The following is a 144,179-nucleotide window of genomic DNA, read 5'->3' as shown; positions in this document are numbered from 1 at the left end:
TGGCTCTTACTTTAGGAAGTTATTATGTGCAAGGGGACTGAGTTAGCCCTCATTCCCTTCCCACTTATCCTTACGCTTTTCCTATACCCATGATTACAATTTAATTTTGATACAGAGTGGGGATATTCTAATTACCAGGAGAAGTGGCAGGGACAAAAAGGAGGTGGGAATGAAGAGTAACAGGTTAATGGAGGATAGAGGAGATTGATGTGTTTGAAGCTGAAGTTCATATTGAAGAGTCATCGGAGATATGAATACAATAAGTAGAGAAAGTGAGACCATATTTTGAAGCCTAAAATATTAAAGAGCTCAGATTTAACCCAGGAAACAAAATGAAAGCATTATGGACTCTTAACCTAAAAAGTGATTTTATGAAAGTAGATCTTATAAAGACTAATCTAATTGCTCTGGCAACAGATGGACTAGAGTAGGGAATGAGTAGAGCCAAAGGAATTTTCTAGGAGACTGTGGCTGAAATTCAGGTAAGACTGATAAGGTATGAAGCCATAGTGGGAGGTATGGGAATGGAAACGATAGATCCAAAAGTCATTGCCAAGGACAATTTTATTGGATTTGCTACCTCACGCAGGTAGAGAAGTTAATAGACCACATAGAACCTATAGAACCTTATGTTCATGGATGACAGACCTAAAACACGTTAAATAAGACATTGGGTTGTGGCAAGAAATGTGTCTAGTAGGGCAGCGCATGACTTAGTTATTGAGAACAGAGATCCACTCAAGACAACTCAAAGAAAAGGTGAGAGAGGCTCCTATAAATCCATACAGTGGTCTCGTTGGAAGACAAGGATCCCTGAAAAACAACCAAACTTCTTGGTCACGGAGCTGCGAAGAAATAGAAACATTTTCTCTATCTTCCTTCTGCTTTTCCAGTGACCAAATCTTATACAAGGTCCACAAGCGACTGTTCCAGCCCTGGAGGCCACATGACTTTGCTGGATCCAGACTGCCACCAACAGCAACTTCCCTTTTGCCTTTCAGTTCAAATTCCTGAATTTGATTGGTTTAGCTCTACCTTTCAAGTCAGGGTATAAATCACACATCGCTGAGCAGCCAATTGTGCAGAGGGTGGTAGGTGGCCACACAGCGATGGCCATTCAGCAGGAACTATTAATCCGGCAGAAAAATTGACTTGCCCAGCCCAGAATGAAGCATTTATTTTAATGAATCTGAGTTGGAAGGAAGTTGGACCTTTTGGGGGTGCAACCTCAACTTTTTGAAGTTGTTTTAGGTGTCCAAATTTCAAGCTACCTCACAAAGCGACTATCAGAGAAGAGAGTGCGAACAGACTAAGGTATTGGCTTAGTGTGGCTATTCCTTTTATTTAAGCAGTTTTCATCTCAAACCAACAACTCTCGCTGAATCCAGCATCAGGTCTTCTGCCTGCTGAGTCATTTGGCCTCTTTGACAGCACCGGGCAGTCCTCATCCAGGCCACCATATATAATGTTTACAAATAAAGGGCATAATTTGATGATCAGTGTTCTAATATACCCTTACCATACAACCTCACAGCGACTGGTCCGCTGTGGAGCGCCAAGCCACTTATATCCCAAAGGAACTTATAATTTTCCTACATGTATGCAGTTGTTCATGCACAAGGGTCAGCAAAGTACGGCTCACAGGCAAGTTGCCTCTTTTTTTATATAAAGTTTTATTGGCACACAGCCATGCCCATTCATTAGCATATTGTCTACTTTTGTACAATGACAGAGTTGCAAAGCCTAGAATATTTGCTACCTGGTCCTTTAAGAAAATGTTTGCCGACCCCTGTTCTAGATACCTCTAGAAATGACCAGCACGTTTAGAAAAGTCTTGAATTGAGGAAAAGCACTAATGACTGTCCGGTCGTGGTACAGTGGTTTCCCAGGCTGTTCTCATTGTTCCCTAATTCCTTAATCATTTTATGGATTAAATTTAGGGCCAGAAGTCAGTCACTCAGACGTCTCCAAAGATTATCTTATTGGCATAAGCTGAAGTGCATCTTATTCTACAAGCACGAATTAAAATATTAAATAATTTGATCTAGATGGTTGTTTACAGTTTGATGCAAATAAGAAAAATAGTATGTAATCATTTCCTGCGTGATCTGGCATGTTAGGACCTTTCTCCAAATGCAGCCGTCTGATTTGTTTCCATGATATGAAGTTGGCCTTTAGGTGATGTGGTTGACGTCCCCAAACAGGATGTTAACTTTCACTTTCCACAGCTGGAGAAACAGAATCCTACCCCCTGAGTTAGAGGGCCAAAGAGCCTCCTACCTTCTCATACTACTTTTACAGAGTAAATGTTAACTTGGTTTCCCTGTGAATCATTTGCAGCAAAGCTGTGTGTTTACAGAGCTCACCCCATACTCAGGGTCCTCCCAGGAAAGGCAGCTAGTTTGGAACAAATGAACCGTAACCAAGACTTTAGTAATAAAATACATCCCTTGCAAAATCTCTAATTTGACATTCTGTTATCTCCTACATGGCTGTGCCAGCAAACCCTTCTTTGCCTGAAATATGGAATCTTTAAAGGCAAGCTGCCACTGTCCCTCCCAGAGGTGAGGGGGCAGAGAGTGCATGGCTTATTGCATTGGAAAGGGCCCTCTACCCTCAGGCTGCTGAGTCAGACAGCACCAGTTGGAAAACAGGGAAGTGGAACCTTCTTGCCTAGACATATAGCAACTAGCTCTTCCAAATGAAAAAAATTTGAAATGTATAGCCATCACTGCTACTGGAAATTTGGGGTTGGTTTAGAGTCAGACCAGCTGTTGCCTAAGCCCTGTCTACCAAAGACACTGTCTGGCCTGAGGCCTGTCCTGTCAGAGCTTGCCACCCTCCAAAACCCTGGGGCCCCCTCTCTTGTTTCCCTTGTTCCTTCTTCTACCCAGGGAGCCTTCTCTGACACCTCCAGGCTCAGTTCAGCATCCCACTGCAACTCGCGTTTTCCCCACCGTAACATTGAGATTGCACATTTGCTTATTTTTCATGGGCTCTCCCATCCCACAACTACACTGTAAGATCTTTGTCATGGATTAAATTGGTCTCCCAAAAATATGTGTCAACTTGGTTAGGCCATGATTCCCACTATTGTGTAATTGTCCTTGATTTTGTGATCTGATGTAATTGTCCTCCATATTGTGGTTTTGTGCAATTATGTGTTGTAAATCTTAAACCTCTAACATTAATGAGGCAAGATTAATGTGGAGTATTACAGCCTTACTGATGTCACACCCTTACTCAAGTCACAGCTCTTCGTGAGTCACACCCTTTATCTTACAAGAGATGAAAGGAAAGATAAGCGAGCAGATAGGAGAAGGACCTCACTACTACCAAGAAAGAAGAGCCAGGAGTGGAGTGCATTCTTTGAACCCAAGGTCCCTGTGCTGAAAACCTCCTAGACCCAGAAGAAGATTGATGCCAAGACGCATGGAGATCTCCAAGGAATGCTGGACCTATGGATGTTGAAAGGAGACAAGGACCTTCCTCTGGTGCTGGTGCCCTGAATTTGGACTTCTAGCCTCCCAATCTGTGAGAAAATAAACTTCTGCCGTTAAAGCTATCCACTTGTGGTATTTCTGTTGTAACAGCATTAGATAACTAAGACAATCCTAAAAGGCAGGGATCATGTCTTTTTTGTTTAACAAGACTCTTAGATAAGTTCATCTAGACCCAAACTGTTCCCAAGTACATAGCCTGGCCTAGGAATTCAGTATTTTTTTTAATGAGTGAGTTAATGAAGGGATTTTATTAATTTTAGGAGAAGGGAGAGAAAAAAGGGGCATAGACAAAAATGTTTGAGAGAAAAGATAATGAGTCAAAAATTTCCCTATTCTTGAGAGAGGAACTCTGATGGTGCAGTGGTTAAAGTGCTAGACTGCTAACCTGAAGGTCGGTGGTTCAAACCCACTAGTGTTCCATGGGAGAAAGCTGTGGTAGTCTCTTTCTGTAAACAAAAGTTTTACAGCCTTAGAAACCCTGTGGGGTAGTTCTCCTCTGTCCTATTGGGTCATTGTGAGTCAGAATCAACTCCCTGGCAGTGGGTTTGGTTTTTTATTCTTGAGAGGAGAAGGCAAATTCATAAGGAAATTCTGAAGGCAGAGGTGTTGTGGGTCCTGGCCCTCCTCCTCAGGCTCACACTGGAAAGTAGCAAAATCCCAGATGTTTCTGTGGGATCTGGGAGCTGAGAAGACCTGAGCCTTGCATTCTCAGTAGGGCCCCAGGAAGGCAACAGGACCTCAGAGAAGAAATGGGATTTCTCCTTTGCCTGCCTTTCCATGGACTCTCCCCTCCTGCAACAACACTGTAAAATCCTGAAAGCCGAGGATTACATCTGAAGGGGTTTTAGACAGGCTTACAACATCTTCTGTGTCCCAGGGAGGCCTGAGAACATGTCTCCTTTTGCCCAAGAGGATGCCAGAGAATTGGAGAGTACTCCTGGATCTGAAGGAGTCGTGCAAACCAGGTGAAGGATGTCTCAGTAAATGCCAGTGTGGACAGATGCCCTTGAAGACCAGATCCCCTACCCCCTCCCCTCCCCATCACCTACTGCAGAGCCTTGGCATTCCACACACCCCTCCCAGGAAGTAGACACAACCCAAGGGAAAAAGGAGGTTGAAAACCACAAGTTCATTGAGATTAAGTTTTGACAATGCAAAGCAATGGAGGCTTGAAATAAAATTTATATTTCTCACATCAGTGTATGGACTAAGAATTGTATCCACTGCTCAGTGTTTACGTATATTCACAGAGGCTGCTTCTCATGGAGGGACGGTGCTCAGTTCATCACTTAAATGTCTTCCAAACAGGTTTTGGAAGTTTCTGGGTGTGACAAACGGTTAAGCACTCGACTACCAGCTGAAAGGTTGGCAGTTGGAACCCACCCAGAGGCACCTCAGAAGAAAGGCCTGACAATTTGCTTCTGAAGGATCACAGCCTCGGAAGCCCTATGGAGCAGTTCTGCTCTGCACACGTGGAGTCGCCATGAGTTGAAATTGACTCGACTGCAGCTAACAATGAGTTTTGAGGTTCTAGCAACCAAACGGCAAACGGCATGAAAATGGAGCCAAAATTCAGGAGAAAGCTTCACCCCCTAATGGTAAGGTGTCCATATTCTCCTCCCCAAGAATCAAGACAAACGATCTGATGAGTGTAAAGATCCCGCCTCAACATAAAAAAATTTGTTTCCTTAAACTTCAGCATAATATTAACTCTACTTTTAGTATCAGTTGATCGAGAACATACATACCAAAAAGCTAAGATGTATTCAGTATCGTAATTTAATTTATTTTTTTATTCATCACAGCATTTAGGCATATTTGAAAAGTAGCCCATATGGGAGGGCACAGTTTTCATCCAGTCTACAGACAGAACACGCATAAAGGGCTTGCAGATCCTTGCAAATATGCACAGCTCCCGAGTCTGAGGTTCACAAGTTGGAACCTACTGGGCCAAAAAATTAAAATCGGTCTTTTTTGAAAATCCAATATGGATGATGGCAATGTCTTACAAAAATCTCTTTTATATTGTTCCAGTCTGTGGGCTCTGGCAGAAATAATAGATTGCTGCAAAACAGATCACTCTTTTTTTGTTTGCAAAGTCTTCATACCAGCTGAATCACAGCTTGCTTTTCACTTCTCGTAACACCTTGCAACATCGCAAAATATTTGCTGGAGTTAGTGAAGGGCGGCTGCCGAATTAGTAAACTGCAGGGAGGCCTGCCTTCACTCCCACCCCTGTCAGCACCTTCTGTTCTAGCAGACAGAAAGGCAGCTTGGGAACTGATTGCTTCTCCAGATTATGACAATTCTTGGCACCATTACCTAGGGCAAGAACGGAAGCAAAGGAAACATTATGGAGTTTTGCAGGTGCCAGGACATAATATTGTCATTTTACAGAATTGAATTTATAAATGTCTCCATGAAGGTGAATTGCTATGGTAACAAACCTCCTCAAATTTTTCATCCGTAAGTTAAGAATACTGTAGTGTGGGCCATTGCTATTTAGGGGTATATAATCTAGGCTTAATGAATAACTACCTACGCTCTAACTCCTAGTTAACTAGGCTCGTGTAATGCTAGACCAGGAAAGGACGTTAGCAATTATCTAGTTCCAGCTTCCTGGTTTATAGATGGGAACTGGGGCTCAGAGAAGTGGTGCTGCACAGCCAGCATGTGCCGTGTCAGACTTAAGCCCATGGTTCCTCATTTAGTTTTCTAGTACTCTTTTCTTATGCTGCCTTTCTGAATGGACTTCTGCAAGCTCCTTGAGTGGATAAGAGAAATGTGACCACAATTAGACATAGGGCCACCATCACTTTTTATTGAGATGTGAAATCAAAGCCCTAGTAATATGCTGGTGTCTAAGTGTTGAGCTTTCTCCATCAGAGTCATCGTGGAGCCCATATTGTAGCAACGGTTGCTTATCCAGGATGGTGGAGAGGAGGACAGCGCAGGGAGGCAGGGGGTTACCTGGAGATCCAGCATTATGGTTCTATCACATACCGTGCAGAGATGAGCAATTTGCCAAGAATTAGAATATACCAAAATTATACTGAGTATAAGGTAAACATTAAAAAATAGATAACTAAATACCCTTTAGGATCTTTCAAGGTCTAGTTTCTTGAACAATTCTTGTTGCATAAATATGTGCAAAGGTGCTTTGTATGAGACCTTTCTTTCTAGTTAACCAGTCATCAAGCCACAGACAGTGTAGCTATATAGGCTTTCTATAGGGATCCCTAATGGTGCAGTGGTTAAGAGTTCAGTTGCTAACCAAAAGGTGGTCAGTTCAGATCTACCAGCTGCTCCTTGGAAACCCTATGGGGCAGTTCTACTCTGTCCTATAGGGACACTATGAGTCAGAATTTACCCAACAGCAATAGATTTAGTTTTTTTGGTTTATAGTGTCTTATAGAGAAGAATGGTAGAAGATTAGAGTAGCTAGTACCAATCTTTTAAAAGTAAATCACAGTCCAAAGTTAAAAATAAACACGAAAGTAAAGAATGTTTTAGTTAGAGTGGTATTTGGTTGTAAAGGGATACATGAATACAAATGCTTGGTTCCCAGAAGATTTTAACGTGTGTAAATCAGCTGGGGATCTTGTTAAAATGCAGATTCTGGTTCAGTAGGTCTGGAATGTGGCCTGAGAGCCGGCATTTCTAACAAGCTCTCAGAAGGTACTGATGCCGCTGGTCCTTGGTACACATCTTGAGTAGAAAGGAACTAGTTTACTTGTTTCTCCCTAAATGAGTATCCTGTGAAGGTAAGTCCTGTCTCTCAGATGATCTGTGACCACCCCAGTTGCTGAATTCCTAGTGTTCTTATGATACATGTCACCCATGCGGCAAGTAGGTACTTACCAGAATGTGTATTTTAAAGTTCCCATATGTCCACGTCTTCTGTCTTCAAACAGATTGTAAGCCCATCTGTGTTTGCTCACCTGTGTGTGCAACATAGATGCTGAATAAAGAACTACTGATGATTGATAAGATCATTTCCTCCTTCCTCAGAAGGCTAAGCTCAGCTCATCAATGAGCTCAAGACTTCAAAGAAATCAAACATCTGGTCTAAAAAACAGCGGGCCTCTTCTGCCTCTCATTTCCACTCCCCTGTAGTTGACTTTTTAGAAATCGGTGGCTGAGTGGAGAGCTCTGATTTGGTTACACGACGAAATAACAACTAGCTGTGAGGGGGAGAATGAAAAGTACCTGTCACTGTAGTTGTCACGATTATTGGCTGCATTAGAATGCTGAAGTGGAGGCACTGGTGTTGTCTGGGAAGAACACAGGCTTGGAGACAAGCAGGCCTGGGTTCAGAGCTTCGTAGTACCTTTGTTGTCATTGCTGGGCATGGACAAGTCAATTCTGATGCATAGTGACCCCATGTGACAGAGTAGAACCGCCCCGTAGGGCTTCTAGGCTATAATTTTTTAAAGAAGCAGAATACCAGGTCTTTCTCCCACAGAGAGTCTGGGTGGATTTGAATCATCAGCGTTCTGGTCGGCAACTGAGCTCATAACCGTTGTGCCAGCAGGGTGCTCCACTACTTTACCTCTACAAACTGGGTATCTTTAGGCAAAACCCATTGCCATTGAGTCAATTCCAGCTCATAGCGACCTTATAGGCCAGAGTAGAACTGCCCCGTATGGTTTCCAAGGAGCAGCTGGTGGATTCCAACTGTTGACCTTTTGGTTAGCAGCCTGACATTTAACCACTGCACCACCATGGCTCCATCTTTGGCAAGTCATTTAAAATTACTGGGAATTTATTTCCTCGGCTATAAAATGGGGGTAATTTCTCTTATGGTTGTTATAAGAACTATGTTGTTGCTGTCAGTGCCGTCGAGTCGGTTCCAACTCATAGCAACCCTATGCACAACAGAATGAAACATTGCCCGGTCCTGAGCCATCCTTACATTCGTTGTTATGCTTGAGCCCATTGTTGTAGCCACTGTATCAGTCCACCTCGTTGAGGGTCTTCCTCTTTTCCGCTGACCCTGTACTCTGCCAAGCATGATGTCCTTCTCCAGGGACTGATCCCTCCTGACAACATGTCCAAAGTATGTAAGACACAGTCTCGCCATCCTTGCTTCTAAGGAGCATTCTGGCTGCACTTCTTCCAAGACAGATTTGTTCGTTCTCTTGGCAGTCTGTGGTATATTCAATATTCTTTGCCAACACCACAATTCAAAGGCATCAACTCTTCTTCCGTCTTCCTTATTCATTGTCCAGCTGTCACATGCATATGATGTGATTGAAAATACCATGGCTTGGGTCAGGTGTACCTTAGTCTTCAAGGTGACATTTTTGCTCTTCAACACTTTGAAGAGGTCCTTTGCAGCAGGTTTACCCAATGCAATGCGTCTTTTGATTTCTTGACTGCCGCTTCCATGGCTGTTGATTGTGGATCCAAGTAAAATGAAATCCTTCACAACTTCAATCTTTTCTCCGTTTATCATGATGTTGCTCATTGGTCCAGTTTTGAGGATTTTTGTTTTCTTTATGTTGAGGTGCAATCCATACTGAAGGCTGTGGTCTTTGATCTTCATTAGTAAGTGCTTCAAGTCCTCTTCACTTTCAGCAATCAAGGTTGTGTCATCTGCATAACGCAGGTTGTTAATGAGTCTTCCTCCAATCCTGATGCCCCGTTCTTCTTCATATAGTCCAGCTTCTCAGATTATTTGCTCAGCATACGGATTAAATAGGCATGGGAAAGGATACAACCCTGAAGCACACCTTTCCTGACTTTAAACCAATCAATATCCCCTTGTTCTGTCCAAACAACTGCCTCTTGATCTATGTACAGGTTCCTCATGAGCACAATTAAGTGTTCTGGAATTCCCATTCTTCACAGTGTTATCCATAGTTTGTTATGATCCACACAGTTGAATGCCTTCGCATAGTCAGTAAGAACTATATATAAGATACATTTTTTTTAAGAACTATAGATAAAAATGCATTGTAAATTGCCTAGTACGTTGCTCCGTAAAAAGTGGCTATAATATGATCTCAGCAGAATCACTTCCAGGTTAAATTGGAAAGTGAGTCTTTGACACCCACCACTTTGGTTTGAGAAAACCCGCTGGATAATTTACGCGCAGGGCATTTGCGCCACCTGGTGGTGTACTGCTGCCCAAGCAAGCTTTACGTAACTGATCTTTGTCTAATACCCTTGAACGGTTATTTGATTCATGCACTCATTTCATTCGGAAAGCTTTTACTGAATGCCTGCTCCTTGCCAGGCAATGATTTGGGTGCTGAAACCACGACAAGGAACAAGATAGACATGGTCTCTGCCCTTAAGGGAGTTTATAATCGGGTGAGGAAGATAGAAATTCATTAATAGCCCCCAATAAATAAATATCGTACTCAAATTGTGATAAGTACTGTGGAGAAGGAATACAGGAACTTGTATGTTTGTAACAAGGCTTCCATGGAGAAGTGACATCGAAGAAAAGAAGAGTAGAAATTGGCCAAGAGACCACATCAGGCATGTATCAGTCTGCCTGTCCCCTGCACCCCCACCCCCAGCAGCATATTTCTGGACACCCAATTCCTTTAGGATGAGGGTCCTACCAAGGGATGGATTACCCAGTAAGCAAGGTAAGCATCTGCTTAGGGCATCAACAAAATAGGGCCACTAGCTGCCCAAAGCAAAGACCCACAGATGCCAAGCAGACAGGCTATAAGGAAAAGCGAGCACCAGTGGAAGGGAACTGGCGGAGCACTAAATGAAATTCATATCAGCTCCAGTGTGACAGAATGTGCTGGCTGGAAACAAAGTTCACACATGGTCATGAAGGCACCCACGTTCAAGGGTGTTTAAGTTATAAGGCCCCTACCACTTCAATACCTTCATTGACATCTGTCTCCTACAGGCCCCTGTAATTGAAACTCCTTACCTTGGCGGGTCTCTTGGGAATATACTAATTCTTTCTAATAAACAAGAAGTGGGGGTGGGCTGTCGAGTCTAACTCTTGCTACAGTCACCCAATATGCAACTGAATCAAAGGTGAGTGGTTACTGGCTAAGAACAGATTATATTAGTAGATAACAGGTCTGTGATCCATTTGAGAGAACTGTGTTGTACATACACGTCTGCTGATCCAGTAACTCCAACCGGAGGACCAGTAATTCTCTTTGCCATGATACAAACACAAGGGTATCCTCTTGCACACATCCTGGTAAACAACCAATGGGAGCTCCATACCCAGATAAAACACAAAAGTGGGGGAACTTGAATGAGTCAACCACTGCAAGGAATTCAATCAAGTTACTTTCTAACTGTATAGCATTTACATACAGAGTTATCTCCTAAGTTTTGTAAACAATAATATTTATAACTTTAACTTTAAAATGTTTGGCATACACACAGATGCAATGAACTGTGAAGATGCAACATCAAAGGACAGAAAGTGAGCACGCAAGTTTTTAAGCATTATTTCAAGAGAAAAAACACTCGTGGAGACCTGCAGAGGACCCACCGACAAAATCGTACAACAAACAAATGAAATTATTTCCAACTGCCTTGAAAGTACTTTTTCTTTTGACTATCTCAGATCTGAAGAACAAAATCATATGTTCCAAAGTGATTTTTTTCTTACTAATTTTGAAGTGTGAATTTTTGTGTTAACATCCAAATTTGAATGTAAATTTTATTTTATAAATTTTACTTGTTTTATAAATGTTATTTATTTGCAATTACTCAAATTTATTTGCTACAGTAGAACCAGATTTAAAAACTGACATAATTTTATATCCATGTAAAATGAAATGGCAACAACTAAGTGGAGCACAAAAAATCAAAGTTTGCAGAAGATAAAAGGAAAAAGATTTATGAATCATTAAAGACAATTCCAAAATTAACTTCCTTTTTAAAACGTAATGAATCAGAAGAGACTTCTTCTGTTGAATGCTTGAGTTTAATGGGTGCAAATCATTGTACTAGTACTGCTATGCTGAAATAATACTAATAATATAAATATAACAGAATTTGTTCTAAATTCTGCATCTGTTCCTTGCTGTAGTAAAAAAATTAATAATGGTGTAGAAAGTGAAACTATTTTAGAATCTGATATTGTTGCATTTGCAGACCCCATACATAACAGAAATACAGATCCTGTTTTGCAGAATAATATTTCTTCTAAAGAGGTAAAATTACTGGATCAACATCATGGTGGACCATTCGAAAGTTCATGTCAAAAATTTCTGGATGGTAAACAAACAAGGTTCTGTAGCCAGAATATATTTCTAGGGTGCAAAGCTAATGGTGAAAATTATAAGATGGAGTGGCTACTGTATTCTCCATCAGTCAGCTCTGTATATTGTTTTGTTTCCAAATTATTCAGTCCTAAATCATTTAATTCTCCATTTGCTATGATATATTTAGCAATTGGTGAAACTCAAATATGATTGATTAAATGTGAAAACAGTTCAATTCACAGAGATTGTATGTTGTCATATTTAAATCAAAGACATGGTTTTGGCTTAACTCATGAACTGGACATGCAAATTAATGAAGAATGTCAGTATTGGAAAGCCATTTTGCAATGTGTTGTTGCTGTCATTAAATCGTTAAATGTGGACTATAAATTTTTGAGGAAGAAATGAAGAACTTGGGTCCCCACAAAATGGAAATTTTGGGGGCTCACTGAAACTTGTTGCTCAGTTTAATCCATTTTTATCAGGTCACATCTCAAAAAATGGTAACACAGGAAAGGGCAACCCATCGTATATGTCTAGAAGGAAAAAAAAAAAAAAACCCGTTGCCGTCAAGTTGATTCCAACTCATAGCAACCCTATAGGACAGAGTAGAACTACCTTATACAATTTCCAGGTGGTGACTGGTGGATTCAAACTACCAGCCTTTTCATTTGCAGCCATAGCTCTCAACCACTGCACTACCAGGATTTCCCTGTCTAAAACAATGTATGAAGAATTAATAAACTTAATAAGTGATAAAGTTCAATGAACTATTTTCAGTGGAATAAGTATAGCTTGATATTTCAGTTTCTCTGTAGATTCCACTCCTGATTTTTCTCATACAGATTAGCTAAGTATTGTTTTAAGGTACATACTTCAACAGCAGAAAACTTGATTTATCATATTCATTAGCTTAAAAAGTTATACCAGTGAAGACTGCAAATCGAGTACTTCGCTATTTATGTGAAGTTTGCAAAACTGATTTTTCTAAGTGCAGAGGCCAGTCCTATGACAATGCTGCCAATATGTCAGGGTGTTATAAAGGTATGCAACAGAAAATTTTAGAATGTAATGAATTTGCCATTTTCATACCATGTGCTGTTCATTCACTTCATGTTGTAGGACTTAGCACAGTAGATTGTTGTCTGGAAGCAGTTGATTTTTTTTCTACTGTTCAATTACTCTACACATTTTTTGTCACCTCTACTCACCAGTGAGTATTTAGGCAATGATTTCTTAAAGCATATTTAGGCAATGATGGAGTAAGATGCCTTTCTAATACATGTTGGGAAGCACATGCTGTAGCAATGAGGGCAATCCTCTAGATGCCTTAGGAAATATTGCTGAAGACTGACACAAAAAGGAGATACCAAAAGGGAAGCTGAAAACATCGCCAACGAAACGCAAACACTAGAGTACGTATTTGTTTTTGGTTATGCGGAATAATATATTGCAGCATGTTCATTGGATGAGTCAAGCTCTTTAAGATTCAGAAGTTAATTTAAAGACATGCACAGCTCTCTCCCAGTCATTAACAGAGCATTTACATAATTTAAAAGAAGATTTTGAAAATTTGGAAAACACAACAACAACAAAAATACTGCCAAATACTGATTATCAAGTGTTTCACCACTGCAGAAGCATTAGAAAGAAACAAATAAATGACAGAAGTGCCCTGGAAGTATCTTTGGGTGCCAGAGGTCAATTTCACTTAACCTCACACTACGCCATCATTGACATACTTGAATCTTGCATAAAAAGGACCAAAGTGTATGAAGTTCTTTCAGATATATTTTTCTTCTTAAATAATGTGAATATACCCAATGAAGAATGTATGAAGGCATCCAGAGTGGCTTAAATACAAAACAATTTCATTCTTACATAGAGCAAAGTTTACAGACCCAGGAAAGACAAATTTTACTCCTGTAGGCATGTATGATTCCATAATAGAAGATAAAATACAATGTGTATGTCACAATGTTGAAATTGCTTGACACATATTCCTAACTTTAGTGACCACAAACTGTGCAACAGAATGCTCGTTTTCATCCCTAAAGGGTCTCAGAAACCCTCAGTGTGCAACAGTGATTCAAGAAAGACTCGATTCATTATCCTTATTATGTAGAGATAATATTGTTCAGTGGCTTAATTGTGATGAAATCACTGAAGAATTTGTAAGAAAAAAGAATAGAAAGAAAAGTTTTTAATTATAACATGTTAGAGATGAAATATCTATCTAAAAATAAAATATGGTAGTTTGTTGTAATATTTGTTTTCTTTAATGACATCTTTTCATTTGTTTATAATTATAGCATTTTTTATGAAATGAGCATCAAAAATTGAAGTATGAGCTGTTTAAAGCAGAATGGTGAAAGTTTCTCATTGTGGGAGATCAATAGAATTTTACAATGATTGTTAAGGCAACTAAGATAACTGACTCATTTTCTTTGTTATAGAATATGTGGAATATTCTTTTTGTAGAAAGTGTGGTATACAGCAAAAATCTTAGTATTCTACATCTACCAAAAATTTTATAACCCGGTTCATCTCATTCCACTAAAATAGCATATGCCACTTTTGAGTTCAATTGCTAATATCATAGTTGCATTTAAAAAGAAGTTGCATCATGAATAGCTAAGACACACACATACATATCTACACGTATCTATATAACTCACATATCCCATTCGAATGTGTGAGTAAGCAGAGAAGAGGGCACCACAGATTATCAATGTTTAGGACCCTCACCTGCCTTAATCTGGCCCTGGTCCTGCTCGTCCATCTGGAACTCCACCTTTGAGTTTGTGGCTTCTGCCATCAATCACTTAGCATTTTCCACATCCCATTATATAAAACCCATTCTATGTAATTATCACTGACCTCATATCACTGTGTTACAGATGAGGTTTGGATAGGTTAAGTAATTTCCACAGAGACATAAAATGATGTATCAGAGACAGGGTTCAAATCCCATTCTTTCTGCCCCCAAAGTCCATGCTCTTTATTCACATCGTCTCCCTAATGCCAAGCCTGGATCTCTTTATTCTGCATTATGCCGCTTGCCTTTGGCTCAAAGGAAAAACCATTAGGAGAAGTATTTGGGGAGAATGAAAATGCACAGGGAAGAAGGGAAAGTGAAATTAATAACCTCGTAGGTGAAGTGTGAATTGTAGAGGAAACTGTTGATTTGGCTAATTATGCTTCTTTGGCTTAATTTTAGAAAAGTAAACCCAAGAGATCTTTTCCACTAGGAAAGAAAGTCTCACTATAATTTTCCTTGTGCTTTTGTGATTTAAAACGTGTTGCAGCTATTGTTAAATTAAAATGATTTGGAGGATCATGTGGAGAAGAGAAGTTACTCTCTGGAAGTCTATAAGAAAAATCCAAGGAATATCAAGCACCAAGGAGTAAAACAACAACTGGGCCAGAAAATGGCTATAGGCTTGTGTGATGGGTGGCAGGTTGACCAACTGTTCCAGTTTGCCTAGTACTGGCAGGTTACCTGTAGCACAGGGCTTGAAGTTTTAAAACTGGGCAAGTCCCAGGCAAAGTGGGATGGTTGGTCACCGAATCAATGGGCCAGACTAGAAAGTTCTGAGACACACCTGGAACTTAGGCTGGGACTGTTACTGAAACCTGGGGTCCACTTGAGTACTTGGTCAGAGACCAAGGCAGAAAAGTATCTGAATTAGCAACCTAGAGCTTCTGCTATAAGCCTGAGGGCGGAACTGGTTGGTCCCAGGCCTGAGGGTGGTCTCAGGTAGAGGATGGATATGACAGCAGAGTCAGGCTGGTTTGTATCTCAGTTTCCTCATCTGTAAAATGCGGTGAATAACCACGCACACTTAAAACTGTGTGAGAGTTATATGAATTAATATGTGTAAAGTGCTGAGACCAGTGCCTGATCCATAAGAAGACAGAAAGTGTCATCATGGAAGCTTCAGGAAGATGACCTCATGTATGGCCTTGACTCGTGCTGCCTGCACAGGTGTGCTATATTATAATTGCCCCCTCCCTGTGTCCCCAGCTGCTACGGACATGATAGCTACTAATGGACGTAAAACAAACTATGTGCTTTCGGGAGAGACGAGTGCCCTCTGAAGAAACCTGGCACTCTGTTTTAGTGGGGTAAAAGAGGAAGGGCTGTTCTCTGGTGCCAGTAAATCTGGAATAGCCTGAACAGAGGCAATAAATGATGTCCATTGCCTGCAGTGGGCTCTTCATTTCTATTATCCCCTTTTACCTTTTATTGCCTCCCTTTATTACCTTTCCCCTACCTAGTCTCTGTACATGCCATTTGTCAGGCAGACATGACTGTGTGATTAGCATTTAATCCCGGGAGACGGAATTTAGGTGTTCTCCTCCAAAGACGTAAACTGGGGTGTGCCTGGATGCCATGAAATCCGTGCCAATGGTGATGTGTGCTGTTCTACTCGTCCTTGTCCTGTTCATTCTGTAACAAATGACTGCCGATCACACCATTAGAAGGGTCTGGTCTGTGCTCTGCTCCAAACGATCCTTCGCTAAGAACTCGTGAATATAGTGACATTGCAGCCCGATTACTTCTATAGCTCAATATTCCCATCTTGAAAATGGAAATCAAAATCCCTGGTTCGGAATGTGTGCTCTGGAGTCGAACTGCCCAGATTAAATCCAGTTCTGCCATTTACTCGATTTTTCATTTATTTAACAAACACTTATGGGCCAGGCCCTGTTCTAAGCGCTTTATACATATTAACTCATTTGCTTCTCATAGCAGTCCAATGAAGTAGGTGCTTTTATTCATCCCATTTTACAAATGAGAAAACTGAGGCATGAAGAAGTTAAAACTTCATTAACTCATGCAAGGAGCCAGAACCTTGGGCAAGTTTCTTGACATCTCTGTTTCCCTAGTTTCCCCTAGTAAAATATGGATAGTAAATTATGATAGGCTTGTTGTGAGGATGTCATTGTTGTTGTTCTTAGGTGCCATTGAGTTGGTTCTGACTCATAGTGACTCTATGTACAGCAGAAAAAAACACTGCCCAGTCCTGTGCCATCCTCACAATCACCGGTGTATTTGAGCCCATTGTTGCTGCCACCCTGTCAATCCATCTCATTGAGACTCTTCCTCTTTTTCGCTGATCTTCTTCTTTACCAAAAATTATGTCTTTCTCCAGGGACTGGTTCCTCCTGATAACATGTCCTAAGTACACAAGATGAAGTCTTGCCATCCTCGCTTCCAAGGAGCATTCCGGCTGTACCTCTTCCAGGACAGATTTGCTCGTTCTTCCGGCAGTCCATAGTGTGTTCAATATTCTTTGCCAACGCCATAATTTAAAGCATCAATTCTTCTTCGGTCTTTCTTATTCATTGTCCAGCTTTTCACGTGCATATGAGTCGATTGACACCACCATGGCTTGGGTCAGGCGCACCTTAGTCCTCAAAGTGACATCTTTGCTTTTTAACACTTTAAAGAGATCTTAAGCAGCAGATTTGCCCAATACAATGCATCTTTTGATTTCTTGACTGCTGCTTCCATGGGTGTTGATTGTGTGTGGATCCAAGTAAAATGAAATCCTTAACGTCAATCTTTTCTCCATGTATCATGACGTCGCTTTTGGTCCCGTTTGTGAGGATTTTTGTTTTCTTTATGTTGAGGTATAACCTGCCTGTAGTCTTTGATCTTCCTCAGCGAGTGCTTCAAGTTCCTTCACTTTCATTACCTTCAGATCATTTGCACCATGTATTCGGCAAATTCCATTCCTCTCCCTTGTCTGGATGCTACACCCTCATCTAGGCCAGTGCCTCCAAGGCCCCTTGTTTGTGTGGAGGATTTAGGCAATGGCACGTCAACCCTGTTTTCTTGGGTCTTGGGGTTGTAACCTGGATGCTGCGTGGTGGCTCCACCACGTGACAGAGTGGAGCTCAACAACAGGAACTTCACCCCCAGTCCACGTACCTACAATGGAAAGAGGGGAGGGTTCTCTGGGCGGAGTCTTGAGCCCTAGAAATGAGTGCATGGGAATGCGGGTGGTCAAAGGCAATTAAATTGTCCTCTGCAAGCTGAATCACCCCTCAAGGCTGATGTATTCTGGGGAGGCACAGCTACAGTCATTCATCTTGTGTCTCGAGGGATCTGCTAGGAAAGCTTCCAAGAACAGCCCAGACTTCAGTTGGGTCCTCCTAGATCAATTTGCCCACCCACATTCTGCAATCAGGTCTGCATCTCTGCGTCATGTGGCCCCACCATCCACTTTTGCATGCAACATAATAGTAACGCACTCTTTCCCACTAATGTTCTGTTCTGTTCCATAGATCCTATAGGAGATAGTCATGTTAATGAAAGCCCTCTGCTTCCCATTACTGCTTCAAAAAGATCCGATTAAATTTTTATGACACTTGTGTTTTTTATTGATGCTGTCTGTGAAAATCAAGTAGTCTGCTTTCCATTGCCAAACATCTTTGGCACAGGAACAGTAATAAAATCCATAATGCATGTAAAATGGGTTTTAGAATCACTCATTTGGTAGCTGCTAACCGCAGCTGAAAAGGAGCCCTGGTGGCACAATGGTTAAGCACTCTGCTGCTAACCAAAAGGTGGGTGGTCCGAACCCATCAGCTGCTCTACAGGAGAAAGACCTAGACATCTGCTCCCATAAAGATTAAGAAACCAAAGCAAACCTCTTGTCCAGGCGATTATGAGTCATGGAGACCCTATAGGTCAGAGTAGTATTGCCTCATAGGGTCTTCAAGGCTGTAATCTTTATGAAAGCAGACTGCCACATCTTTTTCCCGTGGAGGAGGGTATTTTGGAATGGCCCACCTTTCTTTCAGTTAGCAGCCTAGCGCTTAACTACCAAGAAACCCTATGGGGCAGTTCTACTCTGTCTTACAGGGTCCTTATGAGTCCAAATCCACTGAAGGCACCCAACAACAATTCACAGCTGGCAAGCCCCTCCCTCCCCATGTGGCCAAAGGCAATTGCTGTCAGGAATGGCTTTCCTTCAACTGAAGGCTGCAGAAGACAGGAGTGTTCTGATGGACTTGTCCCCGGTACTGCCCACACGCCCTTCCCATGCTCACACCCCTGCCCAGGGGGACTGAAGTGAGGGCCCTGCTTGTTGCCCTCCTGGGACATTCGGGCTGCTCAGTGGTCACTGGCCTCCTTGTTCCACAGACATCCATGGGTGGCATTCAGAGTGCTCACTGGGGAATGAGCAGCATTTCCCTTCTCTGGTTGCCGCCATCACCTCCCCTTTTGTCTCTGAGGCCTCTCCTTTTTTTTTTTTTCCAACTGGGAAGAGTCTCCTGAACCTTCCATTTGGAGGCCTTTTGTCTTCAGTCAATCCACACCCACCCGACTTCAACTCTTTCTCCTGGTCTCCTTCCAACCATGCCTTTCCCAATGCCGCTGACTTACCTGGGCTGGCCAGGACGTCTCTTTCATTGCAATATGGATTTGAGGTGAGCCTGTTTATGAAATAAGGTGTGAGAGTCATTTATTTTTGTTTATTGTGTTTTTGAAGGGCAGGGAGGAGAAATGGATATTGAAGGAAGGAGGAAGAAACTAACATTTATTGAGCCCTTAGAGCTGCTGAGACACATGCCTTGTGCACATAAATTCACTCTCACAATGATCTTGGGAGGTGTTATTTACCCCATTTTATAGAGGAAACTGGGGTTAAATAACCTGCACAAAGACCAAGAGCTAGTAAACAGGGAAGCCAGTTGCTAATTTGCTTTTATTTAGTGCTCAAATCAATGAAAAATTTTAGAATATTTCAGTTCTTAAAAAAAAAAAAATCCCTGAAACATCCCATCAGATGAGCTGTATGACTAGAGGCAAGTCAACAAACCTCTCTGGGCCATAGTAGGAACATCTAGGAAATCACGAGGCTGTTCTAGAAGGCTCTAATTCCTAAGAGTCTCTGACTCAGACTTTAATTGCCTGTGTTCTCAAAGAAAAGCTTCCTCCTATCCAACTCCAATCCATCAAGAATCTAAATCATACTAATAAAAAATAAATGAGTACCAATCAGAGGTCGCTGGGTAGCACGAAGGGTTTGCCCTCAACTACTAATCTAAATGTTGGCTGTTTGAACCTATCCAATGTGGCCATTGAAGAAAGGCCTGATAATCTGCTTCCAAAAGATGACAGCCAAGAAAACACTATGGATCAGCTCTACCCTGTAACCGAATCACCTAGATGGCAACGAGTTTGGTTCTTTTTTTTTAATTGTAAGTACAACATCAAGAATTCCCATCCTTTCTCCTGCTGGGCAACAGTTTTAAAGGCGATCCAGCTCTCCTAAATCAGGACCCCTGGGTAGGCAGAAGGATAAGAAAACCTGGTGCTATTAGGTCCTGGGTTTATGCATCACCACCCCTCCCTCCCCTGCCCTGGCCACTGCAGCCGAGTGACTCGAGGCTACCCATGGGCTCCCCACAACCAGCTGCCCAGCACCATGGAAAGGGCAGGTGCCCACCTTGCTTTATCCCTGGGCAGTCCTAGCTAAGACAAATAGGCCAGACATGCATGACCTCCCCTGTACCTTGGAGCAGTGCTGTCCACTTGAGGAAAGTAAGATATATTCATGGGAAACAAGAAAATCTACAGCAGCATGTGCACACAGTGCAGTTCTGGGAATCATACACTAGAAAGGAATTTCCTTACTCCCCGAACAATTTCTATTTGCCTGGCCTGGGGGAAAAAAAAAAAAATTTTTTTTTCGGGGGGGAACCCCTGGTAGCGTAGTGATTAAGAGCTACAGCTGCTCACCAAAAGGTCAGCGATTCGAATCCACCAGGAGCTCCTTGGAAACTCTGTGGGGCAGTTCTACTCTCATAGGGTCGCTGAGCTGGAATCGACTCCATGGCAACAGGTTTGGTTTTGGTTTTGGCCTAGGGGCAAGAAGGATCTTACATACATGCGCGCACACAAACGTGCATGTACGTACATGCCCACGCAGATATATATATGTATATATACACACACAGATGTAAGTACATCCAGGTAATCCCCGACTTACAACGGGGTTCTGTTCTGATAACTCCGTTGTAAGCGGGTTCTGATGTAGGTCAAATACTTCATTGTTTTTTAGTTTACATTGTTATAGCCTTTTATTATCCGTATCTTTATAAATCATAACATCGAACATCTCCGAGGGAACATCTGAGAATGAAAACATCAGCCAATTATACACCGCAACACTCTATGTAGTACACACTACTGATGATGGGATGTACCAAAAAAAAAAAAAAAGATGGTCATAAGTGAGGTTAGTGGTAACTCAAATACGTTGTAAATGGGAACCACCTGTATAAGCAGCCCTGATGGCACAGTGGTTAAAGTGCTCATCTGCTAACCAAAAGGTCCACAGTTCAAACCCACCAGCCACTCCCCCAGAAGAAAGATGTGGCAGTCTGCTTCCCTAAAGATTTACAGCCTTGGAAATCCTATGGGGGCAGTTCTACTCTGTCCTATAGTGTCGCTATGAGTCAGAATCGACATGACAGTGGTTTTCCCTATGTATTAAAGGTCTCCTTGGAATTTGGTAAGCCTATCACATGAAGACAGGCTTAACAAACCCTGGTGGGGTAGTGGTTAAGTGCTACGGCTGCTAACCAAAGGGTCGGCAGTTTGAATCCACCAGGCTCTCCTTGGAAACTCTATGGGGCAGTTCTACTCTGTCCTACAGGGTCGCTATGAGTCGGAATCGACTCGATGGCAGTGGGTTATCACATGAAGAATCAACAGCCCTAGGAAAGCATACTTATGAACTCCCATGGAGCCGGCCAGCATTCCCGTCAAGACTTTTATGTAGCTGTGGACTAAGTTCTGGCCTCAGAGCACTGACTGGACAAAGCCAGGCACAGAGGTGCCGGGGGAGCTGGGTTTAGGAGGGATGCCAAAGCCTGGCCCTCTCACCATCCATGTTCTCTTCCACTTCCCAGCCTGCCAGAACCTTCCCTTCTTCTCTCCCCCCAAAATGATTAAGTCCCAGATTGAACAGTTGGATATGAGAGAGACAGGACACTGGTCGAAGCTGTGTGTGTGTGTGTGTGTATGTGTATGTGAGTGTGTGTGTGTGTGTGTGTATGGGTATTTGTATATACGTGTACATGTGTGTATGTGTGTTCAAGTGTGTATGAAATTGCACCTGATTCTTCACCCGGGGTGACCACAATATTACTGCAAATTGTGGACCCGAGCGGTCCGCCACAAAGCCAATACCTAGACAGGAGGAGGTAAGCAGCAAGAAGGTATCCAAGAGATACCGGTATCCAAGAGATAACCGAGAGAGAAGGGATTAAGTCTCTCCTAAATTCTGTCTACTTCTAAAGAGCTAGCGGGAGGGTTTTATAGGGGGAAGGTCGGGGTTACCTAATGTTTTTAAGTACGTAGCCCACAGATGGTCTTATACACCACAAAACAGCCATAAGAAACTCTTTATTAAACTAAAAATATGCATGTCAGACATCTGGACTCTAATCTGTATGTTTGTAAGAGGCTGGAAAAAAAACTTACGTAAAAATCTCTCGGTTAGTGGAACTGCTCTACCAAGTCCACTCTGACTGAGATAAGGAGCAAGAAAGAAAGTTGCAGATTAAAAATCTCAGACAGCCTTTCAACTGCCGTCTTGCAGGCTGAAGGCCATTTCTCAAGAGAACAAAGAAGAGGAGAGAGACCAAGGCCACAGGGGCTGAGAGAGCTCCCCACCCCTTTGGAAAGGACCGGTGCAATAAAAAAATGTTTTTATAGATTACCTAGAGCATCATTATGGCGTTAGTTATGTCAAGCTCTCAATCACCCATTTTGAATGAGAGGAAACATGTTGTAAGGTATTAGGGTGTTTGTTTTGTTAAGAGTGGAACAGGCTGCTCAGCCGTGTCTTCAAGAGAACCTGCACCATTTTCCAAAGACTAGAGATTAATCACAGCTTATACAGCTATATTAAAGCAAGCCAGAAAATATATTCCCTCTACTTTAATATTAAAACACTAGGGGAAATGTATTTTCTGTACTTCAACAAGAGGCAGGGTCATGATTGAGTCAAGCGTTCTCCGGCGCCCTCGTGCGTCTCACAGCTTACCCTCTTTGTTCCCATCCCAGCCCTCTTTAGGCACCAATCCCAGCAGCCCTGTGCAGTTCAACTATATTTATAGGGCAGCACGCAGCTCGGCACCGTGCGGAGGACACAAAGTCGTTCTGGTAGCAGGTCTCAGGTGGCTGCGTTCCTGCTCCGCGTCTCAGAGAAACTGGGGCGATGCCAGAAAGATGGGGTGGAGCTCTGCTCGAAGAAAAAGTCTAGGCCTTTCACCGAATAAGTGAGTGTACGTTTGGATGTTTTAAGTTAAAATAAGATGTTCAGCCTGGTGTGTTTCCTTTTCTTAGAAATTATCTGCCTTAGCTATTTTTTCAATTAACTGATCAACAATAGTGCAGTTGCATCCAATGAGAGCTTCTGGGATAGTACGGTGATTCCTAGTTTTATTAATGCCTACACTTTGTAAGGGACATTGGAGACACAGTGGGCTGAAGCGGGCACACAGTGGCTCTTGGAGGGGTGGAATTTGGGGTGGGTAGACTGACGTGTGGCAGGACCAGGCTGGGGAAGGAGACAGGACGTGGACCCAGGTCTGGATGCGGGATGGAGTGGGGTAGGGCTGGGGGTCAGGGGTCAAGAAGGAGATCAGGTTGGTCAGAACACAGGAATTTGCAAAAGAGTAAACAACAGTACGTTAAATTAGATAAGGAGAATATTGTTATTGCCAGGTGCCATGGAGTCCCTTCTGACTCACACTGACCCCGTGTGACAGAGTACAACTGCCCCATAGGGTTTTCTTGGCTGTAAACTTTAAGGGAGCAGATTGTCAGATCTTTCTCCTAAAGAGCCACTGGGTTCGAATCACCAACCTTTTGGCTAGCAGCTGAGCGTTTAACTGTTGCGCTACCAGGGCTCCATAAAAAAAAAAAAAAAAAAACCGTTGCCCATGAGTCAATTCTGACTCATAGTGACCCTATAGGACAGAGTAGAACTGCCCCATAGGGTTTCCAAAGAGCGCCTGGTGGATTCAAACTGCCGACCTTTTGAGTAGCAGCCGAGTTCTTAACCAGTACCACCCAGGCTCCACTACCAGGCTCATTAGAAGTAGAATAACCCCAAAAAACCTGTTGTTGCCAATTTGATTCCAGCTCACAGGAACACTATAGGACAGAGTAGGACTGCCCCATAGGGTTTCCAAGGCTGTAAATCTTTACTGAAGCAGACTGCCACGTCTTTCTTCCATGGAGCAGCTGGTAGATTCTAACCGCTGACCTTCTGGTTCACAGCCCGGCGCTTAACCACTGTGCCACCAGGGCTCCTTGGAGGTAGAATAGGGACACGTATTTACTAGGAGCTGTTACTGAATCCCATTATTTCCCATACTGTATATAATTTTACTTAATCCTAACAACGGTATTATCTGCATTTTGCAGATGAAGACAAGGTCTAAGAGGGCCGCTTACGCAGGAACATTCAACCTGAGAGGGGCTGGGAGCATTAGTTCCGCAGCCTCTGACAGAGTTCATCAAAGTGAACTTATTTGTGTAACCTCAAACAACTAACAAATCTCAAACAACTAGTTAGTGGTAAATCCTGGATTCCAGTCAGTTGTTAAGTCTGCAGAGCCTGTGGATGCTTTTTTCATTTTACCTCAACTACCTAGTTACCACCATGTTAATATTCAAAAATATTATATGCAATGGATTATAACTGCAGATGAATATAAATAATATATACATATTGTTAAAGAACCCACCCAGGTGTGCTGTGAAAGAAAGGCCTGGTGATTTGCTTCCATAAAGATGACAGCCAAGAAAACCCTATGGAGAAGTTCAACTCTTGTAACAGAATTGACTAGACGGCAACAGGTTTTTTTTTTTTTTTTTTTAATTGTTGATGAAGATGAATGAGACCGTTCGTGAAGCCAATGATCAACTGAAGTACTAGAATATTACCAGCACTGTAGAAGCCCCCGAGTGCCCCTCCCTGATTACAGTCCCCTCCTTTCTGTCCCCACGGGTAACCACAATCCAGAAATATGTGCTAATGATTCCTTTTCCCATTATAAACATTACCACGTCTATTTCCTGGGCAATCTTCATTCACCCTTCCAGATTCCTTCTCCAGCCTTCTCCATCTTGGTCTGTGCCCATGAAGCTGAGCTGCGTGGACACAGCAGTGAGTTGCCTGGACCCCTGGCTTCCTAATGGTCTTGGCCAGAGAAGCAGTGACAGGAGATCTGAGGATGAGGAGAGGGAGGCCAGGGTGTTTGTTCCCCTGCTCCCTCCCAGTGGGTCACTCGTGGTAAATTGGCTGTGTTTCTCTGGCACAGGCCATGGGTCTTGTCAGGCAGCACTCTCCCTACAGGTTGTTATGGATTGAATTGTGTCCCCCAAGAAGATATGTTTGAGGCAGGCAGCTGCTGGATGGCTGCTGGGGGGAGCTAAGCCACCATTTTCCCTCCCTCGAGGCCCAGGGCAACTGCACCAACCCCGTGACATTGGCGTCATCACAGGAGCTGTCCACCAATCCTGACAGACCACACCCTTGAACACACCCTGAAGAAGAGCCCACTCCTACTCTGTTTCCTCCCCATATATAAACCCCTGTACCTGCCTGCCAATGGGGGAGCCATCTTGGCGACACAGGTCCCAGTGTGCGCCTTTGCTTGGCCAACCAAATAAATTTTTCATCTTTCGCTTTCACCCCACTCGTATCTCAGTGTCCTGCTGAGGGAAACCTGGAGGACCAGTAACATGACCAGTGAACATGGCCTTATTTGGAAATAAGATTTTTCTTTGCAGGCGTTACCAGTTAAATTAACAAAGTCATACCAGAGTAGGGTGGGACCTAACCCTAAGCCCTTCTAAGTGGTGGTTTATAAAAGGGGAGAATAGAGGTAGAGACAGGGCCACACACTGGGGGACAACAGACATCATGTGACAATGCAGGCAGATACCTCTACAACCAGCAATGGAATGCCAGGGATTGCCAGCAGTCACAAGCAACTAGGAAAGAGGCACAGAACAGAACCTTCCTTCCTCAAAGTCCCTAGAAGAAATCAACATGACCGATATCCTGATTTGAACTTCTAGCCTCCTGTGAGAAAATTAATTTCTATTCTTTAAAGCCATCTACTTTGTGATATTTTGTTACAACAGTGCTAGGAAATGAAGAGAGGGGTATATTAGGAGTGGAATAGCTGGATTGTAGGGTGTGCCTAAGGAGCCCAGGCAGCACAGTGGTTAAGTGCTCAGCTGCTAACTAAAAGGTTGACTGTTTGAATCCATCATCCGCTCCAGGGAAAAAGATGTGGCAGTCTGCTTCCATAAAGATTACAGCCTTGGAAACTGTATGGGGCAGTTCTATCCTGTCCTACAAGGTTGCTATGAGTCAGGATTGACTTGACGGTAACAGGATTTTTGGTTTAGGGTGTGTCTATTTTTCTCTTTACCAGGAAATGCCAAATTATTTTCTTGAACCCACCCTTAGCAGCTCCATGGGAGACAGACCTGGAGATCCACTCCCGTAGAGATTACAGCCCAGAAAACCGTGTGGGGCAGTTCTGCTCTGTCACGTGGGGTCACTGTGAGTTGAAAATCGACTCAATGGCTGCTAACAACAACAACAAGCCAATTTATTTTTTTTGGTAGGGTATGAGACTTTCAGTTGCTCCACATTCTTCTCAACGTTTGTTATTCTCGAGCTTTTTAATCCTTGCCAAGCTGGCAGGTGTGAAACAGGTATCTCAGTGTACATTTGATTTGCATTTTGCTGGTTACTGATAAGTTGAGCATCTCTTCATTTGTTCATTGGCTATTTATATTTCCTTTTCTTTGAATGCCTGTTTATATCTCTCGTCCATTTTCCTACTGGATGATTTCTTTTTTTCTTACCGATTCATCCATGTCCTTTGTACATTTTGGATACTAATCCTTTGCCAGTTACATAAGTTACAAATATTTTTTCCCAGACTGTGGCTTGTCTTTTCACTCCCTTTACAATGAATTTGTACCTTTCGTGACTTGGTTGAGACATTCTTTCCTATTCTGAGCTCAAAAAATTATTCTGTAGCCTACTTTAAGTGATTTAAAAAATTGTGCCTTTTACATTTAATAAGTTTTTGTTCCGTTTGAGGTTAATTTTGCATATGATAGGGATCCATTTTCATTTTTTTCCACATAAATGGAAACCAATTTTCCTGGATCACTTATTGAATAGACCATTACCCCCCTCCCCACCTTCAGTGCCGTCTCTGTTATATATTTATATATATGTGGTTCTGTTTCGGGGTTTGCTCTTCCAAACCACTGATCTATTAGTATATTCTTGCATCAATAACACAGTTCTAATTTCTATAGCTTAATAATAAGTCTTGGTACCTGATAGGGCAAGTCTCATCTCTTTTTTGGGAGTATTTTATCTATTCCCCACTCTTGATTCTTCCTTGTAAATTTTTAAGTGGTTTGTCAAGTTCCAGAAACAATCCTAGCAGGCAGTGTCCTGGGTAAATAGCAAGGGCAGGGACAAGAATCCACATGTAGGGCAACGAGAGCTGCTCCAGGCAAAGTAGGATCAGAACCACGAAAGGTGGTGTCAGAGACCAGAGCATGTCTGAAGTCCAGGAGCCAAGGCCCTCTGGGAACCAGAATAAGACCACCAGGCATGGGGAAGCTCAGCCAATGTCAAATATGATTTGTGGCTGTTTCTGCTTGTTTTCATGGTGACCCCATGTGTTAAATAGTAGAACTGCTCCGTAAGGTTTTCTTGGCTGTAATCTTTATGGAAGCAGATTGCCAGGTTTTTCAGGATGGACTCTATGGCAAAAGGTTTAGGTTTTTGGTTTTTGAGGGCATTTTTATGCTTGTTTTCCAAGGACAGTCACTGGGTGGCACAAGTGGTTTGCAATTGGCTGCTAACCTAAAGGATGGCAGTTTGAACTCACCCAATAGTACCATGGAAGAAAGGCCTGGCGATCTGTTTCCTTTAAGATTACAGCCAAGAAAACCCTATGTAGCGGTTCTACTCTGCAACACCTGAGGTCACCATGATTTGGAATCTACTTGATGGTGGTGGGTTTGGGTTTTTGTTTGTTTGTTTGTTTTGGTCCAAGGACACCATAAAATACTAAACTTTTATCATAAACCTCCTTTGGAGAGGTTTATCAAGGAACTGGAGCTATTTACTCTGGGGGAAAAAAAAAGACTAAGAATGACTTAATAGTTGAACACTATCCTAGGCCAAGGAGATAAGTGAAAATGAAAAAGGAAGCCCGAGTTGCAGGTTTAGACTCACAAGGATCAATAAGTATCACAAGGAGACAAATTAGCTGAGCCCACAGCACCGGTCCATTTTCTCCCAAAGAGAGTGTACACGGAGTACAAATTCATGTCCATTACTGTTGTTTCTTTCCCCACCTAAGGTAGCACTTATAGATCAGGCTGTTTTTTTAAGGTAGCACTTATTGATCAGGCTATCTTCTAAGCCCTTAAGTCATTTAAACCCCCCAAATCAACTCAGAGTATGTATCCAACCAATGATCGATCAGTCGACATGTTCCCGTAGGATATGATCCCATCGAAGAAAGTGGAAGAATGCCCTTTGTTTACAGACCTTTGACAACCACTCCTCAGACTGGGGTTGTGAGCGTTTCCCTAGTGGGTCTTGCTTATTTAACCTCACAGGAAGAATGTAAAGCCAGGAGCCGGGTTATGCAGCTTAATAACAAAGAGCAACAGGGATCACGACGTCCACATTTTCTCTGTGAAGGCAGGAAGGAGGGAGGGAAGAGCAGGAAGAATGGATATGTTGGAACAGATTCCCCGGAGTGACCACTGTAGCCTCTACAGAGATTGTGTACGCAAGTAAAGCTTGACCCCTTTCTCCAGGCCAGGAAGTCCACGGTATCAGATGCCAAGTATTGGCATAAAAGATTTTCCAACAAGAAGGCGGCCTCCTCAAATCCTTTGTGGAGCGAGACGGGTTATAAATAGAGCTATAATTTTTTTTTTTTTTTTTTAACTAGAAGGCACAGCAGTCTTTCTGTTTTGGTTCTCTTCCCCGCCTTGCTTTGCCTATGAAATCCTTGCTACCAGGCAGACCCATCTGCCTGTTAGCCAATCGGCTGCGGCAGCCTCCGGAGAGCCAGGATGGAAACTGGCTTCTATTTCAGATTCAGGTTGTGACCTTGGTCATGGCAAAGAGTAAATCTTCCTATCTTACCTCTGGCTAATTGGGCAGGAGGGAGAAGAGGCAAGAATTTATTATACAATTTGCCACCTGCTGACCAGAACACACTAATGTATCCCTTTCAAAGGCAGGCTCTGGTTTTCACGACAGACTGAGGAGAAAAAGGATGTGGGTTGCATCCCTGGGAGATGCAGCGAAGACCTGCTCACGGGGCTTTCAGCTACGAGATCAGACGACTGGTGGTGTACTGGCCAAGTTATATGAGGCTGGTACTCTGTGTGTGTGTGTGTGTGTGTGTGTGTGTGTGTCAGTCAGAGAGAGACAGAGACAGAGGAATTTCTCCTAACAGATACAAAGGTATTCGAGCATAAAAGCACTTAGAAATCATTTATTCTGATGCTTCTCAAACTTTGTTACGCATCAGGAGGGCTTGTCAAAGTCCAGACTGCTGGTCCCCACTCTCCGAATTTCTGGTTCAGTAGATCTGGGGTAGAGCTGAGAATTTGCGTTTCCCAGAAGCTCCCAGGTGATGCTGCTGCTGCCAGTCTGTGCCACACTTGCAGAAATGCCATTTTAACCCACCCTCTTGATGTCACAGATGAGGAAACTGAGGCCCCACCAAGTTAATGAAAATAGGTGCCCAGGGACCCACAACCTGCTGTTGGCTAAGCCCAGGCTAGAACGGCAACTCCTGACTCCTGGCCTGGTGTTTTTCCCACCACTTCAGGCTGGTGCATTGCCAGGGCGCTACGGAGGTGTTGTTCTAATAATAAAAACGTTATTCTTTGTGGTTGAAGACTGTCGTCTCCATGCTGTTTCCTCTTCCTCTGCCTTCCCCATTCCCACATAACTGGCTCTGCCGGCTTAGTTCATAAATAGCTGCAGCCCATCCCACTCACGCCACGATCCAGTGGGACTGAGGATTAGGTCATGTTTCTACATCCAGGGGCTCATTCATAATGGCCCAGTGTCCGTTTTACTCCCCTAGTGTCCTTGGAAGCTCTAGGGGGCAGTTCTACTTTGTCCTATAGGGTCGCTATGAGTCGGAATCGACTCGACGGCAACGGGTTTTTTTTTTTTTAGTGTCTGTGCTGGTAAATGAACCAGATATCTGGGGCTCTGGAGTGGCCGCTGGGCATGTGTATTGGGCCTTAGTTATGGCTTTTCCTGTATCCTCCATGTTCTCCAGAGGCTTTGACCTTGGAGTCTGACATTTAACTTCTTTATCCTGCCAAACACCTAAACCTCCTCTTCAGGCTGCTGCTATGCTCTGAATGACCATCCAGTGGTAAGGGGCTGTCATGGATTGAATTGAATTGTGTCCCCCAAAATATGTGTCAACAACATTGTGTGATTGTCCACCATTTTGTCATCTGATGTGATTTTCTATGTGTTGTAAATCCTACCTCTATGATGTTAATGAGGTAGGATTAGTGGCAGTTTTGTTAGTGAGGCAGGACTCAATCTATAAGATTAAGTTGTGTCTTAAGTCAATCTCTTTTGAGATACAAAAGAGAGATGCAAGCAGAGAGACATGGGGATCTCATACTACCAAGAAACAAGAGCCAGGAGAATAGTGCATCATTTGGACTCAGGGTCCCCGTGCTGAGAAGCCCCTCAATTGGGGAAGATTGATGACAAAGATCTTCCTCTAGAGCCGACACAGAGAGAAAGAGCTGATACCCTGGATTCAGACTTCTTGCCTCTTAGGCTGTGAGAGAATAAATTTCTCTTTGTTGGTGCCGATCACTTGTGTTATTTCTGTTATAGCAGCACTAGATGACTAAAACAGGGCCACACTTCTATCAGTCCTCATTCCTGGGCTGCAGTGTAGGCCTACACCCGGCGCTGGTGGCTGACCCCTGCGGCACATCAGCAAAACTTCCTCCTGGTGTCTGCCCACCTGGAGGTCTTCTGGGGACTGACTGCCCCTTGAATTCCCTGGGGCTGGGCTCTGCCTGCCAGATTGAACACCCCAGGTTTGACATGGTATGAAACCAAAGCTGAGATTTTCATGGCCTTGAGATGCATGTCTGCCTGCCAATGGCACTTCTAGTGCCAGCTTCTGCATCGGATCAGCTCCCTACCCCCATCCCACCCTAGCCACATTCCTTCATTTGCCCAGTGAGATCCAGCACAAAGATGCCCTAAAAGGGGGCAAGTGCTTCAAGTGTTTTCCCCAGCACAGGGATGGGATACACTGATCCCTTCACAATAGTACCTTGAAGGTCTCTTTAGGTATGGAAGTTCGTGCTCCAAAAGCCTGGTCTGGAAGGAGACGATGAGTTGGCTGAACTATTCTGCATAAAGAATTGGTAGATATTGGAGGTAAGGGAGAAAATATCAGAGAGGACCCTAGAGAAGGTTGGAGTTGGTTAAGAAACATGGCAGGAGGCTGGAACCAAGGGGAAAGTAGACAGTAAAGGATTCCCTATGTGGGGTGGCCAGAAAATTTTTGGTATTTAATTTGAACTCGTCTGCTGTGGGGTAGTATGACCTTCTCTTTGCCCCAAATCCTGATACACCTGTATAGCTTTTGTGTTGATGACATGGAGAGTGAGAGAGCAAGATAGTGTATGGAAGTGTGGCTGCCCCACCAACCTCTCTGCTAGGACCCATGCTCACCTAACGGCATTGTGTCTGGGTCCTAGGTTATAGTCTTCTAGTTCCAGGCACTAGTTCCAATGCTCATCAGAGAGGTGGGCAATGGCTAAAAGTGGGACTGAGAGTACAAGGCAGAGGCACTCAACAGAGGAACAACTACCTGGTGGACAACTCAGACAAGAACATGATACATACACTTTATTTTCCAAACATACTGGAGGCTTCGAAGGCAACTCTTAGGTGATGGTGCTTGGATTATACTTGAATTCATTATCATTACAGCCTAACCATTGGAGCGAACTAGCCTGATATGAGGCATAGCTCTTGTTAGTTGCTGTAAATTCTGACTCATGGTGACCCCAAGTGTGCAGAGTAGAACTGCTCCCTAGGGTTTTCAAGGCTGTGATTTTTCTGAACCAGGTCACCAGGTCTGTCTTCCGAGGTGCCTCTGGATGAGTGCAAACCACCAACTTTTTGGCTAGTAGTCCTGGGCTTAACTATTTGTGTCACCCAGGGACACAGCAGATCTCTTTAATTTGGATTCCATTAGTTAGGAGTTTGGGCTCCCTTGGTCAGATGCTTGGGTGAAATTATCTTTTTCTCATCTGTGAAGAACCAAACCAGAAGCAGAGAGACAAGAAGGTAGGAAGAATGTTTAGCCCTCGTAAGGGATCCATTTAGTACTTTCTGCGTACTGTCGTAGTCATCTGGTGCTGCTATAACAGAAATACCACAAGCGGATGGCTTTGACAAAGAGAAGTTAATTTTCTCACAGTAAAGCAGGCTAAAAGTCCAAATTCAGCGTGTCAGCTCCAGGGGAAGGCTTTCTCTCTCTGTTGGCCTTCTCGTCAGTCTTCCCCGGGACTAGGAGCTTCTCAGCACAGAGACCCCAGGTCTAAAGAACGGGCTTTGCTCGCTCTGCTCTCGGCACTGCTTTCTTGGTGGTATGAGGTCCCCAGCTCTCTACTCGCTTCTCTTGAGGGATAAAAGGTAGTGCAGGCCACACTCCAGGGAAACTCCCTTTGCACTGGATCAGGGTGGTGACGTGGTAAGGGTGTTACAAGCCCACCCTAATCCCCTCTAATGGAAAATTATAATTACAAAATGGAAGACAACCAGAGAATCCTGGGAATCATGGCCTAACCAAGTCGATACGCACATTTGGCGGAGGGGTGGAGGGGTGGAGGGGGAGACCTAATTCAATCCATGACACTAACAAAGTATGCAAAACTAATTTGCAAGAAACACACTGATTGTTGGCAGGGATTTATGGTTTTAGAGAAAACTTTTTAAAACCTTCTATCCTTTTTTTTTTTTTTTTTGCAATTGGTTTTGAGGATAGTTCCAAACCTCTTCCTGACCCCTCCCTCACTCAGAGATTTTTATCCCTTTATTTCTCCCAAGCCGACCTTGAATGGTAGGGAGATGATACGGAGAGCCAGCTTGCCATTATTTTAAAGGCTCCCCACAGCATCCTGGAATGGGATGAATTTTCTTTCCCCTCTCCAAATAAGTGTCGAACATCAGGGCTGGAGTGAATGGTCAGGCTAATGCAGCGGGAATAGAAAGAGGTGAAGAGAAGGTTCTAGCTGAAACTATTCCCCATCCTTTATTTGTTCCTAGTCCAACAGCTGCTGCAAAGTGTCTCTCTGAGCACACTTTGGTCCTCTTCCTGAGTGAGCCAAACTTGGAAGCGATCAGCAGGTCTAATTGTGCCTCTGTGGAATCCAAATTCTGGAAGGAGACTGAGTGAGGTCTGGAGGCCTCCAACTGCAGAGAGCCTGGTGGATTAAATCCAAGCCTCGCACAGCCCCCAAAGCTGTCAGGGTGCCTGGGCAGCGCGGAGCCGATCTGCACGATGTATTCCAGATGGTTTGCCTTCCTTCCTTGGGTTTGGGGCCAGTTGGAGCTCCCGGGCGGTCTCCCAAGGTAGCCCCCAAGAGAGCCCGGGGCAGCTGTCCAGATGGGCAGGGCCAGGCTAAGACCACTGTGGCAGGCTGCTAGTCAGAGGGAAGAGCCCCCTCTTTTTGTGTTGAACATCTGGGTACGGTTTTTCAGGCTATTAAAAACACTAACTCTACTCTGCTAAATGCAGCCAATTTGTTTAAATAGTATTTTTTAAAAAGAAGAAGAAGAAGAAAAACTAGCTAGACAATTCCAGCCCAAGTAGTTGCCCCCAAAACAGATCCAAATAACTTGAGCTGTATGATACATTGAAGCTCAGAGAAGGGGCTCCAGAGTTCTCAAACAGGCATCCAGCGAGAATCTCCCCCCACCCCCCCCCCGCCACCTCCCAACCTCACCAGCTCACCAGCAATGACACTGCCTGGCTGCACAGACTCAAGGGCGATGCCAGGGCTTCGCAATACATTTCACTTATTTTGTTTCAGCCCGTGCAAAATGGACAAGACAGTGGGGAAGGTTCTCTTCCACGTCCAAGGCTTTCAGACTAGGTCACAGAAAATAAGCGCAAGATAAAAAGAAGGGTCCAGACAGGGTGGAGCAGACCAGTGAGCCACCTGAAAGTTTCTGGTGGACTCCGCGGTCTGTGAGTTCGCTCTGAGTAGGAGAGGATAGTCATGGGAAGAGGAGGCCTGTTTGTCTGCAGCCCTGTTGCAACCATGTGTTTGAGTGGAAGCCCGAGGTCAGTTAGCTCAGCTAGTCCCCTCTTCTCGGGCCCAGGGGGAGACAGGAGGTGAAGAGCATGCCTCTGTCCCAGGAGTATCCATGACTGGATGCCGTTGTGGATAGCTGCCATGGAGTTGGTGCCAGCTCCTGGTGTCCCCATGCATAATGGAATAAAATGCTGCCCTGTCCTGCTCCATCCCCATGACTAGTTGCAGATCAGACCATGTGGTCCATTGGGTTTTCACTGGCTGATTTTCAGGTGTAGATCACCAGACCTTTCTTCCTAGTCCCATCTTAGTCTGGAAGCTCCATTGAAATCTGTTCAGCGTGGTAGCAACACACAAGCCTCCACTGACGGATGAGTAGTGGCCGAGCTTATGGCTCTTTGGCTGGGAATTGAAGCTGGGTCTCCTCCATGGAAGGCCAGAATTCTACCACTGAACCACCAATCTCCCCAAATAGTCTCTGCCCTGAGGAAATTCTAGCTAAGGCAGCTGTAGGTCCCAGGGCTGAGGGAGCTACTGGCTTACCAGAAACCCGTGCGTACCTTCCTTATTGGTTAACCGGCCCCTGCCCCCACGCTGCACAGTCACGCACTCCTGTTTACATCCTCAGGAGTCAGGAGAGAGCAGTTATCCCTGTTACTCAGGGACCCAATTTGGCTCTGGTCCTCCTGGGAGCCTCAGTAAGCAAACCTCCATCCTGGAGGCTCAGACCCTCGCCTGTCTTGACAAGGGCTTTTCTGGAATGCCAGATAGCTCCCTGCTGAATGCCAGGGTGTTATTAATTAATGTTGGTCTCGTTTATGGCGGCACGGCTGTGAAATGCCAGTCCTGTTAATAGCCCCACGTTGGGTTCTGGGCTTGCCTTCTTGGAGTCTGACCTCAAGCCTAAATTTTACCTCCTTTTATTACGAAAGAACATTGCCAGACTCTCAAATGCCATAAATAACAACTTTCTGAAACTCATCCACCTTGTGGTAGCTGAAATACGTCACGAGCACCAGCCAACCGTTCTGAAATAATATTGTTGTAAGTGACAGGCACACAAGGAAATGATAGGTATTTTTTTCCTTCCAGGTTTAAGTGGCGGTGTTTTGGTATTGCATTCCAGACCAGGAGACTTACACAGTAGAGAACTTTCTGGGGCTGTTTCTCGCTCACTTGAAGCTTAAGAGAAACTTTCTCGGAAGGACCAGACGAATGTTATTTTTCTGTAATTCTTTCCATGGAACAATTGCAAAGGAATGTTAATTTTCCTCGTCTTGTCCATACCTGGTAACTGGCAGCACCACTTTTCTGCGTGGTGTTAGGTACCTTCCCGATATGGTTGGACTTCTCTCGTTGTGACTCCTGCCTCTCCACAGCGTGGTCCGGGTGGGACACATGAGCCCAGGATCCTCCCAATCACAGACACCTGACACGGGCCTCAGATTGGTTTGCTGAGGGAGCAGGAGCAATAGCTTTAGATGCCCACTGAGTGGAGAGATGTCCTGGGTGTCTGCCCAGCCCTGAATTCCATGACCACTCCTTTCCTGGAACTGCTCGTGAGCTCCACTAGAGATGGAGGCTCCAGTGTTTGTTTGGAAAGTAGATGCCTAGGGAGCTACTCCATGACTAAAACTGGAATCCTTGAGGCTCTGTCCCATAGGGGCTTGATCTAGATTTTCTAGGACACCTGACTGCACTGGAGGAAATGAGCTCATCTGGTCCCCGACCTGACAGATGGCGGTAATTCAGATCAGGAGTGCCAAGGAAACTTCCCAGAAGACTGCTCCTCCTGCCTGTGGCTTTGGTAGCAGTGCCACATGGATGGTCTATTCACCCAGTAGCCTTCTCATACCCATAGAGTCTACAACAGAAGCCATGGTCCCCGGGATCTGCATAGTGGATGTCTCGGTGGGCCCCTGACCTGATTTGAGCCAGCAGAGGAGAATCCCACGTCTCCTTTGGGAATGTGGGGCTGTTCTTAGATGCTGAGCTGGTAGAGTTTATCCTAGAACCTAACAGATGAGGAAAAGTTGGCTGAAAAGATCAAAACTTATCCAAGAAACTCTGATGGAGGCGCGCACCCATCCTGCCTTGGTGGCTGGCTGCCAAAGTAGATTGGCTACAGGTAAGTCATCACCCAAGAAAAGAGTGTTTCCTCCTGCTCTCCAACAGCAACCTGTGCCTGGGTCAGGAGCTGATTGAGCAAGGGCACTGGGTAGGACTGGAAGGAGACCAGGGCCTTCTGTTATCTGATAGTACTCCTGTGGCTTACCGAATTCTATCTGATCTCCTACTTCCAGGAGGCTTCCTTCTCTAGCTTATCTCCAGGTGCAGCATGGGCTTTTCATTTGAGACTGAGTAGCTATATCTACATTGTTTCAGTTCATGCTTTCATCTAAGAGATTTTGTTGTATTCTGGGTTGACCGAGGTCATCACAACTGGCCCTTTCCTTCAGCTTCTCTCCCTTGCAACTCAGGAGTTAGGCTAACCACTTGCCGCTGAGTCGATCCTGACTCATGGCAACCCCACATGTTTCAAAGTAGAACTGTGCTCCACAGGGTTTTCAATGGCTGATTTTTGGAAGTAGATTGCCAGGCCTTTCTTCCAAGGTGTCTAGAACCATTAACCTTTTGGTTAGTAGCTGAGCACCTGACAGATTGCGCCACCCAGGGACTCCTAGAAGTTTGATCGCTATGGAATAACTACTCTAGGAAGAAGGCACACACATTTATCGTTATCAAGAGCATTTAAATGAAATTTAATCCATAGCAGTTAGTGTTGGGGAAAAAGCATAGCAGTGTTCCCTTTCCAAGTGCTTTCCTTCTGAGTGTTGATTTTATCCTTGTAACTCGGCATCATATATGGACCGGTCAAATTACCGCCACTTGGCCACCGAGGACAAAGCAGCCCTGTAGTGACTTGTCTGAGGGAATGCAGAGAATTGATGGCAAAGCTGATGTCTGGTCTTCTGGTTTCCATTCTGGGGCTCTTTCCACTACTCCATGCATCTTCCTGATTTCATTTATTCAGAGTAGCAACTGAAATGAAAAATGCCTACTACCTGCCAAGGAGGAAACAGGTTCCTAGTCTTAACGCTCACACCCCGCCCACACGGACCATCTGTTCCAACCAAACCAAAATAGCACTGTGCTTTCCAGCCTCTGCACCTTTGCTCTTGCCATGCCACTTGCTTGAACTGCCCTCCCCCAATTTCCTGCCCTCCCCCAACTTTCTGCTTACTGAAACTCCTTCTTGGTGGCAGTGCTGTCTAGTCAGCCCCCAACTCATAGCAACTCCAGACTGTTGTGATTCATAGAGTTTTCATTGGATGATTTTTGGAAGTAGATCACCCAGTCTTTATTCCTAGTCTGTCTTAGTCTGGAATCGCTGCTGAAACCTGTTCAACACCATAGCAACATGCAAGCCTCCACTGACAGATGGGTGGTGGCTGCCCTTGAGATGCACTGGCTGGGAATTGAGCCTGGGTCTCAGGAACGGAAGGCGAAAATTCTACCACTGAACCTCTGCAGCTCCCTTACTGAAACTTAGAGTCTTTCCAACCTAGCTGTCCTCTCCTGTATACTGCCTTTCTGATTATTATTCTCTAAAACCAAACCAAACTCGTTGCCATCAGATCAATTCTGACTCATAACAACCCTGTAGAACAGAGTAGAACTGCCCCATAGGGTTTCCGAGGAGTGGCTGGTAGATTCAAGCTGCCGACATTTGGGTTAGCAGCCAAATACTTAACCACTGCACCACGAGGGCCCCAATTAATATTCTAGGAAGAAGTAATTTCTCTTGCTTGGAATGTGGGATTTTGCTAGTTTGTTTGTTTAAAGGCAACTTTGATACTATCATACACTGCCTTGGATCATAATTTTTTATGGGTGAATTTTATCTCCCCAAGTAAACTGTGAGCCTGAAGAAGGTAGACTGGGTTTCACACATCTTAGTGTTGCCCAGAGTCTCACATGCAATATAAGCTCAATATTTACTGATGAGCCAATGAGACATAGAGAGGGTAAGTGGCCCCTCCAAAGTTCCACAGTGTTGAGACTTGAATTCAGAACTCCGGCATCTGATCCCCATGCTCTTGCCACAAGTCATGTGAAAGCACTGCGATTTCCTCTATGACTAGCCTCTTTGTAGGTCAAAAATGGTCCAAAGTAGGCTACTTTATGTGGCTCAATTAAGTGCAATGCATATTGAGCTATTCAGAAAGAATGGAAGAGTTTAAATGGTTGGGCTTGAAACACTGAGCTTCCTGTCCAGTTGGCTAGCGTGAAATGAATCACCTTTTCCCAAAGATGCCACCATGAGTCAGTGTGATAATAAAGTATGTAAGTCACTGAAGCATCATCATGGACCAAACGAAGAGGAGAATGAGGAAGTGACCCAGTGTTATTTTCTTTCTATCAGCCATTCACTTATTCCATAAGCACAAACTGTCTGCCCCATGCTGGGCTAGATGGCGTAAAACACAGAAACAAACAAATCTCTACCCACACGAAGCTCCAATCTAGTAACCGTGTACAGCCGCTACAAGTAATTTATGAAAAATCTCAAAATTGCTAGATAATTTTTCTTGTTCTTCTCTAGCTTTATCTGAAGAGCTGAGTTGAGGGTGGCCCTCCAGGTATCAATCTGGAAAGAGGGTTAAAAACAATCACTGGAGTGCAATAAACCAGAGAAAATTATGCTCTCTAGAAGGCTCTTAGGGAATTGCTTGGGTTGGAAGTGGAAAACTGAGATTCTCAAGATCTGCTGAAGAAATGACAGAAGTTCACTCATGTGCCTTCCAGCAGGGGCAAGAGTATGGTTAACTGCAGGGCTCTTGTTCTGCTAAGCACAGGGTGCAAGTCTGGGGCAGAGCTAAATTAATCCAGCCAGTGGAGAAGAGGCTCTCCTCTCCTCTCCTCTCAGTGCTTGTCAGGCTATTTTTCCATGAACATTAAACACGTATTTAAATGGTATGAGTTTGAAGCAATACCAAAGTAGCCTATTAAGGCAGCTGTATATCTTGGTCCAGTCTTGTTTATCAGGGTCAATTTATTTACCATAGGGAATGGGCCAGTCCTGGGATGATAGCAGAAGCCACAATGGAATCTACGAGTCAAGCCAATCTTGTGTCCTACTCATTAACAAGATAACTAATAATAGCAATTCATCCCATTTGTTTCTTGATGACAATTATCAACATTGTTCAAATGACTTCCTCATCCAAATTAAATATTAAGATGTTAGGTCAACAGCATCAGTTTTCTGAAGGCAATAATACCTCTCTAAAGAACAAAAGGGAGTCAACAAATCAAACGAAGACCGATAGCCTGCTTCCTACCACGTACTGTGCCAGGTATAGGGTATTGTACTGTGTAAGGCCTAGTATAGTTCATTCAGAAGACTGCTCTGACAGAAATGAAAAAATAAAAATATTCTTCGGTGCATCATCTTCCCAAAATTATGGACATTTCGAAAAACAGCTCTAATTCCCCTTAACAACTCATTGTGACTACTTTATCCATGTGGTTATCTGAATTCCTTCAGCCCTTATTTTGCTCACGCCTCTGGTACCTCTTGGTATATTCAATTTATAACTCAAAGAGTAAAGCAGACTTTCCTTTTACATGCTTTAAAATGACTTCTTTCAAAGTTCAAGGGCTCCTTCTCCCTTTTACTTTTGTTTTTGTTGTTGTCAAGTGCTGTCGAATCAGTTCTGGCTCACAGCAACCCTATAGGACAGAGTAGAACTGCCCCATAGGGTTTCCAAGGAGTGGCTGGTGGGTATGAGCTGCCAACCTTTTGGTTAGCAGCCGAGCTCTTAACTGCTACAGTGAACCATTACTGATCACATGGTATATAAACTTCTTATTTTCATAAAACGTCATCATATTCCTGTTAGGTCTTCTTTCTTCCAAAGTACTTTACCCCACACAGTAAATCTCCAGTTTCCAGGTCTTTTCAGAGGCCTTTCTAGAACTTTTCTAGCTCTATCATGTTTTTATTGATGTGTGTGGTTTCCGGAAGAATAGGCAATAAGCACATGAGATATAGATTACCATGGTTCTGTATATATCCAGGTTGGTGTCGGTATCATTCTTTAACAATAAATAGGTCAATATTCCAAACAACTGTTTATCAACATTGCTTGCTGAAAGAGAAGAGGACTTGAAGCACTTACTAATGAAGATCAGAAATCATGGCCTTCAGTATGAATTACACCTCAACATAAAAAAAACAAAAATCCTCACAACTGAACCAGTAAGCAGCATCATGATAAACAGAGAAAAGATTGAAGTTGTCAAGGATTTCATTTTACTTGGATCCACAATCAACAGCCATGGAAGCAGCAGTCATGAAATCAAACGACGCATTGAAGACTAAGGTGCTCCTGACCCAAGCCATGGTATTTTCTATCACATCATATGCATGTGAAAGCTGGACAATGAGTAAAGAAGACCAAAGAATCGATGCCTTTGAATTGTGGTGTTGGCAAAGAATATTGAATATACCACGGACTGCCAAAAGAATGAACAAACCTGTCTTGGAAGAAGTGCAACCAGAATACTCCTTAGAGACAAGGATGGCGAGACTACGTCTTACATACTTTGGACATGTTGTCAGGAGGGGTCAGTCCCTGGAGAAGGACATCATGCTTGGCAGAGTACAGGGTCAGCAGAAAAGACGAAGACCCTCAACGAGGTGGATTGACACAGCGGCTGCAACAGTGAGCTCAAGCATAACAACAATTGTAAGAATAGCGCAGGACTGGGCAGTGTTTTGTTCTTTCGTGCATAGGGTCGCTATGGGTTGAAACCGACTCCACGGCACCTAACAACAACAACAATATTTGTCACCAACCTATGTTTTGTATTCAGACATTTTCAAAAGTCACCTTGGCCTGTCAAGTCTTCCTTGCTGTATAAACCTCCCTACTGCCAAAACCAACAGCCGTAACAGCTCAACTGCAGCAAACGCCTGTCTAACACATTCCACTAGAAACCATTGTCTGCTGCTGCATCCTCGTCTCTGGTGTGGGTTTTCTATATACACTTAAACACTGACCTGTATGTTCAAAACAAGCAAGCAAGCAAACCAAAACAAAAAACAACAGACTTCTTTCCTCCCGCAAAACACCAAACAGCAAACTGTCTGCTTATTGCCTAGCATCCCCCATTGTTTCTTTTAATCCATTTCTACTCCCTTACTAAACTCCAATTTCCCTTGGCCTGTAGGGCTTCCTCCTCGTTGGGCATGTGTTAAAAATACAACAAAAAGAAAAGACTTCCCATTCCCCAGCTAGTACGTAGCTAATGCAGTGGGATGTGAGTAGGTCTCTCAAGACAAATACATTTCAACAATTAATAGTTTCTTCTGTGGACGGAACTCTAAAAATAGCTTTGACATTTCATACTTCACGCGTGCCACTTGCAAAACTTTTGTTTAGGAGATAATTAACCACTTTAAAACTGGACTCTACAACGTTGGTTGTAATTTAGCTTGGTGCCTTGCGTATAGAAACTGTATAGTAAATACTTGATGGGGCTTTACTGTGAGAACTACAAGAGAAACGGTTCACTATCCTGTAGGTTGTACTACTTAGTACAGATGCCTGGTAGAAGTTCAGTTAGCTGTATGAGGGTTTTTGATGGGTGGATGGAAACCATGTGGTGGACTGATGTGGAGTGGGATGGAGTGTATGGGTTTTAAGTTTTTCTGAGGTAATAGTTCTTTTGGGGCCTTGTAGGTGGTCTGTGGGCTAGTGTTCTATAGTATTCTTATAAATATGACAATATAGATTTATTATGACAACAATATATAATAACTTAATGAGCTCTAGAAACTGATGCTTTTTAATGTCTCATTAATGTATCTTCAAAAACGGCAGCATTCACTCAGGCCAAGCTTTTTTTTTTAAGCAGATGAAAATTCATGGTATGGGTACCCTGGAAGACCTTCAATCTTCTATTGCATTGTCCTACTTTGACATTTGCTCTAGTCTAGAGAATCGTGATTGCCCTCAAACTCCATAAAAAATGCCTTTGCTGAAACATCCTGAGTTTGATCAGTGACAGGCTCAATGCCAGCAGGGCTGCACGGAAATGGTGGTGAGCACTTCACCTTCACAAGTCAGGCCACTGAGTAGATGGCAGCCGATGGCAGTGAATTGGGAGCGAACACAGAATTCACAGGGACAACTATTGACCCCAGCACAAGAAAGAAGACTGCTGAGTCCAATATTCTAAAATATATGATTAACCAATGACTAGGAACCCAAGCACACATTGGTCTGGAAGAAGATAAGACCAACACAGAATGTTTTCTTTTTCTACCTTAAATATCAAGGTAGAAAACTACCCTACCACTAGTTGAGTAGCCAATACTAGTGTCAGCTGCTAGTTTTAGGAGCCTTGGGTTCACTTTTATAGTATAGACATAAGCTAAATATGATGTCCGGAAAAGCTTTTTTTTTTTTTTTTTAAGGACATAACTAAAAGTCCCTGTCAGAAGAAGTTGCCTATTGTTAACAAGAAGCCTGTTGAAATAGAGAAATATAATAAAAACCAACTGTTCTTCCAAGCTGACTTGATTTTTGAAGAAAGCTGAAAAAAAAAAAAACACAGACATGTGACCTGTGGTTTGAGAGATGCCCAGACAAACTACCCCAACATGTTTAGATCCCAGCTTGACCCCACAGGAATCTTCAGTTTCTGCTTCAAAGCTGCTATGGCTTAAGGAAGCATTCTTATGCATCTTCCTCCTGACTGGGCCTCTGAAAGTCAGCATGTTCCCCTGTTCTCCAGCTGCATTAAGCATCCCAGATTAGGTAGAGATTATGTAGCAATTCTACAGAATTTAAAATCTCACCAGCCCCTGTTTACAAAGCTCTTTGATACCCACTTGGTCCTCCAGGCAATTGGGTAACATTTATGGAATTTTAAAATGAGGAGAGGATTGTGGGAAGATGGCAGAGGTGGCAGCATAGTTTTGAATCTTCTCAGATCCTGTCACAAAAACAGAGTAACTAAATAGCAAAGCCAAAACCCTTGGTGACAAACTCTGCCCATGAACTCCAAGACACACAAGGTAGGGACAGCGATAAGTCCTGCAAAGTTATCAGTGCTTATGCAGGACAAGCAAAGGGAAGGAACAGCATATTAAATAGACCTGGGAACATGAAAGTCCCCAAATAGCCAACAAGTATTCACTAGAGAGTGTAGTGGGCCAGTATGAGAACAGCAGCTGAATCTGGGAGTGATTTTGCCCTTTTTAACAGAGACTAAGTCCATAGAGTCTACTATAAGGACCGAAGGGGCTGGAACAGTCTAATCCCTCTCTGCACTCTTGAGACTGACCAGCCAGGGCATCCTTCCAGGACTCAGCCCCACACTGAGGAGAAACCAAAACTGAACTGGGCTGGAGACAATAGAGACAAAGAAGAAGCTTCAGATAAATAATGGGGAGAAGAATAGGGCCAGGGAATCACAGAAAGCCAGCCACCTTCTTTTTGAACACATCACAAAAACACCAAGAGACAGAATTCTGTGTCGTCAGCTTTTCTAACTTCAGATTCATGGCTTTTAACTGAACCACACCTCCTTCTGGAAGTTCAGGAAAATAGTTTTACTTAAAAATAAACAACAGAAAAGGATCAAGGTAAAAAATCCCATACAAACATTATTAGAAAAAAGAGAATAAGAAGCTGAATAACATTCTTACGGACAATGATATCACTCCAGAAAGGGATGTCCTCACACAAGATCAAAACTGTCATCTACCATTTTGAAATGAACTGAAAGACATTGGAAAAGCTATATAACATGTGAAAGGGAAACTTAAGTCAGAATTGGAAAAACTCAGAAAAGAGAAGACAGGACTCTGGAAAGAATTAGAAGTAAAAGAAAACATCATTTCAGAAATAAAAACTAAATTACAAGGAACACAAGAGCAAATAAGTACAACAAATAATACCTTAAAATAAATACAAGGTAAAAAATTTTAAACCTGTATGAAATGAAGAAGGAGATTAAAAGGGTTCAAGATAAGATGACAAATTTTGAAGGTAAACAAAGAAGATCCAACATACAATAATGAGTCCTTGAAGAAAACACCCAAAGCAAGGAAACAGGGCAAATACATGTATTTAAAACATTCAAGAAACTTTCCTGGAATAAAAAAAGATTTGAAATCATATATAGAAAGAGCGCACCATATACCTGAAAATATTGATCTAGAATGATGAACGCAATATAGTATATATTCTAGAATATAATTTTATTAGAATATAACCTTATAGTCTAATGAAATTAGTGAGTTTTACAGAAAAAGCCCTTTGGGCACCCAGGCAAAAAATACAATGACTTATAAGGGAAAGAAAATTAGGTTAAGATCAAATGTTTCAACAACAATACTTGGGTCTGAAGAAAATGGAATAACATGTTTAAGACTCTTAAGTTAAGAAAATGTGAGCTGTAGGGTTTTATATCCAGAAAACTGACCTTAAGGTACAAAGGACACGAACTATTATCAAGATGTAAGAACTCAGGGAATGTTTCTATAGGCCCTTCCGGCCATCTGCTAGACAACGAGCTTCAAAATGACCAGAGACATAGCAACAGGAAGTCTAGTGCTGAACATTTAATATGTATTTATTTACAGAATTAAAATTGGATGAGGGATAAACAGGAGTATTTGATGTAATGGGTATATACTTTGACAATGTATATACTGCAAACTTATTTTTTTAAAAATATGGGTGAAAGCAGAGAGCAAATGAAAAAAAGAGTAACTCTTGGTAACTATATTGACAGTAACAACAACAACTAAAATTGGCGGTGGTAGTACTAATATTGTTATTCTGATCGTGTTGTATTTGTAAAGTCTATAGTACTAAATTCGAATCGAAAGTATCAAAACTAGTTCATGAGGCATTTTATTTTTAAAAATATACATTTCCTAGCTCTGTCTACTGCAAAGCCATAGAAACAATGACAAAAACAGTAATAATGAACATACCTAGTACCCAGATTGTGGTTCTGAAATACCACTTCCCACGAAAAGAAACAAGGGTTTCTTGGAGACATGGCAGATTCTAGGGCTGAAGCAGGAAATAACAAGATAAGCCTAGAATAACTTGCCGTATCAGATGGCAAGGGAGTTATCAAAGACTGCTAGGGTCATGTCAAAAGGATTCAAGTGTTAGTGGAGGAGGCTTTCGCTGGTCAAGGATAGGACAGATCGAGCTACAATAAAGACAATGATTGCAATGGCTTGAAACTCATGCATGCATACACCAGTTCATAATAACCAAAATTAAAAAAAGTAATTGATCACCTTTGGAGGATGTTAGGAAACTATCATCTGGTCAATGAAGGGAGATAAGCTGTCTACCTTTCCTGTCTGAATTATGTCAGTGATGAAACCCATAACAGATGAGGACAAGTGTCTCTTTATAGAAATATTCCAACTAGTTAATGAAAAAGAAATAACAAAAATAGGATATTCTGCAATCCACGATAAATTAATGGACCTAGGTGTTGAGCATCAACATTTGTTAAGGCCACAAAGAGAAAGAACCAGACACTATGCGTCTCTGGATGTACCACCCATAGTCTTGCCAAAGGGATTGAACCTGAGTCTCAAGTCTCCTGTCTGCAGGAAAGACAGGGAACAGAGGAAGACGTTGAACTGCACCAGGAGTATGCAATCAGCAATATCCAGACTGCAGGAAACTCTGCAGATCAAAGGCTCCAAGTCCTTCAGCATACAAATTATGTAAGGAAACTCTGGTGGTGTAGTGGCGAAGTACTATGGCTGCTAACCAAAAGATCGGCAGTTCCAATCCACCAGGTGCTCCTTGGAAACTCTATGCGGCAGTTCTACTCTGTCCTACAGGATCTCTATGAGTTGGAATCCACTCAACGGCAACAGGTTTCTTGTTTTGATTGGTAGAGGTCAGTACGGTGGTTACTTTTAGGGAGAGGGACACAGCTGTGATTGTGACAAGGGCTTTTCTTAATTCCTTCAGCTTTTGATTGGAGCGTAAGGAGCTACTTGAGTAAGACCTCATATTGTTTCCATATTTCAACATTTTTTTCTTTTCTTTTTGGCCAGAACTATGGTTTTTTACATGAAATCATTGTTCTGAAAGCTCGTCCATGACTTCATTTTATTCCTCATTTTACTAAGAAAGAAGAAAAAAAAAATCCACTTTAAGTGGTGTACCAGGTGATTGTTTTTAATAGCTTCTATTGGTAGAATATTTGTATTATTATTTTGTAGAATCTTCAGGATACTTGGTTCTTTGAACAACGTAAGTAACCAGATTTAGAAGGCCTTGAATTAGAGAAAGTCTCCCCTCATCCCCACCCTAGATATATGGGAGAGTTAAGAAGGATAAGACAAAAGGGAAGAGAAATCAAGTACCATTTTACTTTATTTTCAAAGCTGAGAAAGCGCATTTGGCATGAAATACAAAGTGACCCAGTGGTTATTTTGACTGAATTGAGAATATAGGCTCTCCGAAGTACAGTAACAAAACAAACAAATGAAAAACACATTCCTTTTCCTCCTAAAAATTTTTAAAGGGAGAAGCAAGCCATAGCAAGCAAATGACCTTAAAAGATCATGGCAGTTTCTATCTTCTACCAAGAAAAATACACACAAGATAATGTCAAGTGCTTTCAGAGATCTAAATAGCTGGCAGCCCCATTTCTGGAAGGTTTCCACGTGCACAAAGTGTTTCACCCCTTTCCAACTGCAGCATAGTCTTAAAACAGCCTAAGTGCTCCTCACCAATCATGTGTCAGAGGCAACAACAATAACAACAACCCCATAATATGTTTTTTTTTGGTATGAGTCACTCATACAAAAATTTATATATACCTTGCTATACTCCCAGTTGCTCTCCCCGTAATGAGACAGGACACTCCTTCTCTCCGCTCTCTATTTTTGTGTCCATTCAGCCAGCTTCTGACCTCCTCTGCCTTCTCATCTCCCCTCCAGACGGGAGTTGCTCACATAGTCTCATGTGTCTATTTGATCCAAGAAGCACGCTCATCACCAGTATCATTTTCTTCCCCATAGTCCAGTCCAATCCCTGTGTGAAGAATTGGCTTTGGGAATGGTTCCTGTCTTGGGCTAACAGAAGGCCTGAGGACCATGACCTCCGGGGTCCTTCTAGTCTCAGTCAGGCCATTAAGTCTAGTCTTTTTATGAGAATGTGAGGTCTGCATCCCACTGCCCTCGTGCTGCCTCAGGGGTTCTTTGTTGTGTTCCCTGTCAGGGCTGTCATTGGTTGTAGCTGGGCACCATCTAGTTCTTCTGGTCTTAGGCTGATGTAGTCTCTGGTTTGTATAGCCCTTTCTGTCTCTTGGGCTCAAAATTACCTTGTATCTTTGGTGTTCTTCATTCTCCTTTGCTCCAGGTGGGTTGAGAGCAATTGATGCATCTTAGATGGACATTTGCTAGCGCTTAAGACCCCAGATGCCACTCTCCAAAGTAGAATGCAGAATGTTTTCTTAATAGATTTTATTATTCCAATTGACCTAGATGTCCTCTGAAACCATGGTCCCCAAACCCGCGCCCCTGCTACACTGGCCTTTGAAGCATTCCGTTTATTCAGGAAAACTTCTTTGCTTTTTGTTTAGTCCAGTTGTGCTGACCTCTCCTGTATTGTGTGTTGTCTTTCCCTTCACCTAAAATAGTTCTTGTCTACTATCTAATTAGTGAATACCCTTCTCCCTTCCTCCTTCCCCACCCTTGTAACCATCAGAGAATATTTTCTTCTCTGTTTAAACTATTTCTCAAGTTCTTATAATAGTGGTCTCATACAATATTTGTCCTTTTGGATCTGACTAATTTCACTCAGCATAATGCCTTCCAGATTCCTTCACGTGCATAGTATGTTTTTAAAAGCTTTGTTTTGTTTGTTTTATTAGCACCTCCCAAAATGCACATGGCCTGAGAGAAACTAACCAAAGACCTGATCCTCTAGCTAGGTGGAGTTACTCTGAGTAGCTCCTCACGTCAACTAACATGTGTGCCCGGGGATGAGAGATACTCCTTTTAAACTCTGAAGAAAACACTTAGGGATTTGTGGGAGGGCACGCGATGTTTTTCAAGGTACCTCTGGACTTTCTCAATAAAACATCCCAAATGGGAAAACATAGAGCCCAGAAATGGCTGGACCAAGAAAAAATACTACAAGCATGGCTGGCAAATCCTTGATGAATTCAATCCTAAGAAAGCAGATTGATTACACTGTGCAAGATTTGTTAAGGCTTAGCTTTAATAAATAATCAGAGCCCTGCTGGTGCAGTGGTTAAGAGCTTGCCTGGTAACCAAAATGTTGACAGTTCAAATCCACCAGCTGCTCCTTGGAAACCCTATGGGGGCAGTTCTATGAGTTGCTATGAGTCGGAATTGACCCTATGGCAATGGGTTTGTTTTGGGGGGGGTTTTAATAAAGATATACAAATTAAACAAACTAGTGGTCATCTTACCACTGATGGCTCTTTAGAGTTAGTAGAACACAGTGACTCAGTTTTAACTTTGAGCCCTCACCCTGCAGGGCTGGCAGGAATTTAACTTGGTCATTCCTGGAACATCTTCCATACACTTGCTTAGCGTTTATGGCGGGGACCAGGCACCTTAAAAATCAGTTGTTGTCAAGTCCACCCTGATTCATGGTGACCCGTGTGTTTCAGAGTAGAACTGTGCTCTGTAGGGTTTTCAATGGCTGAAGTTTTGGAATTTTTTTATTTTTCCTAGATATCTCTGGGTGGACTTGAACCTCCAATCTTCCTGTAAGCAGATGAGTATGTTACTATTTTACACCACTCATGGATTCCCCAGGCATCTTAAGAAACACCAAAACATTCGTGGTTCCCTCCAATTATTAATCCACAAAAGAATGTCCTGATCTGCATGGTCCTTTGGGGCTGTTCCTCTGCTCTTTCCTAAAAAAAGGAACTCTTAGCCAAAGACCCAGCCTCCCTGAGTCATATACATAGCCAAGGGGCTCTGCCAGGAGGCAGGATGACATCTTGCTGTTTTCTGGGACCAAGATCTTTTTAGCCTGGAGAAATATCCGTACCCATCCAGTCAATTCGGACTCATAGGACCAAATGGGACACAACAGAACTACTCCACAGGGTTTACAAGGCTGTCATCTTTACAGAAGACTGCCATATCTTTCTCCTGTGGAGCAGCTGGTGGGTTTGAACCTCTGACCTTTCGGTTAACAGGCAAGCTCTTAATCACTGCGCTACCAAGGCTCCTCTTGGGGAAATACCAAAAAACCAACCAAACCCATTGCCATCGAGTCGATTTCAACTCATAGCGACCCTATAGGACAGGGTAGAACTGCCCCATAGAGTTTCCAAGGAGCACCTGGTGGATTCAAACTGCCAACCTTTTGGTCAGCAGCCATAGCACTTAACCATTCTGCCACCAGGGTTTCCAGCTCTCCTAAAAACTTGTTCTCCTCAATGGGTTTATTCAAAAGTCTGAAAGTCTGGCCTCAAACCTCCCGTGAGGCAAAGATATACAGAACAGGAAAGGGAAAAGGAAACAGGGGAAGTAGAGAACATAAATCAATATCTCAAAAGTTTGTTACACCAAATTCCTCTCATTTCAGAATCAAGGAGACTGACTGAACAAAGACATACAACTAGTTGCTGACAGTTGGCTCTTTCTACCAGATCACAGCACCTCTTCACTTTTCTAGCTTCCAACCTCTCTCCTCTTCTAAATCTTCCCTTGGTAACTGGAGCTTAAGTCCGCACCTAGAGTTTCAGTCATATTTGGAAACATCTTTTAAACATGTTGATCCAATCAGGGTGAATTATTTGTGATAGCAGGAATAACTCCACCCTGGGGCGTAGCCAGCAGGGTGAGGGACTCAGGGTAAATCACATTGTGTTCCATTTTTCCTCACTCTCAATGTTTTCCTACGGGACAAGTCAGGTTCCTTAGAGTACACTGGCCACAAAAGGCCATCCTAAAGGTGTCAGTGGAGGGAGGAAGGCAAAGTCTTATGGCCTAGCCATACTCCACAGGCACCTTTAGGAGGAAATTTACTGGCCTTCACACTCTAGTTGATTTCTGAATTCCTTCCGTGGCAACGATGCACGTTGAGTGCGTGTTGACAGGGGAGTCAGGTGAACTAGCTGGTTGTATGTATTTAACTGTTTGGTCTTTCTCAGCACCAGCTGGCAAGGCCATGTCCTTCTCCCACTACCTCCGAGCCACTGTTCATATGCATCCATGTAGGGAGGGGAAGTAGGAGTGATATTGTGTCCAACTTTGTTTTTTTTTTGATATTGTGTCTAACTTTTCGAGTGATTACTGTATCAGTGTGCAAATGACTTATTCCAATGGGTAATGCAGGAGCATCCTGGAATGTCTAGTTATCTCATATATTATAGGCATGATCTAATACTTCCTTATACTTTCTTTTAATAATGAACTGCAAGAGAACAGGATGTACCATTTTGCTTTATAATTCAGGCAGAGAGGACAGGTATTGGCTAACATGGTTTGACCCAATCAGCTTCCTTTTTTTAGCCAAACTGGCTGAAAATCACAGGACTGTTGTGGGAGTTGCACTGGCCATTCCAATGCTTTCCTGTCAAGTCTATTAATCAGCAGTAGAAGAGCCAAGGGACCAGGTTACTCTGCTTTAGCTCAAAGAGATTTGTGGTTGTAAGTGGACTGACTGGAAACAAAGGTATAGCATTCCAATTCTGACTGATGAATGCTGAAGTTATTGCTAAATAATGATTACTAGTCCCAGCCCCCACAAATCACTCAATGGACGAATAAGGACTTAGTTAAAGAAACTTGGGCTGCGGAACTCAGATTTTTCTTGCAATGGGGCAGAGATATAGAGATGGCGGGGAAGGAGGAGAAAAACTAGATCAGACTGGATAAGCTAAGAGAAAGCAAGCACGGTGTGGGTTCTCATGGTGCCTTGGGACTTCCCTGCCTCATGCATTTGCTTCTCTCCCCAGCCAGAGTACTTCTGAATGCTACCACCAACTTCACCCTCTTCCACCACTCTTGGCTTCTTCTTCACGGATCCCCATGCCTAGCCAGACTCATGCTTTAAGCCTCTCCTCCCTCAAAGCTTTCCAACCCCAATTCTCCAACTCCCCTCAGTTCCTCCCACTTAGTTGCTTCTTAATCTAAAGAAAAAGATCAGTGATAATATATACACAAAGAGAGAGAGAGGGATTTACTTCAAAGAATTGGCTCAGGCAATTGTAAGTCAGGTGGCAGACTGGAGACTCCTGCAGGCTTGTGTCCCAAAATCTGTTGTTCAGGTGACAGGAAGAGTGAAGAGTGGAGGTGTTGTAGAAAATGTCTATTTATAGCCCAGAGCCAGAACACGCATCAAGGAAACTCCTCTTTTGCTCTTAAGACCTTCAGCTAATTGACTGAAGCCCACCCACATTATAGAAGGTAATCTGCTAACTGATTTAATCACACATAAATACTTTATAACAGCAACTAGATTAATGTTTTACCAAACAACTGGGCACAAGAGCCAAGCCAAGTTGACATGTAAAAATTAACCATCACATACATTCCACATCATGACCCCTTGTCTCCTCTCCATGTCTCTTTTTTTTAACTGCCTCCAAGTCCAGGTTTGCTCATGCAAGGAAATAAAACATTCTTCTACTTCAGTTAGGTGACTGCTTCAAAAATGTTTAGTGTGTTTGCACTAATATTGGACAGAGTAGGTAGGGTATTTGTGTTTTGAGAATGTTTTGGACAGGATCAAATTTAAATATTGCTTTTCTGTTTGTGGTCCCTCGAGACCTATCCAAACAACTAATGGAAAAAAAATTAAAGTTCTAAGGAAGCTTTGGTGTCAGCAACCTCTAATGCTGCTTCTTGCCAGCTTCCCACTCAGTAGAAGATGCTTCCTAAAGAATAATGCACTTTCGTGAAGTATCTTCAGGACCAGCTTAGACTGAGCCAAGCCATGATTACAGTCCTCACTGGCTGCTGCTTTTGCTAGTATGTGCCTCTGTTTCCACTTGTTAGAAATATATCTGCCTGTCAGTGCTTCGGAGTGCCAGTACCTTTTTGATATTACAAGCTCTTAATACTCCTCTTCAAGGATGCCAGCTTTCATAATATTTTAAGCCTCAAACATTCAAGAACTGGAAGTAATTGAATTTCTCTCCATTTGAAAGTAGAAAGGGGAAGAGTGCATGGCTAGGAATTTCTCTAAACTATGGATTAGCAATAACATAATTTATGCTTTCAAAAAGGCAGTTCTTCTAAATTCATAGCTGCATACCAGTCACAGCTATGCTTCTAATACATTCTTTAACTTCAAAAGACCTTTTTTCTGTCCCAGAAATTCTGAGAGGTATGATGCAGATATTTACAGGAGTTGAGTGGAAAATGAAATGTTTAAAAACTCAGGTGGACATAAACTACGACTTATTACTGTGAGGAAAACCCTCTTAGTTGCAACCTCACTTACGGTAAAGTTTTTGAATTTTCTAGAGATGACAAAGATTTATGAGGTGTGACTTCATGAGAAGAAAAAATATTTTGGTGAAGCTATTTCCTGTGTCAGTAAAATTGGAGATCACAAGAGTAACTAGAGGAACTTCTGTAGAAAGCATCTGCTAACGTAATTGAGCAAAAATGAATTCCATGAAACTCCAGATAACCTGCTTTTCCATTGAAAGCAAACATGGCACGTTTATTATTTAGTTTCTGGTGCTGAGTTCTTTTTCTTTTCCTACAGAGTTGTTTGTGGGATCTATTTTGAAAACATTCTATTTTAACACTGTTTGTCAATAAGTTGATGCTGGTAATATGGTAGAAAAAGCAGTGGATTAGGAGCCAGATGGCCTGAGTTTCATTCTAACTCTGCAACCTACCGATGCAGTGACTATGGTCATAGCTCTTCAGCACTTTGGGTTTCCCTTTTCTCATTTGTTAAGCAGCAATAATAAATACCTGACCTCCTTACCTCTTAACATTGTTGTGAGGAACAAATAAGAGCCTAGAGGTTAAGCCACTTTGAAACTATGAAGTGCTACACAATACAGAGCATTCTAATCATTGCTACCTCAAAATTCCTCTCAGATTACATTGCCTCAAATGCATTATTTAGGAAAAGTACAAACTTGAACGCCATATGGAGTCCTTGTTGACACTGCAGATGTTGGTTAATTTTAGATTCAAAAAGAACAAAAGAACTGAAGCAATACCCAGCAAATTAGCCTCTCTTTTGCTTTTTCTTCGAAATCTCCTATTATACGAATACCAAACCCAAATTAGCAGGCTAAATATTATAGAAAATTACATCATTTGAAGCATTGAAATTCTGTATATCCAAGTCCTTTTGGAGAACCAGAGTTTATTCCTTCCAAAGCACGTCGCCCATGAATTTAATGCTATAGGATTAATTACGGTTATTTCTCCGAGGACCAAGTAAAAGGATTTAGATCTTAAACTTTAAATGACATAGAGCTAGGGAAACACGGATATCTCAGGTGAGTCACAAAATATATGCAATCCATTTTGGTGGTCACAGGTTCTCTTGAACTGATAGAAAAACTAAGCTCAGCTGATCTTGGCTCTGACCCTGAAGACCTGGCCATATTTACAAATGGGAATATCTAAGCAGAGGAACAGATGTAACAAATACCCACATACTCATGACAACTGCTTTTAGGGCCCCACCAGTTTGGGGAGACCTGTCCTGCTTACATGGGCCATTTATAAGACTTTTCTTTGCATCTTGTTAAATCAGGCTTCCTGCTTACACATGGATAAGCAAGAGGTGTTTTTGTAAAATATGTAGATGACGTCTATCATTTTATCATTTGTTTGCATACCACTCACTCACAAAACCTATCCTGGAGAAAGCCGAGCATTTTGTGTCTTGAAATATGTATATATATGATGGAAGCAATGAAACAAAGGAAACCCTGGTGGCGTAGTGGTTAAGAGCTACTGCTAACCAAAAGATTGGCAGTTCAAATCCACCAGGCATTCCTTGGAAACTCTGTGGGGCAGTTCTACTCTGTCCTATAGGTTCGATATGAGTTGGAATCGGCTCAACAGCAACGGGTTTGTTTGCTTGCTTAACAGAACAAAGCATACTTCATATCTAAGCATATCCAGCAGATTACACAAGCTGTTTAAAAATGGTCCATTTGATATTCTGAGCCCAGATTTTTCCAAACACTTTCCAGCGAATAACCCCATCTCAAGACTTTTCATGAAGCCTTAGTGGCTTTGAGACATGGACAGAATATCGCTCTAATTAAAAAGAATTTTCAAATAGAAGCCATAAATGTTACACCTACAAAACGCTTGTTACTCTAAAAAAAAACTAAAGCAGGCAATAATTTCCAAAGATATTTCAACCTCTATTTTAATAATATAGTGGGTACCATATGATATTTCAAAGTGTACTCCCACATGGAGTAGAAATATTAAAAGTAAATCCCCAAAAGTAGTCTTCATGACAGTGATCATTATGAATACAGTCCAGATTGGTTATTATCCTATTCATATGCTGCCTATTTTAGCACAAAAAGGTTAAGAAGACAGGCACAACTTGATTCCATCTTACATCATCCTTCTCAAACTGGAAGAAAACTTTAACCCCCAAAATATTTTTCCCATGTGAATAACTTTGGGTCAGCCCAGATGATTATAGGCGTGAATCAGAAATGGATTCAAACAACTTCATTCACTGCTGAAATGAAACGAGAACTGACCCCCAAAATAAATTGGCTTCGTTCTCTATGAGAGGTCTATGAATCAGGTTGCCATCTGCTTCCTTTCTTCTTTAAATTCGTCAGTAGGCTGGAGTTAAACAAGAGCTGGAGGAGTCTGGAGGGTAAGGGAAGGAGACCTCTGGCTTGGTGTTCGGTCCTGGGGTATGCTGCAAATGGGAGAGTCACTCAGAGTGTAAGAATAGAGGAATGTGGGAATTAACTGGGGAAATCATGTAAAATTTATCAAATCGTGGGAATAGCAAAAGTGTAATTTGCCCGTTTCATGTGAAGATAGTACATCGACTAAAAATCCCTTAATTGCCACAGATGAAAAAGTAATCTAAGCTAGCTAATCAAAAAGATGAATTTAGAAGAACCCGGAAACCCTGGTGGCATAGTGGTAAGTGCTACGGCTGCTAACCAAAAGGTCAGCAGTTCAAACCTGCCAGGCGCTTCTTGGAAACCCTACGGGGCAGTTCTACTCTGTCCTATAGGGTCACTGTGAGTTGGAAATGACTCGATGGCAGTGGGTTTGGTTTTGGTTAGACGGTATCCGGCTGCCCTGACAAGGAACACAACAGAGAGTCCCAGATGGAGAGGGAGAAAAGTGTGGAGCAGAACTCAAGTTCATGTAAAAAGACCAGACTTAATTGTCTGACAGAAACTGAAGGAACCTCCCGAAGCTATGGCCCCCAGATGCTCTGTTAACCCAGAACTAAAACCACTCTCGAAGCCCACTCTTTAGACAAAGATTAGCCAGGACTATAAAACAAAAAATAAGAAATTGTGAGGAGCATTCTTCTTAGTTCAATCAGATACACGAGGTCAAATGGATGGCTCCTGTCCAGAGGCAGGATGAGAAGGCAGGAAGGGTCAGGAACTGGTTGAATGGACACAAGAAACCTGGAGTAGAAAGGGGGAGTGTGTTGTCACATTATAGGGATTGCAACTAATGTCGCATAGCAATACGTGTATAAATTTTGTATGAGAAATTAACTTGACCTGTAAACTTTCACAATAAACAAAAAATGATGAATTTATTGACTCAAGTAACTGAATAATTTAGAGTATCTGGTTTAGGTAAGGCTTGATCCAGGGCTCAAACAGTGTGACTCAGGACCTAATTTCTCTCTCCCCATTTCTCAATTCAACATCTTCAGTATTGGCTCCATTCTTAGGCAAACTCTCTCTTCATGTGCCCAATACGGATGCAAGCAGCTCCTGGGAATATTCGTATCTAGGTTCAAATCCAGAGCGGACTTTTCTAGTAGATTCAGAACTGATCACTGTAGCCAGGGGGATATGATATACTCATTGGCCTAGACCAATGTCACATGCTTCACCTCTGAGGCAGGGGGTGGGGGATATCACTCCTCACCTTAAGCCCATGGACTCAGAATGAGGGAGGACCATAGTTCCCAGAAGAAAATGAGACTGTGCTCACTGGGCCTGTGTCATCTACAGATACTCAGGGACCAAATGCACAAATAATGTCATTGAGTATTATTTCTCACTTAAAAAGGAATTCTGGATATACCCTGAGCATAGAGTCTAAGTCTTACCAGCTATAGGGAAAAAAATTTTTAAAAAGGTGATGGCCAAAAGGGAGATTGAAATCTTTACGTGAGACATTTTAAAAATGGAAGATCATTTCAATCAAAGCTAGGAGAGTAGAATAGATATTCTTCAGAGATTTTTGACCGTTCTGTAATTTTCAGATTTTATGATCCCTGAGGAAGAGAGTTTGGGAGCATAGAAAGGCATTCTGGGTGGCTATTTGCTGTAACTGTTAACCTCGTGTTTTCCTTTTAGATGCTTTCTTTCATGCTATAACTGAACAAATCAACAACAAATCTTCTGCAAACATGGAACAGAACCAAAGAGAAGTGCTATGTGGAAGGATAATTTTATTTTCTACATTGATAATAATATTACTGGACTAGCTTCTTAAAAAAAAATAAGATGTGCATATTTTAAAAACGGCGCCCCTCATTGCATCATCACCCGTCCATAATTCCACCTCTGTATATGTCCTCCCAAACCTCATGTAAATAAAGTGCCCCAAGATTCTTCCATCCTGGTCTCATATACCTGGAATCTAATAAATGAAAAAAGGTCTTACAGGGAAGGGGGAACTAGTATAAAGATAGAAAACTTATGCTGTCGGCCCAGTTATAAGGCACATTTGCGAAAGTCTACCTATATCACCAAGCCCTAAACCTATTTTTCAAAAGCAACGATGGAAAAATGAAGAATTATTAAGGGAAACAAAAAGGAGGAATGCTAATAAATAATGGTTAAGAGCCCCTGGTGGAGCCCTGGTGGCACAGTGGTTAAACCCCTTGGCTGCCAACCTAGGTTGGCGGTTTGAACCCACAAGCTGCTCCTCAGGAGAAAGATGTGGCAGTCTGCTTCTGTAATGATTTACAGCCTTGGAAACCCATGTGACATTTCTACTCTGTCCTACAGGGCTTCTATGAGTTGGAATCAACTCCACAACATGGGTTTTTGGTGTTGGAAAGAACCCTGGGGCTAGAGCTGTTTGCGGCAAGGTGCACCTTACAAGTTCTCAACTCTAATCTTATTATCCCCATCTGAGGCTTCATTCCAGAGATGCTTCTGTATGTTAAACTAAGTAGAGCTTGCAATTAACTGGGACATACTCAAGCTGAACTGTATTTCCTCTGTTTTTTCTTTTTTCTTCTCTTCTTCTTTTAAGCACCAACCCAACACTGGTAGCAAGAGAAGCAGATTAAATATAGAAGATTTTCCTTATTGGAAAAGAAAAGCAAAAATAGAATTTACAGGCCAAAGAATGAGGAGCTATTCTTAATGAAATGTGGACGTCAATCCTTGAAAAGCTGAGGCTCTCATTCAGAAATCTAGTTATGCCATTTTAGAACATTTGCTTGGAAGCTTTTATTAAAGTGTTTGGGAGACTTCTGGGAATTTATTCTAAGGATATACCTGAATACATATGTACTAGGTTATTCAATACAGCATTTCTTATAATAAACAGCAAGGATTAGAAACAACCTAAATGTTCACCCAAAAGGGAACGGTTAAATAAACTATGGCAGATTCAACAGTGTAGCGCTAGGCAGCTGTTAAAAAGAATGAGGAAGCTCTCTTATTGCTGGTATGAAAGAGTTCTGAGATATGTTATTAAAGGCAAAAGCAAGATGCAGATCAGGGATACAACATGCCAACTCTTGGGTAAGAAGGGGGAAAGATAAATAATGTAAGAATTGCTTGTATTTGCATGAAGAAATACTGAAAGAATACACATAGAAACCAATACAAATCATTATCTTTACCTGGAGGTGGGGTGGAAAATTGGGTGGATGGGGCAGGGTGGGAGAGAGACTTTTCATTAAGTACCTTTTTATTTTGTTTTGATTTTTGAAACATGTAAATGTATCATCTGGTCAAATGTAAACAAATAAACACCAGAAAGAAAGAAAAGATTGAGAGAAGGCCTTCTAGAGCCATATAGAGATTTCGTAAAAGTTTTAGTTGTGACTAAAATGAAAAAACTGAACCCATTCTTAACCACAAGCCTACTATTGGGAGGGCTTGCATAGGGGTTGCAGTAGAAGCCTGGACCACACGGACTTCCATTCTCGTTAGCTGAGCAACTTGCCTCTTTCCAATATCATTAGTGCCCTGGATATTTCCCATATCCTTCTTGCCATTCTCTCTCTCTCTTTTTTTTTATTACTATACTTTTTATTTATTTATTTTTAATAATACTTATTGTGTATTTGGTGAGTGTTTACACAACAGTTTAGGCTCCCATTCAACAATTTCTACACAAGTTGTTCGGTGACCTTGGTTACATTCTTCACAATGTGTGAACATTCTCGTTATTTTCATTTTGGTTGTTCTATTTTTTTTCCTCTTTTCTTAAAAAGAAATAACAAACCAGAGATTCTGGAAGATGCTGCTGGCAACTATTATCCTTTATTCATAAAGAGTTAGGTTAAAGCTTTACTTAGAATGTGGATTACTGCACGTATGTCATGAATAGCAAGAAAGTTCCCTGGTGATCTTCCTGAGAGGTTGGGACTCCTGGTTCAATCAGCTTGATGGAGCTACGGGCTCCTCCTTGACGCTGTCGTGGTAACCTGGGCACGAGGCAGTATTACCCCACTAGACTGAGTGCTTTTATTTTTTTCTTTGAGAGTAAGGACTGTGTCTTACTCACTGAGCTTTGAATTCTCAGAGCCTAGCACTTTTTAGTAGCACAGTGCCTGCCATAAAATTGGCTGTCAATAAACTGAACCTTCATCTACCTAATTGCTTAGGTCAAAATCTTAGGAGCCACGCTTAATGACTTTCCCTCACTCATCCCATTAAATCCATCAGTAAGACCATTTAGTTCTACCTGCAAAACATATTCCTAAACCTACGACTCTGCCGTTTTCAGCCCTATCACCCTAATCCAGATCACCAACATCTCTCATCTGGACGGACTTGGTTGGCCTGCTTCTAGTTTCTCTCCTGCTGTTCCCAGAATGCTTTCTTCATTAGGACAATCTTTTAAAAGAAACAAATCGGATTCCATCACACTCCTGCTTAAAACCTTTCAATAGTTTCCTGTAACAGAATAAAATTTAAACTCTTTCCCTTGACCTTCAAAGCCTTACCCCTCTGCTTCTTTAGCCTCAACTCCTACCACTGTTGCTCACTTCCTCCCCTCCACGAAAACCTGCTTTCAATTCCTTACATCCACTTTAACTGATACTGTCTCAAGGCCTCTGTCTGTGCTCTTCTCTTTGCCTGGAGCTCTTCCCCCTTCTCATTATCTCTTCGCTTCCTTCTCATTGTAGATGCTCAAATGCCGCTTTCCTCAGTTACTTAGCCCTGCCCTCAACACTGCTGACCCTGGTGGCGTAGCGGTTAACTGCTACAGCTGCTATCAAGAGGTTGGCGGTTCGAATCCACCAGGTGCTCCTTGGAAACTCTATGGGGTAGTTCTACTCCGTCCTATACGGTCGCTATGACTTGGAATCGACTTGACAGCAATGGGTTTGGCCCTCAACATTGTTCTATGTCATTTGCAGTGCTTTTGACTATACAGATTAAAATCTTTACTTGTTGGTTTGTGCTTATAATGTAAGTCCTATGTAATGTAAATTCTGTGAGGGTTCTTATTCATCTCAGCATGCCCAGTGCCTAGAACAGGGCTGGGAACACAGTGGGTTGAAAAAATATTTGTTGAGTAAGAGGAAAGAATGAATCGTGGGGGTGAACTCATTTATCTTAGGCATTTAAAATTAATCATGGGATAGAATATTTTTTTCCACTTCTTAGAGACTTGTTATGTAACTAGTTATGAAGGCAATAAACAATTACAAAAAGAAATGAGGATATTGTGACTGGCCTTGAAGAAACATTGCAGAAAGTAAGCTAAGAGAGTTGAGAGAATATAATTCTACAAAAAAAGAAAAAGGTAATTTGTGTCATAAGCCTATCCAGCCAATAGGCAGGCCCAGGCACTGTTAGGTGGGAGGGAGGTAAAGATGACCGGACATTGATTCTGCACTCCAGGAGTTCAAAATCTACCAGGAGATACAGCTACATAATCATAATAATATCTCATATCTGTACAGTGCAAGAGGAGCCCTGGTGGCACAGTGGTTAAGCACTTGGCTGCTAACCGAAAGATCAGCGGTTGGAATCCACCAGCCCGCTCTGCACGAGAAAGATGTGGCAGTCTGCTTCCAGGAAGGTTTACAGCCTTGAAACCCTATAGGGCAGTTCTACCCTGTCCTATAGGGTGGTTGTGAGTCAGAATGGACTCTATGGCAATGGGTTTGTTTTTTTACGTTGACATTTATAGTTACTTTATTCGATCACCACAACAGTCCCATGAGATAGGGTATTACTGTAATTGTTATCGTTAGTGGCACAGTGGTTAAGAGCTCAGCTGCTAACCAAATGGTCGGCAGTTTGAATATACCAGCCAATGCTTGGAAACCCTACGGAGCAGTTCTACTCTGTCCTACAGAATCCCTATGACTGGAAACTGACAGCAATGGGTTTGTTTTTGCTTTTGTTTTTTTGTATAGATTAAATAACTGAGGCTCAGGGAGGCTATGTGATTTGCCTTGGATGGCACAGCAAGTAAGGGATGAGCATTTTAACTTAAATTCAGATCTTCTGTTTCAGCTCTCCTGTTCTCCATTATTGCCATGTCTATTTAGCAAGATAAATATATGTGCAACGTGCTATTGGAGGTTATGTGTCACAGAGAGAAAGTCTTTTTTCGCCTGGAGAACTCCGGAAGATTTTACCTAGGAAATGTCCTATAGACCAGACTGTGAAAGATGCGTAGGGATTTTCAGGTGTGGGGGGAAGACACACTTTCGACAGTGCTAGGACATGGATGAAAGGCGCGGAAACGTGAAAATCCATAGCATGCTCTGCTTGCCGGAAGCAGAGGAGCCTGGAGCCTGGAAGGGTAGGTTAATCCATACTGTGTAAGATTTTTAGAGCCATTTTGTATGCAGGTGGGCAGCTCCTGAAAGCAGGGGGCTGAAATGGTCAGGTCTGAATTCTCAAAAGAAAATTAGTGTGGCAGATGGTTCGAAGCATGGAGAAAGAAAGTAGGAGCTTATTGCAATCATGCCAGCGAGGCAAGTGTCTAAATGAGGATAGTGGAAATGGAAAGACCCAATTAACAATTGTTTGTGAGGTAGAATCACTTGCTGACTTTGGAAGGTAGAAGAGAGGGAAGGAGTAAAGTGTTTTTTTTGTTTTTTTAATACGGTCATATATGACTTGGTAGCTGATGATTACAAACAGAACAGCTCAAACCTGTTGCCGTGGAGTCAATTCTGACTCATAATAACAGAGCAGAACTGCCTCATAGGGTTTCCAAGGAACGGCTGGTGGATTCGAACTGCTGACCTTTCGGTTAGCAACTGTAGCTTTTAACCACTGTGCCAACAGGGCTCCATGGGATGACTACCACAACCAAATTGGAGTATACAGAAAAAGTAGTTTGGGAAAAGAGTGGGAGGTTGGAGATGAGGGTTTTCTCAGAGGTAAAATGAAGCATTTCCCTTTGGTCATGTGTGGTTTGAAGTGTCTGTCTGTGACGTTCAGGTAGACACATCAATCAGGCATGGGTCTCGACTTCAAGAGATAGGTTGAAGCTGGTGATCATCAGAATACAAGTTAATATTAAATTCCCATTGCAAAGGGGCACAAGGGAACTTTTCGGGATGATGGGCGTGATCTATTTCATGATAATAGTAGTGGTTATAAGGAAATACATACCTCAAAACAGATTAAATAGTACACTTCAAATGGATGCATTTTATTGTATCCTTTTAGTTATACCTCAATAAAGTTGACTTAAATTTTTAAAAATACCTTTGAAAACCTACTAAAATTACTAGAAGTGAACTGCCTTGTCCAATATACCAACCAACTAACCCATTGCTGTTGATTCCAACTCACAGCGACCCTATAGGACAGAGTCGAACTGCTCCACAGGATTTCCAAGGCTGTAAATCTTTACAGTAGCAGACTGCCACATCTTTCTCCCATGGAGCAGGCTGGTAGGTTCAAATCACTGACCCATTTGGTTGTCAGGTGAGCACTTTAACCACTGTACTACCAGGGCTCCTTTGTACAACACAGAAAACCCAAAAACCAAACCCATTGTCATCAAGCTGATTCCGACTCATAGCAACCTTATAGGACAGAGTATAACTGCCTTATAGGGTTTCCAAGGAGCAGCTGGTGGATTCGAACTGCCAGCCTTTTGGTTAGCAGCCAAGCTCTTAACCACTGTGCCACCAGGGCTCCACGACATAGAAAGTGGTAAATAAATTGTTTAAAAATTGTTAATGAACTTTTTTTTTTTAGAGAATGGAAATTGTTTGGCACACATCAGTTAAAAACAAGTGATTGGCAGTGGGAAAAGGTGCCGTGGTTTCAGCTTGTTTCAGAAGCCAACGTTAGACGTGCCAGTATGTTAGTTATTTAAGAGTTGTCCGCCATTCAAAGACTTACTCACTCCCCAACCTACCCACCTCCCTTTCCAACCTGCCGTTGTATCACATGGGTTGAATCCCCCATTTGGAGTTAGCTCAGACAATAAAGGTACTTGAAGAATACAATATGACTCATTGCTGGACAAGAAATCTTTCCTTATTGATTGATCTTAGGCTTATGGCCAATTTGGACTTCCGTTTGGCACCATTCCCTCAGCATCAGTTCTGAATTGTCCTTTCAGTGCTCAGCTTAAAATTTACTTGGTACAAGAATCCATTTCTAATTTGCTAGGAAGAGGTGAATGAAGTCTGATACCTGTGTTCTGCCACCAGGGTGGACATATTCCCCATTAGCATACAATAACTGAATTTGTATGTTTATGCTGGAATCTCATTTCTGTCATTCATTAAGTATGACCTTGAAGAAAATGGAGATAATAAGACTCACCTTGCAGGGCCATGAGGATTAAGTCAAAAAAAAAAAAAGTCAAATAGCAATGTGAAAATGCCAAGTATGGCTCAAGAAATGGCAGAATTCTTGTCAACTCTGACTATGCTGAGTTATGTAGTCTATACTGGAAGTTTCTTGACAGAAAAATTATTTTTTTTGTGTGCTCCGTACTCCCACTCTAACTAATATAAGGCCATCCATCCTTAGAAGACACTGTGAAATAATGTGCAGGAAGCTGGCAGGTCGAGGATAGATTTGAGAAAGATTTATGCAGTAAGTACATAGATGAGAAAAGAACATTCTGGGAAAACGGGAAAGAAGGGGTGGTGGTAAAGGCCTTTCTTTACACTTCCTCTTTCCACTCATTTAAAAATTTATCTTGTCAAAAAGAAGGGACATAAGGTCTCCTGCTGAGAGCATGGTGGTGAAAATGATGTGCCAATACACCTGGTATTGATTCACGCCAGCTGGGAAAGGAGCTTGGCTTCTCAGTGTTTTACCACTGTGGTTTCCTGGGCTGGGCAGCTGGGTGCCTAATAATGATAAAAACCATAATAATACTTCATAATTACGTACTGTCCTTTGCCAGAACTTGGATTTAATTACAATGACTATGACGGAACTGGCAACATCTTCCTCCCTGTTGGGGTGCGATACTCGAGGGCCTGGAAATACAAAAATGAAGTGGCAACTGCAACCTTCTGCGGGGCCGGTCCTGGCAAACCCTCTGAGTTCTCTGGGTTTGAAGCTCACCATCAGAAACAAAGTGTACTTTTACATTGCCCACATGTACCTGGCACTGTCAAGTAAAGTAGTATTTACGAAGCAACTACAGCCACACGAGGGGCAGAGGAGCATGGTGTCCCAGGCCTGCAAGGGACCAAAATGGGTGATCTCCTTCGTAACTCTGACTCCTGCCTTGAGGCATCGCGGCCACTAACTCAGATGGGGGAGTTCACTGACTTTCCCATTCTGACCTGGGCTAGAGATGTTGTTGTGGTTGCCTGTTTCAGATGTCAGAGGATTTACCGGTTCATCTGACAATCATTTTCTGAGCACTTACTCTCTGAGTCAAGGCACTGTGTGTATAAGATACGACCCCTGCCCTTAAAGTAGCTTATAGTCTAGTTGGGGGGTTTGTATTTAGGCAGCTGTTATATGAAGCAGATTGCCACATGTTTCTTCCATGGAGCGCCTGGTGGGTTTGAACCTCCAACCTTTTGATCAGTAGCCAAGTGCTGTAACCAATGCACTATCAAGGTTCCTTTATATGAAGAGAGAGAAAGATCCTGGAAGATGAAAGGGAATGAAATCAAGATTCCAGGTGAGAGGATCAGGACCGTCTCCTCTTCAAGAACAAGAAGAAAAGATGTGAAGGAAGAGACTGATGTGAAGAGCTGGGCAACTTCGAGAGGTTCTTACAGGCTTCCCTATTTTGTTGTGTTCATAGCACCCCCTGAATTGTCTTGTTTATTTACTGTTTGTTTCACTTCATTCAGTAACCTCGTCCATTTTGTTCACCCCTATATCCTCAGCATCTCAAATAATGCCTGGCACATAATAAGTATGCAGCAAACACTAGTCGAATGAATAAATGACTGGGGTGAGGCGGCAGCAGTGGAGATGGCGAGGAAAGGGTATTTAGTAAATATAATTAATATGCAAGATTCAGTTAGAGGGGGTAGAGGTGTGTTACAGCAGTGGGGGAGCGGCATGGTGGGTTAATCCTAGGTTCTAAGTTTCTGGCTTGGGTATGTGAGTGGATGTTGGTGTTACCAAAGACGATAAAGGACACAGGAGAAGGAGCAGGCTCTGTGGACCTCTGAGAGTATGTGGAAGGAGCCCTGGTGGCACAGTGGTTAAGCGCTCGGCTGCTAACCAAAAGGTCGGCAGCTTGGACTCACCAGCAGCTCTTTGGGAGAAAAATGTGGCAGTCTGCTTCCATAAAGATTAACTGCCTTGGACAGCCTACGGAGCAGTTCTACTCCGTCCCGTAGGGCCACTATGAGTCAAAAGCGGTATGACAGAGCAATGAGTTTTTTGGTTTTGAGGATAAACGAATTCTGATTTGGATCTGTCATATTGAGGTTCAGGAGAGATGTCCAACACAGTGGTGTCACTAGGGTTGGTGTCACCCAGTGCGGTAACTCATGGTGTCACTCCCCCCCATTCTAGTTACCACAATACTGTAGCTAAAACACCAGAAAACTGACAAAATCAGCTACTATAAGAACACCAGCAGCAACAAAAACGAAAGTCAGTGCCTGTAGCCTGTGCAGATGAAGCCACGTGATTTGAAACATCATCTTAATTGGGTAATAATGACAGCTCTGACAGGAGGACATTAGAAGGTTCAAAAAGTAGCCTAGCATAGAGTTTTAGCCTTGTAGGTATATTGATACATTCAAGCTGGGCTTAACGAAAAAAAATTTTTCTTTTGTATTATAACTACAGAGATTTTTTTAAAAATAATTTTGTGCTTTAAGTGAAAGTTTACAAATCAAGTTAGTCTCTCACACAAAAACCCATATACACCTTGCTACATGCCCCCAATTACTCTCCCCCTAATGAGACAGCCTGCTCTTTCCCTCCACTCTGTCTTTTCTTGTCCATTTGGCCAGCTTCTACCTCCCTCCTCCCTCTCATCTCCCCTCCAGGCAGGAGATGCCAACATAGTCTCAAGTGTCCACCTGATCCAAGAAGCTCACTCCTCACCAGCATCCCTCTCCAACCCATTGTCCAGTCCAATCCATGTCTGAAGAGTTGGCTTCGGGAATGATTCCTGTCCTGGGGCAACACAAGGTCTGGGGGCCATGACCACCAGGGTTCTTCTAGTCTCAGTCAGACCATTAAGTCTGGTCTTATGAGAATTTGGGGTCTGCATCCCACTGCTCTCCTGCTCCCTCAGGGGTTCTCTGTTGTGTTCCCTGTCAGGGCAGTTATCGGTTGTAGCCGGGCACCATCTAGTTCTTCTGGTCTCAGGATGATGTAGTTGCTGGTTCACGTGGCCCTTTCTCTTGGGCTCGTAATCACCTTGCGTCCTTGGTGTTCTTCATTCTCCTTTGATTCAGGTGGGTTGAGACCAATTGATGCATCTTGGATGGCTGCTTGCTAGCGTTTAAGACCCCAGGTGCCACTCTTCAAAGTGGGATGCAGAATGTTTTCTTAATAGATTTTATTATGCCAATTGACTTAGATGTCCCCTGAATCCATGGTCCCCAGACCCCAACTACAGGGATATTTTTACTAAAAATAATAAATGTCTGTTGAAACACTGCACCAAAATTTTATAGACAGTCATTTTGGTGTCTCCTCCTCTGACAGCATCACCCGGTGTGGTCCATACCCCTCCCTCACACTCACCCCTAGTGATGCCACTGGTCCAACAGGCAGTTACATATGCAGGGATGGACCTCGTTAAATGTACACCTAAGTTAAAGCTATCAAAATGGGGTACATCCCCTAGTGTGAAGAATAACTATATGTTTACTGAGAAGAGGACTGAGGATCAGACCCTGGGAAACCTCAATACGGGTCAACAGAAAGTAGGTTCAGGAAAGTTAACTGAAGAGAAAGATGATCAGAGAGTTCATGGTGTCAGGGAAATCACGGTGGTGGAGGGGTAAGGGAGGAGACAACCCTTAGAGAAGGCCATCATGCTCAGAATTGATTGCAGTTAAGATCAAGGAATAGGACTCAAATGTGACCCATGAACTTGGCCAAACGGAGGTCACTGGTAGCCTTAAGGGCCACACTTTCAGTGGACTATGGGGAGAACTATTTAGCCGGTACTTGAAGTATCAATTGAAGTAAGGAGAACTAGACAGGGTCTCTTATGAGTCGGAATCGGCTCTGCGGTAATAGGTTTGGTTTGGGTTTAGACAGGGTCTCAGGCAAGCTTTTGTTGTTGTCGTTGTATGTTTAGAGGCGTTCAAACATGATCATGGGTATGTCTAACACATAGAAAGTGGCCCTTAAGTTTGTGAATGACGACAATCTTTCTAAAGGGCCTGATGGGAAGAGTCCCGCAGGGGTCACAACCCCTCCACCACGCTTCTCTTTTCTACCCTTTCAGCCACTTCTAGGGCGAGGGCTCTTCCATGTAGGGTGCGGGCAAAAAGAGGGATACAGGGCACCCTACCCATCCGATGGGTTAGTTACTCTTGTGACAGCTGTGCGTGGAGATGGGAATGCTTGACTTCAATGTGGTGCTGAGCTCCTGGTGGATCTTGGAATTTGGTAACTGGGTGGCTCCCTGCTGGGGGAGCTGGGGAGACTCATTCACATTTTCCTACTCGGCATTCTCGTCCGCTATTTAACGTTTTCCCCTCCTTTTCCATGACAGGGTTGAAAGCAAGGACAACGCTTTCTCTCCTCTCCCACCTCAGGTTGACCTCCCACCCGCAAGCCCACCGAGGGCCCCCTTCCCCGGCCACGTGACCCTCCTCGGCCCGCGTGACTCCCGCCGCTGACCCCTCCCCTCGGCTCCGCAGCCCGCTTTCCTCTCCGCCTCCCCGCCCCACGTGACCGCCTCTCTCCCACCTGACTGGCTCCTCCCTTTCCCCCCGGCCGGACCCGGCTCCCGGCGCAACTGCCCGACTCCAAAATGGCAGCCGCGTTCGGCGAGCACCCGAGCGGCCGGACCTCCCTGACTCCCGGGCCGCCCCCCTCTCGCTCCCCACCCCCCTCCTCCGGCCCTCACCTACACGCCTCCGGATTGGCCGCTAGGAATCCCGCCCCTCCAGAGCCCCGCCTGCTATTGGCCACGGTAGGCTGCCCTTCAGAGAGGCGTGCTCCCTCCCGCCCCCCGCCCCGGGAGGTGTTTTCCATTCCGGTGGGGGTTGGGGGGAGGGGGGAGGGGAGAAGGGTGAAGAGGGGGAGGCGGCGGCGCGAGGGGCGGGGGCCTGGCGGGGGCATCCGGCGGCGCTGGGGTCCCCGGGCTCCGTGCGGAGGAGGCGAGAGTGCGCTGGCTCGGCAGCCGGAGGCGCCGGGACGGGGTCGGCGGGCGGCGGGCGGGCTCGCCCTCTCGGTGACTGCGCCGTCCGGGCCCATCCTGCCTGGCCGCAGGTGCCCTGGGTGAGGCCGCCCCGCGCGCGCCGACGGTGAGTGTCCCTGCCGCTCGCGCCTGCTCCGGCGCCCCCTTCGCGGCCCCGCGCCGCCCGGAGCGGCCGACTTTCTGGCCCCCGGGAGTCCACGCCCGGCGCGGTCCGCCTCCGGCCGGCGCCTCCACACCCCGGGGGAGGCAGCGCCGGCTCCCGGGCCGGGATGGGCCGGTCGGGCAGAGGACGGCGGGCCGGGGGCGGCGAGCCCGGGCCGCGAGCCCCGCGCCCACCGCGCCGCGCCTAGTGGGACCCTGCGCTTAGTAGGTTCTCGGTGTCTTCCTGTCGAGCGGCTTTCTGGCTGGAGGGACGGGGGACATCTAAGGGGAAAGGGGTCGCCCCGGGGTAGTGGGAGGGCGGTAGTGATCGGGGTCGCGGTGGGTCGAGGGGAAACGGCCGGAGTCCTCGTGGGCAGTAACGAGAGCTGCAGGGAAGGGGACGCCGCGCAAGTTCTTCGGGGCTCCATCTGGGGGTCCTCAAGGTCGAGGAGAAGAACGCTGGGGAATGAGGGAGGGAACTGGGGAGCATGAATGGGGGAGGCGCCTGGAGCACCTACGAGGGTTTAACCTGAAGCCAAAAAGGATGCGGAGGCGGGCGCAGGGAAGACCCCCCTGCAAGTATTTGGGGTCCTAAGTAGCTGAAGGGAAGTGGCTTTCTGGAGAGGGAGTTGCATTTAAAAAGGGATGCTAAAAAGCAGTTTAAGTACACGTCTTGTACTGAACTTTTAAAAAGGGCTGGGGATCGGAGTCATGAGGTGATTTTTGACATTTCCTTTTGCAGTTCCGACAGAGAGGTGGCTGGCTGCTGGACCCTTTCAGTTACTCTTTCTAAATGTGTGTGTGTGTCTGATGGTATTTTACCAATGATTAGTTTTGCTGGAAATTCTCATTACTATACCTTGAAATCCTTGTAGCAGCCTCTCCATCTGTAGTGGTGGCTTACTTCCCAATTTAACATTTAGACTGGACTGGACTGTTCAGTTTTCATTCTAGGAGATTAATAAGTAATTCACATGCTTTCTTTCCCTTGTGTCTTTACAAGGTCATGCAGAATTGAAGTGTAAATCCCATGGAAATTTTAAAATATTTTTCAGGTTCAAGTTTTGAACTCGGAAGGAGATATTCGTAAGCCAGCAGCTCTTGAAAGCAGTACTAAAATCAGATTGAATTGCCTGACAGTTGAGAATCTTAATGTCAGACACTTCGTTTTAATAATCTAGCATTTACATAATACTCTTTTGAGAATGGATTGGGAACCTAGAGAAAGCACACCAGGATTACTGGCAGTCCACAGAGGTTCTTCATTTCACTCATAAGAGTAAGCTAAGAATTGCACAGCTAGCCTTTAGTCCTCTTAATATTTTTTAATCACGTACGTGGTATCTTACTAATTCTTTATAAGTCTTCACGGTTTACAAAATGAAAGCTTGTTTTATTAGGGAATGTGTCTTAGAAAAATTTGTGTATCTTATTTTTCTCTGTAATTCAGCAATCAGAAAACATTTCTGCAAAAAGGAGTTAATATTTTCAGTTGGCACCTTTTTAGTTCTTGAATAACTAATGGATAATTATATCTTTTCTCCCTGTTGTCCTTGAATTTTACTATTCCTTAGGGAAAACGTACTGGCACACAAAACAGCAGCCTAAAATATTGAAACCTAACACCTTTTAACATTATAATAGCCTTTGCATTATTCACCTTGAGAACCATCTATAGCAAACTGGTGATCAGGAAGTCTTCCCTCCATCACCTTTGTTTAGCTTTGGGCTGTTTTCTCCTTTGGCAGAACTAAGGAAATATACACTTAATGGCTGTGTAGTAGTGGTAAGAACCAGGGCTTCCAGCGGGTTCCTCCTGGTTTAGTCATGGCCAAGGAAGCAAAACCAGAAGAGACCTGAATTTTTAGAATTTGGGTGAACCAGAACGATGACCAGAATGGGAAAAATTACAGCTCACAGCCCTGCTAGAAACCTAATCTCCTTAGAAAACAAGGGCAGGGTAGCATAGCAACCAGATCTCTTGCCCATCTGATTAAATTTTGAGCAGAGTTAGAAACAGCAGTGCCCCGCTCAAAGATGGCGACCAGCTGTGCCACTTTGAATGTGTGTCGCTCTCCACAGTCCTACCAGTAACCCAATCTCATGCATCAGGCTCCAGAAGGGGCTCATTGCACCTCTTATGAGTCTTCCATTCCAGGGCTTTTCCCATTCTGTATCACCCAAATTGTAAAAATTTGGTTCTGTTCCGGTTTTGCTTCCTCGGCCATGACTGAACCAGTTCGTAGCCTTGGTAATAACTAAACAGAATTAGAATGGGAAGCTAGGAAAAAAGATGTATATGTATGAGTCACTTTTCTTTTAAAGCTGAAAGAGTAGAGAATGAGATGATTCTTTTTAAGATCAGGAAACGAAGGCCAAGAGCAGTTGAAGGGACTAAATTACTAGTTAGTGGCAGAGCCAGGATTGATGTGCAGGTCTCTGGACTTTAGTCCAGAGTTTTTTCCACTTTATCACATACACACTGTTTATTTCTAATGCATTTTGGTGCCAACTATAAATGGGTTTTGGATTACTAGTGATATTGTTCCCCTCCAAAGATGGGGGAGTTTGAGTTGAGTTACTGTTTTACATGAAATGATGCAAAGCTGGGTGAGCTTTTATTGGAAGGTTTAAAACAGTATGCGGCATTGTTAGTGGAAGTGCTGCTATTTCCTTCTCATTGGAATAAAGAGACAAACTATCATCTAGATTAAAATACGAATTCTGTTTTATTACTTTTTAGTTAATTGCTTAAAAGATTCAGAATTTAAAGAGGCTCATGTTTTTGAAGTAAATTTCATGAAAAATATTATTTTTAGAAAATTTGAGGGTTTTGTTATATGGATAAAATGGATTTTAGTAGGTTTAAAAAAGCAGTAATAGAATTATATGGTAATTATGAAAATAATTCCTGTCATAGTTGTAATAAAAAAAAAGACTGGATTTGTGTCTCAGCCACTTAATAACGTTATGATTTAACCACGGAGTACCTAGGTTTCCTCATCTGTAAAGTACCTACATTATAGGGTGGTTGTTAGTTGCAGTTGCGTTGACTCTGACTCACGGTGACCCCATATGTGCAGAGTAGCACTGCTTCAAAGGGTTTTCAAGACTGACTTTTCAGAAGCAGATTGCCAGGCTTGTCGTCTGAGGTGCCTCTGAGTGGGTTCGAACTGTCAGCCTTTCAGCTAGTAGTGGAGCGCTTAACCGTTTGCACCACCAGGGGCTTCCCTTATAAGGTAGGGGTGAGGATTAAACACATCTAGCACACAGTATGGATGCAATAAATATTTGACATTATTCTCTGTGATCCCTTAAGTGTACGTAGGCACTCGGGACTGAGAGCAGTCACTTTTAGGCTACAAAAAATTCCTAGATGATGATGATCAAGTAATAGTCTGTGTAAAGGACACGTTATACAAATGAAGCTCTCAGGATTTTTTTTCCCTCCTTTCTCTTCTTACATTGTACTTTAAATTAGGTCTGCATGTCAGGTTAGGGTGATTGTGTCAGTTTTTCTGGATGTCGTTTCGAGATCCATATTGTAGCTTCACTGTGCAAGAATCACATGGCTGTTAATTGGTTGTGTGGGTATTCTGGTGAAATGCAGCAAGTTCTAGAGGCCTGTGGACTAAGCTTAGGTGAGGAAATCAGGAATTTATAAGGTCTGAGAGCACAGCTGCTAAACAAAAAAAGATCGGCAGTTCAAATCTACCCCCCGCTCCTTGGAAACCCTATGGGGCAGTTAAACTCTGTCCTGTAGGGTCACTGTGAGTCAGAATCAACTCGACGGCAACAGTTTTTTTTTTTTGCTTCTTTAAGACAGGAACGCTTGTGTCACAGTGATTAAAGCGCTCGGCCGCTAGCCAAAAGATTGGTGGTTCAAACCCACCAGCTGCTCCGTGGGAGAAAGATGTGCCAGTCTCCTTCCATGAAGATTTACAGCCTTGGAAGCCCTGTAGGATAGTTCTGCTGTATCCTGCAGGGTTGCTATGAGTCAGAATCACTGCTGTAGCAACATTTTTTTTTAATTAACTGCAACGCTTTCCTGCTAATGGAACCATGAGGAAATTACTGAACCTTGTTTTCTGTTGAGTGAATATTTTGATGTCTTTGTTCCTTAAACTATTAGGTTTTAGTAAGTGATAAAGTTACACAGTTCCAATTTTGTTACATATCCCACACCCTGCCGTCAAGTGGATTCCAGCTCACAGCAACTCTATATTGTTACGTACCCCAGCCCAGTGCCGCGACCCTATAGGACAGAGTAGAACTGCCCCATAGAGTTTCCAAGGAGCGCCTGGCGGATAGTTCTCTTCAGTTCACTGTAACCCAGGTCCAATTAGTGTCATGAACATGTGGTCTAGTAAATGTTCTCGATGGTGACAGTTTGAGTCATTAGCTATCTCAGAGTCTTTGTTAATGATGTATCCCCTAAGGGATTGTGGATTTCTTCTCTTGGTATTTGCTTCTGCTTCCTCAGGCACATCTACTGCTTTTATAGCTTTTTCTTCCCGGTTATAGCCCTCTTAAGTTTGATTCTCATGGACCTTTGTGATCCTTCTTTCTGGCATTGCTACCCCCTGCAACAACGTGTAACTTCTCATCGTCTGTTACTTTTATTTCTTACTCTGATTGTATCCTGGAGTACACGGTAAGCGTTTGCTGTGTCTGTTGCTACTTTTTTACTAACATTAATTTTAATTATGTTAAAAATATATTACACTTAATATGTTTTAATTGCCCTTGTCTTTAGAGTTTCGTTAAAGTGAGCCCATTTTACAGATGAGGGATTCAAATCAGAAACAAATTATAGCATAAAAGCATCCTTATTATGTCAGGAGTAGGTTCTTGCTTTTCTGTTTTAGATCTCTGGCAGACATTCATTCGGTGGTACTTCAAATGAGAAATGCACGGATCAACTCCTTACTCCAAATTGATGCTACCAGGGCTGAGAGAGTTACGTGGATCCATTAGAAATTTCCGGGGTTGTGTTTTTCTTTCGCTTATATAGAAATTTTTTTGTGGTGTTTTTACCGTTAATCATGTATATGTAGCAAAAAAAAAAAAAAAGCCATTTCAACATTCTTCACACGTACAATTCATTGATGTTGTGTTTATCATGTTGTGCAAAAACAAACAAACAAACAAACAAACTCGTTGCCATCGAGTAAATTCTGACCCATAGCGACCCTATAGGACAGAGTAGAACTGCCCCGTAGGGTTTCCAAGGAGTGGCTGGTGGATTTGAACTACCATCCTTTTGGTTAGCAGCCGTAGCTCTCAACTGCCATGCCAGGGCTCCTATCATGTGCAACCATCACCATTATCCGTTTCCAGATTTTTCTGTCTCGCTTGTCAGAGCTCAGTGTCACCTAAGCAGTGAGTCTCCATTTCCCCCTCCCTCCTGCCCACCCCGATAACCAGTTGTCTATTCTAGATATTTCTAGATACTTTATATAAGTTGTTGTTAGGTGCCATCTAGTCAGTTCTGACTCACAGCAACCCTGTGTATAACAACAAAACACTGCCTGGTTCTGCGCCATCCTCACAATCGTTGTTACGCTGCAGCCCATTGTTGCAGCCGCCGTGTCGTGTCAGACCATCTCATGGGAGGTCTTCCTCTTCTTCACTGACCCTCCGCTTTACCAAGCGTGATATCCTTCTCCAGGAGCTGGTCCCTCCAGGTCTGTCAGTTTGTCGCGCAGTAGTGGCTTGCGTGTTGCTGTGATGCTGGGAGCTGGGCCACCGGTGTTTCAGGTGCCAGCGGGGTCACCCGTGGTAGAGTTCAGTGAAGCTTCCAGACTAAAACAGACTAGGAAGAAGGACCTGGCGGTCTCCTTCTGGAGCATTTATATACATAGAGTCATAAAATATTTGCCCTTTTGTGACTGACTTATTGCACTAATCAGGATATTTTCAAGGTAATACAGAATTTTAATATTTGAAAGTGATCAACTCAATCTCCTTTTGATTAACAGTTATGATAAGGATTATAACATTATCACAGTGTATTGGACATTTTTTGTATTTATGTGAAGACTCTAGGAATTTTGTGGAATCCAGACATGCAGACTCTTTCCTCAGGACTATTATATAATCTCTGTGACTTAAAATATTTAGTTAAATATGGTTTCAGAAGACATCAGAAATGCCATGTTAAAGTACAACTAGCCACTGCTTTTTTTTTTTGAGCCATAGCTTTTTTCATGTATTTAAAAATGATTATGGCATTGTGGATTGCCTGTTACTCGTATTTAAAATTCATGGGAACGTGGACTGACTAGGTAGATGTAGGCTATCTAGTAGATGTTAGAGAACAACAGAGAGGAAATATGAATTACCTGCCTTGCCCCACTTGATGAATTCTTTATCTAATTTAGACAACTGTCTGCCTTTTAAGGGGGGAAAGAGCTTCCAAATCCGCTTAGAGCGGAAGTACAGTCTTGTGCAGCATAACATCCATTCAGGCGATGTCCAACCACACATAGGTCAGTGGTCCCGTGAGGTTATAGCAGAGTTCAGAAGTCCCAGCTGGTGAGCAGGACGTAGCAGACACAACCAGACACAGCGAATGCACCAGCTTCCCGCACACGTGTTCACCTCGTGTCTCTTGTGTACAAAGTGCACTACCGGATGCTGATGGTGCGGTACATGCATGACGTATGATAGATATGTTTTGGTAGTCACAGGAAATGCCTGTGTTACTGGCTTATGTAGGTACTGTACTTTCTATTATTATTTAATGTGAATTTTCCTGACATACAAATAGAAAGTTTACTGTGTAACAGCGCACGCGTTGACTCTTGGGTAGCAGCATCCAGTCACGTGTGTTGCGTGTCTGTTGAGTGTTGTAGTGGTATCTCTGTTTAATTTTCTTTTGAAAACATTACTGTGCAGTGCATCGTAGTTCCCAAACGCCACAAAACCAGTGCTAGTGAGAGCAGGAGCAAAGGGCAAAGGAGTATTGATTTGGAAATGAAACAAAAAGATATCCCATATAGCTCTGCCAAATATGTAACATGATGTTTGCACAACACCCAAATCACATAACGTCCTATTTCAGAGAATGCGTCGTGGATGATGAGTGATGCAGGACTGTAATCTCGAAGGGTAGTTAGGCTGGACTGTTGACTCTTGTTAATTTTGGGTAAATTTGCATCTGATTACTTTAACTGAAAAGTAATTGCCTGGTTTTATTCTGCCTCCAGGTGTAAAATCTCTAAGAAATAAACCCAGTGCCGTCGAATCGATTCCAACTCATAGCGACCCTACAGGACAGAGTAGAACTGCCCCACAGAGTTTCCAAGGAGCGCCTGGCGGATTCGAACTGCCGACCCTTTGGTTAGCAGCTGTAGCACTTAACCACTATGCCACCAGAGTTGCCCAAATTCAGTATAAACCCACTGCCGTCGAGTCGATTCCGACTCATAGCGACCCTATAGGACAGAGTAGAACTGCCCCATAGAGTTTCCAAGGAGCACCTGGTGGATTCGAACTGCCGACCCTTTGGTTAGCAGCTGTAGCACTTAACCACTATGCCACCAGAGTTGCCCAAATTCAGTATAAACCCACTGCCGTCGAGTCGATTCCGACTCATAGCGACCCTACAGGACAGTGTAGAACTGCCCCACAGAGTTTCCAAGGAGCGCCTGGCGGATTCGAACTGCCGACCCTTTGGTTAGCAGCCGTAGCACTTAACCACTATGCCACCAGGGTTTCCTAAATTCAGTATAGCAAGAATATATTTACACAGGTTCTCTAATAGCCCATAGGCACTTTACTTGTATGCTAACACTAGTATTAAACTTATCTTTACTTTAATGAGATGTCAGCTAATAAGAGGAAACTAATGAAGGTAATGTTTTTTAAAAATTTGTGTTTTGAAATGGACTTATCTGCTCTCGGAATTGTCTTCAAATTATGACTTCCTTGTTTTATTTGAAGACTGTACTATAACAGGAATAACGTCCAGTCTTATTCTGAACAGAACTCGAGTTAGCAGATTCTTGAGTTTGAGATGATAGAAGATTATTTAAATAACAGATAAAACGGGACAGTGAGAAACAGATTGGTGGAATGGGAAATGACACAATAACTGAACTCCCACAACCAAAACCCATTGGTATTATGTTGATTCCGACTCATAGCAAGCCTATGCGATAGACTGGAACTGCCCCATAGGGTTTCCAAGGCTGTAAATTTTTACAGAAGCAGACCGCCCCATCTTTCTCCGGTAGAGCGGCTGGTGGATTCAAACTGCAGACCTTTCACTTGGCAGCTGAGTGCTTTAGCCACTGCGCCACCAGGGATCCTTAACTCTGGATCTGCGTATGTGGTAGGTAGTTGGAGAAGAATAGGATTGGAACTTGGATAGAGAAAGATGTTGAGAAAACCAGAATTCTAGGAGGTTAGCCCCAGCTTAGATCCCAAAAACCCTTGCCCTGTAGTCAGTTCTGACTCCAGGTCCTGCATGTTGGCACGTTTCGCTTTTGTATTAGCACAACTGCAAATATATTCTAAATCTAAAGGATATGCTCACTCAACATGTAAATGCAATCTGTTGAGAGACATCCAGAAACTTGCTTAAGGGTTAAAATATGCGTGTAGCCAAGGGGGATTTAGTACATCTAATTATTTAGTCTTCGACTGGCTATTAAGATGAGAGAGCAGTCCAGTCTCATTGCCTTTCAGATGATGAGAGCTGGGGCCAGTTTTATTTAACATTTTTATAACTGATTTAAAACACAAACTGGCAGTGAAAATCGCCAGATTTGTAGCTGACTATGTGCTGTTCCAGTTAGTTAAAAGCCAGTCCAACAAGGAGAAGCTTTGATGCGTTTCTGTGTGACAGTACAAGATAATGCATTGAGGAGGAGAAATTCTAAGTTATATTTATAGGACCTGAGTTGTGACCTAGAAAGGGGATCCAGTAGTCATGCCGGTGACTTCCCTGAAGGCATTACTGCAGTGGCTGCTGGGCCAGAAAGTCCAAGAAGGTTGGGGGTTGTTGGGAAGGGTTCTGAAAACAAAAAAGATATTGTACGTAAAAATAATTTTATAAGGGGTTACCAGGGTAAGTGATTTACAATCTTTTTTTGTTATTGTTATTTTTTATTTTTTACTTAATCCTCTTAACAATTGTGAAAGGTAGGTGGTGGTAACCAGTTCTACAAAGAGGAAATCTAACTGAGAGAGATCCAGTGACTTTCCCAATCAGCAAAGATGTTGCAGAGCTGGGACTTAGGCCCTGGTCTTTTCATAGCTAATCCTGAAAGTTTCCCAGGATATGAGGACACATTTCTTGAAACTTGCAATAGTTTAATTTAATTCAGGGTTTATGAAATGCTCTTTTTCTTGCTGTGCTCTGCTTTGGATATCATTGCCACAAGAGATGGTGTCTAGGTACTTTGAGAGGATTTAAGGAATTCTTAAATTCTTGATTTTTAAGGAGCTAGGGATGTTTTGGTGTGCAGTTTACCCTTTCAGATCAGTAAATCAGCTCTGGCCACCCATAAAATTCTTATGTTTCCTTTATAAAGTGCTGGATTGTTAATGGTCATTGATGAAGATGGTAATATTTGGTAGAAAAGATGCTAGAGTAGGAGTCCAGAGACCTAGTTTCATCTAGTGGCATGTATGAAATAAACCAAAAGCAAACTCGTTGCCTTTGAGTTGATTCCGACTCATAGCGACCCTGTAGAACAGTATACCACTGCCTCCTAGGGTTTCCTGGGAGCAGCTGGTGGACTTGAACTGCCAACCTTTTGGTTAGCAACCAAATGCTTAACCACTGTGCCACTAGGGCTCCATGTGTGAAATAGTGGTGTGAAAAACATTGGGACAGCATTGAAATGGGTATGACATTCTTGGTCTGGGAGTAGAGGAAGACTTGGACATTGGTTGAGAGACAAGCCAGGGAAGAAGGGCCGTGGAATAGCAGAGGGAAGAGCCGTGTATTAAATGCGTCATTGAGCCTCTTTGAACGGGGCTTTCCTTAAAAATGAGATGAAATATGAAGAAGTATCAAGGGCAGCATCTGCTATATATAAACTGTTCAATATGTGATAGTTGATCTTCAAATCTAAAAAATTAGGTCTTGAGGACCAAGTGAGTAAGTACATGTGAAAATGCTTTGTACGTTTTTAAGTGCCGTGCATCTAAGAGCAATAGAGGGCTAGGCTGTTCTTGGGCAGGACGGCAGGGGATGCAGTGAAGACCCACGTGACAGGAGGGGAAAAGAAGGTGGGAGAGGAGAGATGGCAGAAATGAAGAAGGTCGGAAGCGTCGGATGAGGAAATGGACAGATATGAAGAAAATTGAATTAAAGTTCTCTGTGTGCCTGCCATCAAAATAGTCCTGTAACTGAAACATTTAAACATTAATTTACTGTAAGGAAGAAGCTCAGCAGGTAGTCAAAACATTTTATTCCCTTTTCCATTTAGCCTACGCTTGGTCATGTTAATAAGGCTCTGAAAATGGGCTAATTGAGAGTGGGCTCTATCGTCTGATTGTTTTTTCACTCATTACCTCTGTACATGTATAGTTAATGGCTTTAAATAGTATAAGGGTGCTCATAAAAAATAAAATATGCTAGCCTGGTTACTGTTTATTCTAGATTATTTTATTACAAATGAAAGGGCATAGTGTGTTCAAGGAGAAGGGTGAAGTCTGATCTAAGTGACTGCGAAAGAGTGGTAAGAAATCAGACGGCGACCGAGGTAGAATGGATTTTTATTTTGTTTTATCGGTGGGTGGGTGACACAAACAGATTTTGTGTTTTAGAAAACTAATCACAGCAGTAATAAAGAGAATAATCTTGAAGAATAGTGATTGGAGACGTTTACTGTGTTCACCAAAGAATTATCGAGCAAGTAATAGGTATGGCAGGATGAGGGAATGAGGCATTCTCTTTGGCCTCTCTAATAATCACAGTTAAGGCTCTGCCATAGTTCGGGGAGGAGGCTATGAGTGTCTGAATTAAGGAAGTTACAGTGGGGATGGAAAAAAGAGTACTGATGTCAGAGATATTTAGGAGTTAAGTTATCCAGACTTGGGTTAGTGTTTGGAGGTGAGGGAAAGAGAGACGTTGAGAGCAAGTCTAAGGTTTCTGATGGCAGTAGAATACCGTGAAACCTGTGAGAGCCGGAACTCGATGGGACTGCCAGGTTTTCTGGGTCTTGCCAGTTTTCCACCTTCGACAGGGGTACAGTCTTACCACTTTTTTAGCACTTGTTTTAGTGGAAAATACTTGTGTTTTCCTTCTCTGACAGGTTTCCGCCTTATGCAGGTTCTGGCTTTCACACGTTTTGCTGTAATATGTGCAAGTTTGGGAGAGGGGAAATACTGAGTTTGCTCTTTGGTAAGTAGTTAGGATTTTCAGATAAGTAATGACTCATATAACCAAGGTGTAGTTGGAAATAGGTGTCTAGATCGGGAGAGTGGTCAGGGTTATAGATACAGATTTGGAAGACATATAGTTAGATGAGCAGTGACCATAATTTCTAAATAATAATGCATGCAGAACAAAAAGTGACTGCCAGTATTGACACTTAGTTCAGGAGTGTGGTCGTTTTTTAATATTCACCTGTTGTCCTCCTGTACCCAGCCCCCCCCCCAGTACATAGCCCTGCAAAGAATACATTAAAATAATTGCTGCCAGAAATATATTAGTGTCCTTGAAACGTTGTGCCAATTGGTATCTGCCTTCGTAACTGAGTCTGCGTCCTGTCTAGCCAGCCATCCAGACAACACGGGGAATTCTTAGGTAAATGCACTTCCTTATTCTTCACCTAGAGTTCCTTTTTGGAATGGCCATTTCCTTTCTTAGGCCAGTAAGGTAGTCTGAACAGATACAGAAGTCTCAAGACTTTAAATCATGTCTGGAGCAGCCCTAAACAACCAGCTCTTTGTGTCTCTTCCCCTCCGACTCCTCCAGCTCTGTAGGGTTTATCAGAAACCACACCCACTGCTGTTGAGGTGATTCCAACTCATAGCAACCCTGTAGGACAGAGTAGAGCTGCCCCATAACGTTTCCGAGGCTGTAATCTTTACGAAAGCAGACTGTACATCTTTCTCCCGCAGAGCCGCTGGTGGGTTCGAACCGCTGACCTTTCAGTTAGCAGCTGAGTGCTTTAACCACTGTGTCACCAGGGCTCCTTCTGTAGAGCCTAAGACCTGCCAAACAGTGCACTCTAAGAGGGCAAAGTGAGAAAACCTCAAGAGAAAGAACCATGAAGAGGACTGTAATATTTTCATTTCTACCCAAGAAGTTCTATAAACCGGGGGATGGAGTTGGTGAGTCATTGAGATGAGATGCCCTAATTCAGTAAAATAAATACGTCTATTAAGAGCAAGATCTTCAAGTTCTGAGGGGGATTTGGGAAGAAACTGTTAGGTGGTTTAGCCCTTAGTGGAAAAGATGAGTTTTGGGTTTGGTTTTAAAGGAGGTAGAAAGACAAGGCTGTGCAGAGAACCATGGTAATAACACTTTTAAGAGGTGAGGGAAACAGTACCAAGGAAGTAGAAATTTAAAGAAGAAAAAGCAAAGAACTGGCAAACAGGATTCCTTATCTAAAATGCATAGTTTGAGTTGGGATTAATGAGAAATTAGGGTAGTTAGATGATAGAAGACTAAGATTTGAAATTGGAACACCTGGAAGCACATAAGGAGAAAATTGAACTTTAACCGAGTATTGTGACTGACTTAAGTAGCATTTACTATAGATGACAACTCTTACAGTTAATGAGGTGTATAGCACTGATTACTCAGTTTATATACTATCTAAATCTCTTTTTTAATTTTCTTTATATGTCCTTCTGTAGCAGTGGTTCTCAAACTTTCCTGGGCATAAGAATTATATTGGACTTAGCCCCCTCGGCTGTCACTTGGTCGTACTGTGGTGGCTTGCACGTTGCTGTGTTGCTGGAAACTATGCCACTGATATTTCAAATACTAGCAGGGTCATCCATGGTGGGCATGTTTCAGCAGAGCTTCCAGACTAAGAAGAAGGACCTGGTGGTCTAAAATTGGCCAGTGAAAACTTTAAGAATAGCAGCGGAACATTGTCTGATACAGTGCCGGAAGATGAGCCCCCCAGGTTGGAAGGCACTCATGGTATGACTGGGGAAGAGCTGCCAACTAAAAGTGCAGTCGACTTTTATGCCATGAATGAAGGAAAGCTTTCAGGACCTTCATTTGCTGATATGGCCTGACTCAAAATGAGAAGAAACAGCTGCAAACAACCGTTAATAATCAGAATGTGGAATGTACAAAGCATGAATCTAGGAAAATTGGAAGTTGTCAAAAATGAAATGGAACACATATACATTGATATCCTAAGCATTAGTAAGTTGTAGTAGACTGGTATTGGCCATTTTGAATCAGACAGTCATGTGATCTACTATGGCGGGAATGACAAACTGAAGAGGAATGGCGTTGCAGTCATTTTCAGAAAGAACATTTCAAGATATATCCTCAAGTACAGTGCTGTCAGTGATAGGCTAATATCCATATGCCTACAGGAACACCAGTTAATATGACTATTATTCAAATTTACGTGTCAACCATTAAAGTCAAAGGTGAAGAAATTGAAGATTTTTACCAACTTCTGCAGTCTGAAATTGATTAAACTTGCAGTCAAGATGCATTGATAATTACTGGTGATTGGAATGCAAGAGATGGAAACAAAGAAGGATGAGTAGTGGGAAAATATGTGCTTAGTGATAGAAATAGTGCTGGATATCACATGATGGAATTTTGCAAGACCAATGACTTATTCATTGCAAATACTTATTTCTACAACATAAACAGTGACTATACACATGGACCTCACCAGATGGAATACACAGGCATCAGATGGAGAAGCTCAATATCATCAGTCAGAATATGGCCAGGGGCTGACTGCGGAACAGACCATCAATTGCTCATGTGCAAATTCAAGGTGAAGCTGAAGAAAATTAAAACAAGTCCATGAGTGCCAAAGTACAACACGTTGAGTATATCCCACCTGAACTTAAAGACCATTTCAAGAACAGATTTGACATACTGACATACTCAACACTAATGACCAGATGACTTATGGGATGACATCAAGGACTTAATACATGAAGAAAGTAAGACATCATTAAAAAAAAAAAGAAAGAAAAGACCAAAATGGATGTTAGAAGAGATTCTGTAGAGTAGCTAAAATGAATGGAAGAAATGATGAAGTGAAAGCTGAACAACAGATTTCGAAGGGTGGATCAAGAAGACAAAGTAAAATGTTATAAGAAATGTGCATGTAAACGGCATCCAGATTGGCAAGGAAGTATTTCTGTTTGCAGATGACATGATTTTATACACAGAAAACCCTAAGGAATCCTCAAGAAAACTACTGAAACTAACAGAAGAGCTCAGCAGAGTATAGGGATACAAGATAAACATAAAATCAGTTGGATTCCTCTGTAACAAAAAGAACATCGAAGAGGAAATCACCAAAACAATACCATTACAGTAGCTTCCAAGAAGATAAAATACTTAGGAATTAAATCTTACCAGAGATGCAAAAGACTTATACAAAGAAAACTACAAAACACTTCTGCAAGAAACCAAAAGAGACCTACATAAGTGGAAAAACATACCTTGCTCATGGATAGGAAGACTGAACATTGTAAATGTGTGCTCTACCAAAAGTGATCTATAGATTTAATGCAATTCCAATCCAAATTCCAACGACATTTTTTAATGAGATGGAAAAACAAATCACCAACTTCATATGGAAGGGAAAGAGGCCCTGGATAAATAAAACATTATTGAAAAAGAAGAACAAAGTCAGAGGCCTCACTCTACCTGATTTTAGAACCTATTATACCACCACAGTAGTTAAAACAACCTAGTACTGGTACAACAACAGATACATAGACCAATGGAACAGATTTGAGAATCCAGACATAAATCCATCCACATATGAGCAGCTGATATATGACAGAGGCCCCAAATCAGTTAAATGGGGAAAAGAGTCTTTTTAACAAATGGTGCTGGCATAACTGGATATGCATCTGCAAAAAACTGAAACAAGACCCATACCTCACACCATGCACAAAAACGAACTCACAATGAATCAAAGACCTAAATATAAAATCTAAAATGATAAAGATCATGGAAGAAAAAATAGGGATAATGTTTGGAGCTCTAATACATGGTATAAACAGAATATGAGACATTACTAACAATGCAGAAGAAAACCTAGATAACTGGGAGCTCCTAAAAATCAAACACCTATGCTCATCCAAAGACTTCACCAAAAGAGTAAAAAGATTACCTACAGACTGGGAAAACGTTTTTAGCTATGACGTTTCTGAACAGCACCTGATCTCTGAAATCTACATGATACTGCAAAAACTCAACTACAAAAAGACAAATAACCCAACTAAAAAATGGGCAGAAGATATGAACAGACACTTCACTAAAGAAGACATTCAGACAGCTAACAGATACATAAGGAAATGCTCACAATCATTAGCCATTAGAGAAATGCAAATCAAAACTACAATGAGGTTCCATCTCCAACAAGGCTGGCATTAATCCAAAAAACACAAAATAATGTTGGAGAATTTGTGGAGAGACTGGAACACTTACACACTGCTGGTGGGAATGTCAAATGGTACAACCACTTCGGAAATCGATTTGGCGCTTCCTTAAAAAGCTAGAAATAGAACCACTATGGGATCCAGCAATCCCACTCCTTGGAATATATCCTAGAGAAATAAGAGCCTTTACATAAACAGAGATATGCACACCCATGTTCATTGCAGCACTGTTCACAATAGCAAAAAATGGAAGCAACCAAGGTGCCCATCAATAGATGAGTAGATAAATCATGGTATGTTCACACAATGGAATACTACGCATCGATAAAGAACAGTGATGAATCTGTGAAACATTTCATAACGTGGAGGAATCTAGAAGGCATTATGCTCAGTGAAATGAGTCAGTTGCAAAAGGCCAAATATTGTATAAGACCACTATTATAAGAACTGGAGAATTTGTTTAAACAGAGAAGAAAATATTCTTTGATGGTTATGGGGGGGAGGGAGGGGAGGGGGTTTTCACTAATTAGATAGTAGATAAGAACTACTTTAGGTGAATGGAAAGACAACACACAATACAGGCTAGGTCAGCACAACTGGACTAAACCAAAAGCAAAGCAGTTTCCTGAATAAACTGAATGCTTCGAAGGCCAGCGTATCAGGGGCAGGGGTTTGGGGGCCATGGTTTCAGGCAACATCTAAGTCAGTTGGCATAATGACATCTATTAAAAAAATATTCTGCATTTCACTTTGAAGAGTGGCGTCTGGGGTCTTAAATGCTAGCAAGTGGCCATCTAAGATGCATCAATTGCTCTCAACCCCCCTGGAGCAAAGGAGAAAGAACAGCAAGGACACAAGGTAATTACGAGCCCAAGAGACAGAAAGGGCCACATAAACCAGAGACTGCATCGGCCTGAGACCAGAGGAACTAGATGGTGCCCGGCTACAACCGATGAAGGCCCTGACAGGGAACACAGCAGAGAACCTCTGAGGGAGCAGGATAGCAGTGGGATGCAGACCCCAAATTCTCATAAAAGGACCAGACTTAATGGTCTGACTGAGACTGGAAGGACCCCGGTGGTCATGGCCCCAGACCTTGTGTTAAACTAGGACAAGGAACCATTCCCAAAGCCAGCTCTTCAGACAGGGATTGGACTGGATAATGGGATAGAAAAAGATGCTGGTGAAGAATGAGCTTCTTAGATCAAGTAGACACTTGAGACTATGTTGGCATCTCCTACCTGGAGGGGAGAGGAGAGGGAAGAGGGGCTTAGAAGCTGGTGGAATGGACATGACAAGAGAGAGTGGAGGGAAGGAGTGGGCTGGTCTCATTAGGGAGGAGAGCAATTAGGAGTATATAGCAAGGTAAATTTTCATATGAGAGACTGACTTGATTTGTAAACTTTCACTTAAAGCACAATAAAAATTTAAAAAAATGTGCAAAGACGCAGAGTTAGAAAACTAAAAGGGAAGAACACGTTCAGCATTTGTCAAGCTGAAAAAAACTGAAGAAAAAATTCAAGCCTCGAGTTACAATGTTGAGGGCTTTTATGAGCAAGAAATTAGATGATGCAGGAAGCATCAAAAGAAGGTGGAATACACAGAGTTACTGTACCAAAAGGAATTGGTGCATGTTCAGCCATTTCAGGAGGCAGCATGTGATCAAGATCTGGTGGTATTGAAGGAGGAAGTCCGAGCTGCACTGAAGGCATTGGCGAAAAACAAGGCTCAAGGAATTGATGGAATACCAAATGAGATGTTTCAGGGAATGGATCTAACACTGGAAACGCTCACTTGTCTGTGCGAAGATATTTGGAAGACAGCTACCTGGCCAACTGACCGGGAGAGATCCATGTACATGCCCATTCCAAAGAAAGGTGATCCAACAGAATGCGGAAATTATCAAACAATATCGCTGATATTGTGTGCAAGTAAAAATAACTCGAATCCTGAAGATAATTCAAAAGCGGTGGCAGCAGTACATCAACAGGGAACTGCCAGAAATGCAAGCCCGATTCCGAAGAGGATGTGGAACAAGGGATACAATTGCTGGTGTCCGATGGATCTTGGTTGAAAGAAGAGAATGCTAGAAAGATGTGTACCTGTGTTTTATTGACTGTTCAAAGGCATTTGAATGTGTGGATCAAAACAAATCATGGATAACGTTGGGAAGAATGGGAATTCCAGAACCCTTAAAGTTGTGCTTGTGAGGAGCCTGTATGTACATAGACCAAGAGGCAGTCGTTTGGACAGAACAAGGGGATACTGCGTGGTTTAAAGTCAGGAGAGGCATGTGTCAGAGTCATATCCTTTTACCTTTTACTTACTCAATCTGTGTACTGAGCAAGTAATCCAAGAAGATGGACTATATGAAGAAGGGTGGGGCATCAGGATTGGAAGAAGGCTCATTAGCAGCCTGTGATATGCACATGACACAACTTTGTGCTTGCTGAAAGAGAAGAGAACTCGAAGTACTTACTGATTAGGATCAAAGACTACAGCCTTCAGCGTGGATTACACCTCAACATAAAGAAAACAAAAATGCTCACAACTGGACTAGGAAGCAACGCCATGATAAATAGAGAAAAGATTAAAGTTGTCATTATACTTGGATCCACAGTCAACACCCATGGAAGTAGCAGTCAAGAAATCAAACTGACATATTGCCTTGGGCAAGTCTGCTGCGAAAGAACTTTATAAAATATTGAAAAGCAAAGGTGAGGGCTAAGGTGTGCGTGACCCAAGCCGTGGTATTTTCAGTCACCTCAAGTGCGTGTGAAAGCTGGACAATGAATAAGGAAGACAGAAGAATTGATCTCTTGGATTTATGGTGCTGGTGAAGAAGGTTGAATATACTGCAGACTCCCAGAGGAATGAACAAATCTGTCTGGGAAGAAGTACAGCCAGAATGCTCCTTCGAAGTGAGGACGGCAAGTCTTTGTCTCACACACTTTTGACGTGTTATCAGGAGGGACCAGTTCCTGGAGAAGGACATGATGCTTTGTAAAGTAGATGGTCAGCCAAAGAGAGGAAGACCCTTGATGAGATGAACTGACACTGGGGCTGTAACAGTGGGCTCAAGCATAGCAAGAACTGTGAGGATGGTGCAGGACTGGGCAGTGTTTCGTTCAGTTGTACATAGGGTCGCTATGAGTTGGAACCGACTTGACAGCTCCTAACAACAAGAGCAAGAACAATTGGTTTAAAATACAGGTTTCCAACCCTCCTCCCTCCCCTAAGAATTCTGGCTTAGTAGGTTAGGAATAGGACCCAGGAATTACCATTTTAATAAGGACTTCAAGTAATTCTGACAGAAGTGGCCCACAGACCATACTTTGGGAAATACTGTTTCAGAGGGTGAGGAGAAAGTAAGAAGGTAGAACTTCTTTTGTTGTAATGTTTTTGTTGTTATGTATAATGTGTATATAAAAAAAAAATGTGTATAGACAGGGAGAAATGCACATATAGTAAGTATATGATATTAATATATTGTTTGACATTTAATACATTCTTGTAACTCACACCGCTATCAAAATTTCCATCACCCCAGAAAGATCCCTTTCGCCGCTTACCATGCAATCCTTACAAGCCCTCTCCCCCTACAACTACTGATCTGATTTCTGTCACTATCAATTTTGTCTGTCCTAAAACTTTGGGTAAATGGAATCAGTGTGTACCTTTTGTTTCTGCCATCTTTTGTTCGGCATAGTGTTTTGAGGTTCATCCATGTTGTTACTTTTAGTTGCTGACTAGTATTCCATTGTATGGGTATGTTGGCCTTACTAGTTCCTGTCCAGCCATTCAGACCCATGATGATTCCATGTGTGCAGAGTAGAACTGTTCCGTAGGGTTTCAAGGCCGTGACCTTTCAGAAGCAGATTGCAAGGCTTGTCTTCCGAGGCACCACTGGGTGGGTTCAAACTGCCAACCTTTCAGCTAGTGGTGGAGCCCTTAACCGTCTGCGGATTTGGGGTGTTTGCAGTTTTTGGCTGTCATAAGTAAAGCTGCTATGAACATTGCTGTACAAGTGTTATTTTATTTTGGGAGGGGGGAATATTTTCTTTCATTTTAGGTGAATAGAAGTCAGATTGCTGAGTTAAAGGATAGGTGTATGTTTAATATTATAAGAAAGTGCCAGAACAATTGCCAAGGTGGTTTTACCCTTTTGCACACCCACCAGCAATGCATGAGAGTTGCTTCACATCTTCACCAATATTTCGTTTAGTCATTCTACTGGGGTTGCCGCGGCATCTCGTTGTGGTCTGAGTTTGCGTTTTCCTGATGAGCATTGATACTGAGCATTTTATCATGTGCGTACGTTTTAGGTCATTCTTACATCTTCCTTTGTGAAATGCCTGTTCAAGATGGTCAGCCATTTTTTACTGGGTATTTGTCTTTTTTTGTTGTTGCATTTGGATACAAGTTCTTTGTCAAATATATGTATTACGTACATTTTCTCCCAGTCTGTAGCTTGACTGTTTTAATGGTGTCTTTCAATAAGCACAAGTTTTAACTGGATAAAGCCTGGCTTACCAGTTTTTTCTTTTATTGCTGATGTTTTCTATGTCCTAAGAAATCTTCGCCACCGCATGAATGTGAAGGTATTCTTTTATGTTTCTGTCTAAAACCTTCATAGTTGTAGCTTTTATGTCTAGATCTGTGTATTGAGGTGAAGTATGGTTAAGCTCTTGGCTGCTAACCAAAAGGTTGGCCGTTTGAGCCCAACAGCCACTCTAGGGGAGAAAAGACCTGGTGATCTGCTCTTGTAAAGATAACAGCTTAGGAAACCCTATGGGACAGTTCTACTCTGTCATTTAGGGTTGCTATGAGTTGAAATCGATGGCACACAGCAGCAACAATAACATGGATTCAGGTTAATTTTTTCCCATGTAGGTAGTCAGTTGTTCTAGCACAATTTGTTAAAAAGATTTCCCTTTCCCCATATATCCACCCCGGACTTTTTGACATGGTCAGGTTCCAAAGACCAAGTCGTTATGTGAAAATTGACATTATGCAAAAATGGAAGATGACCATATCAGAACACAAGATGGAGGATGATGGTATCATTACATAACTGCCAAATTATGTCGTTACATAACTTCCAAGCCACTGCGAATCATGTCCCAGCCAAGCTGACATATAACCTTAACCATCACAGCCAGTGTTACTCTCGTGTTGTGCCTTGGTTTTGTTACTGCCGGATATACATCAGCAATGCACAGAATAGATAGTAGATTTTTTACTCTTGTTGTAAATGTGAAATATCGGATAAGCGGGTAGTTGATACGTGAGGAGTAGGTGTAATTGCTCTTGGGCTTTGTTCAAAGAACAGTTTACTTGAATAAATGTGGGTCCGTTTCTATTTTGTTGATCTGTTTGCCTATCTTTTTGCTAATGTTACACTTTTTTGATTACAGTACACATTGCCGTCGATTTGGTTCCAACTCGTAGTGACCCTATAGGACAGAGTAGAACTGCCCCATACATAGGGTTTCCAAGGAGCATCTGGTGGATTCAAACTGCTGACCTTTTGGTTAGCAGCCGAAGCTCTTAACCACTATGCCACCAGAGTTTCCTTGATTACCATAAGCTTTATTAAATCTTGAATTAAGTAGTGTAAGTCCTCCAATTTGATTCCTTTTTTTAAATTTCAAGATTGTTTTGGCTTTTCTAGGTATTCTGCATTTCTATATAAGTTTTAGAATTAGCTTCTCAATTTCTACAAGAAAGCCTGCTGGAATTTTTGTTAGGTTGTGTCGAATCTATGGATGAATTGGAGAGAATTGACATTGTAACAGTAGAATCTTTGAATCCATGAAGATGGTCTAACTTTATTTAGAGCTTCTTCAGTTTTTCTCTGTAGTATTTTGTACTTTTCATTGTAAAGGTTTTACACGTATTTGTTAAACTTAATCCCTTGTTTTTTATTTTTAATGTACATGGTATTTTTAAAATTTTGTTTTTCAGTGGTGTATTGCTATTATGTAGAAATAGTTAGTTTTTGTGTATTGATCTTATATCCTGCAATCTTGCTAATTTGTGAATTCTAGAAGGTTTGTTTTAGTTTGTCATCAGTAGTTTTTCTACCAAAGAAGTTTCTACAGACATGATTATATAGTCTCTGAATATTGTTTTACTTCTCTTTTTAGGATCTTAGTGACCTTTTTTTCTTGCCTTGTTGCACTGACCGTGATCTCTAGGACAATATTAAATAAGAGTGGTGAGAGTGGACATCCTCACCTTGATCCTGATCTTAGGGAGAAGGCATGCAGCCTTTCACTTTCAAATATTTTAGCTGTAGATTTTTTGTAGATGCCCTTTATCATTGAGCAAATTGTCTTCTATTTCAAGTTTGCTTAGAGTATTTTTCATAAATGGGTGTTTAACTTTGTCAAGTGCTTTTTCTGCATTTACTGAAATGATTTTATGGTTGCTGTTACTGTTAGGTGTCATTAAGTCAGTTCCAACTCATAGTGACCCTGTGTACAACAGGACGAAACATTACCTGGTCCTGTGCCATCCCCATAGTTGTTGCTGTGTTGGAGCCCATCATTGCAGCTACTGTGTCAGTTCATCTCGTTGAAGGTCTTCCTCTTTTTTCACTGACCCTTGGCTTTACCAAGCATTATGTCCTTCTCCAGGGACTGGTCCCCTCGATAACATGTCCAAAGTTCGTAAGATGAAGTCTCGCCATCCTTGCTTCGAAGAAGCATTCTGACTGTACTTCTTCCAAGACAGATTTGTTCCTTCTTCTGGCAGTCCATAGTATATTTAATATTCTTTGCCAGTACCATAATTCAAAGGTGTCAGTTTTCCTTTGGTCTCCCTTATTCATTGTCCAGCTTTCACATGGGTATGAGGTGGCTGAAAATACTATGATTGGGGTCAGGCGCATTTTAGTCCTCAAAGTGATATCTTTGCCTTTTAACACTTTAAAGAGGTCCTCTGCAGCAGATTTGCTCAATGCAATGAGTTGTTTGATTTCTTGACTGCTGCTTCCATGGGCGTTGATAGTGGATTCAAGTAAAATGAAACTCTTGACAACTTAAGTCTTCTCTCCATTTATCATGATGTTGCTTATTGGTCCAGTTGTGAGCACTTTTGTTTTCTTTATGTTGAGGCGTAATCCATACCAAAGGCTGTAGTCTTTGATCTTCATCAGTAAGTGCTTCAAGTCCTTCTCTGTTTCAGCAAGCACAAAATTGTATCATCTGCATATCACAGGTTGTTAATGAGTCTTCCTCCAATCCTAATGCTGCATTTGTCTTCATTAGTCCAGTTTATCGGGTTGTTTGCCCCACATACAGATTGAATAAGTGTGGTGAAAGAATACAACCCTGACACACAGCTTGCCGCATTTTAAACTGCACAGTTTCCCCTTGTTCTGGTCGAATGATTGCCTTTGGGTCTCTGTACAGATTCTGCATGATCACAAGTAAGTGTTGTGGAATTCCTCCTTTGCGATGTGTTTTTTTTTTTTTTTTTGGATAGGTTACTGAGGGAGGAGAGTTGAAGTCTCTAACCATAATTTTGAATTTCTCTGTTTTTCCTTTCAGTTCTATCAGATTTTGCTTTGTGTAACAGTGCTTTTGAAGCAATGCTGTAGCATGTTTAGGATGTGGCATAGTGGTTAAGAATTCAGCTGCTAACTAAAAAGTTGGCAGTTTGAATCCACCAGCTGCTCTTTGGAAACCCTATGGGACAGTTCTACTTTGTCCTGTAGGTCACTATGAGTGGGAATCGACTTGACGGCAGCAGGTTTGGTTTGGTTCAGCGGGTTGATGAGTTGACCACTCTGTCATCATGAAATCTCCCTTTTTATCCTTGGTAATTTCTTTTTTTCTGGAGCCTCTGTGTCTGATACTAAAATTTCATTTTGCTTAGTATTTGCACAGTATGTGTTTTACCATTTTTTTACTCTAACCTATTTATATCAATATATTTATATTTAAAGTGTATTTCTTGTAGACAGCATGCTGTTGGGTTTTGCTTTTTTCTTCAGTCTGACAATTTATAACTTTTAATTGGCGTATTTAGACCACGGTTTGGCAGACTGTGGCCCATACACCAAATCTGCCCTGCTCCTTGTTTTCATAAATAAAGTTGTATTCCAATACAGCCATACCCATTCATTTACGTATTACTTGGTGGCTGTTTTTGCACTGCTGTGGCAGGGTTGAGTGGTTGTGGCAGAGACCATATGGTTCTCAAAGTCTAAAGTATTTTCTGGCTCTTCACAGAAGAGGGTTGCCAATCCCTGGTTTAGACCACTTACACTTAATGTAATTTTTGATATGGTTGGATTAAAATGGACCATCTTACTGTTTGTTTTCTATTTGTTCCATCTGGTCTTTGTTCCCTGTTTTTCTGTCTGCTTTTGGCATGATTATTTTTTATAATTACATTTTCTTTATTCTACTGCCTTATTATTTATGCCTTTCTTTAAGTTTTTTTTTAGTGGTGGCCCTAATTATAAACTAATTAATCACAGTCTGCCATCAAATGATACTCTGCCACTTCGTGTGTAATGCAGGAGTCTTCTAATTAACCCATTACCGTCAAGTCAATTCTGACTCATACCAACCCTACAGGGCAGAGTAGAACTGCCCCTTAGGGTTTCCAAGGCAGTAATCCTTACAGAAGCAGACTGCCACATCTTTCTCCCATGGAGCGGCTCGTGGGTTCACACAGCTGATATTTCTGTTCACAACTGAGTATTTAACCACTGCACCACCAGGTCTCCTTTGAATCTTAAGATAGTGCACTCCAGGTCCTCCTTCCTGTCTTTGGTGTTTCTGTTGTCATTTTGTTTTTAGCTGGGGCTCTAAACTCGAAATACACTGTTGTTCCTTTTGCTTTTGCCAGGCAGTTATCTTCTAGAGCAATGGAAAGTGAGAAAAGTGTCTTTAATATTTACCTTAATTTTAAACATTTCTGTAGATCTTCACTGCCCTCTAAGATTCCTATCTAATCTTTTGAGTTGCTGTTGTCAATTTGATTGCCTGTAGGTAGTTCTTAAAGAAAGCACACGTTCAAGGCAGGCACGCTGTACTAGTTAAGCTAAACTATTGTTCAGTTTTAACATGTCGTCAGAGAATATTTTTTGTTTAAAGTTTAAAAATTCAATCAGGGCAATAGCTTCAGGGGTTCATGCATTCTCCGTGGCTCCAGAAAGTCTGGAGTTTATGTGACTTTGAAATTCTGTTTTACATTTTCCCTATTTTGATCAAAGATTCTTCTATGGAATCTTTGGTCAAAATGTTCAGTAATGGTAGTCAGGCACACCATCCAGTTCTTCCGGTGTCATGGCACACAGGAGGCAGTTTTTCACGTTGGCAATTAGCCACACCTTCCATTTCCTCCTCCTATTGCTGACTCTCCTCCTTCCTGTTGCTCCAGGTAAATAGAGACCAGTTGTGCTTTGAATGGCCTCTTGCAAGCTTTTAAGACCTCAGGCGCTGCACAACGAACTAGGAGGTAGAACAGAAGCACTAAACGTGTTATTAGGCCAGTTCACTGGGATGTCTCATGAAACCGTGACCCTAAACCTCCAACCAAGGAACCAAATCCCATGAGGTTTTTGGTTGTACTTAAGCAGCCTCAGCAGCTTCCCTTTTTTTTTGTTCATGGTCATAAATATATCCATCCATAATAATCGGCTGTGCAGCCCTACCATTAATCGGTGTGATTTTGGCATCACCGTTAACCTCTCCCTCTCCCCTTCCCAACATATAAGAAGCTAAAGTAACATATGCTGGTATGCTGAACAAGAACTAATTTTTTTTACTGAAGTCGCTAGCATAAATCTTTAACATCATACTTGTCTGCATTACTCAAGATGTCAGTAAAGCTATACACTTACGTAGTATTTCATGACTTAAAATTTTTAATCTACATGTGTGTATGTAAAAATCAAACTGAAATATAGTCTTCTGCTAATGAATCACTTAACCTCTCCTAATGACGATGTTACTTAAAAAAACTCGTTGCCGTTGAGTTGATTTAGACTCATAGCAACCCTGTAGGACAGAGTAGAACTGCTTTATAGGGTTTCCAAGACTGTAATTTTTATGGAAGCAGATTGCCACATCTTCTCCCTCAGAGTGGCTGATGGGTTCAAACCTCCAATCTTTTGGTTAACAGATGAGCACTTAACCAGTGCACCACCAGGCTCCTTACGATGTTACTTAATGCCTTGTATTTTAAATTTTAGGATATTAATGTTATTTGGCCTATATGTCAGAGTAACTTGAGATTGGCTTAGGTTAAAATTGGATTGGATAAAATGGCCTGAAAGATGGGCCCTATCTTGTGTAATTTTAGCTTTTTCACAAAAGGTTTAACGTATAACTAAATGTGATTTAATTTGTATACATTGTATGATATTTTATATAAATTTACCAGTCAGGAGAAAAATCAATCACATCTCCAGACCCTGACTTCGTTATGTTTTGTTTTTTAAATTCCATATACTTTAAGGTAGGTGTAGGTTAGTAGGTTAGATTATTAGTTATCTGTGGATAAGTAGGTTAGTTATGGAGCGGGGTTTTCCCACTGTGGTAAGTTTTGGGGGTCAGAAACACTTGTGTTCAGATCCCAGCTATGCTGTTACTAATGGTGGGAAGGAGTTGGAGGAGGCAGGTATTAACTAACCATTGTAGAAATATTATGCTTTATAGTCGTCATTGTTTGTATTAAATTTTAAGTCTGTTACCCCATGGCATCTACAGCAGTATGCATATGGTACAGGGTGATATAGCTATTAAGAAGACAATTCATGTGTTTCGAATTTTAAATTCTACTTGGAACTAAAAAAATGAAATTATTACCTGCTGATGCATTTGTGTATGTGTGTTTAAACATATACTATCTTTTGAGCTCTTCAGAATTAAAAGGAAGTTTGAATAGGAAGGAAAGGACAAAAAAGTGCAAAGGGCATTTGCCAGCCGTCTCTTAAGAAGTTTCCCAAACCTACCACACTACATTTTTGCTAGCATCTTAGTGGCTAGAATTTATTCCATGGCCACAGGAAGGCTGAGAAATGTAGTTTTTATTCTGGGTGGGTCTGTGCCTGCTAATTCTTTTATGGAAAACAAGAGAACAGGTCTCAGTAAAACCAGTAGTCTGTCCACTACCTAGCTAGGGGTAGCTGCTTTGTGTCCTCATAGCGCTCTAACTAAGCACTTAGGTTCTACTTTGTTCGCCTTCTCTACTGGATTACGGAATTCTCAGAGACTAGGTTTTTTATCTCTTTATCTCCAACACCTTACGTAAAGTTTAACACATAGCACGTGCTCATAAATCTTTGAATGAACGAATAAAGACATTAGGAAGATGATAGCAAAATATCAGTCTTAAGCTGAAGGCAGTAATAAATATCCATATGAACTAGGGCTATTTCCTGTGTAGACATTGATTTCCGTTTTTTATATTAATTTTTTTTTCTATTTTTTCTTTCTGCTACATGGAGAGAAGTGGCATTAGGAAAGGCATGGGTTCCCCTTCCTCTGTAATGCCTTGGAATTGATTGACCACATTGATAGAACACAAACGAGGTTATTTAAAATGTCATAGAATTCTTCCGTGTTACACGGTTTTTTAAGGCTTTAGTTTTCCACAAGTATTCTTAGCACGGGTATTGTCTCATTCTATTGTGATTTTCACAACCAAACCAGATTAAAAAAACAAAACAAAACCATTTGCCGGCAGGTTGATCCCGACTCATGGTGACCCCATATGTACAGAGTAGAACTGCACTTCATACAGTTTTCAAAGCTGTGACCTGTCAGAAGCCGATCACTAGGGCTTCTGAGGCACCTCTGGGTGGGTTCGCCCTGGGCTGTTTCTGTTAGCAGTCAGGCACTTAACTGTTTGCGCCACCCAAGACTCCTGATTTCACCGCTACTACCCAAACACACCGGAGCCCTGATGGCACAGTGGTTAAGCGCTTGGCCGCTAACTGAGAGGTCTGCAGTTTGAACCCACCACCTGCTCCGCAGGAGAAAGATATGGCAGTCTGCTTCTGGAAAGATTTACATACCACCTTGAAACCCTATGGGGCAGTTCCACTCTGTCCTACAGGGTCACTAATCAACTTGACCGCAGTGAGTTTGGTTACTATGGATAGTCTTGAATGGAAGTCAGGCGCAAGATGCTGGGTGTGACAGTGAAGATTTCTGAAGGAAAATGGGTTTGGCAGTGTTACACTGGGGAAACAGGAGAGACTTCGGACACAAACCACACACCTATGTACCTTTCTAAAAGGACACTTAAGAAACGTGCAAAGAAGGTAAGTGCAGTCACCCATATTAGGTACTTTTTTTTCTAGGCAATAACCTACCCCTCTTCCAGTCAGTTTTTGCAGCCTAAACTTTTAAAAAATAGTAATGATAAATAAATTATGAAAAACATGGCTCTCGTGTCAAATTTGGAAAGTAGGTAGAAGATTTGAATTAGAGGGAAAGGTAGTGACTTTTCACAAGAAAAGACTAGATTTTGTTTTAATTCATAGTCTCTTGATTATTGCTGAAAGATTAGGCAAATACGGCCTGTGAATTCCTGTTCTTTTGAAATAGCGGAAAATATTACAGCTGTCGCTTGGTGGGTTTGCTTTTACAGAACATCTCTAGCAGTGGAGAGAGTGGATTTTCAGTGGGTGGAGTAAGACAAATTTCTTCCTACCCCTTAATCCCCTTTGTTGTCAGATGGAAGTTAGTTTGCTGGCAATAATTATGTTTGGATATTTGAATGCTAATAGTGTGCCCGATGTCTAGAAAATTCTGGGTTTTGGCTTCTATCCCAGTAGACATATAGTCCAATTTAGCAATCAAATTCTTTTATTAAAACTCTCTGGTCAGATTGTCAAGTAGTATCTGTGTAAGTGGAATACCTGTTCAGTGGTTCAAACAGAATCTCGTTGAAGCTTTTCCGCTGAAGTTGATTGTTGGGTCAGTTTGGCAAAGTGGTGAGTCAGGCTTCACTAACCAACTCAGACACCAGCTGCTGATTTACTCAGTTACCTGAGCCAAGGCTGGGGCACCAGAACAGAATAGAGCTACTTGGCTTTGATTCCTTTTGTGTTTTTCTTAAAAAAAAAACAAAAACAAAAACAAAAAAACCCAAAAACTCTGGATGTAAATTTCCACCTCTCTCCTAGGTGCTTTGGGTTATAAGAAGTAGCATAACACTGCTGTCTCCTGAAGCTTAGAGCACATTTGTAGAGATAAAATTGACGTCCCTGAAACGATCTGAGAAGAAGAAAAGAACAAATGTGTTGTTAACTATAAACCCTTTCAGAGAAATCAACATGGAGAAATTAGAACTTGATGCAGACATTAAAAATCGCATTGAATGGCGGTAGGGATCACAGCACACTGATAAAGATAAAACTGACATACCTGAAATGGTGGTACCTGTAAAGCCTTTCAGAGAAGTCAGCGTGGAGAGATTAGAACTTGATGTAGACGTTGAGAATAGAACTGAGAGTGGTGGACGGGAAATGGCAGAGGTTCTTCAGAGTGAGAAGTAGGTATGGATGAAGTGGGGCCTAATTATGGATAGTCTTGAATGGAAGTCTGACACAAGATGCTTGGTGTGACAGTGAAGATTTCTGAAGGAAAACGGGTCTGGCAGTGTTACACTGGGAAGACAGGAGAGACTTCGGTGTTGTAGAAATCTAGAATATAACGATAGAAATTTGGACAAGGTTACTGCTAGTGAAAATGGAAAGGGAAAACTTGAGATCACAAAGAAGAGAACTATTGAACTAAGTTACTAAATGTTAAGTAGAAGGAAGAGTAAAATCCTCTAGATTTTTTTATTTAGGAAATTGAGTAGAAAAGTGATACTGACATCCTAGTTTGGGGAGAAACACTAAGTTAATTTTAGATACGGTGAATTTGAGGTACAACGGAGAATAACCAAATCGAAACTGACTTCCGTGCTGTTAGGGGGAGGAATCTGTAGATGAGAAGTGTTCTTCCCGTACACATCCATCTGCTCAGGAGACAAGAATTAGTCCTAGAAAATACCTGTTTATTACTGTGAAGACAACAGGTAGATTCCCATAGCATCTGTGTATACGTGGGCCAAAACCCGTTGCTGTCCAGTCAGTTCCAACTCATAGTGAGCCTATAGGTCAGGGTGGAACTGCCCCATAGAGTTTCCAAGGAGCGCCTGGTGGATTTGAACTGGTGACCCTTTGGTCAGCAGCTGTAGCACTTAACCACTACACCACCAGCGTTTCAATGTACATGTGAAGACCCTTAAAAAAAAAATTTAATTTTTTCCCCGTTAGCTTTTTGCATTAATAATAATCCCCAAAAGACTGATCCCCAAAATGTGAAGGTAATTCGTTCCTGCTTTCCCACTTCTCTGTCTTTGATACCAGCCACCTATGTGGCATTTTCTCTCTCTCTGACCCTAACCACTGTTGGGGAAGTTATTAAAACAAAATGTATTCTCAACCCAGAAAACCTCTCCACAAAAATAGAAGAGAAAGAAAAGTTTTATTATTGAATAAGCAGTAAACCGGAATGTGATGCATCACAGGCAGTCTGCTAAAGAGATTGCAGAGACAGAAAGGAAGCTTAAACTTAACCTTCATGTAGCTAATGGAATTCAGTCCGTCACATTCTTGCTTTCAAGATATATGCTAGTTTTCTAATCTTTCTGGCCAGGGATAACATCATCTAGAGTTAGGTCTTTATAAAACTGCTTGTCTAGCTCTCTTCATCCTCAGCTTGTTGTCTTCACAAGTTAGGGCTCTGCCCTTCTTCTAATCAACTGCCAAATAGGGAGATGCCAGGCCCTGCTGGCCCTCACAGCCCCCAGTTGGTTTGATCATTTGCTAGAATGACTCTCAGAATTCATGGAAAGGAGTATACTCACTGTAACCTTTTTAATACAATCACGAAGAATATACACGAAGAAATGCACAGACGAGGTCCGGGCAGAGTTTTCAGCATGGAGCTTCATGACCCCAGAGGCACGGCCAGTCCTTCCACAGCAATGGGAAACTCAAAAGGTAGCTCCAAGGTCCCGGATCCTTTATAATAGTTATTGGGGCCTCATTGTGTGTGCATGACCAGGGCCTTATTGCATAGTAGTTGATTGAATCAGTGAATGTGCCCATGACTGTCTTTCATCATCCCCACCACCTCTGCCATTCCCGAAGTGAGTTGCCAGGTGTGGTACTTGGAATCCCACCTCATTTGTACACATTAAGTGTTGCCTGGCTATTTAGAAAAACAAAGACACCTTGGCTTGTTGAGGAATCCCAAGGGCCATTTTCAGAACCTAGAGACAAAAGGCCAAGTGGAGTTCTTTGTACCTGAAGGAACACAATTAGTTAAATAGATGAAATTCATGAATCACATCCAGGAAACAGAAGTTCTCATAGTTAGGTAACAAGTTGGAAATTTAAATTGCCCTCCTGACTAGTAAGATGTAGAACAGGGGCAAGAACTGAGTCTTTAATAAATAGCAGCATCGTGGAATAGATAACTGGCAGAATCATGTCATATCAAGAAAAATTATATCCTTAAATATTGAATGTTGAGTTACTGAATTAACTGTTTAACATGCAGTTTAATTTCATGACATTTAAAGTAATCTACCTGTATGTAATTGTTTCATGTCTTCCTTTAGTAGGATTTTTAGTTAGGTCTGCTGTGCCAAATCTTTGTGGCTTTCTTTCTTGAAATGACTCTTTTGGTAGATGGTAAAAATACATAATCAAGTAGAAAAAAGCTTGGCAAAGGAGTATTTCCATTATAATTGGATTAGAAAATTGTCTTAAGGTATAAGATCTTCCAGTAAAGATTAAGGGAAAATGATTAGTGAAAACAAATAATAGTCTAGTCTAGGGATGAGCTGTTGAAGCATTTGGGTTTTGCCTGAGGTGGTTGTGGGTAGCCCTGTGCCAGTGCCTACAGCAAATACTGCTTTCAGCTTTCTCTGTTCTCTCTTGTGTACGCTTTTCTTTTGCTCTTTTCATTTTTTCTTCTTATGGTGAAGTAACATACACAGTAAACTCTGCAAAAGCCAGACCCTGTGTAAGGTGGAAACTTGTCAGAGAAGGAAAACTCAAATATTTTCCACTAAAAGATAGAAAAGTGGTAAGACTGCACCCTGTCAAAGGCGGAAAGCTTGTGAGACCCAGAAAAACAAGGTAGTCCCATAGGTTTCACTGTATACAGAATAGTGAATAACATATAAATATACATTGTTGGGTACCACTGAGTCAACCCCATGTGATGAAATTTTCTAGGTTGTAACCTTCTGAAGCAGAGTGCCAGGTCTTTCTCCTGCAAGCCACTGGGTGGGTTCAAACCGCTTACTTTTCAGTTAGCAGCCCAGCACTTAACCATTGTGCCACCAAGGCTGCTTCAGTGTACATTACCCGGTATACATTATAAAGGCTAATTATAGAGCATATTCACTACCCAGATTAAGACCTAGAACGTTTACAGTATACCAGAAGCCTGCCACGTTCCCCTTCTCAGTCAAACCCCACCTGTCCCTGCCCGCCCCCTGAAGTAACCGTATTATTGGGTATAATCATTTTTTCCCGTCTCTTTAAAGTTTTGCCACCTTAGTAATGTATAGTTTTACCTTTTTTATAATGTATATACACACACACAGGGAGCCCTGGTGGTGCAAAGGTTAAGCACTCAGGAGAAAGACCTGGAAATCTGCTTTTGTAAAGGTTACAGCCAAGAAAACCCTGTGGGGCAGTTCTGCTCTGTCACGTGGGGTCGCTATGAGTCAGAATCCACTCGACAGCACCCAACAACGACAACAACATACGTCACTATGTATTCTTCGTGTCTGATTTACTTTTGTGCAGTCCATCTACTATGTTGTTGTATGTGTTCATTTCCATTGCCTGGATAAACAAACCAAAAAATCAAACCCATTGATGTCTAGTCCTAGATTCCGGCTCATAGCGAACAGTATAGGACAGAGTAGAACTATCCCATAGAGTTTCCAAGGAGTGGCTTGTGGATTCGAACTGCTGACCTTTTGCTTAGCAGCTGAACTCTTAACCATTGGGCCACCAGGGCTCCTGTTGCACATATACTATTGTTATTGCTCTATTCCATTGCACATACACTGTTCTGTTGCATGAATATGTCACAATGTATTTATTCTGCCCTATTTCATAATAATGAAAAAATCTGCTATCAACATTCTTGTATATTTTTCTTGGGCACCAGTATGTCAAGAGTTTATACTTAGGAATGTAATTGCTGGGTCATAGGAAGTTCGTATCTTCAGATTCACTGATAATACCAAGCTGCTTTCCATAGTGGCTCCACCAATTTTTACTCATTCCAGCAGGATATGAGCATTCCTGTTACATATTCACACTGATACTTCATATTGACAAACTTAAATATTTTGAGCAATGGGAAGATATCTTGTTATGATTTTATTAAAGCATAGGAGCACATTTTCATATTTGATTTTCTCTTGTACCTATGGGAAACCCTGGTGGTGTAGTGGTTAAGTGCTGTGGCCGCTAACCAAAGGGTCAGCAGTTCACATCCACCAGGCGCTCCTTGGAAGCTCTTTGGGACAGTTCTACTCTGTCCTATAGGGTCGCTATGAGTCGGAATCGACTTGATGGCACTGGGTTTGTTTTTGTTTTTTTTGTTTTGTCTTGTGCCTATTAAAGTCTCTTGCTCATTTTTCTATTTGGTTATCTGTCTCTTCTTACTGATTTTTAGGAGTATTTTGTATTTGCCAGACACTAGTCTTTTATTGATTTTTATGTGTTGAAAATATTGTTGTCTCCAGTGTTTTTTGATGAGGAGAAGTTCTTAATTTTAATGTAACCATTATTTACATTAAACACATAAGCATAGTTTATCATTCTTTTCCCTTAAAGATCATGGTACGCCCCCTGCCCCCCAATAGAAATTTGAAGATCTTTTCTTAGTTTTATCCTGGGTACTTTATGTCATCGATGCTACTGTAAATGGTGTGTGTTTTCCACATCTCGTTTTCTGTTGCTGACGTACAGCAGTACATAGATGTTTTATATATTGATTTATATCTACCAGTCTTTCCAATTTTTTAATTCTATTTATTTGTAGGTCATTTTGGATTTTCAGAATAAACAATTATGTCATCTGGGAATAATGATAGTTTTGTTTCTTCTTTCCTGTATAAAGTTAATCAGTGTCTTTTGTTTCTTAATTTGCCTCATTCTGCTGGATCAGGCCTCTTTTACAGTGTAAAATAGACTGAGGATAACGGACACCCTTGTCTTAGTCCTGATCTCAGTCTTTCATCAAGGGTAATATTTGCTTTTTTTTCTTTTCTCTTTTGTAAATACTCTTTATCAGGTTAAGTAAGGTTTATTTTTCAACCCTAGTTTGTTAGAAGCTTTCGTCATGAATGGATATTGAATTTTACTGAAGGCTTTTTTTTTTTTTTTTTTACATCTAATGAGACTCATTTTTTTTTTGTTCTTTAACTATCAGTGTGATAAATTACATTGATTTTTCTAATGCTGATCCAGCTTTACATACCTAAGGCTATATCTAACTTGATTATAACATATTGTCCTTTTCATATATTGTTGAATTCACTTAAAAAAATACTTGTATCTGCATTCATGACTGAGATTGTGTTTTTTCTTTTTCGTAGTGTCCTTGGTAGGTTTTCCTATCAAGGTTGTGTTAGTCTAATAAAACAAGTTGCAGAATGTTTCTCATCTGATCTGAAAGGGCTTGTGTGAGATGAGAATTTTCTGCCCTTTGCTAATGATGGAATTCAGCAATGAAGCCATCTAGGCCTAGGGTTTTCATTTTGGAAAGAATGTGACCTCTGATACTTCCATTTGGTTCTTTTGCAAATTGTCAGCATCACTTTTTATAGATCCCTGTTCCTTGCAAACGTGGTCAAGTTTTACTTTCATTTCGTTAAATACACATAGAAAACATGTTGTTGTTAGGTGCCCCCGATTGGTTCTGACTCATAGCGACCCTGTGTATAACAAAACGAAATACCACCCAGTCCTGCACCATTCTCACAATCGTTGCTATATTTGAGCCCATTATTGCAGCCGCCGTGTCAGCCCATCTCATCGAGGGTCTGCCTCGTTTTCGCTGACCCTCTGCCTTGCCAAGCATGATGCCCTTCTCCAGGGACTGGTCCTTCCTGATAACATGTCCAAAGTACATGAGACAAAGTCTGACCATCCTTGCTTCCAGGGAGCACTCCGGCTGTACTTCTTCCGAAACAGACTTGTCTGTTCTTCGGGCAGTCTGTGGTACATCCAGTGTTCCTTCCCAGCACCATAATTCAGAGGCATCAATTCTTCAGTCTAACTTGTTCATTGTCTGGCTTTTGCACACATGTGACGTGATTGAAAATATGGCTTAGGCCGGGCACACCTTAATCTTCAAAGTGATATCATTGTTTTTCAACACTTTAAAGAGATCTTTTGCAGCAGGTTTGCCCAATGTGATACTCGTTTGATTTCTTGACTGCTGCTTCCATGTGTTATGATCTGCGTCTAGTAATTCCAGTATCAGGAACCTTGTGGAAGTGTTCATGTGGACTCTTGTTTTCACTCATGATGACTTATTTCCTGTGTGCTTAGCTATATGTGACTGTTGTTGTTAGGTGCCGTCGAGTCAGTTCCGACTCTAAGCGACCCTATGTACAACAGAACAACATTGCCCGGTCCTGCGCCGTCCTTACAATTGCTGTTATGCTTGAGCTCATTGTTGCAACCACTGTGTCTCTCCACCTCGTTGAGGGTCTCCCTCTTTTCTGCTGACCCTGTACTCTGCCAAGCATGATGTCCTTCTCCAGGGACTGATCCCTCCTGACAACATGCCCAAAGTATGTAAGGCACAGTCTCACCATCCTTGCTTCTAAGGAGCATTCTGGCCGTACTTTTTCCAAGACAGATTTGTTCTTTTGGCAGTCCATGGAGTATTCAATATTCTTCGCCAAAACCACAATTCAAAGGCGTCAGTTCTTCGGTCTTCCTGATTCATTGTCCAGCTTTCACAAGCATATGATACCATTGAAAATACCATAGCTTGGGTCAGGTGCGCCAAGTCTTTGCTTCTCAATATTTTAAAAAGGCTCTTTGCAGCAGATTTACACAACGCGATATGTGACTGTGTATACTGCTTATTGTCCTTAAAATTACTTGTGCATATTCTTCGAGGCCTAGAATGAAGGGGTCTTCTTTCAGAGAAGGTTTAGGTTTTCTTCTGCTTGTTGTCTTCAGGTATCACTAGCCCAGGAATATTTTGAAAGAATTTTGCTGTTTCACGTTCCCTGGCTTATCAAATCCATGCAAACCAACACTGCAGATCTCTACACAGGCTAGTCAGGCCTCTTAGGGACACATTTCCTGGAAGCACTCCCTGCCGTTTTCCCACATGAGCTAAAACAACCTCTCCTACAGTTTCCTGGGGGGGTGGATTGGGGTTTAGGTTTCATTACCTTGAAGTTGTAGCCCTTTGGGGTCCCACTTTAATGTGGGGAAGGAGTTCCCTTGGACTCTCCGCCTTTTGAGGGGCCTGTGCCCTGGCATTTGTCCCCCTCATGCTCTGAGGCCACTGTGAAACCTAAGACCTAATTGGCTGAGATCTATCTGCAACTGCTACCAGGCCCAGTGTGTCTTTGGGGGGTTGCCATTACCTCTCTGGGTTCCCACTTGCCCCTAAAATTTCCTTTAGCAGTTGTCTAGCCACTTGTCAGGCATTTTTCTTCAGGGTGTTTTTTGTTTTTGTTGTTTAAGTTGGGAATAGTTGTTTTCAGCAGGAGGGTTTGTCTGGAAATCCTAATCTCTTATTACCAGAAATGGTATACCTCTTGGTTTTATTTTTCCCACTCAGTTGTCTATTTCCTGTTTTTCCCTCAGGCTCCATGTTAATGACTTAGTTCCTCAAATATTCATATTCTCAGCATCTAATATATACCAAACATGGCACAGAACAAGCCTCTGCTTCTAGAAACTAATATCATGGTGGATTCTGGATGTGGGGAAAGTTGCAACACTATCTGACAGCATTTTCCAAACTGATCCACAGAGCATTAGTGTCCTGTGAGTCTTAACAAGGTTGCCAGGATCAAATAAGTTTGGAAAATAACTGCTCAGGAGGATATCCTCTCTCAGAGACTCACAGTGCTCATTAATATACTGTTAATCTGACTATTCTAGGCCCAAGATGGGGTCACTTGTGCTAAACCCCACATCAGCAAACCAAAACCCGGCTAGTTACCGTTTCCCATTAATGCCTGACCTTCCCAGGAGCCAAAACCTAAGTCAACCAGTCCTCGCTTGCCGCCTTAGCTCTGCTGTGATAGGACCTGGCTAAGAAAGTTCCTGGTGTGCTGTATAAGGAAAGGAACTTCAAACTAACCAATCACTTTTTGACTGTTGTTAACTTCCTCATTCTCACACCACTTTGCCCGTATAACTGTGGCCTCTTCACATGTCCTTTGGAGCTCTTGTCTGACTTCCAGACCAGATGCCCCGCCAATTCATAAATTGCGAATAAAGCTTATGAGTTCGTACACGAATTTAATCTTGTGGAAATTTTATTTTTGACAATACCCAGCACTCATAAAAATCTTATGTAAAGCATTAACTTATTTGAACATGAAATCACTATTTGTAGAATACCTCTTAATATCTTGTAGTGTACTAGAATTCCGGGGAACACAATTTATAAAATGCTGTAATAAGACTAAAGGATTTAATAATATCTCTTTAGTCTTATTCCAGCAATAAGAGATTTAAAGTATTTAAATCTCTTTATTATATATTGTCACACCAATTTGAGCTCCTGTTATTTCCATGCCTGAGGGAAACATTTGTCAAAGGAGTGAACTATGGCAGCTGTGCTCTGTATTATGGGTGATGGTATCTTGACCATAGGTGAGTGAACTGGAATGGGTACCCAAATCAAAGAAACTAGTCCTAGCCCAGCTACTGGCCAGCCCCCTCCAACAAGAAATTCTGTCCAGGTGGGATCGAGTTAAATCAGGTTGTCCCAAGACTTAATTGGCTAGTATTCTCGCTTTTCATTTTACGTCTGGATGCTCAAGTCCACCCAGAGATGCCTTGGAAGAAAGGCCTGGCAGTCTAACTTCCAAAAAATCATCCTTTGAAAACTCTTGGAAGCACACATCTACCCTGACATACATGTGGTCACCGTGGGTCCGAATCAGCAACTAGGATAGACAAGTATGACGGCGTGGTGGTTACTATAAAGATACGCATGATGAGGGAGAAAACTCATAAATACAGAAATGTGACGGTTAAGCAGTGGAAGCAGAATTTGAAAGGCCGAGAGAAAGAGGTAAGCCGTACCTGTGATACAGATCAGGGGTTAGCTGAAGGTGTGAGAAGGTCGAAGCTATGATGCAGAAAAAGGCTACAGAGTACTGGAGCAGAGAGACCAGCTGGTGGCTGGAGGCCATCCCCGTGAGCCGATACTCAGGGAGTTGCTGCGCGGCATTAACGGTGGAGCGGTAGGATGAGGGCCCACAGGTTCCTGCTGCTCTGTTCCCTGGGGCAGAGAGACCAGCTGGTGGCTGGAGGCCATCCCCATAAGCTGATACTCAGGGAGTTGCTGCGTGGCATTAACGGTGGAGCGGTAGGATGAGGGCCCACAGGTTCCTGCTGCTCTGTTCCCTGGGGCAGAGAGACCAGCTGGTGGCTGGAGGCCGTCCCCGAGAGCCGATACTCAGGGAGTTGCTGCGTGGCATTAACGGTGGAGCGGTAGGATGAGGGCCCACAGGTTCCTGCTGCTCTGTTCCCTGGGGCAGCCTTGGAGTCAAACCAGGCTCCCAGGTCCAATTTCCTTGAGGTACACTTGGGCAACAATTTTATGACCATTTTTCATTTAGTATCATGAACATTTTTAGCCAGAAACGTGTTGTTAATATCCTTCTAGTATTTCATGACATGAACGTACCACAGTTTACCAGTTGTCTATGACGTAACTCAACAACGTGGTTGTTGCCAGTTTTTCACGAATGTAACTAATGCTATGATGAATATCTTTTGTATATAAATCTTGTGTTGTTATCAGATTGTTTTCTTGGAGTAAATTTCTAGTTGTGAAACCCTGGGTCAACAGGTATGCATATTTTTAAAGCTTTCATACATGTTGTAAAATTTTCTTCTTGAGATGGCATGCTGATTTATGGTCTGTGAAAATACTAATTTCTCAATATCCATGCTAGATAGTACCATTAAAGTGTAAAAGAAAGAAAAGCAAGCTTTGCCAAGTTGATAAGTGAAAATTTTATCACATTTTAATTAGCATGTTTTTGATGAATTCCAAGAATGACCATTTTTATCTCTTTATTGGCCAAGTATACGTCTGATTTTTATTTTTCCTGGACATCTCCTTTGCCCATTTTCTGTTAGAGTTGTTCAGTATATTCACACTTAGTCGTGTGTTGATATGGTTTACCCCACTTGTCACTGGCCCTTTGTTTATATTTGTGGACCTTCAGAAGTTCCCAGTTTTATGTCATTAAGTCTTTTGAACATTTCCTTTTGTGTGTGTGTTTTTCCCCTCTATGATTTGCTTAAATAGACCTGCCCACCTTTTCTTTGAGAAGTCATGTCGGTGTTAGTTGCCGTCGAGCCGATTCCTGCTCTCGGCAACTCCATGTGTGCGGAGTAGAAACTGCTCGATAGGATTTTCAAGGCTGTCACCTTTGGGAAGCAGATCACCGGGCCTTACTTTCAAGGCCCCTCTGGGTGCATTCAAACCGCCAACCTTTTGTGGTAGTTTTATCTGATTTTATACTCCACTGAAATTCTTACCTGTTTTCCTCTTAGAGGACCATTTGAGATCACTGAATTTTAGACGTGGAAGTGTGGAGTTTTCTAGTTTCGGAAAAGTTGACCTTAACTTTATTTTTATTTCTGTCTACTTCCAAAAAGAAAAAAACATTGTGATGATTGACAATAAACCTATACTGGGACATTCAGCTTAATGACAATTGATCAAGAGCTGTAAAACTGGGAGCGGGGGGACGCATCTCAGAGTATATCAGAAATTTAAATTAAGGCCTTCCCATTTGGGTTCCTGTTAGCAATGGCAGAGAGAGAAGGAACACAATGGGTTGTTTTTCTCATTGCCTGCTTAAAGGAATGCCATCAGTTTTTTAAGAGAGGAATTGGCAGGAAAGTCAAAGATGAATTTTCTGTGTAAATCTTTATGTGAGGGATGAGATCATTCATAGCATTTTTATAGAACGTGGAATGACCCAAGACCGTTTTTTTAACGAACTCTTAATAAAAGTTGATGGCATAATATTAAGTTATCATTCTGATAAAGTATTTCCATAAGGATTCAAAACAATACAGACCAACTTTGTATCTTTCTGATGAACTGATTTGGTAAAGGGTAGACGTAGAGAGTCTTGGTGGGTAGTTAGATGTTCCTTAAACTTCAGCCCTTTCAAGACAATAATTAAGGTTTTTTTTACTGGATTTTGATTTATGTGTATTTGTGGTTTCTAGTTAGTACCTGAAAAATGGCAATTATTGAGTCCAAGTGTTTAACTGAAAATTTGGTATTTTTATTGTGAAAATTAAAGTCGTATTTGTTTTTTGACAAGATGGAGAATTACTCCATGTAAGTGGGTTACCTGCAAGCCGTGACAAACCCTTTTTACTTGCTACACTTCAAACAGTTGTAACATAAGCCATTTTAGTAAATAATAAATCTTAACCCAGACGCTCCTCGGAAACTCTCTGGGGCAGTTCTGCTCTGTCTGTAGGGTCGCTGTGAGTCGGAATCGACCCGACGGCACTGGGTTTTGGGTTTAACCTCATGTCAGATCTGGCAGAATGTCTAAGAATTTTTTGGTTTTTATGAAGCACCACCTCCTTCATTATCAGAGTATATTGAGAATTAGCTGTACTTTAAACGGCTCCATTCCTCTTGGAAACTATTTGAACTTCCTTGTCTTCCCTGTAAGGGAAGTCGGTTTTAAGCTGTGTTTGTGGGAGATAACTATACCTTAAAACTGGGTAGGAAGTTTCTGAGGGGAGGGCAGGGAGCAGAAAGCTTAAGTTGACAGAACAACGTTGCTTATATTAAGTATTTCTGCAGCAGGCACTAAACCTGTCGTGTTTGAATTCAGCATTAAAGTTGCACCGGATCAGAAACATGACTATTTAGAAAACACGAGGCTGTTCAGGTAGTTGGAGAGAAGTACGATCGGAAACAGAGTTGTAGCTTCTGTGCTGCTGCTAGACCTTAAATAACTTGAGTCTGTCTGTGGAGCGCTAGGCTTGTGTTTTAAATTCTAATATAAAGAAATGGCAGGTCTTTGAGGTTAGCTAATTCACTTCTTGCAGAGGACGGAGTACCTGGCCTGGCTAGAGACAGAAGGTTGCTTACCCTCCTTAACATCTCCCCTGAAAGATTCCTCACAAATCTCTTTTGGTTGTTTATTTACGTTTTTAACCACTTAATTTTTTTTTCCTGAGAGTTTCTTTGTTTTAGTCTTAAGAAGGATTAAAGAGTGACCTGACCAGTCTGAATTCTTCTTTTTAGAGAAAGATTCTTTGTACACATAAAAACAACCAGTTGGTCACCATCATCTTCAGATGATACAATTTCAGCTATATTGTCTTTATATACCTTACTTTTAACTTGTTTTTTTATATTCCTCACTGTAATTGTTGTTTTGGTTGCTGCCTTTGTGTGCAGTCCTTGAAGTGGGGACCTCTGGCCCTGGCATACAGAGCTCCTTGACTTTTTCTTTGAAGCTCGAAACCCTGGAATCGATATTACAGGTCTTACAGAGAGGACAGTGCGTGGAGGACGGCAGACTGTTCGGCTGCTGTCACAATTAATCTGGGCAAAAGGTGCTGAACACCGAGCCTGGGGGAGGGGCCGTGGGGATGGAGAGGCGGGGACGGACCTGGCAGGCTGCGGAAGTGGTCTGTGGGCTGCTCACGCGCTGCACCTCACCAGGCCCTCGGGCCAGGACGAAGGCTGTTGTAACTCTAGGCTGTTGGAAGTCACCTCCGAGCTTCATCCTTCTGGAGCGGGTAGAAGAACTTAGGACTCTGGCTAAAGGAATCGTTTGAAAAAAATACCCCGACAGCTGTTTCCTTGCCTTTTAAAGTCATGGTCTGTGTTTTATCTTCTGTAATTGTGGTTTCCACACATTTGCTGTTAGTATCTGGACATGGGATTGCTTTTTGTGCTGGTCTTGTATCCTGTGACTTGGCTAAACTTGCTTATTAATTCTAGGAGTTGGGTTTTTTTGCAGATTCCTTAGGATCTCTATGTGGACAGTCATATAAGCTGCAAATGAGCGGTTTTAGTTCTTCCTTTCCAATTTATATGCCTTTATTTCTTTTTCTTGACTTATTTTACTGGTGGTCGCTTCTCTTTTGACCCTAACTTCTTGCTCTGGCCACGAGTGATTGGACATCAAAGTTGTTAGAATAGCTCCTCCTGCCTAGGAAACATGCTTAGATTGCTGTTTTCCTTGTGCAAAGTTTGTGTAATTACTGATGCAAAGTCTTTAAAGATTACAAGCTATTGATTTTTTAATCTCTTCTTGAGTCAGTTTTGGTAATTTATATTTTTCTAAAAATTGAAGCTGTTTCTTCTAAGTTGTTTTAGTTTGTTGGCTTGAAGTTGTTCATAATGGTCTCTTATCCTTTAAATCTGTTTTTATCTCTATTTGTTCACCTTTTTTTCTGTCTTAAAATATGTATCCATGTAATTTATGACCCAAGAAATTATGATCTTAAGGGCTTTTTTTGGTCTTCTCTCTTGCTCTGGTCAGTGGACTTGAACACAGGACTGCTCTTCTCTCCTCAGCCCCACCCGCTTTCTGATTTGCAGTATCTGAGCTGCTGTGCAAGGAGCCCTGGTGCTGCCATGGTTAAGAGCTTGGCTGCTCACTGAAAGGTTGGTGGTTCAAACCCACTAGCCACTCCATGGGGGAAAAGACCTGATGATCTACTCCCATGAAGACTACAGCCTAGAAAACCCTTTGGGGCCGTTCTGCTATGCCCTGTCAGGTTGCTGTGCGTCGGAACGGACCTGATGGCATACAGCCACAGCAGGCAGCTGTGCACTTGGTGTCCAGAGAATAAAGTTGGCTCAAATTGTGGGTCAACTTAGAGTAAATAGGAGTAGCGCAAGGACTTAAAGCATTCTCTTCTGAAAGCTTGGACTTTGTCGTAATGCCTTCCACACGTGGGTGCTCAATATTAAAATGAACGTATTTTTATTGTTCAGTGTACTGGTTTCCCAGCTTTTGGTAGGTGAGATTTTATTGCAGGTCTCTTAAGCTAAAGATGTTTACATGATTGTCCTATTTTTAAAATAAAATTATGTATTATATGATAATATGTAACACACAATCCCAGGGTGTGTTACTCAGAATTCTTAGTCTACAATTTGGGGCAGCATGCCTCCCTTGACATTGCTTTTCTTAAATGGTGAAAGTGTGTTCTTCCTCGCTGTTTACCTCTCCCAGTGCCCTTCCCAGATACCTTTCTAAAGAATAATTTTGAGATGTGTACGTTTTCTTTTTTTGTTACAGTGATGGAGAGGCTGGATCCAAAAAAGGGAAACTATTTGTCCTGATTTCTTTATTTCTTGGTTTCTTTAAAGGAGCCCCAGTGGTGCAGTGACTAAGCACTCAGCTGCTATATAAAAGGTTGATGGTTCAAACCCACTAGCTGCTCTGTGGGAGAAAGAAGTAGCAGTCTGCTTCTGTAAAGATTTACAGCCTTGGAAATGCTATGGGGCAGTTCTCTGTCCTGTAGGGTCGCTATGAGTCGGAGGAGCCCTGGTGGCACAGTAGTTGAAGAGTTTAGCTGCTAACCAAAAGGTTAGCACCAGCTGCTCCTTGGGAGCCCTATGATAGGGCAGTTCTTCTCCTCTGTCCTGTAGGGTTGCTGTGAGTTGGAACCGACTCTACAGCAATGAGTTATGAATTGGAATCAACCCAACTGCGATGGGGTTTGATTTTTTTTTTTTTTTTAGTTTTGGTTGGTTTCATTATGAGCTATCAAAATTATTTGAAGCCCGTTAGTTTTCTTCAGGCCTAAAATTTGGCACAGAAGAGTGGTATCAGTAAGTGTGTAAAAAGATGATAAATGTATTCTAAGCGTTACTCTTAACAGGAAGAGTGAAAGGAAAGCGTTGTTATAAAAAAATTCTACAGTTTTAGTCCTTAGAGTCTTTGTATTTCTTATGATACTTTGTTTAATCTGCTGGGGTTATAAATGGTGTTTAATCTGCTGGGGTTATAAATGGTGTCCTTCCTAGAGAAGGAAATGGTCCAGATCACAAGTGTCTCCTTACCGTTGGTAACAGAGTATTCTTTGTAAATTACTAGCAGGATCATGGTCAGCTCACTGTTAAGCACTTCCCCACATCAGAGACTCTCTTTCTGGGTTAAGGCTGGGCAATGTAGTGACTGATCCACCAGCTTCCTCAACCCAGAGCTCTTTTGCTTGGTTGTTTTTTTTTTGTTGTTGTTCATTCACTCTTTTATTTTTTAACTGCCTTTTGGTATAAAGGGAAATTTGTGGGTGATTTTGATGCCCTGTGCTCTAGGAAGCATGATCTGTAGGGGGCAGTGCTGAATTGACCCAAAAGGCTTTGTCCCAGCAATACTAGTCCCCCCCCCAAAAAAAAAAACCCAGTTCCCTCAAGTTGATCCCGACTCATAGCGACTCTATAGGACAGTAGAACTGCCCCATAGAGTTTCCAAGGGGCCCCTGGCAGATTCGAACTGCTGACCCTCTGGTTAGCAGCCATAGCACTTAACCACTATGCCACCAGGGTTTCCACTCTGCTTAGTAAGATTGTTTGGTTTGCCTAACTGAAGTAACCTTCCTGGTGGTGGGAGATAGAGGCAAGACAAACTCACCAGTCCACCACCCATCTATCAATCTGTTGTACTGTAGTGGCTTGCGTGTTGCTGTGATGCTGGAAGGCATGCCACCGGTATTTCAAATACCAGTAGGGTCCCTTGTGATGGATGGGTTTCAGTGGAGCTTCCAGACTAAGACAGGCGAGCCAATGAAAACCCTACAGATCACAACAGACTGTTGTCCAGTGTAGTGCTGGAAGATGAATGTGCTCCCTAGATTAGAAGGCACTCAAAATACACCATGGCTATGACAGCAGGCTTGAGCATACCAGCAATCATGGAGATGGCACAGACCAGGCAATGTTTTGCTATATTGTACGTGGGACCGCCATGAGTTGGAGCTGACTCGGTGGCAACTAACAACGGCTCACCGATAATCCCTTCCTACTCGTAAAATAACCTTGGTTCTTGCTCTGTCACCAACATGTATCTTTTCTTGTCTTGGGTTGGTTGTTTAATAGAAACCACTGTTTTTGAGCCCCTGTTATATTCTCAGGAGCCCTGGTGGCACAGTGGTTAAGATCTGCAGCTGCTAACCAGAGGTTGGCAGTTCAAATCCACCGGCCACTCTCTGGAAATCCTGTGGAGCAGTTCTGCTCTGCCCTGTAGGGTAGGGTAGTTATGAGTTGTAATCAGCTCGACGGCAATGGGTTTGTTTTTTTTTATTATGTGCTCAGGCTCGCTGGGTGGTGCAGTTAACGCGCTTGACTGCTAACCAAAAGGTTCGATGTTCAGGCCCACCCAGAGATGCCGCAGAAGAAAGGCCTGGCAGTCTAAATCTGAAAAATCAGCGATTGAAAACCCTGTGGAGTGCACTTCTGCTGTCACACATGGGGTCACCAGGTACGGGTTGACTCAGCAGCACCTGGTTGTCACATGCTCCACTGTACTTACCTCGTGTCCTGTATTCCTCTGAAAAACACTTGCAAAAGAGAAGGAGTTGTTCCTATTTTTAGAGGGAAAGACCGGAGACTTAGATTTCACACCGCTAGTGAGTGACAGTGCTTGAATTTGGCTTTAGGTTCCTTTGAATCTCAAGCGTCTGTCATCTGTGATACGCTACCGTCAGCCAGGAACGCTGGCCAGATGAGAAACGTCTCAGTGAATGGTGTGTTTGTTAGTATGTTACATAAGACACTTTCTTCGTAGAATATGAAGCAGAACTTATTAGGATTTTATGCTTTCCTAGTATGTAGTATCTGTAGGGTAAATTCTAAATTGAGGCAGTGTTCGACAGATGAAGAAGGAATTTTGAAGAAGAAAAAAATAAGGGCTAAGTTCTTGGGCCTTGGCCAGTACTGCACGGATTAGCTATGCTTAGTTTGTGTTGCAGATGAGCTGTGTAGCTTCCAGTGCTTAGGGACACTGAAATTCCCACAGTGTTTCCTAGGAAATAGCATAGAAGTTTGTGATTCAGCAGATTCTATACATAAGGTAGTGACAGTCGCCAGTGGTAAAGCTGGAATTCAAACCCTAGAGCCTTTGACCCTCTGCTTTGCCCTTTTCATTCTGCCCTAAGCAAAGCACGTATGGTGTCTCTCCTTGGGGTTTGAGCCTGAGGGCGGGATTTTGACTGGTCCTGGAGCCCTGCTATGTGGTACTGTGAGTTAGAATTGTGTGGGTGAATTTTAAGAAAGGGAGATGCAAAATTGAGATACTTGTTCTTTATTAGAAGAAGAAATTGCTCTTAAACAGACCATTCATTGAAGTGTTGGGGAGTAGTGTATTATACTGGGACTTTTCAGTTTGATTTTATGTCCTCTTTCTTCCTTTTTTTAAAGAGCTACTATGTTTTTCTCAATCTGTAGAGAGGAATATAAGAACTTCCTGAACTTCATTCCTTGATTATGCATATGGTTACAAACACATTCGTGACTGACCGTATGGTTAAAAGTAGTTCTCTAGAAAAGCAGAACTTAGTCACATAGATCCATTATTTACCACGGTACCATAACACCCTTAGGACTTTCATAGTCGATAGGCATGGAGTAGAGACACCAAAACTTTCACAGTAGGCCTGTGATTGTTCCCTAACTCTGCATTCTTTTGGTCAGAGTTCTGTTCACTTATAATTCAAATCGAACAGGCCAGTAGTTTTGAGTGTTTGTGCTGCCTTTGTCCACTTTTACCATCAGAGTTATGCTGGCTTTACACAATAATTTGAGAAGTGTTTTGTCCTTCACCTGATCTGCAGTAGTTGAAAAAAGAGAAAAATGGTGCACTCTTTTAGGTTTTAAAGAACTTGTTAATGAAACTCCTCAAACTTAAGAGTGGCTAATAAACACATCCCAAATGGGTTCAAGGTTGACAGTCTGAGAAGGTTAGTAACAATAGAAGAAACTTCAGGCCAGGTCGTTAATCTCTCGGTCATATTAGTTTCTACATCAATAGAATGGAGATAATTATTACTCAGAGGATTGCTGGGGAAGAAGGATACCTGTGGGTGTCTGGCATGTGGCTAGCTCTCACTAACGGAAACTCATCACAGCCACCACCCCGTCAGTTGTAGGTAGTCTCTTTTTTCATGATTAAGCTTTCCAGAGCTTTGTCTGTTTTATTATCAATTTTTTAAAATATGGCTGCCAGAGGTTGTTCTCTTTTAGTAGTCTGATCCTGTCTCTGACACAGCTAACTAAAAAAAAGAGAAAAATACACTTTACAAGAAGCGAGAAATAAAGCCACGGACACAAAGGCGATTTTTTCTTTTAATTATAAGAGAAGATTGTGTACACCTTATTGCAGAAAAGAAAAAGCATGGAAAGGTGTTTATCAGCATGTTGTTAGTTGCCGTCATGTCGCTTCCGTCAGAATATCCACAGTGTGTATCTCTGAGTGACGGGTTTCAAGTCAGGGTTAGATTTGTCTGTGTATGTTTATGTAGTGTTTTAATTCTATAATATGTATATGTTTCATTTTTACCAAAAAAGCATCTACTTTTTTCACTTTTATAAAGTAATAGTCCAGCTACCATCCAGATGCCTTTATCTTTACGTCCTTGAGATTATCTTCTTAGAATAGTGTTGCCTGCACCGTTGGTGAACATTACAGGCTTAGTGATGTACTCTAGCAAGGGTTGGCAAACTACAGCCCAGATCTGGCCTGCTATCTCTTGTACAGCCGCCAAGCTAAGAATGGTATTTACATATTTAAATGGTTGAAAAAAGTCAGAAGAAGACTATTTGGTGACACATGAAAATGATATGAAATTTAAATTTAACTGGCTGTAGTGAAGTTTTATTGACACCCAACCACTCTCATCCATTTACGTATTGTCTGTGGTTCCTGTCAGGCTCTAGTGGCATAACTGAGTAGTTGTGACGGAGACAATGTGGCCCACAAAGCCTGAAATATTTATGTGGTACCTCGCCGTTTATAGAAAAAGTTTGCTAACTCTTGCACTACATTAAAGAAACCTGTTTAGTTCAGGTTTTTCCAAATTCATTTGGGCATGGAACTTTGGGGTTTTGTTTTGTTTAGACACTGCCTGCTTTAGGTTAAATGCCTGGACTTGAATATGTAACTTCCCAGATAGAGAATAAGAACATTTTGATAAATTACTGCCAAATTACCATGCAGAAAAATATCCCCAAAATATTACTGATAAATCATTTCCTAAGTAATCTGTAACTTGCCGTTTTGAAATCGTCTCTCACCTAACAGTTAAAAGAGTTTTCTATTTTTTAGTATTTTTTTTGTTTGTTGAGTCTTCGGTTATTAATTCCTTTTGAGATGAAAATGTGGCCTGTATAATTTTAAAATTTTTATTATCCAGTGTATCATGTATAGGAAAATGTGTATAGAATTTCAGTACAGTCTAAAGAATAGTTAATGAACAAATAGTCACATTCCCTTTACCCAGGCTAAGAAATAGCAAATTACCAGTGTTCTAGAAGCCTTCTCAGTGTCTCTCCTTGATTCATTATCGTCCCACCCCTTCCCTAAGGTAACCATTATCCTGACTTTGGTGAAATTCCCTTGGTTTTTTAAATTATATATGTGTGTGTACCTAAACAATATATTTTTAGGTTTGCCTTTTTCAAAGATAAATTGATTCATAATCTATGTATTCATCTGTATCATTTTTTCTCTAAGCATTAAATTTTTTGAGATTCATGGGTATTGATGCAAATAGCTATAGTTCATTTATAGCATTCCATTATATGAACATACACTAGTAGACTGATGAACCTTCCCTTAGTTATCTTAATGACAGATACAACCACAGCATCTTCTAAATTTATTAACTCTCTTCAACTCTCCACTTGCCGGAAGTGCTCTTTCTCTTGTATTTCCTATCTCTGAAATAGCGTCTTCATCCACCATTAGTCCAAGCCAGACGTTTTTTACACCTCCCTCTTCCTCATTCCCTGTTTCCAATCAGTCATCAGCCCTGTAGATGTTGACTTTTAAACACCTCATATCCATCTCCACTGTCACTACCCTAGCTGAGCTGTTGGAGTCATGCAGTAGTCTTCAGTGTAGCACCAAAATCCGTTCTTGTTCTCTTACCTGGTTTATGAGCCCTGCCTCTCCAGTTTGATCTTGGCCACTCTTCACTTACTCACTTACGCTATGTTAACTGCAGCCACCGTTCATGCCATGTTCGTTCCTGCTTCAGGACCTGTGCAGGTCTCTTCCCTCTGCCTGTAGAACAGTATTCTGATTCATTCCTACTCATCCTTCAGGGCAGTTTTTCCAAAAAATATCACCTTTTTAGAGAAGACTTCTTTGATCACCAGCTCCCAAACTATCTCATGTCTTCCTGTTATCATTAGGACTATGTGCAGTTTCCCCCCGGCACTACTGCAAACTGTAATTAAATAGTTATCGATAGATGCTTTTCATTTGATTGAGTCAGGAGCAGTAGTTTATAAAGTTGAATAAAGCAAGAAGCCGTAACAAGAGATTAAAAAAAAAAGTTTTTTTTATACCTTAAATATTTTACCCTAACTTTAAGCATATAACTGTGTTCATTTGTCAATCTTTTGATGGAGTGCAGTACAGTAGATCACTTTTATATGGCCTTTCTTGCTGCGGTCTCGTAATTCCTACCAAATGATTGGGTGGGACTATGCAAATAAGGTGCTCCTGGCCCACCAAGGGGATTGAACAGCTTGCTAATAATGCAGATAAGGTGCGTGACATTCTTGTGGGAGGTGAAACTATGCAAATAAGGGGTATGGAACCCTAACTAGGGGATTGGTCAGTTTTCCATCCTGCTAGCCTTAAAATGAGCCATCCCAGAGGCCAAAAGAGGGGACCTCACTACTACCAAGAAGAAGAGATGGTAGTGAAGTGTGTCATCTGGAGCCCGAGTCCCTGTGCTGAGAACCTCCTAGACCCTAGAGACAGAGAGTTGTAACATCGGAGATGGTGCGAGACAGAAGCAGCGGCAAGCATGGCATAGAACAGGTAGCAGCAGAAGCAGGAGACCAACAGAAGACAGTGTGTTGGGCCTTCTGGCCCACAGAATGAGAGAGCTGAGTGCCTTCAGGTTGAGGCTTATTGGTGAAGTGGGGTGCCTCTGGGCACTTACTGGCAGAGCTAAAGAGCTTTGTAACACTTTCCCAAGAGGGCAGAGGCAGGGCCAGCCCAAGAAGCCCAAGGGACCGAGAGGCTGTGGGCCAGGGAGAGGCCTGTCTGTGGGCACTCACAAGAAGCTGTCCTGGCTGAAGAACTGTGTCCTGAGTTGTCCCTGATCCTGAATTGTAACCTGTTACTTCCCTAATAAACATAACTGTGCTTATGGTCTGTGAGTTCTGTGTGGCCATTGCAACAACTTATGGAACCCAGCAGAGAAGTAGAGAGTGCCGTGGGAGAGACAGACAGCTGTTGTCAGAAATGGTAAAAAGGTTGGAGAGAGACAGTATGTCTGACCTCTGCCTCATAGGAATCAACCTAGGGCTGTTGATCTTGATTCTCCTGCCCCCTTGTGAAGTTAGAGGAGATCAGACTCCCCCACTGCACCATTTTTGCAAGGAACCAAAACCTTTTCTTTGAGATGGGTCTACTGGTTGCAGTTCCATATTGTGTGTCTTAGAGAAACCATTCCTATAATGTATCACCTGAGATTTCCAGTGAGTTTTTTAAGTAGAATAAGAATTTAGACTCTTTTGATGTATTCTGAATCCCTGTAGATGTTTCCAATGCTTTTTCCAAGGTTTTGAACCATTTTCTTGTCAGATATCTTACGTTTATTGAATATTTCATTCACCTTAGTCTTCCCCACTGCCCCGCATTTCATTAGGTTAAGTAACATTTAATTAAATCACATAAATACAGTAACAAATAAAAATGGCACACACAGATTTGGAAACAAACATAACTGTGACTCAGTAAAATATAACTCAGCCTGTAGGAACAGAAGAATCTGAGTGTTAGGTAAGTAGGCTCTACATTTCTTTGCGTGCACAGGTACATCGATTACTGCACTAATTACGTTTTCATAGTGTAATTCTGGGGCTGAATTATATGAAGTTGTCAATGTCGACCATTTTTTTTACCCATAAAACAGTTTTATATGGTTCAACTTAACATTAAATAAAAGTATAAAGGCTAAATAGCCATCCACTGGATAATAGAGACCATGTCATAGTAAAGTATATAAATAATTTTAAAAGAATCTAAAAAAAACCCAAATGGTTGACTCTTTTAAGAGCTATAGCTGTGATAACCATACGTTCCTAGATTTGTGGCTCAGTCTTACTATTAAACACTCTTAAACACTCTATTATCTTTTTCAAAAAATTACTGAAATGCCACGAAAATATCCGTCAAAACTTGGGTCTCCTAAATTGCCTGTGCTTGAATTTGTTACAGAAACTTTAATCAGTGCATGTGTCCCAGCATTTGTTACTGTCGCGGAATGACTTTGTGTTGGAAAGGTATTATCCTGGCTAAATAAGATAGCCTGAACAGTAGAGGAGGGATTTGAGTTGGGTCAAATTTGCCCTGTTTTTACGCACCGTGGCAACCCCCCTGGTGGCACAGTGATTAAGAGCTGCGGCGAGCTCCAGCTGCCAACCAAAAGGTCAGCAGTTCAAATCCACCAGCCGTTCCTTGGAAACCTTATGGGGCAGCTCTGCTTTGTCCTATAGCGTTGCTATGAGTCGGAATCGACTCAACAGCAGTGAGTTTGGTTTTTTGGTATGGCATGCAATATAGTCTTAAAACTTGTTGAATTTAACTTATTTCTAATAAAGTATGGGTTAAATTCCATTAAAATGAACTCCTGGAAACTATTCCAATTATTTTGTTTGGTAAGAATTTGTAATCAATACTGCTTGGCATTGAGAGGGCCATTGACTATATTAATTCTTTATGTATGTAAATTTTCATAGTAATGGAATTTGACCTCTAATTTTCCATAATTCTGATTTATAGCCTATCCTGTTAAATATCATTTTTCAACAAAAAGTCACTTGACTTACAATAGCATTATAAAACCAGTTTGAAATTGTGATTGTCCTTGGGGGAAAGAATGACTTTTTAGAAGTTAGCTTTGGATAGTTTTAAGGATAATTAATTATGCATGTATAGAAATGTGAAAGATTATAATGGATAATGAGCTTTCATTCTAAAATCAATGCAATTGAAAAAAAACAACATTTTTTTAGCCCTGTGTAACTTTACATAAAACCATAAAATAATAGTTGTAATTTAGATCTCAGAGGATTTCAGCTCTAGCCTGAACAAATTTCTAATAAACTTTAGAACAGAAGAACCACAAACTTTGACATGGTAAGTAGGAAGATAGTTAAAATGCCTTCCTGGTTTTTTCATGGGCTCCTCTGTGAATCACCATTGGCATTTTTTCCTTCCCGTTATTACACCCTCTTTAACAATGAAAACGGTACTTTCCAGTTCAAGGTGTCAGATTGAACATAAAAGCATTTTACCTCTGTTCCCTCCTGAAACCCCACTAAATTGAAAGAAAAGGAGTAAAAAAGGCATAAGACACAAACCCACAAGTAGAAAGCAAATAGGAGACAGAAGCAGGCCAGACTGACTAACAGTTTTTTGGTAGAAGCAGATAGAGAAATGAACAGAACTGGGAGAGCTGATCAGAGTACCTGCAAAGGGGGATGTTGAAAGGAAGCAGGCTAATTAATTAGTACTGCTGGCTCAGAAATTGGAGGAGCCAGTTGCCTCAGAAGGTAAGGGGAAAGTATGGAACTGAAAACAGTACTGGTTGAAAGTCTCTTTGATATCAGACTCCCATGTTCTCTCCGTCAACCAAGAGAGTCGTGCCTTTATTTGGATAAAACTACAGATCAGAGCTTGGAGAAATTTAATAGGTCAAGTCATAGCTGAAGTTGGGATATCTTTTGGAAACAGGAACATCTTTTTAAAAAACTAGGACTACGTGAAAATCAGGATGTTGAGGTTAAGACCCCACCATTTCCCTTCCCCTATTCTCAGAACAGCGATGGTTCAGAGGTAGGATTCTCACCTTCATGTGGGAGACCCCGTAACACTCCTGCCAAGTGCACCTGAACTGTAGCCACCAGCCATCTGTTCGTTGAGACTTGCATGTTGCCATGATGCTAAACAAAGTTTCTGCCGTTCTAGTAAAGCTAAAAGGAGCCCTGGTGGCTCAATGGTTAAAGCACTTGGTTGCTGGCTGAAAGGTCGGCAGTTCTAACCCACCAGTCTCTCTGTGGGACAAAAGACCTGGTGATCTGCTCCTGTAGAGATTTCAGCCTAAGAAACACTATGGGGCAGTTCTGTCACATGGCGTAACATGGGGTCAGCACAAGCAGTTTACACGCCTCACCCACACAGACAGAACTTCTCATCGGCATTTTAGTGCTAATGGACAGCCAGGGATCATCAGACAAAAATATTTATATTAGCAGATAAAACAACTTTTTAAACATTTTAACGATTTGTATCCTTGAAGAAATGAGATATTACATCCAAGAAACTGGAGTAAGATGCTATTAAAAGGAACATTTAGAGAACAAGGAAACACTCTTAGAAATTAAAATGGTGACAGGAGAAATTGTAACTGCGGTAGAAAGATAGAAAGTGAAGCTGAACAAGACAACCAGAAAGTAGAAAAGGAAAAGAAATGCAAACTAGGAAAGAAAATGATAAGATAGTCAAAAGCTCAATCTAAGAGGCGTCGTGTCTAATGAAAAGGACTGTCAGGAGGGAAGAAGGGCTCAACTCAGCGATTGACAGAGGCCCACACTAAGGATAAAGAGAAGCTGCTGCGATTCTTTTCATAAAATAAAAGCAGGTCACATACAGAAAACTCAGGATTAGAATGGTATTGACCTTCTCAACAGCCACCCTGAAAAGTAGAAAACAGTTGGAGTAATGCCCTCAAAATGCTGAGGGTGAATTATTTTCAGTCTAGAACTTTACTCTCAAAGAATCAAAAACATGAGGATAAAAACAGAACATTTTCAGGAGAGGTGAAGAGAATTGCCAGAATAATGGTGAAGGGAAGCTGTGGGGCAACACTGCATAGGCGGTGTTCGACCTTACTGAGAGTTCTTTTACAGTTATGTTAAAGAATTTGAGAGGAATGCAATGGATACAGAGAAAACCAAACAAAAAAAGAGGCAGTTATTTCAGGAAAAACAAATGGTTGCTGGGCTGACAGAGTCTGGAGGAACCCTGAGACTGATCCCAGACACCCTTCTAACTCAGAACGGAAGCCACTCCTAAGTCCACCTTTCAGCCACAGTTTAGACAGGCCTGTAAAACAGCGCACACGTGAGGAACGTGCTGCTTAGATCAGTCAAGTATAGGAGACCAAATGGGTAACACCTGCCCAAAAGCAAAGACGGGAAGGCAAGGAATGGAATGGAATGGAAACAGGAAACCCGGGGTGGAAGGAGGGCAAGTGCTGACACATTGCAGGGATGGCAACCAATGTCACAAAAACAATTTGTGGATGAATTTTTGAATGAGGAACTAATTTGCTCTGTAAATTTTCATCTAAAGCACAATTTTAAAAAATGATTATACAAGAAAGAAAAAAATGATCAGCTCTGTACAATATTCACATGGTCATATGTGAATTTCATGCAATTTATACAAACACTGAATATTAACAGAGTGGAACTGCCCCGTAGGGTTTCCAAGGACTGGCTGGTGGATTCTAACTGCTGACATTTTGGTTAGCAGCCAGGCTCTTAACCACTGTGCCACCGTAATAAACGTGAAAAAAATTTAAAGTGCCATATTTATTAAATAGCAAAATGGAGAAAAGAGACCCTTTAAATAATAGTTTTCTGCTGTCATAGTGTGAAAAAAACTGGTTTGAATTTTAAATTTCAATTTTTTCCGTTTCTTTTTATGTCAACTCTCAGGTTACTTAGATGAGACAGTGTGCCTGTTGACGTAGTCTTACAATAATTTACTTGTAAAGTGCCACAAGCTGCTTTAATATTTTAAAAAAGGAGTAAGAAGAGAGATGCCAGATTGCATGTATTTTGTCAATTACTACTTTATCATGGTTTTTTATTCTAGTACTTTATTATTTCTAAACTCTACCAGGATTAAGAATTTGGAAGGTTAAAGACACCTTTCCGCTTAAACCTAAATAGCTTATTATTATTTTTTTTTTTTCCCTCCTTCTTCCTTTCTACTCTGCCTTTTCAAACCCATAGATAAAATTTGATACATTGTAGGGTGGGGAGGGAAGGTACAGAGTTTTCACAAGTGACCTGTAAACTTTAGATTACTAGATTTGGGGGTGGAGGGATAGATAAGTGAAATTGGAGAAATTACAACTTAATTATTTTTTAACTAATTTTAATGGGTTACACGAATGTGGTTTTCTGATTATAACTTGAAAAGTTGAAACAGATCATTTCAGTAATACAGATCGTATTTTCCCTTTATACTTCTTGAAGCAATACTGCAGCTACCTGAAGTAGGAAGACGGAAATCACTGTGATAATGAAATTAGGTTGATGCATGAGGAAAAGAGTGTAGAATTTAATTGAGAGGGTTTGTTTCTTTCACCTGAGTTCTGAGTATGCTGTCTGAAAGGAAGTGGAGAGCGAGGACCAGCTGGAGTGATGGTGCAGGGCCACTCTTTCCTGTTACCAGCAGAACGTTTGCCTCGTCACTTTAGCAGGACAACGTAAAATGAGCTCTTGACCAATGTCACTGAGATTCCCCATGAGAAGAGGATGGGTACTGTCCTATTTTCATATACCACTTTGATTAATTTCTTTTTCTCCTTTTTTCACTTTGTCTTTAGATCTTATAATCAATGGATAAAGTGGGGAAAATGTGGAATAACTTCAAATACAGGTGCCAGAATCTCTTCAGTCATGAGGGAGGAAGCCGTAGTGAAAATATGGCCGTGAACTCCAACAGATGTTCGTCTGTCAAAGAGAAAAACACCAGTGGAGAAGACTCAGCTCCTCAGCAGCAGAGCAGTCCCTTAAGAGAAAACGTTGCCTTACACCTGGCAGTAAGCCCTTCAAAGAATCCTTCAAGGAGAAGCCAAAACTGTGCTGCTGAAATCCCTCAGATTGTTGAAATAAGCATCGAAAAGGAGAATGACCCGTGTGTCACCACCCCGGGCACAAGACTCGCACGACGAGACTCCTACTCTCGGCATGCTCCGTGGGGCGGGAAGAAAAAACATTCCTGTTCTACAAAGACCCAGAGTTCCTTGGATTCTGATAAAAAGTTTGGTAGAACTCGAAGTGGACTTCAAAGGAGAGAGAGGCGATATGGCGTAAGCTCTGTCCATGACATGGACAGCGTTGCCAGCAGAACGGGGGGAAGTCGCTCTCTGAGACAAAGGCTGCAGGATACTGTTGGGTTGTGTTTTCCCATGAGAACTTACAACAAGCAGTCAAAACCCTTTTCAAATAAAAGAAAAATACATCTTTCTGAATTAATGCTTGAGAAATGCCCTTTTCCCGCTGGCTCAGATTTAGCCCAAAAATGGCATTTAATTAAACAGCATACGGCTCCTGTAAGCCCGCATTCAACATTTTTTGATACATTTGACCCATCTTTGGTTTCTACAGAAGATGAAGAAGATAGACTTAGAGAGAGAAGACGGCTTAGTATTGAAGAAGGGGTTGACCCCCCTCCCAATGCACAAATACACACATTTGAAGCTACTGCACAGGTTAATCCATTATATAAACTGGGACCAAAGTTAGCTCCTGGAATGACTGAAATAAGTGGGGACAGTTCTTCAGTTCCACAAGCTAATTGTGACTCTGAAGAGGACACAACCACGCTCTGTTTGCAGTCCCGTAGGCAAAAGCAACGGCAGGTGTCTGGCGACAGCCACACCCACGTTAGCAGGCAGGGAGCTTGGAAAGTGCACACGCAGATTGATTACATACACTGCCTCGTGCCCGATTTGCTTCAAATTACAGGGAATCCCTGTTACTGGGGAGTGATGGACCGCTATGAAGCAGAAGCCCTTCTCGAAGGGAAACCCGAAGGCACATTTTTGCTCAGGGACTCCGCGCAAGAGGACTACCTCTTCTCTGTGAGCTTCCGGCGCTACAACCGATCCCTGCACGCCCGAATTGAGCAGTGGAATCACAACTTTAGTTTTGATGCCCACGACCCGTGTGTGTTTCACTCCTCCACTGTCACAGGACTCCTGGAACATTACAAAGACCCCAGTTCTTGCATGTTTTTTGAACCCTTGCTTACTATCTCACTGAATAGGACTTTCCCTTTTAGCCTGCAGTATATCTGTCGTGCCGTCATCTGCAGGTGCACTACGTATGATGGAATCGATGGGCTCCCTTTACCATCCATGTTACAGGATTTTTTAAAAGAGTATCATTATAAACAAAAAGTTAGGGTTCGCTGGTTAGAACGAGAGCCAGTCAAGGCGAAGTAAACTCTCCTGTCCCCAGAGGGCGTTAAGTAGACCTGCTTCTGGGTGCCTCCAGCAGCACACCTAAAGCAAGCACACGTGTCAGTGTTAGGGTTTAGTACAGTAGTAAGCTTAGTGTTAGTGTCTGTCAGATGCCATCTGCTGTGCCTCAGAGAAACGTGGTGCCTATTGAAACAACCGAGATAGAGCTACTGGGGTTCAGTAAGGCCTACACAGATGTTTTACCTATTTAGCTTAAGGGTTTGTTTTTTAATGGCCAGCGTAATTGAGCGAAGCAACTCTGGGGCATTTGCTATGAAGAATTCTATTTCTTACTGAAGAACAAATTATTGGATGGTATTTCAACAGCGTGACTAATGTTTGAAATTATTTTTTCTAAGAATTTTTCTATAACCTTCCAAAAGTAGTGATGTTTGTAGTTATTGTATATCAAGCTTCAGAAGTCCAAAAAAATAAAGACTGCCTTCCTTTTAGAGAAAAAAAGAAAAGAAAAAAAATGCAATTTTCTGGCCACAAGGGCATAGTGCAGTTCACTTAAGTGTTGATAGAGTTTGTAGTCAGTCTCCTTTTCTCTTCTGCAAAAGGTACTGTTCAGTAAGCCAGGTTTTCTAAAGGGTAGTTCTTAACATTTCAGACTTAAAAAGTTAGTGGTAGAATTTTATTTAAAGATCCGAAGCATTAATGATTTTTATGAGTGCTTTGACTTCAACAGGCGTTTCGAATAGCTGCTGCAACCTGGTCCTGTGTGTGTTTTTAAGGTGACATGTGCAGTTGAGTCGTTGATTCCTTAAAGGTAGATCTTTCCCTCTGCCCCTGATGTGTTTGCGAACCGGGAGGAAAATGAGACTGGAAGATGCCCAGACGAGTCAGATGATAATAACTGCAGTGGTTTGTGATGTTGAGATTCTCGTTAAACTGTAATTAGTTATTCGGATGGCAGTATTTATCCCTTTGTTGTAAACGCTCATAGTTGAACTGCTTAAATATAATTTATAGAATTTCAGTGCAGTTAATTTTTAATGGAAAATCTGAAAACTAAATTGCAGATGTAAAAGGTACTGTACAACCATCATATCTGTAAATAACTCTACTTAGCACCTTTTTGTCACTTAGAATAGTAGGCAATACTACTTGAGTGAGCTCTTTTGGAAGTAATACCAAGTTGAAGTTCTAGTGTTTGCTTCTTAGTATTGAACTGAATTTACAGTTCTGTCCTAGACATTTTGCACTAAAGTGGTGGACCCCGTTCCTGTGTCCTTTTGTTCATGTGCTCCGTACCACTGGTGAGTGCTCCGTACCACTGGTGAGTGCTCCCTGGTTTCCTTACCTGCTGCTACAGAATGTTATTTTACATCCATGTGGCTATCGCCAAGGCTACAAAAAGAGAAGCTATATTTGTATGCAACACTAACCCCTTGACTGCTGGTGTATGTTTCTGCTTGCTGGGCCTTGTTATGGCTGCTTTGCTGTGCTAATAAAAAAGTATGTTTGGTGTTCTCCTTGTAGATCTGCTGTTTTATCCATTTGCAACAATTTCTCCTGTAAATGGAATGGTTTGGGGTTTTTGAATAAGCTCACTAGATAACCTCTTAGAGTTCATGCAGTCTAATACTGACTTACCAGAGAAAGCTAACTCTAAATTTAACGCCTCTCCATCTTTCCAATCCTAATCACATAGACTGTGGAACAGTATCTATACTTACTGCAAATTACTGTACAGTTTAGATCTTAACAGAGAAAATTAACAGTTACAGTGACTAAACCTATTGACTTCTCTGCTTATAAGTGAAAGATTGAAACTAGCAATGATGTGTTGTAGTAGACGAATGTGCGTAGCCGCCCACTGCATCAGAGACAGGTAAAGTGACATTTGCGAACTAACAATACATCAGCACCATTTGTTGGTTTGGGGACCATTTTAATTGTTAATAAATGCCCAAAATGTAGAACTTGAACCAAAGACTTGTCCATTTTACAGCAGAATGGGGATTGAAGGGACTTAGGATTCCTGTTAAATCTGATAGGAGTCCCTGAGGAGCATATACCAAAGTGTTTGAGAACTTCATCCAAACCTGCTTTAAAGCATTATGTGCAATTAAGTTGTTACCACATAAAATTATATTGCATAATTGTTGGGTTCATTTTCTTGAGCTTCTAATGTACCTGGAAAATAAACCTCTTGAAAAAACAAAACAGTCCATAATGATTATTGGAGAAGGGCTCTGTATGCAAGAAGATTGTGTTATAAAGAGGTAACTTGAAACTCCAAGAAAGCACTTGATATTTTATATGCTTGTAACAAATTGATGTTCTAACTGTAGTTTTGTAGAAAGTATTAATGCATTTATGTTTTCAAAACTTTTGTACGTCAAGTGGAAATTGTTTTAAATGTAAATATTTGGGTTTATTTAAGCACGTATACACTGCTAAAAGTCACTTATGTTTTAGTTTGTGTGTAATATTAATATGCAACTTTTGGCTAAAAAATTTCTTAAAATATCAGTGGCTTACATTTTACGGAAGAAAAATCACCAGCATGAAATTGCACCTAAGTCTATATTCACTGCGTCTTTTTCTCAATCCCTTTGTAGCCTGTCAACTAAATTTGTGTTTCTTTGGTCTTTTTGAAGTGTATTTTAATATAAATCAGGAAATTCTTTCGAAGTTTTGATATATTTTTGTAGTCAAGTAATTAACCCAAGGAAAGTTCCCTCTGATTCGTATCCATTCTCATTATTTCATTCATAATTCTCCCTCTCTCAGTGATAAAGTGATAGTACTCCTTAAAGTGATACCGTTAGCATCGCTTCTGATTTAAAATCAGAAAAATTAGAGGCCTACTTCTGAGGTCCACCTGAGGAGAATCCTTGTACCATTCACATTTGATGGTCTGCACTAAATTTTAGTCTGCTATTAGAGTCTTGTTTGTAATACAGTCACCTTACAGAGAAAGCATCCATCAGGTTTTTTCCTCCATGCTAAACAGTACAAAACTTTTGAAGAAGAAATGGCTAGATTTAAAACAATTATTAAGAATCGTATTTACATTTACATTTTGTAGCAAAAATTGAACCCAAATAATGATGGTCCTCAAACTCTCCGTGTTCTTCTGGTCTCTAAGAAGGTTTATAACAGCTGGAACCGTAAAAACAAAAACTGACACATGAATCCTAAGCTTCGTTTGACAAAACTCATCGTGAACAGCGTTTGTGTTTGACATTTTTATCTGGTTGCTTTTAATTTTCATCCTGAAGCTTCCTTTGCTCCCTGGCACTAAACACTAATATTGTAAGTTTTATTGAGATTGGTCTTAGATCTCTAATTTTTTTGTAGCACAAAAAAGCTATAAAATTTTTTTTTTGGCAGAGGCAAAGAGGCTATGAGGAGTCAGGATCTAATGGAAGATACAGGGTCTACATCCATCTCTGGGAGTGTGTCAATACAGGGCAAGTCACACCAGTTCGTTCACTTATCCTGTACTCCAACACATACAATTTTACCTTGGTGAAATGAACAGGGCTGACAGTAGATAAGGAAAGTCTTCAAAGGGAGACATACTGTTTGATGCATAAAACTATACATGTATGAGGTTCGGGTTCTGTTTCATATTTTTATAATAGCTGATACGGAACATAGACTTCTAGTAATATGTTCCGAGGGATTTGGGGTAGAAGTTTTTGTGGGAGACGGTGAGTTTTGTTTTTTGTTTTTTTTTTGGAGGGGGGGGATAAGTTGCTATTTCAAAGTATAGATGAGTTGGAGGAACTGTTTATGTCAGGGAAACTTGATTGGATAGACTCCAGCCACTCAACAAATACTAATTGAAGACCTTTGTGCCAGTCAGCGTCTTAAGTGATGGATATACATTGGGATACAAGACAGTCACTGCCTTCTAGAGTTTATTACATTCTTGTAGGTGAGACAACAATGAAATACGAACAAAAGAAAGAATAAGATAGTATATGATGACAGAATAATGGAGGCATTATTTTATAGAGTCACTGGGGAACAGTGACCTTGAATGATAAGAAGGGAATAACCCCAACATCAAAGAAAAGAGCTTTCTAGATGCTCTTAATGAGAGTAGAGTCTCCAAAGCAGAAATGAACATAGATGCTGAGGAAGAATGTCAGTAAGAACTGAGGTCCAGTGAGTAGTGGGAATGGTCAGTGATGAGGTTGTAGAGAGTGGCAAAGGCCTGACTATTTAGGGCTATAAACACACAGTGAGGAGTTTAGATTTTACTGAGTCCAATGGAAAACCATTGGAGGATTCTAAGCAAGACAGTGACAAGGTCTGCTTTACATAGTAGACAAAAAACTCATTGCATTAGTCGGTTCCAACTCAGCACCCTATAGGACAGAGTAGAACTGCCTCACAGGGTTTCCAAGGAGGAGCTGGCAGATTCAAACTGCCAACCTTTTGGTTAGCAGCTGAGTTCTTAACCATTAGTGGGGCAAAATAAAGGAGACTGTTGTAGTCATCCAGGTGAAAGACTGTGGGGACCTGGCTCAGGTGGTGGTTGTAGGGAGAAGTCAAAATTCAGAATGCAATCTTCAAGGTAAAGCTGACAGGATTGAGTGATGGATTAAATGTGAAGAAGAAAGAAATCAAAGGTGGCTCCAGTTTTTGGCCTGAGCGAGAATAATGATGCTGTTAACTGAGATTTCGAAACACTAGTAAAGGATAAAATTGGAAGATGCGTATAGATTAGAGTTCAAGGATGTTGCTGTCGGATGCTGTCAAGTCAATTTTGACTTACAGCGACTCCCGTGACAGAGTAGAACTGCCCCATTTTTGCAGGAGCAGATCACCAGGTGTTTGACCCGTGGAGCTGCTGGGGGGATTCGAACTGCCAGCCTTTCAGTTAGCAACTGGGTAACCGTTGAACCACCAGGGGAAAAGAATAAGCCTGGGAGTCACTATACGCATTGTATTTAAAACTGCAGGACTGGCTGGCAACACCTAAGGACTTTACATAGGCTTAAGTATTGAGGGAAGTAAAGGAGACATGTAATCATCAAGATTGTGTGTCAATAGATTTTTTTTTTCCAGTAGAGTGGACTTGCCTTTCAAAAAATTTTAAAATAATGGAATTATAAACCTTCCACTGAATTTTTTAAAACTTTCATCACTGAGTTTCCACGTCAGTTTTGCTTGTGTATCTTTTTTTAGTATTTTATATGAAAATAATACAAGTTTATTCTAGAGTGTTTAGAAAGTACCCAAGATTAGAGTCAGTACCAATTTCTCCACCGTCACCAGCCTCACCCAGCCCTTCCCAACACCCATACTGTAATCTTCCAGCGACAACTGTGGCTAACATTGGTTATATTTCCTTCCATTCTGTGCATTTTTAACAATTTAAAGATCAAAGCTTATGAGGTATAGAGTTGTAGGTCTCAAATCACTTTTAGAGGGTTTATACTCAAATATGCTCCAAGTTACACTCTTCACCTGAGTCAGCATGGACCCAGGTTTCTTACCACTTCAATCCTTTGAGGCAGATTGATCAGTGGTTAGAGTGAGAATAAAAAGGCTCAGTCACTGAGGGCTTCATGAGATGAAATTGTCGGAGGTGAGGACCCTCACCTCATGGAACTTAACTAATGCGAGGAAACAGGCAAATATGTAAGTTTATGATGATAATACGTGAATGTAGAGCAAGTAAAAAGTAATCAAAATAAAAACTGGTTGCATGAGTGACAGGAGCCCTGGTGGCACAGTGGTTAAGAGCTGCTAACCAAAAGGTCAGCAGTTAGAATCCACCAGCCTTGTGGCAGCTCAATGAGTGATAAGGGAAAACAAAAGTGACCCAGGTGGAGTCGGGGTGACTTGGGAAGGTGTCCTGGATTTGTTTCACTACAGAAGTGTCTAAGAATGTGATTTGGCATAAGACGGTGGGAAGGCCAGGTGGAAGTGGCAGGTAGCAACTGAAGAGGGACAGGATTGAGGTGGAGGAACCCCTTAATTGTAGTGCTTGAGTATGCTAGACTGAAGGAAAAATTAGCAATCGTTTCAGCAGCAGTATGAGGGACTATAACCGGGAGGGCATGGAGTCAGGAAAACCGGAGAAAACGGCATGAGCTCCTAGATCAGGTTGATAAAACGAACTAAACTGAGGAGATATCTGAGAGAAGTTACAAAAAAAACTAACACAGCTCTGGGTGAGGAAATTTGCTTGTCTAGAGATTTCTAGTTAAATATGTCATACTAGGTGTCTTCCAGCTGTAAGCAAATCCTAAGAAAGCAAACCTAGTATCTCCTTTTAATATGAGTATGTATCCAGTTTTTTAAATAAAGCTAAAAATGGTAGTATATTTTTTAAAAGGCATGTTTTTATTGCAAAAAAAAAAATATTGAATAAGGGCTAAGATCTCTTCACCGTTCCTGGCCATACTTAGAGAAAATAGGAAAGTCAGGGCAAATCACGATGCTCGCAAAACAATTTTACATGGAAAACAAAAAAGGCCAAGAAGTTGGCAAAACAAGATTGAAAGGGGAGCTATTGAATTTAACCTCAAAAACACTATTATGATTGGTGTCGTGTTTCTCATCTCTGAATTTTAGTGTGAAACTATTGAATTTCCATTGTTTAGAAGTCAATACTTCATAGTATTACTACCTTGCTTTCTGTAGGTATTTACTAAACCATGTCTTTCTAACTAGAAACCCAAGATTTTAGGGTAACTTTTAAAACTTAACATAAATCTTTCTTAAAGTACATACAATTATGCCTCCAATCCAATTTAACTCGCTACTTCTATTTTTAGGAGAATGAACTGTTTTAAATTTATAGTGCTTAAACCCTTTAAGAAATTTTAAAGAATTGAACTGGAATAAAGTAAAGCTCTGTCACCTCATTTTATAAATACTTTGTAGGTGCACTGAGGGTTTAATTGAAACAGGGTGAATAGTAATGACATTAACAGGCATAGAGAAGTATTTGGGGATAGTAGTTCCAACACTGTGACTGATATGAATCTGTAAATTTTAGCTTTAAAATAATGTCTTCACTTTTAGCAAGTTCTTTTCTAATGATGGCAATGGAACTAGAACTCAAAAGGTCTGTGCTGTGTAAGATGTCTCATCCTTAAGACAGTCACCTAATCAAAGGAGCAATATACTTTAATGGTGATGTGAACAAAAGAATGTAAGGGCCTACGTTTGGCCTATAAATAAACCATTCTTTCCAAGGCTAGGTGATGACCCGAAAATAATCCTGAAGAGAGAGTCACCAGAATAGCTTCCTGGCCCAGCAAACAAACCATATACATCCTGATGCAGCAGGCAGATTATTATGAAAGATGTCAGATTTACCTGAGTTGGCCTGTGTCTAATCCTTGTCTTTGCTACCTGGCTTAGAGGGGTTAAGTAACTTGTCCAAGGTCACAGAGTGACTCCAAGCTAAATTTCAAACATGGGTTGGAGGCCAGAGCCTAACTGAGCTCCCATCCGCTATACTTGTTTGGATTTTCAGTTTTGTCTGCCAAATTAATATTCCAACTCTTTGTCCTCCTTTATTGTCACTAAAGATGCAGTAGATTCTAAACCGTTATTTAAAATTTGAAAGAAGAGTCCTCTAGAATCTCCTTAATTCGTATTATCCTGTTTATTATTTCGTGAGTGCCCCTGCATATTTCTCCAACTTCATCTAACCCTGGTGGCATAGTGGTTTAGATTTGGCTGTTAACCAAAAGGTCGGCAGTTCGAATCCACCAGGCATACCTTGGAAACCCTATGGAGCAGATCTATTCTGTCCTATAGGGTTGCTGTGAGTCAGAATTGATTCAACGGCAATGGGCTTGGCTTGGGCTCATCTAACATACTCTCAGCTCGCTATTCTTTCACGTGGGCCTACTTTCAGGTCCTCCAACAGTCCGTGACGATCTTTCCCACTTCAGGGCCTTTGCCCATGCTGCTTTCTCTCTCACCCAAATTCTTCCCACTCTTGCATGTAGCAAGGTGGATCCTTTTCATTCTTTAGATCTAAGCTTAAATGTCACCTCTTCATAGAGACCTGATCATGCCATTTAAAGATTCTCCCATTTTATTCTCTACTTCCAGTCTTTGTTGGAATCCTGGTGGCATAGTGACTAAGAGAGTGGCTGCTAATCAAAAGGTCGGCAGTTCAAATCCACCTTGGAAACCCTATGGGGTAGTTTTACCCTGTTCTATAGGGTCTCTCTTTATTGGAATTGACTTGATGGCGTTTTGAGTTTTTTTGTTTTGGTTTACCCTTTGTTAGATTTCTTGATTTTATTACAAATACATGCAAATATTTTGAGGTTTTGACCCTCCCTCTTGAAAAACTGACAACAGAGACCATGTGACTCTTGTTTGCCATTTTATCCTTGTTATTCAGCACAGGGGCTAACAGAGTAGGCACTTAAGATTTTTTAAATGAATTACTAACGCACTTGATTTATTTCTCCATTTTACTCACGATATCAAAACCTATTGCATGTCTTTCTGAAATCTACATTGAGTATTTTTCCTAATCTCATTTTTTAGTGGTCTTGTTCTATGAAAAAAGTATGGTTAATTTGACATGAATTGTTCTTGGTGCCCACACTAGCTCCTGAAGTTTACCATGTTCTCAGTTCTCACAAGCCATACCTTCAGTAATCCGTCCCAGAATGTTGTCTGGGATTGTGTCCAGTTCATTTGATCTGCAGTTTGTAGAACCACCTGCCTCTCCTTTTTTAAAGATAGGAATCACCTCTGTCTGCTCTTCTAGCATGCCTTCCATTCTCCTCAATTCTTTGGTGATGACTCATAACCATCAAAGATCCTATTTGGAGACTCTTATTTCTCTGGAAAAAAGGAATCCAGGCCAGGATATTTGAACATATTTTTAGCAGCTATGTTTTTTCTAAGGAGTGCTGGTGGTGCAGTGGTTAAAGCACTGGGCAGCTAACCAAAATGTCAGCGATTCAAACCCAGTAGCTGCTCCATGAGAGAAAGATGTGGCAGTTGGCTTTCGTAAAGATTACAGCCTTGGAAACCCTATGGAGCCGTTCTACTCTGTCCTGTAGGGTCGCCCTGGATCAGAATTCGACTCAACAACAGTGAATTTGGTTTTGGTTTATGTTTTTTCTAGAACCTCTTCACCTATTCTGACTTTTGATTCCTTCTTGCCACCATTTGCTCTGCGTTTTTTCAGAGAAGATAGACGTAATTTAGGAAATGGGTATCTGAACTTTCCCATCATCTATTAACGTAGTACCATTGTCTATCGTCTGCTTATTTCAAGCAATTAAAACTGTGTGTGTGAGTGTGTGTGTGTTTTAAATTGAAATACTTTCCTAGTAATAAGGTCGGATATTTTTATCAATGCATTTGGATCATCCTTTTTAAACACGCCACAGATGTCTACCAAGAACAGGTGAATCTAAAATAGTTCCCCTTGCAAAGCTTGAACTTTAAGATGAAAAACACTGTTGGAGGTGCTGAAAGTACAACTAGATAATTAAAAGGATGCAGAGTAAGGTCTTTCATTAAAACTGGAAAATGGGAAATATGCCATATCTAAAACTTTAAAAGGTGGTTTCAGCATAGATGTCGTATGACAATTACAGATCGTGTTTTCTACCTGAATATCTAGAATCCAGGGCCCTGGGTGTGAGAAAATGAAACAGACACATCTCAACTTTTTTTTCTTTCTTTCGTTCCCTCCATCGTGTTTTCACACTTAGGCCCAAATCATTTTACTGGTTTATATATGAAGATATTTTTTCAGTGTGCATGCCTTTTCAAAGTTCTTGGTAGTTTCTAATGAGTTTCAACACAGTGTTGTAAATACAAAAAAGCTAAAGTAATGCTCTTATACTAGCATCTTAAAACTATTTAGAAACTTCAGTGAAGCCATGAAAGAATACTGCTTTGGAAATAGAGAAATACTTAAAATACAGTTTGATGTTTTCAAATGGATTGCATGTAGTTTTGAAGCCCCAGTGGACAGGTGTGGGATTGCTTTTCCAACCCTTTAAATGAATGAACTCAAGGGTACCCATATGGCTATGTCTGAAGGGCTGAAATGTAGATATGGGGATTATGTTCTGTCTTGTAGTATGGACACAAACTGTCCATACAGGTAGTCTTAAAAAAGAGCAGTGGAGATGACTAACATGCTGGACTTTTTGTGGTGAATGGAGAAGCCTGTGGGTAAAGCACAGACCAAACGAGTGCTGGAAAACACGAAGGCAAGAGCTTCAAGTAATTGGAGGTGACAATATTGGTGAAACTATACACTCGGAGGTTCTGGTACTCAGAAGTCATTTTTGTTTTGTTTTCATATTTTTTTTTTTAACAGCCTTTGAAAAAACATGAGATTTTAGGGAGTGGGTGTGGTGTTAGATGACTTGGGTTCAAGTTTTGGGACCACCACTAATTACCTATGTTATCTTGGTCAAATCACAATTTCTCTTGGCCTTTGTTTCTTCCTCTGCCATGAAAAAATAATACAATACCGTCCTTATCTCACAGGATTATATTTTGGAAAGCATTTCAGGTAAGAAACGACAGATACCATAATAAAAAAAGAGATTGAAAAGGTAATTAGAAAACTCCTAACAAAAAAAGCCCTGGCTCGGGTGGCTGCACTGGAGAATTCTACCAAACTTTCAGAGAAGAGTTAACATGACTACTACTAAAGGTATTTCAGAGCACAGAAAAGGACGGAATATTCCCAAACTCATTCTATGAGGCCAGCATATCCCTGATACCAAAACCAGGTAAAGACACCACAAAAAAAGAAAATTACAGACCTATGTCCCTCATGAACTTAGATGCAAAAACCCTCAGCAAAATTCTATCCAATAGAATGCAACAACATATCAAAAAAATAATTCACCATGACCAAGTGGGATTCACACCAGGTATGCAGGGATGGTTTAACATTAGAAAAACAATCAATGTAATCCATCATAAAAATAAAACAAAAGACGAGAACCACATGATCTTATCAATTGATGCAGAAAAGGCATTTGACAAAGTCTAACACCCATTCATGATAAAAACTCTCAGCAAAATAGGAATACAAGGAAAATTCCTCAACATAATAAAGGGCATTTATACAAAACCAATAGCCAACGTCATCCTAAACAGAGAGACTGAAAACATTCCCCTTGAGAACAGGAACCAGACAAGGATGTCCTTTATCACCACTCTTATTCAACATTGTGCTGGAGGTCCTAGCCAGAGCAATTAGGCTATACAAAGAAATAAAGGCCATTCAGATTGGTAAGTAAGAAGTAAAAGTATCTCTATTTGTAGATGACATGATCTTACACACAGAAAACCCTAAGGAATCCTCAAGAAAACTACTGAAACTAATAGAAGACTTCAGCAGAGTATCAGAATACAAGACAAACAAAAAATCAGTTGGATTCCTCTACACCAACAAAGAGAGCTTCGAAGAGGAAATCACCAAATCAATACCATTTACAATAGCCCCCAAGATGATAAAATAGGAATAAATCTAACCAGAGACATAAAAGACCTATACACATAAAGCTACAAGACGCTACTGCAAGAAACCAAAAGAGACCTATGTAAGTGGAAAAACATACCTTGCTCATGGATAGGAAGACACAACATAGTAAAAATGTCGACTCTACCCAAAGCGATTCATAAATACAATGCAATCCTGATCCAAATTCCAGTGACATTTTTTAATGAGACGGAGAAACAAATCACCGACTTCATATGGAAGGGAAAGAGACCCCTGGTAAGTAAAGCATTACTGAAAAAGAAGAACAAAGTGGGAGGGCTCACGCTACCTGATTTTAGAACCTATTATACCACCACAGTAGTCAAAACAGCCTGGTACTGGAACAGTAACAGATACGTAGACCAATGGAACAGAATTGAGAAACCAGACATAAATCCATCCACATATGAGCTGCTGGTATTTGACAAAGGCCCAAAGTCTTAAATGGGGAAAAGACAATCTCTTTAACAAATGGTGCTGGCATAACTGGATATCCATCTGCAAAAAAAAGTGAAACGACCCATACTTTACACTGTGCACAAAAACGAACTCAAAATGGATCAAAGACCTAAATATAAAATCTAAAATGATAAAGATCATGGAAGAAAAATAGGGACAATGCTAGGAGCCCTAATACATGGCATAAACAATATACAAAACATTACTAACAATGCACAAACTCCAGAAGAGAAACTAGATAACTAACTAGAGGCTCCTAAAAATCAAACACTTATGCTCATCCAAAGACTTCACCAAAAGAGTAAAAAGATTCCCTACAGACTGGGAAAAAGTTTTTGGCTATGACAAATCCAATCAGTGTCTGATCTCTAATATCTACATGATACTGCAAAAACAACTACAAAAAGACAACCCAATTAAAAAATGGGCAAAGGATATGAACAGGCACTTCACCAAAGAAAACATTCAGGTGGCTAACAGATACATGAGGAAATGCTCGTGACCATTAGCCATTAGAGAAATGCAAATCAAAACCACAATGAGATACCATCTCACTCCAACAAGACTGGCATTAATCCAGAAAACAAATGTTGCATCAGGTGGACACTTGAGACTATGTTGGCATCTCCTGTCTGGAGAGGAAATGGGAGGGTAGAGGGGGTTAGAAGCTGGCAAAATGGTCACAAAAACAGAGACTGAACAGAGGGAGTGGGCTGTCTCATTAGGGGGAGAGTAATTGGGAGTATGTAGTAAGGTTTTTTTTTTTTTTTTAGTAAGGTGTATATAGGTTTATACGTGAGAGACTGGCTTGATTTGTAAACTTTCACTTAAAGCACAATAAAAATTATTTTTAAAAAATGTTGGAGAGGTTGTGGAGAGACTGGAACACTTATACACTGCTGGTGGGAATGTAACATGGTGCAACCACTTTGGAAATTGATTTGGCACTTCCTTAAAAAGCTAGAAATAGAAGTACCATAGGATCCAGCAATCCCACTCCTTGGAATATATCCTAGAGAAATAAAAGCCTTTACGTGAGCAGATACATGCACACCCATGTTCACTGCAGTACTGTTTACAATAGCAAAAAGATGGAAGGAACCAAGGTGTCCCTCAACAGATGAATGGATAAATAAATTACAGTATGTTCACATAATGGAATACTAGAAAAAAAAATGGAATACTACACAATGATTAAAAACAATGATGAATCCATGAAACATAACATGGAGGAATCTGGAAGGCCTGCTAAGTGAAATTAGTTGCAAAAGGACAAATATTGTATGAGAGCAATACTATAAAAGAACTCAAGAAATAGTTTAAACACAAAAGAAAATATTTTTTGATGGTTGTGGGGGTGGGGAGGAGAAGGGTATTCACTAATTAGATAGTAGACGAGAACTATTTCAAGTGAAAGGAAAGACAACACAGTACAGGAGAGGTCAGCACAACTGGAGTAAACCAAAAGCAAAGAAGTTTCCTAAATAGACAATGCTTCGAAGGCCAGAGTAGCAGGGATGGGGGTCTGGGGACCATGGTTTCAGAGACATCTAGGTCAATTGGTGTAACAAAATGCATTAAGAAAACTTTCTGCATCCCACTTTGGTGAGTGGCGTCTGGGGTCTTGAATGCTAGCAAGATGCATCAGTTGGTCTCAGCCCACCTGGAGCAAAGGAGAATGAAGAACACCAAAGACACAGAGACTACATCAGCTTGAGACCAGAAGAACTAGATGGTGCCCAGCTACAACCGATGACTGTCCTAACAGGGAACACAACAATGAATCCCTCATGGGGCAGGAGAACAGTGGGATGCAGACTTCAAATTCTTATAAAAAGACCAGTCTTAATGGTCTGATTGAGACTAGAGGGATCCCAGAGTTCATGGTCCCTGAACCTTCTGTTAGCCCAAGACTGGAACCATCCCCAAAGCCAACTCTTCAGGCAGAGATTGGACTGGACTATAAGACAGAAAATGATACTGGTGAGGAGTGAGCTTCTTGGCTCAAGTAGACACGAGACTATGTGGGCAGCTCCTGTCTGGAGGGGAGATGAGAAGGCAGAGGGGGGCAGGAGCTGGTTGAATGGACACGGGAATACAGGGTGGAGAGGAGAAGTGTGCTGTCTCATTAGGGGGACAGCAGCTAGGAGTACATAGCAAGGTGTGTATAAGTTTTTGTATGAGAGACTGACTTGATTTGTAAACTTTCACTTACAGCACAATAACGAAAAAAAGAAATGACAGATAAATCACCAATTAAGGTGTTAAATTTCGCCACTTGGAGCTTAGGGACCCAGAATCCTTCAGTTGTGTGGTTCTACTGGTCCCCAGCATCTCTTTGCAATATTTTATTTTAATGCCTGTAGAGCACTTTAGTTTTTCATAAAGTGAGAGAATTTATCTTTGGAGCATTGGGAAAAATCAACATTTTGCTATCTATGTGCATTAATACAAGGCAGAGAAAATTTACCTGAAATAATTTTTACACTAAGAAAGTTCTTTATACAACATTTTTCTTCTGAAGGGCTCAAAACTGTTTCGTAGCAGCATAGCTGTTGTCAGACTGCCTGGGTTGTGCCTCTGCTCTGCTACCTGTTAAATTAACAGGTAAGTTTCTTAACTCTTCCCAGGCTTGGTTTTTCATCTACCTATCTGATTGAAGTGCGTGAATGTTAAATGGAATAGTTCTTGTGACGTGGATAGTGCAGTGCCTAGCACAGTAAGTGCTCAATAAATGTTATTGTTTTTTTTGTCCTTACGTTCATCTATGCATATTATTTCATTAGTAGGAAGTTGGGACTGGAATCCAGATCTCCTTATCAACATTGTGGTCTCTTTTCTGCAGAAGGCTTAGCTCAAATGTAAACTCAGCCTGTAGTCCTCCTGTACACTGTTGGTTTCCTGTAGAGTTCCATTGAAGGACAATGTCAAAATGGGAAAATGTCTCTAAATCTCCATGGGGGAAAAATCTGTAAAACTTCTCGCTCAGAAAATTACTAGGAAGCAGATGGGATAAAGCCAACCATAATTCTATTCTAACTTTTATTTTTATGCTCATAAAATGCTTTAGTTTTCCATAAAGTGAAAGAATTTATCTTTGGAATCAAAAAGTATACTTATTACGAATTTCATTCATGTTTTCCAGAATGCGACAATACGTATAGAAAGAAAAGTTTTCATTAATTATCTGTCTCCAAACGTACCATTATATTTTAGCAACTTGGCTATGAGTATTGGATCAGGAAAAAAAGTATGGCAGTCTACAGTCAGCTGTAAGGCCTGTTGTAATCATCCTGGATCATCGAAACAGATGATTACAACTGTGTCATCCTATGGGGAATCCATACTGTTGAAAACCAGCATGGCTCCTTTCATGATGGAGATTTCTGGGGGGGCTCCTATGCCTGCCTTTGATCTAATTTCTCTGTATCACCTCCCTGTATCACACGTAATCACTGCTGCCTATAACGGTGAGAACAAGGTCTGTACCAGTCAGTTCATAGCTGCACCCTCCATGCCCCTTCCAGTCTTTGCCTCATGGTAGGCATTCAGTAAATATTTGTTGAAAGAATGAATTAGTTTTCAAATATATTTGAGTGCATATATCTAAAAAGCATAAAACATGGACTTTTTCCCTGAAACTAACAATCAAGGTAACATCGTTAGTTTTACCGTGCCTTATACCAAAAACTTTAATGAAAAGTCATTATGCTTTATTTCTTTATTCTAACCTTATTAATTGATTCGCAGACTGCTTTATAGTTTAACGTCTTGACCTTGTTAGTTTTGAAATTGGGACTCAATGTTTTTAGGCCTTATGGGTCATGCTGCTGATTACATACCCCTTAAATCATGAAGAGACTACATTCACATCTTCAGAATCTAGAACTGCTAGAGCTTTAGACGGTGTTGGTTTTGCTTTGAAGCTGAGGTGCCTACAGATTGTTGAGAAGTGGGATCCAGGGGACTCGTAGTGCATCAATAACAGGAAGGAAGTGCATCTAACTCATTAACATAAAGTTTTTCCCAAAAAAGAGGAGACAAGGGGACACAGGTAAAGGTCACATAGCTGCCGCTCACAGGTGTTTCTGTTCATACTCAGTGGATACTAGAAAGGTGCTTTCATTTTCTAGGGCAAAACCTTGAGTCTTACCTGGAGACCTACACTAGTACAGCTTCAAAAGCAACGTTCTGGAAACTACATTACAGTTTTAAGGAATGTTTCTGAAAACCATAATACAGGCCAAGCCAAAGAAAGTGGCATTCTGATTTTAATAGTTTGTGACTTCTAGCTCATGTGTCGTCTTTAGGTTGTGTGTATGTTCCATGCAGAGGAACATGTTTCTCCCTGGTCTATAAGCTTAGGAGGGAAGGCCAAGATGAATAAAAGGATTTCCAAAACTACTGTGACCCTATCCTCAGAGTTGAGGCTGAATTCTACCTTAAATCATGCGATTCTTCCCTAAGTTCAAGGAAACTAAAACCATGTCAGTCTATATGACCAAACCAGAAAGACTTTGAGGAGAGAAGTAAATGGTCCCAATCCATTCACCTCCGATCTGTTGTCTGAGTGATCCTAGTTCTTTTAGGTTCAAACATATTATTGTTTTTGATTCTATGGTTGTTTTATTCTGTTGCTGAATGAAAGGATAAAATCTAATGAACTGAAATGTACTTAATTTGAATTTTTTTTTTTTTTTTTGGTTAAACCTATTAAGCAGCTTTTAAGATTAGGGGTGGGGATCTCTCAACTCCAATCTTGGAAAACAGAGACTTCTCCAAGAAAGGACATGGCCTAACCCTTACAATTATAACAAGAAAGACATCAAGCGTGACAGTTATGTGGCCTTTTACTTGTATCTACTGTCTCTTGTCTCTTTCTGGAGTTAGTTAGAATCACTTTCCTTCTCTAATTGATGCACACTTAAGTCACCTGAGCCCATTTCCCAACATACCCTACATTCTCATAAGTCAAGGGCAGGGTTTTTCAGACTTGTTGGTCTCAAGACCCCATTACACTCTACAGAATTATTGACAACCCCCAAAAGCTGTTATTTGTAAATGTGTCAACACCGTATTAAAAATTCAAAGAGAAATTTTAAAATATACACTTTAACTCATTTAAAAACAACAAACACTTATACATTAACATGAATAGCATTCTTTGAAAAATAACTACATTTATAAAACAAAAAAGTTTAGCAAGAAGAGTGGCATTGTTTTAATGTTAACAAATCTCTTTAATATCTGGCTTAATAGAAGAGAGCTGGATTTTCTTATCTGCTTCTGCATTCATTCTGTTGGAATATATTGCTTTGGTTTAAGAATATGAAGAAAATCTGGCCTCACACAGATAAGAATTTGGAAAAGGAGAGGAGTATTTTACTAGCCTTTTTGTATAATTGTGGGTATTCCTCAGTGATTTTTTTTTTTTTTTCTAGTGCCATCGAGTCGTTTCCGACTCTTGGCGATACGATACTAGAGTGGTATTTTCTTAAAGGTTCGTTGCAAAGCAGAAACTGAAACCCTATTGATGAACTTTTGTGGGTCTGTCTCGTACTCTGAGTGGGTTTTGTAACATGCATTGGTCATTTGGGAAATGTTGGTTCTCTGAGTTACGCAGTTCTTCCAAACGTTGACTCATTTCAATATACAATATCAAAAACTCACGGTTGATGATAGCACCACTAATGTCATCTTTAAGTATTGGTAAACTCAATGGTGGACGCGAGTTTTCAAAAATTCTAATTCGTGCTTCAAAACTCTAATTTTATCATCAGCAGCAAAAACTGTCAGTTGTTTCCTTGAAGTGACAGGTGCACTGGGTTCATTTTCAAGAAAATGTCTGCCAGATACTCACGTCTGAATAGCCATAGTTTGCCTGTCAGTCATTTACGTCCAAGTCAAAATGATGTTCCATTAAAAAGTGGCTCATTCGGCTTGCGCCTCAAGCAATTCCTCGAGTGCCATTCTTGGAGACAAGCTTCGTATTTCAGGGTGCAGCCGAAGTGCTTTCTGTGTACTTCGCATTTTGTCAAAGAGAATATCAAAGGGATATAATCAAGGGTTGGAATTTAATGAAATTAATAACTTTTACTGCTTCATCAAAGACATATTTAAGTGAAACTGTGTGTGTGTGTCTGCCAGTGCGTGGCAATGAAGTAGACAATAGTTAGGAGTACGGTTTGGTTCTGCTGCCTTCGTTCCTGCTAAGGCACCAGCAGTCTGAGCATCATTGTTTTTGCACCGTCACTATTTCAAGCCAGTTGTGCTGGGATAAGCCGTAAAATTCAAAGATAAGAAAAATATCCTATAAGAAAATTTTCTTGTGAATTTAGAATAAAGTACTGAATTCCAAAGTAATAGCTGTTTTTGATAAAATTT

General features: G+C 41.6%; 1 protein-coding gene across 2 annotated transcripts; it reads left to right on the top strand.

The window, feature by feature from the left end:
* The first annotated feature begins 67,983 nt into the window (after positions 1–67,983).
* Positions 67,984–128,499, top strand: SOCS5 (suppressor of cytokine signaling 5). Of its 2 annotated transcripts, none has more exons than XM_064277135.1 (2): positions 67,984–68,139; positions 124,223–128,499. In XM_064277135.1, exon 2 carries the CDS (start codon positions 124,235–124,237, stop codon positions 125,843–125,845), a length of 1,611 nt encoding a protein of 536 aa, XP_064133205.1. In that variant the 5' UTR covers positions 67,984–68,139; positions 124,223–124,234; the 3' UTR covers positions 125,846–128,499. The 2 variants fall into 2 exon arrangements, with proteins under 2 accessions (XP_064133205.1, XP_064133206.1); XM_064277136.1 differs by lacking the exon at positions 67,984–68,139 and adding an exon at positions 68,394–68,473.
* Positions 128,500–144,179: the final 15,680 nt, after the last annotated feature.

This window comes from Loxodonta africana, chromosome 26, assembly GCF_030014295.1.
Source record: "Loxodonta africana isolate mLoxAfr1 chromosome 26, mLoxAfr1.hap2, whole genome shotgun sequence".
NCBI classification, from domain to species: domain Eukaryota; kingdom Metazoa; phylum Chordata; class Mammalia; order Proboscidea; family Elephantidae; genus Loxodonta; species Loxodonta africana.
The sequence above is the reverse complement of the archived record's forward strand: the minus strand, read 5'-3'. Positions and strand labels throughout refer to the sequence as shown.

What these genes read in the sequence shown, in the direction of transcription:
- SOCS5 (XM_064277135.1), top strand. Translation starts at nt 124,235, where the DNA reads ATGGATAAAGTGGGGAAAATGTGGAATAACTTCAAATACAGGTGCCAG.